Source organism: Ovis canadensis, chromosome 17 (assembly GCF_042477335.2).
Source record: "Ovis canadensis isolate MfBH-ARS-UI-01 breed Bighorn chromosome 17, ARS-UI_OviCan_v2, whole genome shotgun sequence".
Classification (NCBI taxonomy): Eukaryota; Metazoa; Chordata; class Mammalia; order Artiodactyla; family Bovidae; genus Ovis; species Ovis canadensis.
Genome location: NC_091261.1, coordinates 49647004 through 49791182, shown reverse-complemented (window position 1 = coordinate 49791182; position 144179 = coordinate 49647004).

Here is a 144179-nt window from a genome sequence, read left to right as displayed (position 1 = left end):
ATTCTACCAAAAATTTAGAGAAGAGCTAACACCTATCCTACTCAAACTCTTCCAGAAAATTGCAGAGGAAGGTAAACTTGCAAACTCATTCTATGAGGCTACCATCATCCTAATACCAAAACCTGACAAAGATGCCACAAAGAAAGAAAACTACAGGCCAATATCACTGATGAACACAGATGCAAAAATCCTTAACAAGATTCTAGCAATCAGAATCCAACAACACATTAAAAAGATCATACATCTTGACCAAGTAGGCTTTACCCCAGGGATGCAAGGATTCTCCAATATTCACAAATCAATCAATGTAATATACCACATTAACAAATTGAAAAATAAAAGCCATATGATTTTCTCAATAGATGCAGAGAAAGCCTTTGACAAAATTCAACATCCATTTATGATAAAAACCCTCCAGAAAGCAGGAATAGAAGGAACATACCTCAACATAATAAAAGCTATATATGACAAACCCACAGCAAACATTATCCTCAATGGTGAAAAATTGAAAGCATTTCCCCTAAAGTCAGGAACAAGACAAGGGTGCCCACTTTCACCACTACTATTCAACATAGTTTTAGAATATAGTTTTGGTCACAGCAATCAGAGCAGAAAAAGAAATAAAAGGAATCCAAATTGGAAAAGAAGTAAAACTCTCACTGTTTGCAGATGACATGATCCTCTACATAGAAAACACTAAAGACTCCACCAGAAAACTACTAGAGCTGATCAATGAATATAGTAAAGTTGCAGGATATAAAATCAACACACAGAAATCCCTTGCATTCCTATACACTAATAATGAGAAAATAGAAAGAGAAATTAAGGAAACAATTACATTCACCATTGCAACGAAAAGAATAAAATACTTAGGAATATATCTACCTAAAGAAACAGCAGACTTATATATAGAAAACTATAAAACACTGGTGAAAGAAATCAAAGAGGACACTAATAGATGGAGAAATATGCCATGTTCATGGATCAGAAGAATCAACATAGCGAATATGAGTATACTACCCAAAGCAATCTATAGATTTAATGCAATCCCTATCAAGCTACCAATGGTATTTTTCACAGAGTTAGAACAAATAATTTCACAATTTGTGTGGAAATACAGAAAACCTCGAATAGCCAAAGCAATCTTGAGAAAGGAGAATGGAACTGGAGGAATCAACCTGCCTGACTTCAGGCTCTACTACAAAGCCACAGTCATCAAGACAGTATGGTACTGGCACAAAAACAGACATATAGATCAATGGAACAAAATAGAAAGCCCAGAGATAAATCCATGTGCCTATGGACATCTTGGCTTCCCTGGTGGCTCAGAGGTTAAAGCGTCTGCCTCCAATGCGGGAGACCTGGGTTCAATCCCTGGGTCAGGAAGATCCCCTGGAGAAGGAAATGGCAACCCACTCCAGTATTCTTGCCTGGAGAATCCCATGGATGGAGGAGCCTGGTAGGCTACAGTCCACAGGGTCACAAAGAGTTGGACACGCCTGAGCGACTTCACTATGGACACTTTATCTTTGACAAAGGAGGCAAAAATATGCAATGGAGAAAAGACAATCTCTTTAACAAGTGGTGCTGGGAAAACTGGTCAACCACTTGTAAAAGAATGAAACTAGAACACCTTCTAACACCATACACAAAAATAAACTCAAAATGGATTAAAGATCTAAATGCAAGAGCAGAGACTATACAACTCCTAGAGGAGAACCTAAGCAAAACACTCTCCGACATGAATCACAGCAGGATTCTCTATGACCCACCTCCCAGAATATTGGAAATAAAAACAAAAATAAACAAATGGGACCTAATTAAAATTAAAAGCTTCTGCACAACAAAGGAAACTATAAGCAAGGTGAAAAGACAGCCTTCTGAATGGGAGAATATAATAAAAAATGGAGCAACTGACAAACAACTAATCTCAAAAATACCAAGCAACTCCTGCAGCTCAATTCCAGACAAATAAACGATCCAATCAAAAAATGGGCCAAAGAACTAAACAGACATTTCTCCAAAGAAGATTGCTAACTAACACATGAAAAGATGCTCAACATCACTCATTATCAGAGAAATGCAAATCAAAACCACAATGAAGAACCATTTCACGCCAGTCAGAATGGCTGCTATCCAAAAGACTACAAGCAATAAATGCTGGAGAAGGTGTGGAGAAAAGGGAACCCTCTTACACTGTTGGTGGGAATGCAAACTAGTTCAGCCACTATGGAGAACAGTGTGGAGATTCCTTAAAAAACTGGAAATAGAACTGCCTTATGACCCAGCAATCCCACTGCTGGGTATACACACCGAGGAAACCAGAATTGAAACAGACGCGTGTACCCCAATGTTCATCGCAGCACTGTTTATAATAGCCAGGACATGGAAGCCACCTAGATGTCCATCAGCAGACGAATGAATAAGAAAGCTGTGGTACATATACACAATGGAGTATTACTCAGCCATTAAAAAAATACATTTGAATTAGTTTTAATGAAGTGGATGAAACTGGAGCCTATTATACAGAGTGAAGTAAGCCAGAAAGAAAAACATCAATACAGTATACTAATGCATATATACGGAATTTAGGAAGATGGTAACTATAACTCTGTATGCAAGACAGCAAAAGAGACACAGATGTATACAACAGTCTTATGGACTCTGAGGGAGAGGGAGAGGGTGGGATGATTTGGGAGAATGGCGTTGAAACATGTATAATATCATTCATGAAATGAATCGCCAGTCCAGGTTCGATGCATATACAGGATGCTCGGGGCTGATGCACTGGGATTACCCAGAGGGATAGTATTGGGAGAGGGGTGGGAGGGGGGTCAGGATGGGGAACACATGTACACCCATGGCAGATTCATGTTGATGCATGGCACAACCCATACAATATTGTAAAGTAATTACCCTCCAATTAAAATAAATAAATTTATATTAAAAATAAAAAATGAATTCCTTTATCATTAAAGATTTACATCCGTTTCCACTTCAGATGTACTATTAAAAAACTGAGAGATGAGAGTGGATTGCCATGTTCATCTATGTCAATGTCAGGGAGATAGGTTTTAAGCTTTTAAGTCCGTGTGACATAATTTGCTTTCATCTGCTTCCATTTTTGATGCAGTGAGAAGGAGAAGGGTGAGGTTGTCATCCTCCTTCTAGTGGCCAATTGATTACAGAGAGCTGTGGTACTTAGACCCTGTGCTACCTTATCCACCATAAGATAAGTTAGCAATCTGCAGAAAGGTAAGTGAGGAGAATCAGGGCCAGTGAATAGAAACATATTATAGCAATTTGAAATTGTCAAAACACACTAGCATCCAAGTGGACTCATCTCCTTGAACAGGATATAGACCCCAAATATTAGTTCACCACTAGCACAGAAGGGTTGAGAAGCACTGGCAGATTTAGACATGTGACCTCAGCATGACAGTCTTCTGCACTTTGTATGTTCTCTGTGCCTGATGGTTAAGGTGATTAATTATGGAGATCAGAATGGAAGTCTTGTTAGTGAAAATGTCCATGGTCTGTCCACATACTGTAGGCCCTTGAAGGATTTTCTTTCTCTTCAATAAGTCCGTTGTCTAAAAATGGTTATATAACTTCAAGAAGAAAGCACCTGCTTGAATTCATGAAAACACTAATTTAATGTCAAGCAACTGAAAAATCTTACAGCTGGTTCATTGGGATTCTTCCTAGGGTGCACGGCCACCTGGTGCTGGTCCTTTCTCACCTCTAGGGTATGTGCCTCAGAAAGAACCAAACATGTCCACACTCTGATCTTGGACTTCTAGCCTTCCAAACAGAGAGAAAATAAAGTTTTGGGAGATAAACCACTCAGTCTGTGATATTTTGTTAAGGCAGCTCCATACTCTAATACACTCAGTATGCATTTGACACAGCCATACAGGTAGACTTCTATAGTAAACTCGAATTTTGTCATCAGGCATTCTGAGATTAATTCAAGCTCTATTTTGGGGTCTTGTTATAAGAATTAGGAGAGACTAACTAGCAGTGTGTGTGTGAATCACTCAGCTGTGTCCGACTCTTTGAGACCCTACCAGGCTCCTCTCTCCATAGAATTCTCCAGGCAAGATACTGGAGTGGGTTGCCATTTCTTTCTCCAGGGAATCTTCCTGACCCGGGGATCAAACCCAGGTCTCCTGCATTGTAGTCAGATGCTTTACTGTCTGAGCCATAGGGAAGCCTCAGACCCTCTCTTATCTTTATAGTTACATATATTTGTATATAGCTATATATCAATATGTAGCAATATAAATACCTATTTATAGTTGCAGTTATATATATATATATATATATGAAACTAAATATATACATACAAGCATATATATGTATGTGTATGTTGAGCCTATGTTAGTTTTTCCTAATTACGAAATGTGTCATCCTTCAGTCATTTATTCAATCCTGAATTAGGAGAGCAGCTGCTGCTGCTAAGTCTCTTCAGTCGTGTCCGACTCTCTGTAACCCCATAGACGACAGCCTACCAGGCTCCCCCATCCCTGGGATTCACCAGGAAAGAACACTGGAGTAGGTTGCCATTTCCTTCCCCAATGCATGAAAGTGAAAAGTGAAAGTGAAGTCGCTCAGTCGTGCCCGACTCTTCGCGACCCCATGGACTGCAGCTTACCAGGCTCCTTCATCCATGGGATTTTCCAGGCAAGAGTACTGGAATGAGGTGCCATCTCCTTCTCTGATATGGGGAACACGTGTACACCTGTGGTGGATTCATGTTGATGTATGGCAAAACCAATACAATATTGTAAAGTAAAAATAAATAAATAAAAATAATAAATACATGATAAATGGTTAAAAAAAGTTGAATTTATTACTTACGAAAGAGAGAACTGTGTTTGTTAGACACAGTCTCTCCAAACGTTGGAGACGACTGATCTCACGTAGGATTGTTGGTAAGCATTAAACTGAAGTACTGGTGATTGTTCAGTGGCAAGAATGAGTTAACTCATTTGGACAAACTTGGTCACTGCGATGAGTTTCAGAAATGTGTTCTTTTATGTGAGGCTGCTATTGATTGGCTGACTGTAAAAGTGGGAGGATGGTGCTGATTGGCTGTCTGTAAAGGTGGGAGAATGGTTGTAAAGGTGGGAGAATGGCACTGGTTGTCTGGCTTTCAGAAGCATGTTTGGGGAGGTAAGTTATCTTTGATTGAGCAAGAAAATTTAATTTAGTTCTGGTTGTTGCTTTTTACCAAGATTTTAAAACCATCAATCTCTTTCTCAAGTGTGGGAACTGTGACTTGCGAATAATGTCAATAAGTACTTGCTGGACTAATTGACAAATGAAAGATACCTAATAGGCCTTTAAACACACAAGTCTGGCTTTCAGGGCTGAGTCTGGGGCTTCAGAACTCACCAAGATACATTAGGATTTAAAGCATGATTCTGAATAAGCTTACCTCACAGCCGCAGGTAGGAGAAAGAGGTAAGTCGAATTAGGGTTTTGAAAAGCTTTCTTCTCTTTAATGTAGTTTACAACCCCAGTAGTTTGAAAACTCAAAAATATTAACAAAGGTATAAAATGAATTGGCATATGGCTTATTTATTTATGGCAACCCCTTGTGTTTGTATTGAGTTCCCTATAGTCTGAGCACAGAGAAATGAGAAAAATGATGGTGGGGTTCAGTGACCCCTATTTACCCACCATGAGATAAAACTGAATAAGAAAGGTCAATGTTTGTTCCTGCCTTCCTCTTCCCAAGTCAGAGCATGAATAAAAAATCACTGGAAGACAATGATCTTTCTAGAAAGCAGAGGTTACAGAAAAATAGTGTTAGCACATGATCTCTCTCATCCACCGGCTGATGTGTGGCAGCTTTTAACTCTTCCTGCTCCAAAGTATCCCTCAGGAAAATCTGGAGCAATCTGAGCCTGGGTGATGGTGTCCATTTCCTGGTCTAGAAGGGACCAAAGACAGGTTCTCACAGTGCTTGCGTTTCACACTGGTCTTTGGGGAGAATCTAGTAGGAGTAGCTTGAGTCCACACCAGCAGGATAAGGTCATATGGAGTTTTCTGGGAGTTGAAGATGAGCCTTGGGACTAGAGGAGGCAGTTCATGCTGTCACCACAGCAGACTGACAAAACAAAACAACAAAATCAGCCTCAGTGGGAGACCAGGAATGAGCCTAAGGGAAGGAAGTGTTTTCCGCCCGCATTGCATTACCCGTCCCAGGAAGCTGTGCAATCAGATGTTTCATTTGAGAGCCAGCCGGAGGCAGCCAGGAGGAGTGTAAGGATACAGGCAGGTAAGGATGACCACAAACTAAACGAATAACATCCCTGTTCCCCATCACCTCATGCAAAAGGTCACGGAAAAAGACCTTTTTACTCTGATGCTGGTACAGCAGGAGAAATGTGTGAAAGTGAACACTCTCTAGGCGTTCAGATTTTGGTGGGAGTTGGGAGGAGAAAGCCCAAGAATTATAGTCGTGAAAATCAGTTATTTATTCATTTTTCTGGTACCTGACTTGGATTAAAAAAGTCTTCCTAAACTGAATTTACTCAAATGGGATGCACTAAATGACTAAGTCTTGGGGTTTAGTGCACATATAAGAGAAAATGACCTTGACAGAGACGAGAAATTGACCAGGGTGAAGAGCCTTGTGGAGCAGCCTTAGGCCCGTTCGCTCTGGTGGATGTTAGAGCAGTGCCTGACATGAAGCAAGAGCTCAGTGGATTTTTGCACTTTTGTAAATAACCCTTCAAGTCATCCGGAGGCATCGAGGTGACTTGAGAATTAGAAACAATGTTTAGTTTGTTCTTTTAATTTTTAAAGTAGGCCTTTTTTTTTCGAGGCAATAAAAAGCACTGATTTTATTAAATCTCAATCCTTGAATATCTCTCTTTTTAATACCCTGTGTGACAAAATGGGATGCCCAGAAAGCATAAAGTAGGCTTTTGAAACTCATGCTAGCAAAAATATGTTTGAAAAAGTAAACTTTGGTTTGCAAGATATAAATTCTGTTAAGAGAACAAAGACTCTTAAGAACTCAAGAGAGGCCTTGAAGGAAGGATGTGGACTTTATGCTATTGCATCAGATACAACAGAAACCAGGGGAAGAGGAACATTCCCTTGCCAAGAGCAGCAGGAAGAGGGCTTTGAACTTGACACTGGAGGAACCCAATAGTTTTTGGAATAAAGTGCCTGGATTTAGGGGAGTGAAACCTGCTTGGAGAAACTGCTGAATTCTTTAGGTGACCAGCACCACGGAGGCAGGCAAATATCTCTTTTCCTTCTGATAAGTGCTGGGTGCTGCTGCTACTGAGAGATCCTTCTAGTGGATCTGCTCCTGGCTACCTATTGTCCTGCCTCAGTGGAAGCTTGTATGCTGTCCACAGGGTGTCTAGCAGAAGTGACACACTCCCTGCTCACCAAGTGTGATGAGTTCCATCCAAACTCCCTGTGCTGACATTTCTTTTCCCAATGCCCAGGCAACACTGAAGAATAGCCAGGGAAGATGACATCCAGACTGACAGAGGTCTTGTGGAAGGAAGGCTCTCAGTACTGGAGGTTTGGTGACACAGGAAACCCATTTCTATTACGTGTTCAATTAATTCCAACTGTGGCTCTTTGTGCTGTTCTTATCTGCCACTTTGTCTCATCTCCAGATATAAACTATTACATTTATAATGGATAAACAATGTGGTCTTACAGTATAGCACAGGGAATTATATCCAATTTTCTGGGATAAGCCATAATGGAAAAAAATATAAAGAAGAAATTATATATGTATGTAACTGAGTCACTTTACTATATAGCAGAAATTGGCACAACATTGCAAATCAACTATATTTCAATAAAAATATACTTACCAATTTTCCAGATAATCACAATGTCATCACTTCTATGAAAACTCATTCTTCATTTCTTTTTCACACCATGCTCTCTTGACCCTTGTACTAGTTAAAGCACAGAAAGGAACTTGTTGACTCCACCACCCAACACAGAGCATGCACGGGAATGGAGTGGGATCTTTGGAATGACTGCGATCCAGGGTTCAAGTGCTGCCATGGCCTTCACTCTGCATCTTTTATTAATGCTTCCCTTTAAAAGTAATATTAATTTGCCCAAGCTAGTTTTCCCCATGAAGACATAATCCAGGCTGGCAGAGGAAACCATGGCTTATATTTTTACAGCTTCATCACTGGAGAAAAATGGAATGTCTCTCCTTGATTCCAGTTCAATATAATGCTACAGGGTGGATTATGCATTTGCCTAGCCATGTGATTATGGAGTTGGGGTGGTGATTGGCCATCCCATGGACAAGAAGGGACATGGTACCCAAACAATCATGATGATTTTCCTGAAAAGAAAAATGAGAGTACCATGCAAATAAAGTCAAGATACATTAAATGCAGGGAGAAAATGAAATAATACTGTAGTGACTAGAAAATTATATAACATTTAATATAACTGTGTTATATGAATAATACTTCCATTTCTGATGGTTTGTATTGCTGTATTATAAATACAAGGAGGGTATATTGGATTAGGGGTTCAACGAGATAATAGAACTTTTGTGATTTAGTGACTTATCTATATATTTCAAGACTCAGGCTGAAATAAGATATATTTTCTACTTTTTTGCTTGTTTTTTATTTTTTATTCGAAATATAGTTGATTTACAATGCTGTGTTAGTTTCAGATGCATAGCCCAGTGATTCAGTTATATTTATCTATCTATTCTTTTTCAGGTTCTTTTCCATTATAGATTACTACAAAATATTAAATATAGTTTCCTGTGCTACATAGTAGATGTATTTTCCATTTTATAAGTTAATATAGATATTGCATATCCAAACATCCAAATTATTTATGCATCACATAAGCAACAAAAAGCCCCATTGGTTTCATCAGAAATTAATTGTATAAGATCATAACTCAGTTATTTGAAGAATATTTCATAAAATAGCTTATGCAATTAAAACAATCATCCCCTCCCCCCAATATATTAAGTATCTTTACCATCTGAGCTACCAGGGAAACCCAAGAATGCTGGAGTGAGTGGCCTATTCCTTCTCCAGGGGATCTTCCTGACCCAGGAATTGAACTGGTGTCTCCTGCATTGCAGACAGATTCTTTACCAGCTGAGCTACCAGGGAAGCCCAAAATAGCTTATGCAATTAAAACCATCACCCCCAATATATTAAGTATCCAATTTTTAATGTTTATTAAAAAATTCAGTTTTAACTTAATCTACTCAACTGGTCAACAAAGTAGACAGTTCTGACATTCTAAGAGATGTGTTAAAATGTTTTCTATGGATTTAATCAAATCCTCTCAGGAAACATAAAAATTGTAACATATCTGTGGAGTCAAAATGCAAAAGCATCACCATGAAGGCAGAATACCATTGCTTGTTTCCAGGGGGCCGTAGGGAGGAGGGAGTAGGGGAAACTGCTTCATGGCTAAGGATTTTGCTGTTGGAGAGATGGAAAAATGTGAAGTTAGGTAAAGGTGATGGTCACACAGCATTGAGAATGTACTAAATGCTGCTGAAATATGTACTTTAAAATGGTTCAATTTACTTTTGTGAATTTCATCTCGATGAATTTTTTTTTTTAATATTAACAAAATAATAGATCCATAATGAAATCAATACTGTTGGTGCCTTTTGAGTATTGCTGATACTGTTTTATTATTTAATTCAAATATGAAACTTCTCTTGACACACAGCAGAATTTTAGGTGGACTTCATCTGTCACCAATCAATGTGTACACATAGAATTCAGCGACTTGAAGTGAGTTTACAAAAACTATCTCACACTTCTGCAAACAACAACAACGAAATAGGTTTAGGTTCAAGTAGTAGAATAAGTTCTAGAATGGCACTTTTTCATAGTCTTTCCGATTATGCCAAATATTTCTATAAAACAAGGAGGTAGATGTTTAAGCAATGTATAAAACCAGACCTGTGATCATGTATCCACTCTTCACAATTTTCAATTGTATGTCTCACTATCATGCCTTGAAGGAAGGACTAACACTGACAGCTGTGGCGGGATCTGAGATCTACTGTAAATTCTGAGGCAGAGCCCAGGATCATTATCACATGTAACGTTGTCATAATGTTGGTTGAATGCTTTACTTGTTAAAGATGGTTGCCCTGATGGTAACTCTTACAGTTAGGTTTAATTTTACAATGGCAGTTAAGTGACCAGATGACTCATTTTCAAAGAGCCAATTCATAGTGTGATGAAGGGAGATAAAGATCATAGTATTCTCAAAATTCATATCTTAGATCAGAAGACTAAAATATAGTTCCTCTGTATGTGTTTGTGTGTATGTTTTGATAAATAATAGCTAATAGGGTGGTCTAGGACAATTTCCTTTGCCATTTACAGAAATGAAACTGAACTTAGTAATTCTCATTTGTTTGTTTTTATTAGCTAGATAACAGTTTATGGTACCTCATCATTAGATAAGATGTGGTCAAGAAAAACAGTGTCTTGTTATAGATATCAAGAAAAAAGAATCAGGGAGTCTTCCCACAAGTGGTTTTTTAATACTCTTTAACTCATACATGTCATCCTGATGACAGCTGTGGATGCAGAATTGAGAAAACAATACCAAAGCTTAATGAGATTTATAAATTATTATAATAAAACTTCCCCTTCAAGCAGCCAAGCTTATTTTTAAAGTTTCATAAAATTATATTGTAGAAGGGACTTAATCTAGAATAAATAACATTTTTCTCTCCCACAAAGAGGTAGAAAATTTAGCAGATCTTTCTACATAAGAATTGTTAAAAAGCTCTTATATTTGAATGTGGTAGGCTGAGTTATGGCCCTCTAAAGGCTTTCCACATTCTAATCCTTGAAAACTGTGACTACATTGCCTCACAAGGTAAAAAAGGAATTTGCAGTTATGATTAAGGTAAGGATCTGAAGAGAGGGAGATTATCCCAAAGATGGGGAGACTACCCTGGATTATATGGGTGGGCCTGACATCCCCAGTCACAAGAGTCCTTATAAGAGGGAGGCAGGACGGTATCCTGGTAGATGTGACAAAGGGCGTAGGAGATGGGAATGATGCCAGGAAGGGATCATCAGCCAAGAGCAGAGGTGGTTTCTAGAAGCTGGACAAGACAAGAAAAATACATGCACCCCAATGTTCACAGCAGGATTGTTTACAGAAGCCAAGACATGGCAACAATCTAAATTTCCATTGACAGAGGAATGGATAAAGAAAACGTGGTACATGTACACAATGGAATATTATGCCACCACTGAAAAGAATGATACAACACCATTTGCAGCAACATGGATGGACTTAAAGATTATCATACTACGTGAAGTAAGTCAGACAGAGAAAGACAAATAGTATATGATATCACTTATATGTGAGATCTAAAAAAAAATGATACAAACATTTACAAAACAGAAATAGACCTATAGACATAGAAAACAAACTTATGGTTACCAAAGGGGAGAGGGGAAAGTTGTCAGGAGGATTAAATTAGGGGTTTGTGATTAAGATATATAATATATACACATGACTATATATAAAATAGATAAACAGGGACCTACTGTACAGCACAGGGAATTATACTCAATACTTTGCAATAACCTGTAAGGGAAAAGAATCTGAAAAAGAATACAAACACACACACACACACACACACACACACACACACTACTTTGGTATACACCTGAAGCTAATAAGATGTTGTAAATCAATTATACGCCAATAAAAAAAGAGAGGGACAGACATAAAGGAAGGAAGGAAAGAAGGAAAAAAGAAAGAAAAGACAAGGATATGGATTACCCCTGGAGGTTTCAGATGAATTAATCCTATGGACACCTTGATTTTAGCTGCATAACCCTAATTTTTGATTTCTGACTTCCAGAAGTATAAGAGAATAATTTTGTTAAGTCACTGTTTGTGATAATTTGTTAGAGTAGCAATAGGAAACATTACATTGAATTAATGTTGTGGCATTTACACAGGAAGTTTTTGAACCATTTCATGTGTAAGCATGAAAAACTAAAGGATAGCACCAATTAATTTTACCCTGACTGTTTATTTGATTTATCAGTCACCTTAAGAATAGGGCTTCCCTTCTGAGAGCTAAATTGATGTTAAGGTAATTATTTACTTAATTAACGAATGCATATATTTAACAAATAGATATTGAGTGCTTCGTAAACAAAACAGACATGACTCATGCTTTTTTCACATGGGATAGTGGGGATCACAGGAGACTGAAATGAATGACTTTACATTATTTGTTATATTTCTATGTAGTGTATGATTCCATCAGTGTTCAAAAACAGAGAAACTGATTAACCTGTGATATTAGGGAATGCTTCCTTGAAGAAATGTTGCTTCAATTGAGACATACAAGTAGGAGAGTTTTTTCGTTATGAAAATTTTTTTTAACTTTAAGAGATATTAGAAGGGATTCATGCCTTTTAAGAAATACCTGGTTTCAGTGTGATTTGGAAAGAAAAAGAAGAAATATAGAAATACCAGTGATTAGCTATTTAATCAGCCTAGGAACTTGATGATAGTGTATTCTGATAAGATGGTATGAGTGGGGATGAAAAAATTCAAGAGATATTTAGGATACAGAATGGGCAGAAAGGTAAGGGGAGGGTAAGATATGAGAAGACACTCCATACCTACATCCCTGATTAAGCAATAAAGAAGCATGTTAGTGCCTCACTGTTCTGCAACATTTCATACCTTACATGTAAATACAAATGTGGAATTTTAAATAGAATATAGAAGGAAACAACCATTTGAAAATTTGAGTCTGTTATTACCAGAGTGTTAGGAGGAGTTATGGGGACTAGGACTGGAGATGGAGGTTTTTTGTGTCATGACAGGAGCTTGGATCTGATGCCATAGCACAGCGTGCCATGGAATGGTTCATGAGCATGAAGAGGAAATTGTGCATCAGAAGAACTCTGCAATGAAAACAGACAGGGGCTTTCCTATAGAGAGGAAAGAAGGCCATATGACAGGCATTGTGTATGAATGAGCATGGTGTGTTGCGGGTTTGAGAATACTCTATGTGTGTACCTTCAAGAAATTCTTTGAAGCCCATGGGGAGTTCAGAAGTGGTGGCTGAGGTCTTATCAAAGGTTTGGGATGTGAGAGAAGGCCCAGGAAATTTGAAGTGCTCAAGGAGTGCCTGACAGAAGAGGTGATAGGGGAATTAAACAAGGTGAAGGAAGACCTTACAACTACTTCTGAATGTCTGACTATCATCAGTTGTGGTTGGCACCAGCAGCCAAAGTCAATAATACAGGAAGGGTGGTCAGAGTAGAAGAGAGGTTATGAGTGACAATGATAAGGTAGCTCTTTATCTCATAATATTAAATCTCACAATATTTCACTTTCATCTCATAATATTTCACTTTCATCTCATAATATTTCATTAAAATGGTTTCATGAAGGAAATAAAATGTCATCAGTAATGTCTTTCTATTTGTGGTGTATGTCAGAGTAAGGATGTGGCACTGTATCTTTGGAAATAAAGTATGATTTCAATGTTGATTCCTGGTGCCCTAATGTATTTTATCATGAATTCATCGATATATTTTCAATAGCATTCCTATAGTTTCTCAGTCGCTTCCAGGAACTTGGCTCCTATTTGACACCTTTCTTTAGAGTTTTGGGCTTCCCTGGTGGGTCAGATGGTAAAGAATTTGCCTGTAATGAGGGAGACCCAGGTTTCATCTCTGGGTCAGGAAGATCACCTGGAGAAGGGGATGGCAACCCATTTCAGTATTTTTGCTGTGGACAGAAGAGTCTGGTGACAGTCCATGGGGTCACAAAGAGTTGGACATGACTGAGTGACTAAAACTCCAACACCTTAGGAGTTATACAGTTATATCTGGAATTAGCTATGTGTTGGAACTGGCTTGTACCATTTCACAAAGAAACGACTTTTCAAATTTTCAGGAATTTGGTGAGCCATTGTTTACAACTCAGCTATTATTAGATTGCAAATTATTTAAAATTATAAATGAGTTATATTAAAGACAAAAGTGATAAATATTAAAAACTCAGCACTGTCTAATTATTTTATTGTTGTTGTCCAGTTGCTGAGTTGTATCCAATTTTTTTTGTGATCCCATGGGCTGAAGGCTGTCAGGCTCTGTCCATAGGGTTTCCCAGGCAAGAATACTGGAGTGGGCTCCCATTTCCTTCTACAGGGGATCTCCTCAACCCAGGGATTGAACCCACGTCTCCTGTATTGGCAGACAGATTCTTTAGGCCTGAGCCATCAGGGAAGCCTAGCTGTTATGTTGCAAAAAGCAAAAAAAAAAAAAAAAAAAAAAAAAGGTGGGGGGGAATATTCTGCTGGTATTTGAAAATTATTATCCAATTCATTAAAGAATTTGCTCACATTATCATTAAATGAATGAAACTCCAACACAGATCTTTGCTTTACATTCATCCTAATTAATGGAAATGAAAACATCAAACAACATTCATCTTAGAACTGTTCTCACTCATCAATTGCAACCGAAGTTTGGCTACTGATAAAAAAATTTGGCAAAAATGAAAGAAAATATTCCTTGAGAATTAATAAAGTCAGATTTACTTTGTAAGTTGTGTGTATACATCTTTATATCAACAAATTTGTGATATAAACTTACCATGTAAATATGAAGACTTTGTTTTTTCTTCAGAGAGCTTGTTAAACATTTGCCAGCAAACTACTGCTTGGAACTATATCCACAAAAGATACTGAAAGTGCTATTATGCAGTTTGAAGTGGGAGCATAGGTCTTACTGAAACAATTCCTAGAGTATAAATTCTCTTTACTGTTATTCTAATTCTTATGATAATGGCTTGAGGTTCTCTAAGAAAGGCATGACTTGGATCCATCTGTCTGGATAGCATCTCTAGAAGGAAGAAGTGCTTTCTGTTGTGTAACCTTGACCTTGGATTCAGCCTGAATCTGCTGGGAAAAACAGAGTAAAAAGGGCCAGATAAGAAGTATTGTAACCACCGGGGCCCAGGTTTTCTGTAGCTGCCGCCCCTACAAATTTGGTAATGCAAATATGGCAGAGATGTAAGGAATCCAGCAAACCCAGTGAGCAGCTAGCATGGGACTGTCCTTATTATTGGTTTTCTTGGGTTTTCAATGGTATCTGGAGTCAGTTATGGTACTTGAATTATCCCAGAGGAATATCTGTTCCTTGTTTTTAAATTAACTGTTCTAGCTTCTCAAGCTGAACACTTATTTAATTTGTTTTCTACTTTGTTGTTATTTAGTTGCCCAGTAGTGTCCAACTCTCTGGGACCCCATGGACAGCAGCATACCAGGCTTCCCTGTACTTCACCATCTTCTGCAGCTTGCTCAAACTCATGTTGATCGAGCTGGTAATATCATCCAACCACCTCATTCTCTGTTGTCCCCTTGTCCTCCAGCCTTCAATCTTTCCCAGCTTCAGGGTTTTTCCTAATGAGTCAGCTCCTCACATCAGGTAGCCAAAGTATTGGAGCTTCAGCTTCATCATCAGTCCTTCCAATGAATATTCAGGACTGATTTCCTTTAGGACTGACTGATTTGATCTCCTTGGAGTCCAAGGGACTCTGAAGAGTCTTCTTCAATACCAGTTCAAAAGCAACAATTTCTTTGGTGCTCAGCCTTCTTTATAGTCCAACTCTCACATCCATATATGACTGCTGGAAAAACCGTAGCATTGACTATATGGACTTTGTTGGCAAAGTAATGTTTCTGCTTTCTAATATGCTGTCTAGGTTTGTCATAAATTTTCTTCCAAGGAGCAAGTGTTATTTAATTTGACTGCAGATATGATTGCAGTCACCATCTGCCCTGATTTTGGAACCCAGGAAAATAAAATCTGTCTCTGTTTCCACTGTTTCACCATCTATTTGCCATGAAGTGATGGAACTGGGTGTCATGATCTTAGCTTTTTTAATGTTGAGTGTTAAGCCAGCTTTTTCACTCTCTCTTTTCACTTTCATCAAGAGGCTGTTTAGTTCCTCTTCACTTTCTGCCATTAAAGGGGTGTCATCTGCATATCTGAGGTTATTGACATTTCTCTCAGCTATCTTGATTCCAGCTTATGCTTCATCCAGCCCAGGATTTCTTATGATGTACTGTGCATATAAGTTAAATAAACAGGGTAATACGATATAGCCTTGATTTACTCCTTTCTCAATTTGGAACCAGTCTGTTGTTCCAAGTCCAGTTCTAACTGTAGCGTCTTGACCCACACATAGGTTTCTCAGACAGCAGGTTTTCTATTTTGATTTAATAAAAAATATGTAAATCCATACATTTTCTTATGAGCAAATTTTTTAGCATGGTCCCACATGATTGACTTATTAGTCATGATTGTGTTTAATATAAAATGTACCATTTTATTTTTTACTTGTCTCAAAATATTTGTTATCTCACATAAGAGACAGTTGGATGGTGGAATGAACTATATGGTAAGTAGCCTGATTATCTATTAATACTTAGTATCAGCAAGGACACAAATTCTTTCTCTGTGTTCCCGCCATTTTATGTCAGCTTTATCTTGAGAATGGCTCTATTCTTTATCACAACTAGTTGTTTTCTTGTTCTAGCTGTGACAGATTTAGAGAATTTTCCCCATAACCATGACGTGGAAGTCCTTTCCTCTAGATTGGACCAGTCTGGGCACATGACCACTCCTGGGATAAAGCAGGCACCAAAAAAAGTCAGGTAATTAGAATCCACCCTAAACTTGAAAACAGTCAGTTTTCCCCAAAATTCAAATTTGTGGAGAGGTAGAGGAGATATACAATAAGATTGGGAGAAAGAAGAGGGGAAAAGATGCTGACCAGGAACCCACCTTGGTCTTTTACATCACTTTATGCCTTTCATATTCCTTTGTGTGGGCCTTATTATTGCTATATGAGTGCCTTTTATATTAAGGATAGATATAGATCTGTAATATATGCTTAATGATTTTTATTAATCTATTTAATTTTAATTATTTTTAATTTTTTAACCCAAAGTTTAAAATTTTATAGTTAGATATATCAATTAGAATTTCTTCTATCTAATTTGTAAAAGATTTTCATTGATAGTTATTTTCTTTATGGATAGTTTCCATAAAAGTTATTTTTGTATGTCACATGTAATGAAGAACACATATATTTTGCTTTTCAAATTGTTAATCAGTTATCTAGTTTTATCTATTAAGTAGTTCTTACTTTAGCACTGGATTTTTGAAATTAGAACAGGGAGGTATTTAAAATGTTTTTGTATTCAGTGAGACTATCACAAAATAATTCGTAATATGTCATGAAAGACACTTCAGAACGTTGCTGCTCAAAAGTATTTTTTCAGTTTTATATGTAAGAAATCTAAGATATATAGAGCACCAAATGTGTGCTCTGTAATTTCTGTATATTGTCTCATTTAAACTAATAGCAATTTGGGGTAGCTGCTGCTGCTGCTGCTAAGTCGCTTCAGTGGTATCCGACTCTGTGCGACCCCAGGGACGGCAGCCCACCAGGCTCCCCTGTCCCTGGGATTCTCCAGGCAAGAACACTGGAGTGGGTTGCCTTTTCCTTCTCCGATGCATGAAAGTGAAAAGTGAAAGTGAAGTTGCTCAGTCATGTCCAACTCCTAGCGAGCCCATGGACTGCAGCCTACCAGACTCCTCCATCCATGGGATTTGCCAGGCAAGAGTACTAGAGTGGGTTGCCATTGCCTTTTCCTTAGGGTAGCTAGTTATCTCACTTCATGAGGGAGGAAACCAAGAGGTTAAGTAACTTGTCCAGTGTCTTATAGCCAGGAAGTGACGTGGTACACATAGTTTAGTTCATTCTCTCAAGTCGTGTCCAACTCTTTGCTACCCCATGGACTGCAGCATGTACGTATAAGATGTCAGCAAAAGATGCCAAGACTATCTGCTAATAACATGCTTAATGGATGCTGAAAACTCTACATAAGAGTCATCTGAGACATTTGTGAAGAGTCCAAATATTAAAGCATCATCATAAAAATAGTCATGAAAACTTTTCTTCTACCCATTTCTACTTCTTTTTTTGGTAGTTGAAAAGTTTTCATTTGGTAAACAATTACTAATTTCATTGTCATGTCTTCCCACTGTACTCCCTGTAAGGTGAGATACTCATAATTTTGGTCTTCAAAATACACTTGAACAGATTGATACTTCAGTGATTCATTACTTCCCAAATCACTGTTCAATTCAGTGCTATACATGAATTTTTCCTCCTTGAGGTGGCTCAGAGAGTTTTTCTTAATGGAAGAAAATCATAAAAGAAATGTGACTGTTATACACATAGCTTTCACTTTGCTTCTGGGGTAGGAACATCTCATCCCATGGATAGGTAAATCTAAGCATCTGTAATATGATATTCTTATATTCTTATCCTCATCCATGAGAGGGCAGACAGAAGAAGCAAGAACTACAATCCCACAGCCTCCAGAATGAAAGCCACAATCACAGAAAGGTAACCAAAATTATCACATGGATCACAGCCTTGTATAACTGCTATGAACCATGCTGTGCAGCACCACCCAAGATGGACGAGTCATGGTGGAGGCCCACTGGAGAAGGGAATGGCAAACCACCAAGTATTTTTGCCTCAAGAACCCCATGAACTGTATGAAAAGGCAGAAAGATATGACACCAGAAGATGAGGCCCTCAGGTCAGAAGGTGTGTAATATGCTACTGGGGAAGTGTGGAGAAACAGAAATGATGCTCGGTTGCTGATTTTTCATGGAGGTGAGAGTAAAGTCTGATGCTGTGAAGAACACTATTGCATAGGAACATGGAATGTTAGGTCCATGAATAAAGGTAAATTGGACATCATCAAGCAGGACATGACAAGAGTGAGCACTGACATGGTAGCCATTTGTGAATGAAAATGGACAGGAATAGGCAAACTTTATTCAGATGATCGTTATATGTGCTACTGAGAGGGTAACAGGCAGGAAGGCTAGGGGTCTCCTAATGGAGGAAATATGCTGCAAGTATCAGACGTTTTTTAAATCTCTCTCTTAAGTGGTAGGAGGAAACAAACTACAAGTGTCAGATTTTAGGCAATGGCACCCCACTGCAGTACTCTTGCCTGGAAAATCCCATGGATGAAGGAGCCTGGTGGGCTGCAGTCCATGGAATCCCTAAGAGTCGGATACGACTGGGCGACTTCATTTTCACTTTTCACTTTCATGCATTGGAGAAGGAAATGGCAACCCACTCCAGTATTCTTGCCTGGAGAATCCCAGGAATGGAGGAGCCTGGTGGGCTGCCATCTATGGGGTCGCACAGAGTCGGACACGACTGAAGCGACTTAGCAGCAGCAGCAGCAGCAGCAGCCAAAATTAAAAGGAGGTTTCTCTTAAAATTCTGTGTTGCCATCATGACAACTGGTTCCCCCTGAACTTAACTTTTCTCAAAACTTGAGCTAACCAATGTGGTTTTTCTTATGGAAATGTTTTTCTTAAGCTATGTTGATGAACTATGTATTTATCCTAGACTCTGTCTTTAGATTGGTTTTGCTTAAGACTCAGAACTGACTTGACAAACCAGTATGTTTTACTCACACAATTGTTCTCCTAATCTATGTTAATGAAACCATATATTTGCTTGGAAACCTGCCTTTCTTCAAAATTCATGTCAATCGTTTTATGGCCCAGGACCATTCACCTTGTGCCAATGTTATCTCAAAATGCAGGTTGTGGGTGAGCGGCCTGGTGCCACTCTGAGTTTTGAGACATTTCCTTTCTTAATGGGCTTCCCTGGTGGCTCAGACAGTAAAGAGTCTGCCAACAATATGGGAGACTTGGGTTTGATCCCTGGGTCAGGAAGATCCTCTGGAAAAGGAAATGGCAACCCACTTCAGAATTCTTGCCTGGAAAATCCCATGGATGGAGGAACCTGGTAGGCTAGTCTATGGGGTCGCAAAGAGTCAGACATGACTGAGTGACTTCAGTAACCTAACCTTTCTCTAATTACCAGCCTGCTAGTAGCTTATAATATCTGGCTAAAAACTAGCAGGGGGGCACTTTTTCTGCCCACTTCTTATGTCTCTGTCAGAAGCTTTCTCTCTTTTATACTTTAATAAAACTTTATTACACAAAAGCTCTGAGTGATCTAGCCTCATCACTGGCCCCGGATTGAATTCTTCTTCAGAGGCCAAAAATCCAGGCATCTTTCATGACTCAGCAACAACCTGTCACTACTATGGGCAAAAATCCCTTAGAAGAAATGGAGTGGACTTCATAGTCAACAAGAGACTCTGAAATGCAGTGCTTGGGTGTAATCTCTAAAATAACAAAATTATTTGTGTTCATTTCCAAGGCAAACCATTCAACATCACAGTAATCCAAGTCTATGCCCCAGTCACTAATGCAGAAGAGGATGTTTAAATGATTCTATGAAGACCTATAAGACTTCCTAGAAATAACACCAAAAAAAAAATATCCTTTTCATCATAGCAGATTGTAATGCAAAAACAGGAAGTCAAGAGAAACCTGCAGTAACAGGCAAGTTTGGCCTTGGAGTACAAAATGAAGCAGGGCAAAGGTTAACAGAGTTTTGCCAAGAGAATACACAGGTCACAGCAAACACCCTGTTCCAACAACATAAGAGAAGACTGTACACATGGACATCACCAGATGGTAAATACTGAAATTGGTTATTTCAATTCAGTTGCCTTGGTTATATTCTTGGCAGTTGAAAATGAAGAAACTCTATACAGTCAGTGAAAACAAGAACTGGAGCTGTCTATGGCTCAGATTGTGAGCTCCTTATCCCAAAACTCAGATTTAAATTAAAGAAAGTAGGGAAAACCACTAGAGCATTTAATATGTCAGCAAATTTGGAAAGTTCAGCAGTGGCCACAGGACTGGAAAAGTCAGGTTTCATTCCAATCTCAAAGAAGAGCAATGCCCAAGAATGTTCAAACTACCATACAATTGCACTCATTTTATATGCTAGCAGGGAAATGCTCAAAATTCTTTAAGCTAGGCTTCAACAGTATGTGAACTGAGAACCTCCAGATATACAAGCTGGATTTGGAAAAGGAAGAAGACCCAGAGAGCAAATTGCCAACATATATTGAATCATAGAAAAAGAAAGAGAATGCCAGAGAAAAACATTTACTTCAGCTTCATTGACTACTTTAAACCCTTAGACTGTGTAGATCACAACAAACTGTGGAAAATTCAAGGGATGGAAATATCAGACCACCTTACCTGCCTCCTAAGAAACCTGTATGCAGGTCAAGAAGCAACATTAGAATCAGGCATGGAGAAATGGACTGGTTTAAAATTGGGAAGGTGGTACATCAAAGTTGTATATTTTCATCCTGCTTATTTATGCAGAGTAGAGCATGCAAAATGCCAGGCTGGATGAATAACAAGCTGGAATCAAGATTGCTGGCAGAAATATCAACAACCTCAGTTGATGCAGTTGATACCCTTCTAATGGCAGAAAGTGAAGAGGAACTAAAGAGTGTCTCAGTGAGGTTGGAAGAGGAGAGTTAAAAAGCTTATTTAAAACTCAACATTCAAAAAACTAAGGCCATGGCATCCAGTCCTGTCACTTCATGGCATATAGATGGCGAAAAGTGGAAAAAGTGACAGATTTTATTTTCTTGGGCTTCAAAAATCACTAAGGATGGTGACTGCAGCCATTAAATTAAAAGACCCTTTCTTCTTGAAGGAAAAGCTATGATAAACCTGCTGCTGCTAAGTCGCTTTAGTCGTGCCCGACTCTGTGCAACCCCATAGACAGCAGCCCACCAGGCTCCCCCGTCCCTGGGACTCTCTAGGCAAGAACACTGGAGTGGGTTGCCATTTCCTTCTCCAATGCATGAAACTGAAAAGTGAAAGGGAAGTCTCTCAGTCGTGTCTGACTCTTAGCGACCCTATGGACTGCAGCCTACCAGGCTCCTCCATCCATGTGATTTTCCAGGCAAGAGTACTGGAGTGGGGTGCCATTACCTTCTCCAACGGCTAGTGGCTAGTGTAAGTCACCCAGCGACTCTTTGTGACCCATGTACTATAGCCCTACAGGTTCCTCTCTTCATGGAATTCTCTAGGCAGGAATACTGAAGTGGGTTGCCATTTCCACCTAGATAGCGTATTAAAAGGTACATCACTCTGCTGACAAAGATCCATATAGTCAAATGGTTTTTTCCAGTGTTCAGGTACAAATGTGACAATTGAACCATAAAGAAGGTTGAGCACCAAAGAACTGATGCTTTTGAACTGTGGTGCTGCAGAATACTCATGAAAGTCCCTTGGACTGCAATAGGATCAAAGCAGTCAATCCTAAAGAAAATCAACCCTGAATATTCATTTGAAGGACTGATGCTGAAGCTCTAATACTTTTTCCACCTGAGGTGAAGGGTTGACTCATCGAGAAAGACCCTGATGTTGGGCAACTTTGAGGAGGAAAAGGGGTGCGAGAGGATGAGATGGTTGGATGGCATCAATGACTCAATGGATATGAGTTTGAGCAAACCCTGGGAGATAGTGAAGGACAGGGAAGCCTGGTATGCCGCATTTCATGGGGTCACAAAGAGTCAAACATCACTTAGCAACTGAACAATAACAATATGATATTTTCATAAAACAATAGATATGCTTTTGATATTTCTGTCTGTCTTTCAATTCAAACATCTGGTATATTCAAATGAGATAAGAGATGGTTAAATCCTTTTTATAAGTCACTTGCCTATTGATTCCAAGACACAGGTCACTTATATATGGTGCTGCTCCTAGAATATTAAAAGGCAAGAATTCCATGAAATCAATTTTTAGGAGTTAATATAAAGAAAATACTCTTTATTGAAGAATTACATTGCTTTTGCCTATCAAATAATAAATAAAAAACAGAATTGATTGCATTCCTATTTTTGCTTTGTCTGCAGGGAAAGTTCAGAGCTAAATGTCACGGTAGCTTATACTTAATGAATTCAATTTTATGGTTACCATGTTTATTTCTACCTATATTTTAAGGCTTGGAGTTTTATGTGTATATTTTTAAACAGTCTTATAATAATTATAGCCTTTCATATAAGCCAATTCAAATTCTATTTGAGAATCAGGAACAAAGATGTAAGTTGAACATGGTCAGATACATTGTTCCTTCAAACATTGGGATTTATTAGACAACTGAAAGGCCAGGCTTTTCAGATTCTGCCTTCTAATTGGCTTGCTCTGAAACAGAATGAAAAACTCTCCAGATGAATGCCATAGAAATTCAATTAGCTAACATCAGTTTCAACAAGATATTGGAGCAGCTGAGATTATTCAAATGTCTGAGTGGAGAATAACTTCAACGGCCTTCTTAGACTAAAGAATAGATCTGCAGCAGTTTTAAAACCATTCGTTTATCTCATATTACTCCCACCAAACAAAGAAACTTAAAACTAAAACTAAACCAAAATCAATTAAGCAAACTACACGTGCAACATCCAGAACACTGTCTTTCTCACTGTGACCTTGCTATGGTCTATTGCAGAGATAAACAGCCCTTCATGTAGACTTTCTTAGTTGCTGAGACCACTCCAGCCACTTCTTGCTGTCTGTGTGTCTAAAGCACTGGGAAGGGGGCAGGGTGCAAGCAAACAAAACCAAAAACAACCCCCTAAAATTAACACTATTAAGCTATTCTCCCACCAGTCACTCATGATCCTGACTTAGAACACAGGGTGCCATAACCTAAAATGATTAAAACCTTATCTTGATAGTGCGTAGCTCAGGGAACTCTACTCAGTGCTCTGTGGTGACCTAGATGGGAAGGTAATCTAAAAAAAAAAGGGGGGATATATGTAAACTTACAGCTGATTCACTTTGCTGTAGAGCAGAAACTAACCCAACATTGTAAAGTTAATTTAAAAAATTCTATATTGACTAAAAATACCAAAAAAACCCTTTATCTTGAAAATATATTCAGCACATAAAGGAAATTATTGATATAAATACATTTGGAGATATTTGACACACATAGGCATAATAACTTTTGATTGATTTGCAACAACAAATGTATCACAGCTATTCTATAATTCATCCCTCAATTCAGATGTGTCATTTTGGCTTAGAATTGTGTATCTTTACTTGGAACAAATAATAAAATAATATTTGTTCATAGATCTATAATAGAAACCATTGTGTCTCTTAGGCCTTTAAAAAAACATAGGAGTTTCAAAGTGTTTCTTTAAATAACTGTCTTTGAGGGCTTCTAATTGGAGAAGTTAATGGCTTGACATGCCTTTTCCAGAAACAAGAGGTGCCTTCTTGGTTTTCTGTTTGGTTAGTTTCTGCAGTCTGTCAGTTACCTTTATAGAGAAGGGAGCTATATTTGGAAAGGAGTCAGCAAACCTTGGATTGTAATTGTTTTCCCTGCCAAAAACACAGAGTTCTGTTGAAGCCTTGACAGCTGTGCCTTGTCATGGAGAAAAATCTTCAACAGGAAAACAAAGAAGCATTTATTCCTATCATATATTCCATTCTAGCAGTGTGCATAATCTGTCCATCATTTTGAAAACTGTGTACATAATTTTAAATAACTCTATAAGAAGCAACAGCATTAAAGCTTTTTTTTTCTTTTTATTTGGTTTTTAAAAAAATCATGAAAATGTTTTGCTTGGTGGAAAAAAAAGATAATTATAAATAGATTATTTCCTAGTTTATCAGGGGGCAAAGTTACAAAAAGAGTAGTTTTTCAGTTTTCATAAGAATTCACTCCTATAGCTGACATATAAAATTTAGGCATTTTTATCATTTCTATAGTCCGTTAAAATAAAAACTACTGTTATGCTATTATACCTTCAGACTAAAGTTCAGAATTATTTGTACAGTTGCTCATGACTCTTTGCTTCAAAAGCAGAAATTTATATTCTAAAATGGTTTCCTGAACAGAATGACCACAACTCAAACTCTCTTTGCCACTATACTGTTAGAATAAATGTGAACATTTTGGAAAATTAGAAATCAGTGGACTTGTGAAGTTAAAAGTTGATTTACACGGATTTTTGGAAATGTGTTCAGAAATCAGAATGTATGTTAATAATTTCTGGCAATAATTCTCTTTGGACCCATCTGCTGGAACACCTACAGCAGTTCCTCATGCGGACGCACCGTAAGTGCAGCCTGGACAGTCTCCTCTTGAGGCACTCAGCTGTGCTAGTCTTAGTACGTCTTGTTCTTTTTCTAAAACTGCTGCTGCTGCTAAGTAGCTTCAGTCATGTCCGACTCTGTGCGACCCCATAGACGGCAGCCCACCAGGCTCCTCCATCCTTGGGATTCTCCAGGCAAGAATACTGGAGTGGGTTGCCATTTCCTTCTTCAATGCATGAAAGTGAAAAGTGAATGTGAAGTCACTTAGTCGTGTCCGACTCCTAGCAACCTCACGGACTGCAGCCCACCAGGCTGGGACGGGCAAATCCCGTCCATGGGATTTGCCAGGCAAGAGTACCAGAGTGGGTTGCCATTGTAAACCTAATTTCAAATGATAAGAGATGCAAACTCAGTTCTTTCTTTCTTTCTCCGTACCCTAAACATGCAATTATTACTAGAGGTCTTGCTTAGAGTCCTACAAAGAAGGTCGTCCTGAGCTTCAGATGTCACTACTGACGTCCACGCTCCCACAGTTTGTTGATAGTGAGAGACCTGCCGTGTGGAGGGATGCATGGGCCACCAATCAGGGCTGCACATTCTGCATCCTCAGCCCAGCCTTCACTGGGTCCCTCAGTCGATCACGTTGTTTCCTTTCTCTATGAATTCTTGTGTACCCGAGGACAATGAGTGGGAATGAAACGATGTTTTTCTCTTCTGGGGAATCCGCCATCTTTCATCTTCTCGGTTGGGGAAAATGCACTTGCTCTCATCTCATGTCTTTCTCCTTACTACCTCAGAACTACCGAGTTGCATCCCCCCATTGGGGTTACCTTTTGCAAACAAACAAACCTAAGGAATCCCCCTGCCCTCATCAGCGTTATTCTACTTTTCAAGCAAATCTCCTGAGCTTTTGGTCTTAAGAGACCAATATAAGTATTGCTTAAAAACACCATCGCCACCACCAACAACTGTGGTAAATGTAAGGACTAGGTGGGTCAGAGTTGAGGATGTAATTGAATTAATTTCAGGGAAGAATTTTAACTTTTAATGAAGGATGTGTGGGGCTTCCTGGATGGTGCTAGCGGTAAAGAACCTGCCTGCCAATGCAGGAGTCTTAAGAGAGAGCTGGTTTGATTTCTGGGTCTGGAAGATCCCCTGGAGGAAGACATGGCAACCCACTCCAGTATTCTCGCTTGGAGAATCCCACTGGACAGAGGAGCCTGTTGGGCTATAGTCCATAGCATTGCAAAGAGTCTGACATGGCTGAAGTGTCTTAGCACACATACACACATGCCTAATTGAGAGAAGTTAGAGTTTGAGTAATACTTTTTCCAGAACAAGTACTGGATATTTTACCAATGAAAATGTTAACTTTTAACTATAAAATATATTTTAGAATTTTCATATAGTAGAGATTTTGAAGGTTTTAAATATTACTTTTTGCTCTCATCCCCTTTGCTCGCTAAGAATAACTCAAAAGTAATAGAGAACAACAACAAAATATGAAGAGTAATTTTATGGTTGCTGGATTGTACATAAATCTTTATAAAACAATTAAACTTCCTGAAAATGAGGCATGGTTTCAAATACATTAGGAATAATGTGAAAATAGAGCAAAATCTGAAGTGTCTGAAATGTCTACTGTTACTCTAGTTATTTTTGACATCCCATATGGTCACATCAAGTGTCTTCAATAAAGTATCTGAACCATCAAAGCCAATTTGGCTCATGCGGTAGAGAGAATAAAGTCAATTATATACTTAGCTGTAGAGATACTGGAAATGAGAAGAAAAGCATTACCCTAGCTGCAATTACAGGAATAGAATTGGGTTGCTTATATGATTTCTGAGGAGTAATTCTGAATTATTTAGGACAGTTTTCATGTAAAAACAAGTTATCTACACATGATTAAGATTAAGGTACAACATTAAATAAGGGTGATAAATGCATAGGAAAAATCTAGGGATAATTTTCTCCTCCTAACAATTTTAAGGTAATATTCTGTGTATGTGTATGAAAATAATTGCTACTTTAGCAACTCAAGGTACCTTCCTTTTTAAAAATAAGAATGAAATATTGTCATTTGTAGTAACAAGGATGGACCTAAAGATTATCATACAAAGTGAAGTAAGTCATATAGAGAAAGACAATTATTATATGATATCACTTACATGTGGAATCTAAAAAAATGTTACAAATGAACTAACTTACAAAAAAGAAACCAATTTATAGTTATAGAAAATAGCCATATGGTTACCAAAAAGTAAGGAGGGTAGCAATACATGAGTTTAGGAATAATAGAACACACTACTACATATAAAATAAAGAATAAGGGCCTACTGTATAGTACAGGGGTATATTCAATATCTTGTAAAAACATATAATGGAAAAGAATCTGAAACTCAGAGAGATCATATTGTTTTTAATCTTTCAACCAAAATACCCACTTCTGCTTGAAGAGTTGAAATCAGAGTCAAAAGATATTCTACTGGCGTGTTTTCAGTAGTGAACTCTGCAAAATTAGCACGTGCAATCAGAAAACCTCAGTGGCCTACCAAATAAGTCATTCACTCACCAGCTTGTGTACCTGGATTCTGCTATAGGTGTTTTGCTCGTTGGGTCAGTGGAGGTCACTCTGCTGCATGAGTTCTTCATTCTCATTGGGCCACCAGGTGGATGTTCTGTGATCTCCTTGTGAAGATGGCAGAGATGCAAAAAGGGCTGCTTCCCTGGAGAAGTCCCAGGGTCAAGATCACTGTCAAAGGCTGAGAATACACCATTTACCCTCCTCTAAGAAAGTATCCATCACAGGGGACTGGGCACAGAAGGGGTGAAGTCTTGTAGCCAATAAATCAATCTCCTGCACATATTTATTACTACAAAATTAGAAAAGCTAACTTAGAAGGACGTCATTTATAGAGGAAATCAATGGGCTAAATTTAGAATACCCTTGATGGATACTTCCACTTCTAGGGTAAATGACAGAAAATGACTGTATCACATCACACCTGGAACCCTGAATGGTTTTCAACCTCAGTTCAGTTGCTCAGTTGTGTCTGACTCTTTGCAACCCCATGGAGTGCAGCACACCAGGCCTCCCATCATCAACTCCCAGAGTTTACTCAAACTCATGTCCATTGAGTTGGTGATGCCATCCAACGATTTCATCCGCTGTTGTCCCCTTCTCATCCCGCCTTCCACCTTTCCCAGCCTCAGTGTCTTTTCAAATGATTCAGTTCTTCGTATCAGGTGGCCAAAGTACTGGACTTTCAGCTTCAGCATCAGTCCTTCCAATGAATATTCAGGACTGATCTCCTTTAGGAGGGACTGGTTAGATCTCCTAACTGCCCAAGGGGCTCTCAAGAGTCTTCTCCAGCACCACAGTTCAAAAGCAATTCTTCGGTGCTCAGCTTTCTTTATAGCCCAACTCTCACATCCATACATGACTACTGGAAAAATCATAGCTTTGACTAGACGGACCTTTGTTGGCAAAGTAACGTCTCTGCTTTTGAATATGCTGTCTAGGTTGGTCATAACTTTTTCCCAAGGAGCAAGCATCTTTTAATTTCATGGCTGTAGTCACCATCGGCAGTGATTTGGAACCCCTCAAAATAAAGTCTTTTACTGTTTCCAGTTTCCCCATCAATTTGCCATGAAGTGATGAGACCAGATGCCATGATCTTAGTTTTATGAATCTTGAGTTTTAAGCCAACTTTTTCACTCTCTTCTTTCACTTTCATCAAGAGGCTCTAGTTCCTCTTCACTTTCTGCCATAAGGTGTCATCTGCATATCTGAGGCTATTGATATTTCTTCTCAAAATCTTGATTCCAGCTTGTGCTTCATCCAGCTCAGCATTTCTCATGACATACTCTGCATATAAGTTAAATAAGCAGAGTGACAATATACAGCCTTGATGTATTCCTTTCCCAATTTGGAGTCAGTCTGTTGTTTCATGTCCAATTCTAACTGTTGCTTCCTGGCCTGCATACAGATTTCTCAAGAGGCAGGTCAAATGATGTGGTATTTCCATCTCTTTATGTAGGAGGTAATAATAAGGTGCTTTGCAACCAAAAATAATGTATTGAGCTCTAGAAAGCATTTCTTTATGTGCTTTGATGTGTTTTGAAGTTACTGAAAAACAAGCCTAGTAACTAGCCATTGGTTACTTTCTCTAATGAGCAATTATTTTCTTTATAGTTAGTATAAAGAAATCTGCTTAGTATACTCTAGCCTCAACATTATTAATACTTTCTATTCTGAAGTGACAACTTTTAGGTTATTCAAGGGAATTCTTTATAAATATACATACATATATATACACATACATACATTAGCAAGGTGGTGAGATTTTTTGCTTTATTCTCTCATTCCCCAGCAAACTGTATGCACACCTTCTCTCTAAATAGCCAGCATACTCTAGTAGAATAAAGCAGGACCTCATATCATTGGTTATTTTTTATTTTTTATTGGGCAGCCTGAAAATACTTATGCTCAGGGGCACAATCTAATTACATTCACATTTTTCACAATTTCCTTCAATGTTGAATCAAGATTAGGAGGCAGTGCCAACTGTTTCCTATGATTAATGGAGTATGGTAATTGGCATTAAGGAACTGACTTTTTAATTTGAGTAGCTACATACTTTATGACTGCATTCCTAGCTGCTATTCTATTAGTACTGTTCACAACATATTTTTTTTTGTTCTGTATTTTCGCACACAAAGAAATTGTTAACTAAAGTGAAAAAAAAAACTTTTACTGAATCGTGAGTTTTCAGCAACAGAAGAAAAAAGCCAGAAACTTTTCTCATAAATTCCTAATGTGTATGTGAAGTGATGGTTGAAGCTCCGCCCATCTGTGGCTTTTTCCAGTTCTAAAGTGGAATCTCTTTGACATGAAGAGGAAATAGTACTTGGTTTTTCAAATTGCATTCGCTTGTCATCCCTTGTCATTCAATATTCTCATTCCAGGAAGGAATTTTACTAATAACTCAATGATGTTTCACTAATAGGGATTGTTAGTGAAGTATTAAGAGTTTTTCTTAGTAACACACTTCACTAACTGTGTGTGCATGTGGGTACACTTAAGGTGGAAGGAAGGCAAATGAAGGTGATGCTAAGTAGTTTTAGTTTATTTATTAATTTAACTCCATTCAAATGATTGACCTACACAACAGCACTTTTAATTTTTATTTATTTACCTGAACTTTAAAAATTTAGATTAGAAATTCTGTTAAATGCTTTATAATTCTCAAAAATATCACATATGTAATTTCATGGAACCCCATAGTAGCCCCACCCTTTTCCCCCTCCTCCTCTATTGCCCCTCTCCTTTGCCTCTCTCCACTGGTAACCACTAGTTTGTTCTCTAAATCTGTGTCTGCATATGGCACTTTTAAAATGTCAGCAGTATTCTAAGTGTTTTAGAAACATTAATTCATTTAATCCTCATAATACCATGTTGAAGTTTCAGTTCAGTTCAGTTACTCAGTCGTGTCCGACTCTTTGTGACCCATGGACCGCAGCATGCCAGGCTTCCCAGTCCATCACTACTCCCAGAGTTTACTCAAATTTATGTCCATTGAGTCGGTGATGCCATACAACCATTTCATCCTCTGTCATCCCCTTCTCCTCCTGCCTTCAATCTTTCCAGCATCAGAATCTTTTCCAATGAGTCAGTTCTTTGCATCAGGTGACTAAAGTATTGGAGTTTCAGCTTCAGCATCAGTCCTTCCAATGAATATTCAGGACTGATTTCCTTTAGAATGAATGGGTTGGATTTCCTTGCAGTCCAAGGGACTCCCAAGAGTCTTCTCCAACACCACAGTGTTGGAGCATCAATTCTTTGGTGCTCAGCTTTCTTTATAGCCCAACTCTTACATCCATACATGACTACTGGAAAAACCATAGCTTTAACTAGATGGATCTTTGTTGGCAAAGTAATATTTCTGCTTTTTAATATGTTGTCTGGGTTAGTCATAACTTTTTTTCCAAGGAGCAAGCATCTTGTAATTTCATGGCTGCAGTCACCATCGGCAGTGATTTGGAGCCCCCCAAAATAAAATCTGTCACTGTTTCCACTGTTTCCCCATCTATTTGCATGAAGTGATGGGACTGAATGCAATGAAGTTTATACTTGTATTATTCCTGTTTTTGCTGGTGAGGAAATAGAACCAAGGACAATTTCCCTAAGTGCTTTTACACAGAGGAGCTGGGATCCAATCCAGGCAGTCTGGCTTCAGATCATCTACATAAACAGATTTCTTTGTTACAACAGCATTGTTTTCTAAGTCTTTCAATTTCCAGTGTCTTGATACACTGAATTGTTCTCATGAACACAAGATAAGAAGAAAAATTAAAAACAACCAGGTAGAATGAGTTGCTGATGCAGTAGGTGAGCAGAAAGCAGTGAAAGCAGACTGGAAAACAATAAGTCTAAATTGATATTGTTTGACTGCTCTGGAGTTGAATAGTGTGACACAACAATTTGGAAAATGGAATAAGATATTCTTTGGTGAAGTCAAGTGTCTGTTTAAACTTGTTAGTCGTGAAATGTTAAAAGAAAGTTAAATACATGAATACATGTTTTTCATAATTAAAAGGAAAGTAGGTAACCATGGTTCAAAAGGCTTAGAGTTTATAACAGCATATATCTATTTTTAAATGCAGAGGACACACAAAGTGACCCTTTAAGTATTTATAGTTTTAATATGTATCTGTAGCTCTATATTTTTATTTGCTTTCAGATAATTTCACTTAAGGAACTAAGTCTTAATTCTCCTTATTCAATATTACCTTTCTTATGTATGTTTCAACACAAACACTAATGAGATCTGACAGGATCCCCTTAAGTTGCCTGCTAGCTATCATCTATCATAACATGTTATAATGTTTCAAATGGACATAAGTAATTAGTTTAAAATGTGCATTTATACTTCATATATTGTTCATCTATGCATTTAACTTACATAGTTAAGCACTTAAAAATATGGGAAAATCTAAAGATATGAGAAAATGTTGTGTGTGTTTGTGTGTGTGTGTGTGTGTGTGTGTGTGTGATGATTTATGAACTCATTCTCACTGTTGCAGTATAATTTCCTACAAGTGTAGGAAAGTAAGTACAAATTCAGATCCTGTTTACCCTTCTATTGGAAGTTCTATATTTTTGGCTTTGTTTACATTATTTTGATCACTGCCTCCTGTACAATGTCACAAACCTCTGTCCATAGTTCTTGAGGCACTGTCTATCAGATCTAGTCTCTTGAATCTATTTGTCACTTCCATTGTATAATCATAAGGGATTTGATTTAGGTCATATCTGAATGGCCTAGTGGTTTTCCCTACTTTCTTCAATTTAAGTCTGAGTTTTGCAATAACAAGTTCATGATCTGAGCCACAGTCAGCTCCTGGTCTTATTTTGGTGACTGTATAGAGCTTCTTCATCTTTGAGTGCAAAGAATATAATCAGTCTGATTTCAGTATTGACCATTCGGTGATATCCATGTGTAGAGTCATCTCTTGTGTTGTTGGAAGAGGATGTTTGCTATGACTAATGCGTTCCCTTGCCAAAACTCTGTTAGCCTTTGCCCTGCTTGTATTTGTACTCCAAGACCAAACTGGCCTGTTACTCCAGGTATCTCTTGACTTTCTACTTTTGCATTCCAGTTCCCTATGATGAAAAGGACATCTTTTTTCTTTCTTTCTTTCTTTTTTTTTTTTTTTTTTTTTGGTGTTAGTTCTAGAAGGTCTTGTAGATCTTCATAGAACCCTCTAACTCCAACTTCTTTGGTATTAGTGGTTGGGGCATAGACTTGGATTACCATGATATTGAATGGCTTGCCTTGGAAGCCAACAGAGATCATTCTGTCATTTTTGAGATTGCCTCCAAGTACTGCATTTATGATTCTTATGTTGTCTATGAGGGCTACTCCACTCCATTTCTTCTAAGGGATTCTTGCCCACAGTAGTAGATGTAATGGTCATCTGAATTAAATTTGCCCATTCCAGTCTCTTTTAGTTCACCGATTCCTAAAATGTCAATGTTCACTCTTGCCATCTCCTGTTTGACCACTTCCAATTTGCCTGGATTCATGGACCTAACATTCCAGGTTCCTATGCAATATTGTTCCTTAAGCATCAGACTTTATTTTCACCACCAGACACATCCACAAATGGGCATTGTTTTTGCTTTGGTTCAGCATCATCATTCCTTCTGGAGCTACTTTTCCTTTCTTCTCCAGTAACATATTGGGCCCCTACCAACCTGGGGAGTTCATCTTGCAATGTCATGTCTTTTTGCCTTTTCATACTATTCAATGGGTTCTCAAGGTAAGAATGCTGAAGGTGTTTGCCATTCCCTTCCTCAGTGGACCACGTTTTCTCAGGACTCTCCACTATGACCCATCCATCTTGGGTGGACCTTCATGGCATGGCTCATAGTTTCATTGAATTAGACAAGGTGCTCTGTCAAGATGGTAGAGTAGAAAGACATGAACTCATCTTCTTCTGTGAGTGTCTGGAAGTCTTTGGCAGAGGTGTGAGTTGACAGAAGCTTGTTGTCAGATCAGGGACACTGACTACATAACTCCTGGGAGCTGTGGCCTGCTGGCATAAGTCCTTTTGAAGGAGATTGCCATAACTGCCATTAACCCTACCATAGTTGAAAAAAGAAGAGAAGCAAAAGGCAAAGGAGAAAAGGAAATATATACCCATCTGAATTCAGAGTTCCAAAGAATAGCAAGAGAGATAAGAAAGCCTTCCTAAGTGAACAATGCAAAGAAATAGAGGAAAACAATAGAATACAAAAAAACTAGAGATTTATTCGAGAAAACTAGAGATACTGAGGGAACACTGCATGCAAAGATGGGTAAAATAAAGGACAGAAATGGTATGGACCTAACAGAAGCAGAATATTTTAAGAAAATTTGGCAAGAATATACAGAAGAACTATATGAAAAGATCTTAGACCCAAATAACCATGATGGTGTGATCACTCACCTAGAGCCAGACATTCTGGAGTGCAAAGTCAAGTGGGCCTTAGGAAGCATCACTATGAACAAAGCTAGTGGAGGTGATGGAATTCCAGCTGAGCTATCTCAAATCTTAAAAGATGATGCTGTGATAGTGCTATACTCAATATGCCAGCAAATATGAAAAATTCAGCAGTGGCCACAGGACTGGAAAAGTCAGTTTTCATTCCCAAAGAAGGGCAATGCCAAAAAATGTTCAAACTGCCTCACAATTGCACTCATCTCACACACTATCAAGGTCATGTTCAAAATCCTCCAATCTATCCTTTAACAATGAGTGAACCAAGAATTTGTAGATGTACAAGTTGAATTTACAAAAGGAAGATGAACTATAGATCAAATTGCCAACATCTGTTGGCTCATAGAAAAAGCAAGAGAATTAAAAAAAAGGAAACATCTACTTCACTGGCTATCCTAAAACATTTGACTGTGTGAATCACAACAAACTGCAGAAGATTCTTAAAGAGATGAGAATACCAGGCCACTTACCTGCCTCCTGAGAAACCGTACGCAGTACAAGAAGCAACACCTAGAACCATACATGGAACAACAGATTGGTTCCAAAGTGGGAAAGGAGAATATCAAGGCTGTCACCCTGCTTATTTAACTTATATGCAGAGTATATCATGAGAAACACGGGGCTGTATGCAGCACAATATGAAATCAAGATTGCCGGGAGAAATATCAGCAACCTCAGATATGCAGATGACATGACCCTTATGGTAGAAAGTGAAGAGGAACTAAAGAGCCTCTTGATAAACGTGAAAGAGGAGAATGAAAAAGTTGGTTTAAAACTCAATATTCAAAGAACTAAGATCATGGCATCTGGTCCCATTACTTCATGGCAAATAAATGGGGAGACAACGGAAACAGTAACAGATTTTATTTTCTTGGGCTCCAAAATCACTGCAGATGGTGACTGCAGCCACAAAACTAAAAGATGCTTGCTCCTTGGAAGAAAATCTGTGACAAACCTAGACAACTTATTAAAATGCAGAGACAATACTTTGCTGACAAACGTCTATCTAGTCAAAGCTATGGTTTTCCCAATAGTCGTGAATTGATGTGAGAGTTGAACCATAAAGAAGGCAGAATGCTAAATAATTGATGCTTATGAGCTGTGGTAGTGGAGGAGACTCTTGAGAGTCCCTTGAACTGCAAGGAGGTCACATCAGTCAATCCTATAGGAAATCAATCCTGAATATTCATTGGAAAGACTGATTGTGAAGCTGAAGCTCCAGTGCTTTGGCTACCTAATGTGAAATGCCAACTCATTAGAAAAGACACTGATGCTGGGAAAGATTGAAGGTAGGAGAAGGTGATGACAGAAGACGAGATGGCTGGATGGCATTATTGACTCAATTAACATGAGTTTTGGCAAGCACTGGGAGACTGAAGGACAGGAAGGCTGGTGTGCTGCAGTCCATGAGGTTGCAGAGTCGGACACGCAAGAGTGACTGAACAACAAAATACATTATTTAGTTAAAACCAAGAGGAAAGAAAGAAGCATCTTTGATAATGTACCCATTTGTATTTTAGATCAGGAGTCCCAACTCAGTCAACAAAGCTTACACATGAAAATATATGGCCTATCTTAAACTAAAGTAGTATTTCATAAAAAAATAAAGAGGCTAACAATGACTGGAAATTTTGTTTCACTTCCATGATGGCAAGTGAATCTTCTTCATTGCCATGTCCCCAAAGCTAGAATGCCTGGAATACAGTACGGGTTCCAAAAGTGAATGAATGAATGAATGATGACTGCCAGGAAACAGGCTAAAAGGGCCTTGCAAATTAAAAGGTGTCTTTTATCATCACCCAAACTGTCTGTAAAGATTGCTTATTGTAAAAAAGATGTTAAGGATTCCTGGGCTTTATCATGTCACCCTGAAGAGTAGTTTTTCTTTCTTTATTTTTCTCAAGGAAATATATCTCTTCTTATTGAAGGCTGCAGCGAACCTTAGGGGCTAAGTAGATTTTCCAACCTCAATTCCCTTCAGAGAGTTAATTTTTCTAAATTAGTTATTTTAGTCAAATACAAAGAGAAAATTTATCAGAAGGATGGAATTTAAACTTAATAATCCAAGACTAATTTATCCTATTCCTCCCCTTTGATAATCATGTTTGTTTTCTATGTCTCTGGGTCTATCTGCCTTTTGTATAGATTTATTTGTATTGTTTTCAATTCCACGTGTACGTCATATCATATGATGTTTGTCTTTCACTTAATATGATAATCTCTTTACTTACTTCACTTAATACAACCTCTAGATTCATCCATGTTACTGTGAATGGCATTATTTCATTCTTTTTATGGCTTAGTAATTTCCATTAGGTGTATATACACCATCTTCTTTATCCATTGATCTCTTAATGAACATTTAGGTTGCTTCTAAGTCCTGGCTATTGTGGATAGTGCTGATATAAGCATAGAAGTGCATGTATCTTTTCAAATTACAATTTTGTCCAGACATATGTGCAGGAGTGGGATTGCAGGGTCTTTAGTGTTTTAGTGTATGTCAGTACTGTTCTCCATAGTGACTATCCCCATCAACCCATATTCTCTCTAAAATGATGATAAAACAATCTTCATCCACAGGTCCTTGCTGACAAATGCATACAGAATATTTAGTCTGTTGGAGAGACTTGATGCAATCTGATAATCTGTGTTATGGACTAATTGCCTTTTGGGTTTATCAGATTTGTTCATGTGGTCCAGGTGGAAAGAGTTTGTAGTAATACCTAGAAGGTAATTAAGGTGTCTTCAGCTGAATCAACAGGAGAGATAAAGGAAAGCAGATTAGCTGGTTCAGAAGATAAGTCTGAGAGGTGATGATGTCAGTCTTCAGGCATATGGTGAGTCATCAGACAGGGTAATTTTTCTCTTTCTAGAATAATAGAGCAGGAGGTAGAAATGGTCAGTCTTTCATCAAATATTTACTGAGTGCTTATTTTTTGCACAGTACTATGCAGAATCCTATGGACAACACAGAGAAAGATCTCTCTAAGTGTGCATTATCAAAGGCAATTTTAAAAGTTTGATCATCTGCCATGTATATAAGTTTATGAACCTGTATGGTGTCTCCATGGCTTATTTTTGGGGAGAGAGTATCGGCTACTTTAATTCACATTTGATAGGAACCAGAAAGGCTTCTGATCTTTGTTTAGACATATGGCAGATCAGAACGAAGGGCATTTTCAGTCTCTTCTGCAGCTTGATGAGGTTATGTCTGTAAGTTCTGATAAGGATGCATGAGCTCAAGGGAAATGCATAACCTGTAGAAAGCACAGTTAAAGGAAAGAGTTAAGTTTTGTTGTCTCCTGTGAGCTGAATTGTAGGGCTGACCTGAGTATCACAAAGCAGAAGCTGTAAGATGAGGGTGTTGAGGTTCCTTCATTAACATGGATGGTGCCTTTTTGTAAAATAGAAGTCAGGCATTTCTCACTGAGGAAGTCAGCTTTCATTTGTGTCAAAATGTTGATAAAAATCTACCATGTCTATGGTTTGAATGACACTTTCTAGAATTGTGCAGTGCAGGACCTGTACAACCACACTTGATAGACCTGCTTGATAATCACCACACTGTAACTGATAGTGGACTGCAAGCACATTTTACAAGTTTGTTTTCCATCATTTTTTAGTGTTTTTGGTCATTTAAGGCCAGACCTAATCTTAGTTAAAATGCCTTTCTCAAGAATGTAAGCTCCCCTACAGTAAGACAACTATCTACTTTTCCTATGATGTTTTCTTCAGATATGCAGATGACACCACCCTTACAGCAGAAAGTGAAGAGGAACTAAAGAGCCTCTTGATGAAAGTGAAAAAGGAGAGCGAAAAAGTTGGCTTAAAGCTCAACATTCAGAAAATGAAGATCATGGCATCCGGTTCCATCACTTCATGGGAAATAGATGGGGAAACAGTGGAAACAGTGTCAGACTTTATTTTTTGGGGCTCCAAAATCACTGCAGATGGTGACTGCAGCCATGAAATTAAAAGAAGCTTACTCCTTGGAAAAAAGTTATGACCAACCTAGATAGCATATTATAAAACAGACATTACTTTGCCAACAAAGGTCCATCTAGTCAAGGTTATGGTTTTTCCAGTAGTCATGTATGGATGTGAGAGTTGAACTATAAAGAGAGCTGAGCACCGAAGGACTGATGCTTTTCAACTGCGGTGTTGGAGAAGACTCTTGAGAGTCCCTTGGACTGCAAGGTGATCCAACCAGTCCATCCTAAAGAAAATCAGTCCTGGGTGTTCATTGGAAGGACTGATGTTGAAGCTGAAACTCCAATATTTTGGCCACCTGATGCGAACAGCTGACTCATTTGAAAAGACCCTGATGTTGGGAAAGATTGAAGGCAGGAGGAGAAGGGGACGACAGAGGATGAGATGGTTAGATGGCATCACCGACTCAATGGACATAAATTTGTGTAAATTCTGGGAGTAGGTGATGGACAGGGCGGCATGGCATGCTGCGGTTCATAGGGTCGCAAAGAGTCGGACACGACTGAGCGACTGAACTGAACTGAACTGATGATGTTTTCCAGTGCTTAGAATAGGGAGTGCTCTAAAGAAGAAGCCAAAATATTTGGTCTATTTGTTGGATGGCTTACTGAAAAAAAGAACAGAAGGAAGGAAGAAAAGAAAAAGAGAGGGAAAGGAAGGAAGAAAAATTTTTTATTTAGTAAGAGTTTGTGGTTCTGAAATTATTATATGTAAAACTACCTTCATTAGAATTATATGAAAAATGCTATTGTAATTATTGCATTAATACCTACCATAGTTTGTAATTAAGACCATCAATTTATTTGTAGAGTGATCTTTTTATGTGTAAGTTAATCATGTGTTTAAACTACTTTAGAAAAATAGTTTATAAGCCATAGCCTATCTACATATATTGAGAAGTCAGTCATGTAAAATTTAAATTGTGACCATTTCTTGAAGTATTGATGAAAGAATTAAAGTTCTTTTTGTCAACCATTTAGCATTTACTACACTTTGGTAAGTGTGATACTGTTCTGGACTCTATGTAATCATGGAGAGTATGTGTGATTGCCAAGCTCATTTTTTTTTTTTCCTTTAAAAATTTGTATTGAAGTATAGTTGATTTACAATGTTGTGCTGCTTTCAGATGACTGAAACTCATCTCTACTATTTTTCAGATTCTTTTCCCATATAGGATTTTACAAAATATTGAGTACTTTCCTGTGCTATACAGTAAGGTTCTTTTTATTAATTAGCTGTGTTATATACAGTCATGTGTATATGTTAATCCTAATCTTTCTTAATTTATCACTTTCCACCCTAATGTTCATTACAGCACTATTTACAATAGCCAAGACATGGAAGTAACCTAAATGTCCACTGACAGAGGAATGGATAAAGAAAAAATATATATACCATATTTTCTTTATATTCTATTCTATGTATTAGATGTATTCTGTGTATTCTATGTGTGTGCCCAGTCATGTCTGATTCTTTGCAACCCCGTGGACTGTAGTTTGCCAGGTTCCTCTGTCCATGGCATTTTCCAGACAAGAATACTAGAGTGGGATGCTATTTCCTACCCCTGGTGATCTTCCTTATCCAGGGATCAAATCCACATCTCTTGAGTCTCCTGCATTGGCAGGTGGATTCTTTACCACTGCGCCACTTGGGAAGCCCCGGTAGAATATTACTCAGCCATAACATAGAATGAAATAATGCCATTTGCACCAACATGGATGGACCTAGAGATTATCAAACTAGGTGAAAGGTCAGACAGAGAACATCAAATACTACATGATATCATGTATATGTGAATCTAAGAAAATAATACAAATAAATTTATTTACAGAACAGAAATAGACTCACAGATTTTATTTTATTTATTTATTTTTTTTAGTTTTTTATTTTTTAAATTTTAAAATCTTTAATTCTTACATGCATTCCCAAACATGAACCCCCCTCCCACCTCCCTCCCCATAACATCTTTCTGGGTCATCCCCATGCACCAGCCCCAAGCTTGCTGCATCCTGCGTCAGACATAGACTGGCGATTCAATTCACATGATAGTATACATGTTAGAATGTCATTCTCCCAAATCATCCCACCCTCTCCCTCTCCCTCTGAGTCCAAAAGTCCAAAATCATCAATTCTTTCTATAGGTTCTGAAGGGATGGAGAAATCTGTGAAGAAGTTAAATATGCTTGCTTCATTGCTGCTAAAGCTTGATTGGAGCCTTCAGCTTTCACAGCTTCCTTCCCAGGGGCATCAGGATTAGGGGAAAGTCTGCATGTGGGTTGTGGGCACCACTCGCACAGCTATTTTCTGAAGCCACCAGCAAGCATCTCAATAAGCCCGAGTCTCCTTGTGTTGGGATGCAGGTTTCTCCACTGTTTATTGTCATCTGCTGATAAAACTGTCCCTTGTTTTTCCAGCACAGTTTCAGACTTGTTTTCAAATGTTTGCCATTTCCCTGAAATTTTGGGATAGGTTGAAGTAAATGTATGGGTCAGTCTTTCTTTACAGTATTCTATAGATCAGATCATCAAGATTTCTGTATTTTTCCCCCCTTTTATCCCACATTTCTTCTAATATAGTTCAGTTCAGTTCAGTGCCTCAGTCGTGTCTGACTCTTTGTGACCCCATGTGCTGCAGCACGCCAGGCCTCCCTGTCCATCACCAACTCCCTGAGTTCACTCAGACTCATGCCCATTGAGTCGGTGATGCCATTCAACCATCTCATCCTCTCTCGTTCCCTTCTCTTCCCACCTTCAATCTTTTCCAGCATCAGAATCTTTTCAAATGAGTCAGTTCTTCACATCAGGTGGCCAAAGTATTGGAGTTTCAGCTTCAACATAAGTCCTTCCAGTGAATATTCAGGACTGATTTCCTTTAGGATGGACTGGCTGAATCTCCTTGCAGTCCAAGGGACTCTCAAGAGTCTTCTCCACCACCACAGTTCAAAAGCATCAGTTCTTTGGAGCTCAGATTTCTTTATAGTCCAACTCTCATATCCACATCTCATATATAATGTAGTAACTATTCAGAAAAAAAACATTTTTTTTCTGCAGTGCTATATTTTTGAAATGTATTTTGAAATGTATTTTGTTCTTTCCCTTCTTCAAAACTGTTTTTGACTGAACTTCATGCCACCTGGAGTTAAGAGAAGAGATGGTCAAAGAGAAGTACTTGAAAGGCGTGTTTGATATGGATGAGAGAGTGTGTTTATCCAAGTGCTTAAGTAATAAAGTAGCATCCTGATGTGCAAAGTTAAAAGTTGGCACAGCTATTTAGAGATTCATACAGAGGCTTTCATTTAATCCCTAGCCAGCCTTGGTAAGATTTACACAAACACTTTTTTAAGGATGATGTGAATCTTCCCAGTGGTGTCATCTTAGATGAGTAAATTGGAGTCTGGAAGAGTCCTTGTTGGCCTGAGAACCCTAGGTCACAGGGGAGAGAGTTTTCCTCTCTTTATGAGTTTGTTCCACAGAAGCAACCTACCCAAAGTGCTGGTCACTTTAAATAAAAAGCTTATGAATGCTGATATCTTCTCCAAAAGGTTATTCAGTAACATGGAAACTTTTGTTTCTTTATTTTTAAATGTGTCACATTTAGCATGGTTGACAGCCAGATTTTTTATATAATTTCATTTATTCATTTATGGCTGCGCTGGGTCTTCCTTGTTGCGTGGGCTTTTCTCTAGTTGCAGTGTGCGGGGGCTACTTTCTTTCTTTCCTTTTTTAATACACTTTATTTATTTATTTTTAATTTTTATTTTAATTTTATTTTGCTTTACAATACCGTATTGCTTTTGCCATACATTGACATAAATCCGCCACGGGTGTACATGAGTTCCCAATCCTGAACCGCCCTCCGCCCTCCTACCCCATATCATCTGGGCTCCTCACTGCAGTGGCTTCTCTTGTTGTGGAGCAGGGGCTCTAGGTCATGCGAGCTCAGTAGTTGTGGCTTATGGGCTCCAGAGCATAGGCGCAATAGTTATGGTGCACTGGTTAGTTGCTCCAGTCCACGTGGGATCTTCCTGGACCAGAGATTGTATCTGTGTCTCCTGCATTGGCAGGTGAATTCTTTACCACTGAGCCACGAGGGAAGCCCGGAAACTTTTTAAGGAGTAGAAAATCTGGCTTATTAACCGAATATACATTGCTGTCCAACAAGACTATGCAGATTATCCAGCCTTTTATTTTTATTATATCTAATTGTCACAGGTACCCACCACCACCATACGTTCAGTGATTCTAGAAGGACTTTCGGGACTCAGCATAAAATCTGGGTATGATTTACTTTGACAAAATGCTACAAAGCAAAAGCAACAAACAGGAAATACACTATATGTTCTGAAGCAAACTCTTAGTTTTCCCATGTAATGTGCAGAGTTGAATGGAAAGAAATGTAGCAAGATTAGATGTTGTTGCTGTTGTTCAGTCACCCAGTTGTGTCTGACTCTTTGTAACCCCATGGACTGCAGAACGCCAGGCCTCCCTGTCTCTCACTGTCTCCTGGAATCTGCTAAAGTTCATGTTCATTGCTTCTGTGATGCTATGTAGCCATCTGATGCCCCCTTCTTCTGCCCTCTTTCCCAGTATCAGGGACGTTTCCAATGAATCATCTGTTTGCATCAGCTGACCAAAATACTTGGGCTTCAGCTTCATCATCAGTCCTTCCAGTGAGTATTCAGGGTTGATCTCCCTTAAGATTGACTGGCTTGATCTCCTTGCTGCCCAAGGGACTTTTAGGAGTCTTCTCCAGCACCACAGTTCAAAGGCATTAATTCTTTGGTGTTCTGCCTTCTTTACAGCAAATTCCCAAGAAAGGCAGTACCAAAGAACATGCTATCAGACAATTGCACTCATCTCTCATGCTAGTGAGGTCATGCTTAAAATCTTGCATGCTAGGCTTCAGCATTATGTGGACCAAGAACTTCCAGTTGTCCAAGCTGGGTTTAGAAAAGGAAGAGGAACTAGAGATCAAATTGCCAACACTGACTGGATTATAGAGAAAGCAAGGGAATTTCAGGAAAACATCTATCTCTGTTTCACTGACTATGCTAAAAGCTTTTACCATGTGGATCATGACAACCTGTGGAAAACTCTTAGAGAGATGGGAATACCAGAACATCTTATGTGTCTCCTGAGAAACCTGTATGCAGGTCAAGAAGGAACAGTTAGAACCCTGTTTGACAACTGGTTGGTTCATGATCAAGAAAGGAGTACAACAGGGCTGTCTACTGTCACCCTGTTTGTTTAACTGATATACTGAGCATATCATGAGAAATGCTGGGCTGTATGAGTTACAAGCTAGGATCAGAATAGGCAGGAGAAACATTAACAGCCTCAGATATGTGTATGATACCATTCTAATGGCAGAAAGGGAAAAGGAGCTAAAGAGCCTCTTGATGAGGGTGAAAGAGCTGGCTTAAGACTAAATATTAAAAAAATAAAAAAAACGACAAAAAACTAAGATCATGGCATCTGCCCCCATTAACGCATGGCAAATAGAAGGGGAAAAGGTGAAAGTAGTGACAGATTTCCTCTTCTTGGGCTCCAAAACCACTGCCGATTGTGACTGCAGCCATGAATCAGAAGACATTTGCTTTTTGGCAGGAAAGCAATGACAAACCTAGACAGTGTGCTAAAAAGCAGAGACATTACTCTGCCAACTAAGGTCCACATAGTCAAGGCTATGGTCTTCCCAGTGATCATGTACGGTTGTGAGAGCTGGACCGTAAAGATTAGATGTAATCTACAGTAAATATACATGTATATTTATTTCTGACATCACTCTCAATTAAAACTTTAAAAGACTTCCTCACAGGAATTCAAAGGGATTCATTTTTTCCTACCTTTCCCTATTTGTTGCCTCAGAGTTACTAAAATAGGACAGACTATTAATAACCCACACAGTTGGGAAGAGGGGACCCTAGAGATAGTAAATAGTCAACCCCAGGCCTGAGATGAGATAGTTCTCTACACTTAGAAACATGTATTTACAAGGTCAAAGTCAAGAGGAAACCAAGCCAAAGCTCCCAAGTGTTCTTTCCCAGTGGATTCACACAGAAAGAGCTGAATTCTTCCAGCAGTGAGTGGTGACAACATGCACAAAATGTTATCTTCCAGGGAAGCTGCTTAGAGACTCAGGACCTATGATTTTTATTGATGCTGCTCACATAAGGCACCTCTGCCTGGCACATACTCAAATGCCAGACACCCAGGAGAAAAGCGATTATCCAGCATGAACTATTGTGTTTGTACAAACAGTTTAGGCTCAGCATACCACTCTTATCTGTTAGAGAATATGGGAACACTCTTGAAACCCAAGTTTCCTGTTGCCAGCCAAAAGTGAAAGCATTTCCTCTAAGATCAGGAACAAGACAATGGTGCCCACTCTTGCCACTTTTATTCAAAATAGTCTTGGAAGTCCCAGCCATCAGAAAAGAATAGAAACAAAAGGAATACAAATTGGAAAAGAAGTAAAACTCACTGCAGATGACATGATACTATAGAAAAACCTAAATATGTCACCACAAAATTACTAAAGCTAATGAATGAATTTAGTAAAGTCACAGGATACAAAGTTAATACACAGAAATCACTTGCATTCCTAAACACTAACAATGAAGGATAGAAAGAGAAATTAAGGAGAAAATCCTATTTATCACTGTATCCAAAAAAAAAAAAACCAAAACAAAACCCAGATATAAACCTATCTAAGGCCATAGTTTTTCCAGTGGTCATGTATGGATGTGAGAGTTGAACTGAAGAAAGCTGAGCACCAAAGAATTGATGCTTTTGAACTGCAGTGTTGAAGAAGACTCTTGAGAGTCCCTTGGACTGCAAGGAGATCCAATCAGTCCATTCTAAAAGAGATCAGTCCTGGGTGTTCTTTGGAAGGACTTATGCTAAAGCTGAAACTCCAGTACTTTGGCCACCTCATGCGAAGAGTTGACTCATTGGAAAAGACTCTGATGCTGGGAGGGATTGAGAGCAGGAGGAGAAGGGGACGACACAGTATGAGATGGCTGGATGGCATCACCGACTCGATGGACATGAGTTTGGGTGAGCTCTGGGAGTTGGTGATGGACAGGGAGGCCTGGCATGCTGCAATTCATGGGGTCGCAAAGAGTTGGACATGACTGAGAGACTGAACTGAACTGAACTGAACTGGAGGCAGCAAAAGATTTATATGTAAAAAACTATAAAATATTGATGAAAGAAATCAAAGATGACTCAAACAGATGGAGAAGTATACCATGTTCTTGGGTTGGAAGAATCAATATTGTTAAAAGACTCTACTATCCAAAGCAATCTACCAAGTCAATGACCTTACAAACACATGTTTCTAAGCCTAGATAGCTATCTTAGTTCAGGCCTGGGACCGAGTCTTCCACATATGAGGTCTCTTCTTCCCTACTATGTGAGTGATTAACATTTTGTCCCATTTTGGTAACTTTCTAGCAGCAAATAGAGAAAAGGAGAAGACATGAATCCATTTGAATTCCCATGAGTAAATCTTTTAAGGATGTATTGAGAGTGATGTTGGAAATGCTGCTGTTGCTGCTTAGTTGCTTCAGTCCTGTTCTACTCTGTGGAACCCCATGGACTGTAGCTCGTCAGGCTCCTCTGTCCATGGGATTCTCCAGGCAAGAATACTAGAGTAGGTAGCCACTTCCTGCTCCAGGGCATCTTCCTGACCCAGGGATTGATCCCGGTCTCCTGCATTGCGGGCAGATTCTTTACCAAGGAGCCACCAGGGAAGCCTGATGTAGGAAATATGTATACATATATATTTTCTATAGGTTATACCTAGTCTTGCTATGCTTTGCTCTCTCAAGTCCTGCATATTTCATAAGAAAATTAAGAGGTTATTTCAGAGTATACTATATATTTCTATTTTAATAAATTATGCTATTTATTAGTTATTTTTATTGTTGAATTTTTTTGATAATTCATTTTTATTTTGAGATAATTGCAGATTCAGATGTGGTTGTAAGAGGTTATTACAGAACAAAAGTACAATATCACAACTAGGAAAATGACTGGGTATAACCAAGAGAACTGATTCAGATTTCATCTGTCTTACATGTATTTGTGTATGTGTCTTTGATTCTTTGCAGTTTTATCACATGTGTAAATTCTTATAACTACCACCACCATCATCAAGATAAGACAATTGTTTCATCCCTATAATGATTTCTTATGCTGTCCTTTTATTTTTTTAAATTTAATTTTTATTTTTACTTTCTTTTACTTTACAATACTGTATTGGTTTTGCCATACATTGACATGAATCCACCACGGGTGTACATGAGTTCCAAAACATGAACCCCCCTCCCACCTCCCATCCCATATCATCTCTCTGGATCATCCCCATGCACCAGCCCCAAGCATCCTGTATCCTGCATCGAACATAGACTGGCGATTCGTTTCTTACATGATAGTGTACATGTTTCAACGCCATTCTCCCAAATCATCCCACCCTCTCACTCTCCCTCAGAGTCCAAAAATCCGCTCTACACATCTGTATCTCTTTTGCTGTCTCACATACAGGGTCATCATTACCATCTTTCTAAATTCCATATATATATGTTAGTATATTGTATTGGTGTTTTTCTTTCTGGCTTACTTCACTCTGTATAATCGGCTCCAGTTTCATCCATCTCATCAGAACTGATTCAAATGGATTCTTTTTAATGGCTGAGTAATACTCCATTGTGTGTATGTACCACAGCTTTCTTATCCATTCATCTGCTGATGGACATCTAGGTTGTTTCCATGTCCTGGCTATTATAAACAGTGCTGCGATGAACATTGGGGTATATGTGTCTCTTTCTATTCTTGTTTCCTTGGTATGTATGCCCAGCAGTGGGATTGCTGGGTCATAAGGCAGTTCTATTTGCAATTTTTTAAGGAATCTCCACACTGTTCTCCATAGTGGCTGTACTAGTTTGCATTCCCACCAACAGTGTAAGAGGGTTCCCTTTTCTCTCCAGCCTCTCCAGCATTTATTGCTTGCAGACTTTTGGATCACAGCCATTCTGACTGGTGTGAAGTGGTACCTCATTGTGGTCTTGATTTGCATTTCTCTAATAATGAGTGATGTTGAGCATCTTTTCATGTGTTTGTTAGCCATCTGTATGTCTTCTTTGGAGAAATGTCTATTTCATTCTTTGGCCCATTTTTTGATTGGGTTGTTTATTTTTCTAGAATTGAGCTGCATAAGTTGCTTGTATATTTTTGAGATTAGTTGTCAGTTGCTTCATTTGCTATTATTTTCTCCCATTCAGAAGGCTGTCTTTTCACCTTGCTTATATTTTCCTTTGTTGTGCAGAAGTTTTTAATTTTAATTAGATCCCATTTGTTTATTTTCGCTTTTATTTCCATTACTCTGGGAGGTGGATCATAGAGGATCCTGCTGTGATTTATGTCAGAGAGTGTTTTGCCTATGTTCTCCTCTAGGAGTTTTATAGTTTCTGGTCTTACGTTTAGATCTTTAATCCATTTTGAGTTTATTTTTGTGTGTGGTGTTAGAAAGTGATCTAGTTTCATTCTTGTGACCCTCTCCCCCTTTCTCCTTTGCCTCGCCCGCCCTGGCTCCCGTCCCTCTCGCGCCTCTCTGACTCCCTGCGACGGCCGGGTATGGGCCCGACGCTCCAGCGCCCTCCATTTTCAGGGCTCGTTGATTCGGCAGGTGAGTTGTTACACACTCCTTAGTGGATTCCGACTTCCATGGGCGCCGTCCTGCTGTCTATATCAACCAACACTTTTCTGGGGTCTGATGAGCATCGGCACTGGGGGCCTTAACCGGGCGTTCGGTTCATCCTGCAGCACCAGTTCTGCTTACCAAAAGTGGCCCACTAGGCACTCACATTCCACGCCTGGTTTCATGCCAGCGAGCTGGGCTTCTTACCCATTTAAAGTTTGATAATAGGTTGAGATCGTTTCGGCCCCAAGACCTCTAATCATTCGCTTTACCAGATAAAACTGCGTGGGTTTGTTGCGAGAGCTCCAGCTATCCTGAGGGAAACTTCGGAGGGAACCAGCTACTAGATGGTTTAATTAGTCTTTCGCCCCTATACCCAGGTCGACCGGATGACCGATTTGCACGTCAGGACCGCTACGGACCTCCACCAGAGTTTCCTCTGACTTCGCCCTGCCCAGGCATAGTTCACCATCTTTCAGATCTATGCTGTCCTTTTAAAACTACACCTACACTCCTCCTCACCCATTTAGGATCCACTGTCTCACTCCCCAAACCCTGGTGACCGCTAATCCTTTCTGCATCTCTATAATTGTATTATTTCAAGAAAGTTGCATAAATAGAATCATGCAGTATTTAGCTTTTGTGACTGGATTTTTTTTCACTCAGATAATGCCCTTGAGATCTTTCCAAAGTGCGTGTGCCAGTTGTCCATCCTTTTGATACTGCGTAGTCTTGCATGCTATGGATGTGCTTTAGTTTATTGAACTATTTACCTATGCACAGACATTTGGGTAGTTTCAGATTTGGAGCCACTACCAATAAAACTGTTATGAACATTCACAAGTTTTTGTATGCGATTTTTTTCTTCAATAAATGCCCAAGAGTACAGTTGCTGTGGTTTTTTTTTTTTTTTGTAATTATAGGCTTATTTTTTATAAGAAACTACCAAACTGTTATCTGAAAAGGCTGTACCATTTGACCTTCTCACCAGAAATATTGAGAAATATCATTTTTTCACATTCTAACAAGCATTTATTATTGTTACTTAAAAAAAATTTCAGCCATTCTGGTATGCGATATTACCATTTTGGTTTTAATTTCCCTAAAATCTAATAAGGTTGAATATCTTTTCATGTGTTTATTTGCTGTCTGTAAATCATCTTATGTGAAATGGGTATCATCTATTTTCTAAATAGGTTCTTTTTATTGTTGAGTTTTGAGAGTTCTTTGCATATTCTAGATACTAGTTCTTTTTCAGATATTGGCAAATCCATTTCCCAGTCTGTAGCCTGTCTTTCGGAGAAGGCAATGGCACCCCACTCCAGTACTCCTGCCTGGGAAATCCCATGGACGTAGAAGCCTGGTAGGCTGCAATCCATGGGGTCGCAAAGAGTCGGACACGGCTGAGCGACTTCACTTTCACTTTTCACTTTCATGCATTGGAGAAGGAAATGGGAGCCCACTCTAGTGTTCTTGCCTGGAGAATCCCAGGGATGGGGGAGCCTGATGGGCTGCTGTCCCTGGGGTCGCACAGAGTTGGACACGACTGAAGTGACTTAGCAGCAGCAGCAGCCTGTCTTTTGTCTTTTCATTCTCTAACCACAATGCTTCACAGAACAAAAGTTCTTAATTTTGACATCCAATTTGTCAATGTTTCCTTTCAGGTCAAGTACAAGAATGCTTAGCACTACATCCTAAAGATTTCTTCCTAGTTTTTTCCCTAAAAGTTTTATATATTATGTATTTAAACCAACTGCTTATAGTGACAATTCTTAGCAAAAACACCACCTTAGCATGCCTTTGTGAATGGTGACACCCTAGAGGTTTTGTCACTGTATAATTGTCAAGTCGATGTGAAGATATTTCATGTATTCTGTTCTAGGGTACAGGGTGTTTTAATGCTAAGTGAGAATTAGTAAAATGGGACATAAATAAAATTCAATTTTTATTAAACTATCATAACTTGCGTTTGATTTTTCACATTTCCCCCCTCAACCTGTTTTCTTCATTGATATGAATAATTGAGACAATTTCAAACAAAACACAGGATACATCAGAGTGAAAAATGGGGATGTTCCTTATTTTTCTCTGGAAATTTGAACTAAAAATGTGATATTTTGGTAGTATAAAGATTATTTCATCTTGTAGAATTATATCTTAAAATCATTTTGAGAGTGCTTCTTCAGAGATAACTCAGGGAAAAAAAAGTCTTGTTTTCATTTAAAATAAAAGTGCAGAATAAGCCTGATCATCATTATAGCTCTTCTCCAGGCTTGTTCAACTTTAACAAGATCAAGTAGGTCTAGAAACTCCATCCCACATGAATGTCTGATTCTGGATATTTTTCTTTTGCTTGAAACAGAAAACTACACCATAAAATTAGCCTGAAACAGCTTTCTTTCCATACTTGCCATATATTGGAATATGATTTTCTTCCTGACAGCTAACCAAAGATTTTTCATCTTACTTCAGAATAAAAAAAACTCTCCCTTCTTATTTTTTAATTTTTAACTTTTTTTGCTTGTGGTTTATTTTTATTTATTTTTAATTTATTTTATTGAAGTATAGTTGATTTACAATGTTGTATTAGTTTCTGCTGTACAGCAAAGTGATTCAGTTATATGTACATGTATATATATATATACATATATGTGTGTATATATATATATGTATATATACGCATTTTTTTCATATTCTTTTCCATTATGTCTTTTCACAGGATTTTGAATATTGTTCCCTGTGCTATTCAGTAGGATCTTGTTGTTTATTCATTCTAGATATAATAATTTACATCTGCTAATCTTCCCCTCCACATTCTCCCTTTTTAAATTGTAGAAGATGAATTGCAGGGAAGCTTTCCATGCCTGTGGACCTGTCGGAATAGCTCCAAATACATCAAACTGTTCAAAATGACCTGATTGCCTCTAGATGGCAGGCTACCATTATTTATAACAATCCTTGTTCTTTTAGTCACCAGGTAGCACAAGTGTGTCCACAGTTTCAAGAACCATTCGATTTTCCAATCCTTTTAAAAATTGTTTTCTTTGTATTCTGAAGTTGCTTTGGGCTTCAGCTACTTGTTTTCACTCACATTTATGTTAACATGCCTCAACATTCAGACATTCTATGCCCATTGTTTGCAAACATGCTGCTGTTCCCACTGTAATGAATTTGATATGCAAGTACACACACTCTAAAACCATTCCCCGGCATTTATGTGCTGAATTTGTCTAATAGCATCACTCATGAAAACAAAATGTAAGTATAGAAATACAAAACAAGTTTATTTCATGACATTTCTCAACCAGTGTTATATAAGCAAAATATTAACTTCTTTTCTGTGCAAACTGCATTTTTACATATTTCAAAATTGCATTTTAATGCCACTTATAAATTGCTTTTATATGCCAATTTTTCTTTAAACTACCATTTATATGTAAGGGGTATGAAATTTAAATGTCAAAAACAATGACACGAGGGCATTAAGTATATGTCCAATAATCTCATGCATGAATTCTCTACCAAAAAGGAAAGTGAAAGCTTTTAATGGGATCACAAGACACTTTGTATTTGCTTTCCAGCCCTTTAAAAAATCAGTTTTATTTTACAATAACATTTGAAGAAAGAGCTAAATTTTGTATTGTATTGAAATTTTATTGAATTATATTTTAAGAGTTATAGGATTTTTAAGGCAGAACTTAAAACTTAAATAGATTTTATGACTCAGTATGCCATTTTGAAATACGATTTTAGCGGATGTAAAATTTCAGGTTGGTTTATTTTTAGTGATTTAAAAAAGTCAGAATACATTAGCAAGAGTAACATTTACATGTGTCATAAGAAAAACTTTGAAAATATTACTCTCTCTAGTCTTAAGGTATCTGTGAACTCAGATATAATGGAATCATGTCTAGTAAACACATTTCAGTGAAATCGCCACCTCCTGAGATTGTATCAGTCACAGGAATGGGATGGAGAAACAAGCTTTTCTAGGTGCTTGATGTTTTTAGTCTCTGGGTCACAAAGAGATTAAACTTGAGAAAGATAATAAAATGCAGTAGAAGTTTTCACCTTCAAAAGCTCTTTATCATTGTTTCCAACCCTGACTCCCAATAAGTATTTGTATTTCTCCTCAAAACTCCTGGCTATTGATTAGACTGGATGTTTCCCAGAGGAAATAATGTAGTTATGTATATATCAAGTCAGCATTCTCTTATTATTTATTTCTTAAAATTTATTTGCATGAGAAAATATCAGCTAATGAACTTCTAGGGACTTCACTGGCAGTCCAGGGGTTAAGACTCATGGTTCTAAAGCAGGGGCATGGGTTCAATCCCTGGTCGAGGAACTAAATAAAGATCCTGCATGCCTCATGGCATGGCCAAACAAACAAACAAACCTTGTACCTAGTATATATAAAGAACACTAAGGGAACGCTAAAGACCCAGGAATAAAAATGCAAACAGTTCAGTCAGAAAATAGGCAACAGACATTTCACTGTAGCTCTCCAGATGGGATAGTCACTAAACACTAACAAAAATTAAAACCACAATAAGATATCATTTTTCAGTTCAGTTGCTCAGTCTTGTCCGACTCTCTGTGACCCCATGGACTGCAGCACGCCAGGTCTCCCTGTCTATCACCAGCTCCTGGAGTTTACTCAAACTCATGTTCATTGAATCACTGATGCCATCCAACCACTCATCCTCTGTTGTCCCCTTCTCCTCCTGCCTTCAATCTTTCCCAGCATCAGGGTCTTTTCAAATGAGTCAGTTCTTTGCCTCAGGTGGCCAAAGTATTGGAGTTTCAGCTTCAGCTTCAATCCTTCCAATGAATATTCAGGATTGATTTCTTTTAGGATGGACTGGTTGAATCTCCTTGCTGTCCAAAGGACTCTCAAGAGTCTTCCAACACCACAGTTCAAAAGCATCAATTCTTCAGTGCTCAGCTTTCTTTATAGTCCAACTCTCACATCCATACATGATTACTGGAACAACCATAGCTTTGACTAGACTGACCTTTGTTGGCAAAGTAATATCTCTGTTTTTTAATATGCTGTCTGGGTTGGTCATAACTTTCCTTCCAAGGAGCAAGCATCTTTTAATTTCATGGCTGCAGTCACCATCTGCAGTAATTTTGGAGACCAAAAAACCAAAGTCTATCATGGTTTCCCCATCTATTTGCCATGGAGTGATGGGACCAGATGCCATGATCTTCGTTTTCTGAATGTTGAGTTTTAAGCCAATTTTTTCACTCTCCTCTTTCACTTTCATGAAGAGGCTCTTTAGTTCTTCACTTTCTGCCAAAAGGGTGGTGTCATCTGCATATCTGAGGTTATTGATATTTCTCCTGGCAATCTTGATTCCAGCTTGTGCTTCATCCAGCCCAGCATTTCCCATGATGTATGCTGCATATAAGCTAAATAAGCAGGGTGACAATATACAGCCTTGATGTACTCCTTTCCCAATTTGGAACCAGTCTGTTGTTCCATGTCCAATTCTAACTGTTGCTTGTTGACCTGCATACAGATTTCTCAGGAGGGAGATCAGGTGCTCTGGTATTCCCATCTCCTGAAGTTTGTGGTGATCCACACATTCAAAGGCTTTGGCATAGTCAGTAAAGCAGACGTAGATGTTTTTCTGGAACTCTTGCTATTTGATGATCCAACAGATGTTGGCAATTTGATCTCTGGTTCCTCTGTCTTTTCTAAACCCAGCTTGAACATCTGGAAGTTCATGGTTCACATACTGTTGAAGACTGGCTTGGAGAATTATGAGCATTACTTTGCTAGCATGTGAAATGAGTGCCATCGTGCAGTAGGTTTGTATCCCTGTCTGTATGGCTAAAATACAAAATAGTGATGATGCCAAATGCTGCTGAGGAGGTGAGTGAAGTCGCTCAGTTTTGTCCAACTCTTTGCCACCAGATAGACTGTAGCCTACAAGGCTCCTCCATCCAGGGGGTTTTCCAGGCAAGAATAATGGAGTGGGTTGCCATTTCCTTCTCCAGGAGATCTTCCTGACCCAGAGATTGAATCTGGATCTCCTGCCATTGTAGGCAGATGCTTTACCACCTGAGCCATCAGGGAAGTCACTGAGGAGGCAGATAAACTGAATCACTAGTTTGCAGGTGAAAATGTATTATGGTACAGGTATTGTGCAAAATATTTTGGCAGTTTCTTAGGCAAGTTAATGTGCATTTGCCTGTGACATAAAAATTGCACCCTTGGACATTCTGTCTAGAGAAATGAAAATATACGTTGAAACAAAAACCTGAACATGAATGTTTTAAGTAGTTTTATTTGTAATGTCTATGGGTGAATGGATAAACAAAGTATGGTATATCCATACCGTAGAATATTACTCAGCAGTGGAAAAGAACAAAACTATTGATACACAGATCACCCTGGATGAACCACGAGAGAATTCTGCTGAGTAAGCACATAGAAATTTAGATACTGTGTAACTCCATTTACAGAGTCTTTTAAAATAAGAAAATTACAGAGATGGAAAACAGAGTGTTGCTCGAGGAGTTAGAATAAGGGAGCAGCTGGAGTATAAAAGAAGCTCAGTGGGAGCAATGTGGCAATGGGTCTGTTCTGCATCTTGATTATGGAAGTTGTTCCATGAACCTATACATTTGACAGTATTGCATGAAAACACATATGCACACACACACGCACACACACACATACATGTGTGCATGTAAAACCGGTGATATTTGAATAAATTCTATTTACTATATCAAGGTCAGTTCCATGGTTTTGAAATTTAGTGGAGTTATGTAAGATGCTAAAATTGAAGGAGGCTGGATAAAAAAGGATTCTTTGGATGTTTCTGAACATCTTTTTGCAACTTCTTATGAATATATAATGATTAAAAAAATTGATATTCCTTTGTCTCCCTGGAGATAATGCCACGCTAACCTCCCAGAAATTAAACTAATTTCCATTTTAAGGCTATTGCTATGATAATTATATCAAAAGAAACACACTTATTAGATATTAAAGTGTTACATGCAAAAATTTTGTGTTTAAATAATTTTCCTCAGGGACCTGTATTCGTCTTAAGCCTTTTAATGTGTCAAATAGTCTACGACAATTTTTACTGCATTATTTCTTTGGAGTCTGTTTCCATGTCATATATGAAGTGTGGCCTTTAATTTTTCTTCTCCATTTTTACCTAGATTATGTTGTTTAGAGTGTTTCCCTTGTGGCTCAGTGGTAAAGAATCCACCTGCCAAGGCAGGAGACATAGGTTCAATCCTTGGCTTGGGAAGATCCCCTGGAGAAGGAAATGGCAACCCACACCAGTATTCTTGCCTAGGAAATCCCATGGACAAGAGGAGCCTGGTGGGTTACAAGTCCATTGGGTCAGACATGACTCAGCAATTAAACAACAAAGAACAAAATGTGTTATTTAGATCTTGTTCCTTAAAATACCATGTGAGTGCCTGCTAGGTCACTTCAGCTGTGTCCAACTCTTTTCGACCCCATGGACTGCAGCCGGCCAGGCTCCTCTGTCCATGGGATTCTCCAGGCAGGAATATTGGAGTGGGTTGCCACACTCTCCTCCCCGGGAATCTTCCTGACCCAGGGGTTGAACCTGCATCTCTTATGTCTCCTGCGTTAGTTCTTTACAATTAGCACCACCGCTGCATACCAAAATATCACACAATAGTATAAATCACAAATGAAGAAAAGAACACTTTGCATACCGATTTTATGATTCTCACAGAATCCTTAGTGCCTCCTTTGTAGAAAGGTTAACTTTACTTCAAAATAAATTTATCACATAATACCATTGGTAATGCTAGAAATTTCCTAAAAAAGTTTCTGACAAAATATAAATGGTTTACTTAAAAAATGTTTAATTCTCTGAATGACTGAATCACAATATCAAGGCAACAGTAAAACTGTAGGTTTGCAAAATGATCATCTATTTTAGAAAGCATTAAACTTCAACATTTTGGTCCTTATCTAGAATGATCTCCTTTGAGACTGGTCTTCTTGAATTAAGGATGCATTTCTAGGCCATATTCAGCAGTTTGGAAGCAATTAAAAATCTGTGACCTATTTACACTCCACTCCAGTTTTCTCAGCTTTTATTTTATTCTTTCTATCTTTCGTATATTTCTGTGCTGAGAGGCTTTGGACTGAATGCTTCAAACTTTTGACAAATGACTGCTTGGTTAAGAGATCAAATCTCTCTGAGAGTATGAGATACCACATATGTGACCCAGAGGTAAGCAGTCAGAACTAGACCTGATTGATGTTTGTTAAGGATCCTCCCGTGGTGTGTGTGGAATGGGGAGCTGGGAGGATTGGGCTGGGGTGTTTGGGAGGGAGAATAAAACATGTCTAAAACATGTACCAAAATGGACAGGCTGTTTTATTAGTGTTGCACATCATACCATATATTAACCCAGACACTGACATTTCTCCATGTATGAAGCAGGGCAAAAGCTAATAGAGTTTTGCCAAGAAAATGCACTGGTCATAGCAAACACCCTCTTCCAACCACACAAGAGAAGACTCTACACATGGACATCACCAGATGGTCAACACCAAAATCAGATTGATTATATTCTTTGCAGCCAAAGATGAGTGGTTCTATACAGTCAGCAAAAACAAGACAGGGAGCTGACTGTGGCTCAGGTCATGAACTCCTTATTGCCAAATTCAGACTTAAATTGAAGAAAGTAGGGAAAACCACTGGACCATTTAGGTATGACCTAAATCAAATCCCTTATGATTATACAGTGGAAGTGAGAAATAGATTTAAGGGACTAGATCTGATAGAGTGCCTCATGAACTATGGACAGAGGTTCATGACACTGTATAGGAGACAGGGATCAAGACCATCCCCATGGAAAAGAAATGCAAAAAAGCAAAATGGCTGTCTGGGGAAGCCTTACAAATAGCTGTGAAAAGAAGAGAAGTGAAAAGCAAAGGAGAAAAGGGAAGATATTCCCATCTGAATGCAGAGTTCCAAAAAATAGAAAGGAGAGATAAAAAAGCCTTCCTCAGCGATCAATGCAAAGAAATAGAAGAAAAGAACAGAATGGGAAAGACTAGAGATCTCTTCAAGGAATCAGAGATAGCAAGGGAACATTTTATGCAAAGATGGGCACAATAAAGGACAGAAATTGTATGGACCTAACAGAAGCAGAAGATATTAAGAAGAGGTGGCAAGAATACACAGAAGAACTGTACAAAAAAGATCTTCATGACCCAGATAATCATGATGGTGTGATCACTCATCTACAGTCAGACATCCTGGAATATGAAGTCAAGCGGGCTTTAGAAAGAATCACTATGAACAAACTGAGTGGGGGTGATGGAATTCCAGTTGAGCTATTTCAAATCCTGAAAGATGATGCTGTGAAAGTGCTGCACTCAATATGCCACAAATTTGGAAAACTCAGCAGTGGCCACAGGACTGGAAAAGGTCAGTTTTCATTCCAATCTCAAAGAAAGGCAATGCCAAAGAATGCTCAAACTACTGCACACATCGCATACACTAGTAAAGTAATGCTCAAAATTCCCCAAGCTAGGTTTCAGCAATACGTGAACCATGACCTTCCAGATGTTCAAACTGGTTTTGGAAAAGGCAGAGAAACCAGAGGTCAAATTGCCAACATCTGCTGGATCATCAAAAAAGCAAGAGTCCCTGAAAAACATCTATTTTTGCTTTATTGAGTATGCCAAAGCCTTTCACTGTGTGGATCACAATGAACTGTGGAAAATTCTTCAAGAAATGGGAATACCAGACCATCTGACCTGTCTCTTGAGAAACCTATATGTCGGTCAGGAAGCAACAGTTAGAACGGACATGGAACAACAGACTGGTTCCAAATATGAAAAGGAGTAGGTCAAGGCTGTATATTGTCACCCTGCTTATTTAACTTATATGCAGAGTATATCATGAGAAATGCTGGGCTGGAAGAAGCACAAGCTGAAATCAAGATTGCCAGGAGAAACATCAATAACCTCAGATATGCAGATAACACCACCCTTATGGCAGTAAGTGAAGAGAAACTAAAGAGCCTCTTGGTGAAAGTGAAAGAGGAGAGCAAAAATTTGGCTTAAAGCTCAACATTCAGAAAACGAAGATCATGGCATCTGGTCCTATCACTTCATGGCAGATAGATGGGGAAACAGTGGAAACAGTGTCAGACTTTATTTTGGGGGGCTCCAAAATCACTGCAGATGGTGATTGCAGCCATGAAATTAAAAGACTCTTACCCCTTGGAAGGAAAGTTTTGACCAACCTAGATAGCATATTAAAAAACAGAGACATTACTTTGCCAACAAAGGTTCATCTAGTCAAGGCTATGGTTTTTCCAGTAGTCATGTATGGGTGTGAGGGTTGGATGGTGAAGAAAGCTGAGCGCTGAAGAATTGGTGCTTTTGAACTGTGGTGTTGGAGAAGACTCTTGAGAGTCCCTTGGACTGCAAGGAGATCCAACCAGTCCATCCTAAAGGGTATATCAGTCCTGGGTGTTCATTGGAAGGACTGATGCTAAAGCTGAAACTCCAGTACTTTGGCCACCTCATGCAAAGGGTTGACTCATTGGAAAAGACCCTAATGCTGGGAAGGACTGCGAGCAGGAGGAGAAGAGGATGACAGAGGATGAGATGGCTGGATGACATCACCGACTCGATGGACATGGGTTTGGGTAAATTCTGGGAGTTGGTGATGGACAGGGAGGCCTGGTGTGCTGTGATACATGGGGTTGTGAAGAGTCGGATACAACTGAGTGACTGAACTGAAATGAATTTAGAAACAAATCTATATTTTAAAACCTTTAAACACCTTGACAAGACTATTGGGTTTAGAATCAGAAGATCTGGATTAGGATACTAACTTTCTAATATTATAGTCTTAGGATCGTGAACAAATTAACCTTTGTTCTTCAGTATTCTGTGTAAATTGAGGCTGTCGTACTGTCCTAAGATGGCTTTCATGAAGATTAATAAGTTAATGTACATGTTAAATTAACTTTCAAAGTACTAAGGTTTATTTAAATGTTATTGCTCATTAGTAATTTCAATAATGAGGTTAATGTATGCAAATTTATTTGTGTGTATGTGTGAATTTGCTTCATAAAGTCCCCCTACCCCAGCTCCCAGTTTTACAAACCAATATGTATCCATAATCTATAAAAGAGAAGGTATTTATAAATCTGTTTTAAGTAATATATATCTATATATATATACATACATATTAAATGAATATAGCTCAAGAAAAAATAATGCTCCAATCTAAAGAAAATTTTAACTCTAATTTAATTGGTATTAATATAAGAATAAGCAAGGGAACTTTCAGAGCAGGAACTAAATTACAACATCTCCTGGTGAAATTAAATGCTTTTAGAAATGATGGTAAATGTTTTTTAATAGTTTCATTTTACTGATACTCTCGCAGCTCTGAGCATCAATCACAGCATCCTTTTGCTCATAAACCTTAAGTAACTTCTACTGCTTAGGGAATAAAGTACAATTCTTCAGTCTGGCTCTAACCTTTTCAGATTTATTTTTCCATATGATCATTCTGTCTCTTTTGGATATTTCCTATATGTTGCCCTAATACCCCTTTCCCTCCTCTCTTGTCTCTTCGCCTGTGTCCAGGCTGGATTCTTATGTGGAAAGTCCTTCAGTTTATTTCTATAGAATTGATTCCACTTACCTGTCAAGTTCTGTTTTGAACTCCACCATCTTCTTCTCCAAGAAGCCTATGCAGATATTTTCAGTTAGAGGTAACCTCTCTCTTGCCTAAATATCCATTTCATGTTTGTCTTCTTCAAACCTTTGCCACTTCTGAGCCTAGATTGTAAATTTTTCGACAGCAGATTCTATATCTGATTTGCCTTTGTATTGTCAAGATTTGTTGTTTAGTCGTTAAGTCGTGTCTGGCTCTTTGAGACCCCATGGTATGTAGCCCACAGGGCTCCTCTGTCCATGGGATTTCCCAGGCAAGAATACTGAAGTGTGTTGCCATTTCCTCCTTCAGAGGATCTTCTCAGTCTAGAGATGGAACTCATGCCTCTTGCATTGGCAGGCAGATTCTTTATCACTAAGTCACTAGGGAAGTTCATTGTTAAGTTTATTAACATTGTTGTAAAGATACACCAATTTTTTTTCATTGAAAGATTTAATGCATATGCATTTTAATGAGTCTGCTGATAAATATCTTACATTTATAAGTAATTGTTATTTACAATATGAAATATATGGGTGTCCATGATTTTGACATCATTATTGTGACTAATTGATTTTGGCAAAAGTGCAAGGTAGGTCTATTGGGAAATACAGTTTTACTTACAAATGATGCTGGAACAACTGGATACCATATGCAAAGAAAAAGAAAAGAAACAACAACAAAAAAGGAAATTTACATTCTTAACTCACCTATAACAAACATTAATACATAACAGATCACATAAATGTAAGCACTAAAAGTATAAAACACATGAGAAAATCTTTGTAAGCTTCAGTTATACAAAGAGATTTGAGATATGATAACATCAAAAGCATACTCTATAAGAAAAAATGATAAAGGGAATTTACCTAAACAGTAAAGTATTTCTCTTAAAAAGGACAATAGCAAGAAATTAGAAAAACCAGAGAATTCAAGACAGTATACCTTGAATATATTGATATGTCTTGAGTTTACCTGATGAAGGATTTGTATCCACCATATGTGAAAGACTCTTAAAATTCAATAAGAAGAAAAGTAATCAAAGTAAAATATGGACATATTTTGAATAGGCATTTCAACATATGGGTAGCAACTTAAGCACATGAAAATATGCTCAACATTGTTAGTCATTAGAGAAAAAAAAAAAAGCCAAAATAACGTACCCACTGTACTCTCTAAAATGGCTAAAATTAAAAAAAGTGAATACTAGGTGTTGTCAAGAATATGGAAGAATTAAAACCCTCATATATTGTTTGTGGAAATGTAATATAACAGGATTACTTTGTAAAGTAGTTTATCATGTCTTAAAATGTTAGCTGCATGCTTGCTATGTTACCTGCCATTTCTACTTCTAGGTGTTTACTTAATAAAAATGAAAACATATCCACACAAAGACCTCTGTATAAATGCTAATAGTAGCATTGCTAATAATAACTCCAAACTGAAAACAAATCAAATGTCCATATCTAATTGATTAATAAACAAAATTAGGTATATCTTTGCAATGGAATATTATTTTCAATTAAAAGGATCAAAATATTGTTGCATATGACAACATTTATGAACTTTAAAAACATCCTAAGTGAAAGAATACATGTGCAATGGTTCAGTATAGTATATGAAGTTTCTAAATAAGATAAAATTATACAGACAGAAAGCAGATCAATGGTGTCCTGGTTCTGGTAATGGAGATTCCTTCCAGATGGATATACTAGAACTTTGGAGAATAACAGAAACATTTCAAAGCCAAATGGGAGAGTTGTTTGTAAAACTAAATCTATTTACTAAAACTCATTGACTAGCATACATAATGGGAGAAATTAATGGTTTGCCAATTTATGGTCAATAAAGCTGGAGGGGTGTGCGATTTTATTCAGGTTTTGATATCAGGGAAAGTATCTTGGGGAAGATGGCTAGGAATTAAGAAAGGCAAAGTATTCTAGGAAGGAAAGGGAATGGGTGTTTCTGATGATGAATGAAAGGTCACGGTGCCCTCAGTTTGATAATAGAAATGATGAGTGATGAGGGAAGACGCTAGGGAGTTAAATAGAAACAGTTACATAGAGCATTCAGAAGGCACTAAATAATTGCTAGTTGACTGAATGAGTAAATGAATGATGTGAGGATTGGAAACTTCAGTGATAAAAGCCCACAATCTCTCAAAATCATTATGATTTGAACTATTATGTTGCTATGTGTTCATCCTTCTGTTGGTTCGAAATCTGCTTTCCTGTGGATGACATTCATCCATCCTGCTTCTGTAAGTCTGGGGCTGCGGTGCAGATGTCCAGCCGCTCAGATGTTTGTATAAAGCTAACATGCCATTTTACATCTTCTCCAGGGCATAGTCTGTAATTCGCCTGCTGTTTTTCACCTGGCTCGTTTTACAGATCCTTTACAACTGAATTGATGTGCCTTCTCTCCCTGTTCACACAGGCTCCTGAGAACGGAGAGAAATTTCCACCTAGACTTGAAGGCAGCTGTGATAGAGCAACACAGTCTCCTCCCTCTAGTGACTCCCCAACATTAACCGGGCCCAGAACCCCAGCACCCTTTTAATGACTCCAGTGTGGTGTTTGCATGCATGCTCAGTTGCTCAGACATGTTGACACTTTGTGACCCCATGGACAGTAGCCTGCCAGGCTCCTCTGCCCATGGAATTTTCCAGGCAAGAATGCTGGAGTGGGTTGCCATACCCTTCTCCAAGGAATCTTCCTGACTCAAGGACTGAGCCCACATCTCCTGCATCTACTGCGCTGGCAGGCAGATTCTTTCTGTAACACTGAGCCACATGGGAAGCCTACAGTGTCGTGTTTAGTATCAAGTAAAGACTTTTCTCTTTCTAACATATGCTACTGCAGCTCAATTGCCCTTTCTCTCTCAAGTTATTAAATTAAATGTCAAAACCTTATGTTTCTCTTTTATTTTTTACTTTTTAAAATAATTTTCAAAAGTTGAAGAATAGTTGATATACAATATTATATGTTACAACTATGCAATATAGTTATTCACAATTTTTAAAGGTTATACTCCATTTATAATTAAATTCTAAAATATTGGCTATGTTCCCTGTGTTTTACAGTATACCCTTATAGTTTAGTTTATACCTAATTTTTAGTACACTTACCCCTATATTGTCTCTTCTTTCTTCCCTCTTCCCGATGGTAACTATAAATTTGTTTCTTATATCTGTGAGTGTGCTTCTTTTCTGTTATATTCTTTAGTTTATTGTTGATGGGAATGTAAATTGGTGCAGTCACTGTGGAAAACAATATGGAGGTTTAGAAAAGCTGAAAATAGAACCATCATATAATCCAGCAATTCTGCTCCTGGATATATATTTGAAAAAACAAAAATTGAAATACTAGTTCAAAAACATACAAGGATCTCAATGTTTATGGAAGCATTGTTTACGATTACCAAGATACAGAAATAATCCAAGGGTCCATCAATAGATGAATGGATAATGAAGACTCTTCGGGGTTGCAAAGAGTTAGACACAACTGAGCACCTACACACACACACGCACACACACACACACACACACACACACACACACCCCAAATGCTTAAATGAATTATAACATTTACTTTTCACAATAGCTAAATGACATATGTCCTATATTATCCTTGTTTTACATACTAGGAAGTGGAATCACTACAGTATTAAGCAACTTGCCTAAAACCACACAACTAATAAGAGTTGAAGCCTTCTCCTAGCATCCTTACCTGTCAAGTTATTCTATCCTTCTTGAAAATGGGGACCATTACATCTCCTGCTTAATGCAATGCCTCAGGCCTGCCTGTGGGTTACTTTAGGAAGACAAAATCATTAGTAAGTGAGTCAGGAATTTTCAAAGATGGCTACGTATAGATGAATGAGGACCCTAATTAAAGCCTATCCTCACCACTGTACCTTGCTTTTCTGTAAGTTTTGGCCTGTATGGTGACATATTCCTCTTTTTGCATCTTGGGCTAGAGAACCTGTAGTCTAAGCTCAGTTTGTATACCCAACATGTGAGCTGAGGCCCTCTCTCCATCCAAGAGCTGAGTGAAGTTAATTTCCCAGCCTCCCAAATTTCATGGCCACATCAGGATTTCTGTGAGCTTCCGGTGAACTTACAGTCGCAGGATAACCTTCTACTCATGAGAAATTTAACTTCCTTTTGATTCCTTCCCCCCTCCCCCCCCCCCGATAACATTTGTTCAAGGCATTTTGAGTTAAGAGGTTTACTGAATGTGTGTGTGTGTTTATTGGAGCAAGTTTACTTTTTTACCTTCTATCTTTTGTTGTTCAGTCACTCAGTCTGACTGTGACCCCATGGACTGTAACACTCCAGGCTTCCCTGTCCTTCACCATCTCCTGCAGCTTGCCCAAACTCATATCCATTGAATCAGTGGTGCCATCAAACCATCTCATCCTCTGTCATCCCTTTCTTCTGCCTTCAATCTTTGCCAGCATCAGGGTCTTTTCCAGTGAGTCTGCTCTTAACATCAGGTGGCCAAAGTATTGGAGTTTCAACTTCAGCATCAGTCCTTCCAATGAATATTCAGGACTGATTTCCTTTAGGATGGACTGGTTGGATCTCCTTGCAGTCCAAGGGACTCTCAAGAGTCTTCTCCAACACCACAGTTTGAAAACATAATTTCTTCAGTGCTCAGCCTTCTTTATGGTCCAACTCTCACATCTGTACATAACTACCAGAAAATTTTTATTGGATTATAATTGCTTTACAATGTTGTGTTAGTTTCTACTGTACAATGAAATGAATCAGTCATATGTATATAGATATATTCCTTCCCTCTTGGACCTCCCTCCCACCACCTCCATGCCACCCACTATGTCATCACAGAGTGCAGAGCTGAGCTCCTTGATTTATACAGCAGCTTCCCACTAGCTATCTCTCTTACACATGGTAGTGAATATATGTCAATCTCAATCTCTCAAATTTGTTCCTCCCTACCCTTCCCCTACTGTTCACATGTCCATTTTTGAGACATTGTTTTCATGTTATAGAGAAAATGGCATGAAGTGGAATGGTGCTTCTGACTAGTTATGAATTTCTGTGCAATGGGTGAAGTTTCATAGACTCTTACTTGCTCATGTTTTTTTCAAAGATCTGCTTGTATTTTGAAATGTGGAGTTCTTTTTTTTTTTTTCTTCTTCTTCTTAATGAGGGCCTCCAGAATTGTGTAAGCTCATCCCTACAAGACTTAGATCAGCTTCAGGCCATCATCATTAATTTTTTCTTTCAGCTGTCCATCTAGCATGGTGGTTTCCCAGCCTTTACTTACAATATTCTCAGTCACTCTCCATCTCTAATTTATTTCCTTTCCTCCTACTTTCTTCTTTTTCTCTGTATACTCTCGTTGTTTCGTATGGATGAAATTAGTTCTCTTCTGCAGTGTTTTTGTATCCCAAGTGGACATGGCCCCAAGTGGGCTATTTTTCTCAAGGATAGATCCCTCATGGAAAGAAATCCTCATGTCAACTCTTAAGATTAAAAAAAAAAAATTCTCCACCTCATTACATAAGATTTCATTTCAATTCTCCTTTAGCATTGATTATAGACTCTCCAACTTATTTCCATGAAAAAAACTGTCTTCAATACAAGCAGGTATGTTTCTGAAGAAAAGGATGCGTACATCTATGGCTGTATTATAATTTTAAGCCATCTTTCTGCCTTATTAAGTGAAATCTATAACTTTACATCAACTCTCTTTTTTATAATTCCAAATTCATTTTGGTGCTGGTTACTTGGGGGTTAAAAGTACTGTTTTCATTTCTTCCCAAATTCAGTTCAGATATGAATCACATATGTCAGATTAAGTATCCTTGTAATACAATTAGTGTAATCCAGAATATGTAGCAATATGTGCTGAATCACTTTGAAAATTTATTTTTATTCACTATTGTTTCAATTTTCTTATTCTGCTCTTTGAGTTCTTTTTGAGGAGATGTTCTGCATGAACACAAGGTGTGGAATTGCTATATTCCTACCATTTTGTGGAGTCACCACTAGGGAGTTAGTTGAAGCCTCCCAAAGGGTTTTTTTTTTTTTTTTTTTACAGAACAAAGTGACTCTTCTCTTTTAAAACACATTAAGGGTTGAAAAAGTCATTAGGATGTGAATGTGGATATTTAAGGAATTAATGTACTACAATTTGAGCTGTTATATTAATGAGAGTAAGATTATCATAGAAATAAATCATATAGTCATAAACTTGTAACACACAGTGGGATCCATTAGCATGTCAGTGGAAATGATGCAGTGTTATCAAAGAAAGTGGGTTTTGTCTTAATGGAGAGCAAATGAGAACAGAACATATAGTGAGTTCTAGAAAACTCTAAGAGGACATAAAAACTGCATCTACCCCAGTATCTCAGAAGTCATTAAAATAGATTCTGTTGTCAAAGATGATTACATTGAGATGATGATATTATTTATTATATCTGGTAAGAAGGAAATTAATTGTGCTAACACTGTTACTTTCTACCTATTGTTAATAAGTACAGAATTTCTGCTGATATACAGACGTGTCTTCTATGCCTGCATCTATCTTTTGCCTGCAGCCTAAGGATCTGACATAAATTTCTTGCTCTGAAAGCCATTCAAGTCCCCTGATCAGAAAAGTGGCTTTTGAAATAGATGTTGGGGATAAAATCAAGATTTTAAAAATTCATCTTTTATTTCTTGCAATTACAATTGAAGTGGAATCATAACTTGCAACTTGGAAAGTGAGTAGAAATTTTTACAATAAGCACACAGTGATTAGTTATCCTCAAAGTGGGAACCCTAGTTGACTAGGGCTAGTGTGAAAGTTCTCTCCTTGGTGAGAGAATCTGGAGTCACAGGTTAATACACTTTTGATCTAAACATCTCTGAGAAGTCTCCCCCACCTAAGTAGTACTTGGAAGTTCATGATTTTACCTTATTATCATTTATAATTGACCCAGATCCTTAACAAAAGGAAACCCTCAATTTGGAAATGATGAATTCCTATTGAATTCCTGATGAATTCCTATTTCAAATCCTAAAAGATGATGCTGTGAAAGTGCTGCACTCAATATGTCAGCAAATTTGGAAAACTCAGCAGTGGCCACAGGACTGGAAAAAGTCAGTTTTCATCTCAGTCCCCAAGAAAGGCAATGCCAAAGAATGCTCAAACTACCACACAATCGCACTCATCTCACATGCTAGCAAAGTAATGCTCAAAAATCTCCAAGCCAGGCTTCAACAATACGTGAACCCTGAACTTACAGATGTTCAAGGTAGATTGAGAAAAGGCAGAGGAACCAGAGGAACCAAATTGCCAACATCTGCTGGATCAGCAAAAAAGTAAGAGAGTTCGAGAACATCTACCTCTGCTTTATTGACTATGCCAAAGCCTTTGACTGTGTGGATCACCACAAACTGTGGAAAATTCTTCAAGAGATGGGAATACCAGACCACCTAATCTGCCTCCTGAGAAATCTGTATGCAGGTCAAGAAGCAACAGTTAGAACTGGACATGGAACAGTAGACTGTTTCCAAATAGGAAAAGGAGTACATCAAGGCTGTATATTGTCACCTTGCTTATTTAACTTATATGCAGAGCACATCATGGGAAATACTGGGCTGGATGAGGGGCGAGCTGGAATTAAGATTGCTGAGAGAAATATCAATAACTTCAGATATGCAGATGACACCACCCTTATGGCAGAAAGTGAAGAGGAACTAAAGAGTCTCTTTATGAAAGTGAAAGAGGAGAGTGAAAAAGCTAGCTTAAAATTCAACATTCAGAAAACTAAGATCATGGCAACTGGTCCCACCACTTCATGGCAAATAGATGGGGAAACAGTGGAAACAGTGGAAACAGTGACTGACTTTATTTTTTTGGTCTCCAAAACCACTGCAGATGGTGACTGCAGCCATGAAATTAAAAGACAATTGCTCCGTGGAAGAAAAGCTATGACCAACCTAGACAGCAAATTAAAAAGCAGAGACGTTACTTTGCCAACAAAGGTCTGTCTAGCCGAAGCTATGTTTTTTCCAGTAGTCATGTATGGATGTGAGAGTTGGATTGTAAAGAAAGCTGAGTGCTGAAGAATTGATGCTTTTGAACGGTGGTGTTGGAGAAGACTCTTGAGAGCCCCTTGGGCAGTAAGAAGATCTAACCAGTCCCTCCTAAGGGAGATTAGTCTTGAATATTCATTGGAAGGACTGATGCTGAAGCTGAAAGTCCAGTACTTTGGCCACCTGATGTGAAGAACTGACTCATTTGAAAAGACCCTGGTGCTGGGAAAGATTGAAGGCAGGAGGAGAAGGGGAGAACAGAGGACGAGATAGTTGGATGTCATCACCGACTGAATGGACATGAGTTTGAGTAAACTCTGGTAGTTGGTGATGGACAGGGAGGCCTGGTGTGCTGCATTCCATGGGGTCACAAAGAGTCAGATATGATTGAGTGACTGAACAGATCTGATCTTCATATGATTTCGTATTTTCCGTTTATATTCTCGAAAACAAAACATGGTACACAAAGAAAATATATTTTCAGTGTTTAAGGAATCATGGATGTGAATTGTCAAAAATTAATAAAATAATATAAAATAATATATAATCTGTTTCCCTGGTAGCTCAGCTGGTAAAGAATTTGCCTGCAATGCAGGAGACCCCAGTTCAATTCCTGGGTCGGGAAGATATGCTGGAGAAGGGATAGGCTACCCACTGCAGTATTCTTGGGCTTTCCTGGTGGCTCAGCTGGCAAAGAATCTGCCTGCAATGTGGGAGACCTGGGCTGATCCATGGGTTAGGAAGATCCCCTGGAGAAATAAAAGGCTACCCGCTCCAGTATTCTGGCCTGGAGAATTCCAGGGACTCTATAGTCCATAGGGTCACAAAGAATCAGACATGACTAAGAGACTTTCACTTTCAGTATTTACTCTAAAATTTGGGAGATCAGTTCAGTTCAGTTGCTCAGTCATGTCTGGCTCTTTGCGACCCCATGGACTGCAGCATGCCAGGCCTCACCAACTCCTGGAGTTTCTCAAACACATGTCTGTTGAATCAGTGATGCCATCTAACCATCTCATCTTCTGTCATCCTCTTCTCCTGCCTTCAATATTCCCCAGCATCAGGGTCTTGTCAAATGAGTCAGTTCTTTGCATCAGGTGGCCAAAGTATTGGACTTTCAGCTTCAGCATCAGTCCTTCCAATGAATATTCAGGACTAAATTCCTTTAGGATGGACTCGTTGGATCTCCTTGCTGTCCAGGGGACTCTCAAGAGTCTTCTCCAACAACACAGTTAAAAGCATCAGTTCGGCGCTCAGCTTTCTTTATGTCCAACTCTCACATCCATACAGGACTACTGGAAAAACCATAGTCTTGACTAGATGGACCTTTGTTGACAAAGTAACGTTTCTTCTTTTTAAAATGCTGTCTAGGTTGGTAATAACTTTCCTTCCAAGGAGCAAGCATCTTTTAATTTCATGGCTGCAGTCACCATCTGAAGTAATTTTGGAGCCCCAAAAATAAAATTTGGGAACTCATAAACTAAACTTAATGGTTAAGGGGAATTTTTTCATATAAATTTTAATGTTTCAAAATAAAATAGTGACTCTATTTTTGCTTTTATAAGCAGAATCCTTAATAAAATGACGAACTGGTATTCATTAAATTCATACAATTTTGAATAAACCAAGGAACGACTTCTCTGATTCCACAATTATTGATTAATTGATTGATCTAGATTATATCATAATTGTTATTAAGACAATAGACATTGTCTTAAATAGACATTTAAAATATGGTGTAAATAGACATTTAAAATATGGTGTGATAAGTGCCAAGTGAAGGGAATATAGAAGGTGATGGGGTTCTGATACCTTGGGCAGATAGTTTAATCTGGAAATTCTGAGATTGCTACTGGCTTTTCCTCCATTTATCTCCATACAAACCAGAGTGCCGTGAACACCAAAGGTGTTTAATAGCTGTTTTATAATGAAAAAGTGAAGATACCATACTTGTCCTCTAGTAGCTAACAACTTAGCTAGGGAGACAAATATTAAAAGATGTCTTGATTATATGCCTGTAATGCTGCTGCTACTGATAATGACCATGGGTATTTTCTTTGCGGTAGAGACTATGGTAGGTATTTTACATCTATTATTTCTAACCTTTTAAATAATCATGAAAGATAATAAATAGAAACCAGTAATATGCACTATGTGTTAGTCTTTCTTCTCTGGTTGAGAGAGTGTGAGTTACAGAGAACGGAGTAAGGGATGTCTCATTTTCAGGTGAAGGCGACATTCTCAGCAAATCAGCCAAGGGAATGGTTTGTTCAGCATCGAAGTAGTTACTTTATTTCAATGATCAAATAATTTGTTAAAGATATTGGAATTCAGTGTTACCCTGGACCTACTGCCTGTCTGACCTTCATGTGACATGACTCATTATTTTCCATGAAAGGTGAATTTTCTGATGCTAGATCAAACCCTCCTCTTTCTCCAGTATAGGCCATTTTCTACTGTGGTCTTGGTTTCATTATGGCTGGAGGGGAGAAGGTCACGATTCCTTCTCTGTCTCCCCAGAGGAAGTAGGAATGTGGCATCACTGAGATTCACAGGGGGATGAGAAATTACACTGTACTGAATCTTAAAAATCTCACAAAAATTTCTTTTACACCGCTGAAAGCTCAGGCTCCTGTAAATTGGTGAAAAACTGCTGAAATCACTCTCTCTCTTCTCTGTCCCCCACGACTGCTTTTACATTAGAATAATGCAAAGACAGAAAACAAGCCTGTGATCTCAGCTACTCTCAAAAAGCCACGTTTTCTTTCTGTTTTTAAAACATGGCAAAAGTGATTTAAACAAATTATTAGTCACGTTAGTGTGAGAAGCGACAAATTATAGATGAAAGTGAGAAACCCCTCCAGGAGAGGTTTATAATAAAATTGTCAACACTCTCTTTAAGGAGCCCAGCTGGAGGCAGCCAGTCTTCAAGATCACTTGTCCCAGACTGTCTTTTTCTCTCCTTTATGGAAACATTAACATCAGCCACAGTGGTAAGTGGTAGCCAATTAAGCTCCTGCTTTCTAATGGCATTATGCAGTGCAACAGGCTCATATCCCTGGCCTGCGTGTGTGGACTCACAGGCCATGGTTGCTTCTCTTTGTCACCAGGGAATGTGTTAAATGCAGCAGTCAGAGCAGATCGGGGAGCGCTCCTCCTCTCCTTCCTTACCCTCATGAGTTGGCAACCTGTGGGAACAGTGATCCCTTCCTAGGGTCTACCCCCAGCAACAGTGCCTGCTTCTAGCCCTATCTCTGACTTCAGGTGTGGACACAGGTGTCTGTGGAAATCTAGTGGATGCGTCAAAGGGGATGTGGAGCCGTCTTAGATTTACATGTTTCTTGCTTGTGAAAATGCTAGATCTTTTTCATTTTCATTTTATTTTTTATTGAAGTATAGTTGATTTACAATATTGTGTTAGTTTTAGGCTTATAGCAAAGTAACTCATTTATATGTGTGTGTGTGTGTGTGTATGTGTATTCTTTCTCAGATTCTTTTCTCTAATAGGTTATAAAATATTGAATATAGTTCCCTGTGCTGTACAGTACACCCTTGTTGTTTACCTGTTTTATACATAGTAATGTGGACAGGTTAACCCCAAACTTCTAATTTATCCTTCACCTGTGCTTTCTCCTTTGGTAACGATAAGTTTGCTTTCTATGTCTATGAGTCTATTTCTGCTTTGTATATAAGTTCATTTGTATCTTTTTTTAGATTACACATATAGGTGATGCCAGTATGGTATTTGGCTTTTTCTGTCTTACTTCGTTTGACAATCTTTAGGTTCATCCACGTTGCTGCAAATGGCATTATTTCTTTCTTTTTTATGGCTGAGCAACATTCTATTGTGCATTACTATACACACACACGCATATAAACCACATCTTCTTTATCCATTCTTCTGTTAATGGACATCAAGGTTGCTTCCGTGTCTTGGCCACTGTAAACAGTGCTGCAATAAACATTGGGGTGAATGTATCTTTTTAATAAGTAAACACAAATCTAAGCAGCTGTATTATCTCCTACCAGCAGAAGCCATTTTGATTAGTAAGACTGAGAATTTTATATATCACGTAGAACCAGATTCTTCTGTCTATGAAAATCTCCAGGCAAGAATACTGCAGTGGGTGGCCATGTCTTTCTCCAGGGAATCTTCCCAATGCAGGGGTTGAGTCTGGGTCTCCTGCACTGCAGGTAGATTCTTTACTGTCTGAGCCACTAGGGAGCTAATTATTTATAATTAGCCTTCACATATAGTCCACAGTGCTCTTACCCCTGCTTTTTTCAGACTTTTTGTTGTTGTTGTTGTTGTGAGTTACTTCAAGCCATATCTTCACCAGGGGAAGGTTGGTTAACTGCAATAATCTTTTAAGTTGTAGCATTCCCAAGACACCTGTCCTGCCATTGCCACTTCTAGTACATTCTGTACATTTGTGACAGATTAACCATTATGTTGTATTTTCTTTTAGGGACTTTAAATTTTTCTATATTTCTACCATGCTAAGTTCTAATGTAATTCAGGGAGTAGATGACAGAGTGGATACTCAGTTGGTCAGTTGTGTCTGACTTTTTGCCACTCTGTGGACTGTAGCCTGCCAGGCTCCTCTATCCATGGAGTTTTCCAGAGAAGAATACTGGAAAATGTACCAGGAGGCAGAAGTCCTATATTTGGCTTCAACAACCTACTTACTCAGCTTTTTAAATTTTCATCTTTATTTATCTATCATTCTATTTCCTTCACTTACTATATTTTGACCATTGCCAGACCCAATTCTACCTTTCCTGTTAAATAATTTTTTGTCTTTTCTGACAAACTCTTCTTATTGTTCACAGTCCATTACTTCATATTCTGAAATGATTTCAATAACAAGCTCTCTTCAGTCACCTGAAAAATGTCTGCACTTTTTACATTATACTCTGTAATATATATTTGTGTTCACTCAAGAAAATAACATTTGCAATTATTTACCATTCAGTCAAGGTCTAGGATACACATCATTTTTATTTTCTGGACTTTTGAGGATGCACAGGTATTTCCTATTATTTTTTTTCATGCAGGGCATCATCTTCAACTGATAAGCTGCTCCTCGTTGTTTATTTCTCTTTTTCTTCTGCCTTCCTCTGTTTGAATCAAGTTGACTTCATCTCCATTTCTACTTTGAGGCCTTCCTCATGTCCTCTGGGCTTTACAGGTCTTTCTCCATGAGATCAAACCAGTCACTCCTACAGGAAATCAACCCTGAACACTCATTGGAAGGACTGATGCCAAAGCTGAAGCTCTAATCCCTTGGCTACCTGATGCAAAAACCTGACTCACTGGAAAAGACCTTGATGCTGGGAAAGGTTGAAGGCAGGAGGAGAAGGGGAAGACAGAGGATGAGAGGGTTGGATAGAATCTCTGATTCAATGGACATGAACTTGGGCAAACACTAGGAAATAATGAGGGATAGAGAGATCTGATGTGTTGCAGTCTATGGTGTCTCAAAGAGTCAGACACAACTTAGCCAATGAGCAACAACAGCACTTCCCTTTTGCAGCTCTTAAAACACTAAACACTGAACCGTGAGTTTATTGGGCATGAGCTTTGGCAAAACAGAATGCCTATTTATTTACTGTCTTCATATTTTCTCTGGTTTAATCGTATTTTCCCAGTTAGATCCCAAATTTCTTAAAGGAAGGGGCTGTTTCTTAAACTGAACGAGTATCACCACCAACACATCATACTTGTCTGAATAGGAAGTACGTGTTCAGTAAATCCTTCTGGAATGAATTAGTGGTTGGTTGCAGAGGATTTCTCAACTACTGGCATGAGAGTTAAAAAGGTGTAAATCACTGATACTTTGGTTTGATAGTTGGACTTTTTTTAATTTAAGTCAGCTTCTCTTGTTATTATGAGCAGAAAACTCTTCAAAGGGACCTTTTTGTCAGAAGATAAAATGTGCTTTCATTTGTATTTTTCTAGTTAGTTTAGTTTAATTTTTTTATGTGTTAAAAGTTCTTACTGATGACAGTCACATAATAAATCAATAGATTGAGGAGCAAAGTTCAGTGTAAAGGATGCTCTTCTAATTAATTTCACTCTGACTCCTAATGATGATTACCTTTTCTGAATCCTTGTTATGCTTGAGGTCTGAGCACAGCATTTAATAGTTGGCTACATGATGTCCCCCCGCCTAATAATTTTTATAAAGAATTCATCTGCCTTATAAGTGAAGAACTTGTTTTTGCAAATACTTGTGTACCCTGCTGTGCCGGGGACCCTAAATACTCACCAAATTGATGTTCCAACCTGAGTTTTAGACAGAGCTCAGAAATGAACACTATGCCTACAGAGGAAAGTGCCAGGAGGCTAATCTCTTATTTCATAATCAATTTGCATTTCATAATAGTGCTATGACCTTCTCTGTGTATATAAACGTTTACCTTTTCAAACACTTCCAGATTATAATTTTATTTCATCCTCTTTGCTATTGTATTCTACTGGCTCTTAACCTTTTATGATAACAGTGCCTCAGGTTGATTTTATAAACTGCACATGACACTTGTAATTCAGTTTCTGTTATCTTTTGTGTCAGAGCAGTTTTAAATAATCTTTATATAGAAGCATTTTGCTTTTGAAAAATCAAGCACCATTTTCCTCAATTTTATAGTTTAGAAGTCTTTCTGTAGGCTTTTAAATATTTTTAGCACTGTATAAATTTCCTCAGCCTATCCAATGATGGATTATAACCCACAAGGTTTATACATCACCATCATTGGAAATCACTCAACCTGTTGTACCAATAATACAAAGTTGCCACCAGAAGATACATTTGTCTATCACTGTATCTGCCCACCTGTATACCTATCTCTCATGTCCTATGACTCTCAAGGCCAAGAGACAGAGTAGATATTATTTCTGCTTGTCAGTATCACATGCACCCCATTTTCCGCCTTCAAAAATTCTTAGTTCCTTTTACAACACTCACTATCCACAACTTCTGCCAACCTCCTGATCCATCTCATTCATGAAAATTTATGTTCCAGTTCTTTGTTTTCTTCCTCTCTTCTATTAATACAGTCATTACTCATGATGAATTCCGCATTCACCAGGAGGACCCATCCAATATCCTGGCCTTCCAGACCCTAAACCTTCTCATTTCCTAAGATGTGTTCTCCACGTGCCTTGGCCATGCACTGCCAGGACCATTATGCCCTACACCTTGTCATGTGTGAACTTACGGTAGCTCTGTTTTCCTAATTCCAAAAATCTTTTAATCCAATTAAAACTTCATATGCACATATAAGTGATACCATATGATATTTGTGGGCTTCCCTTATACCTCAGTCAGTAAAGAATCTGCCTGCAGTGCAGGAGACCCAGGTTCGATCCCTGGGTTGGGAAGATGCCCTGGAGAAGGAAATGGCAACCCACTCCAGTAACCTTGCCTGGAAAATCTCATGGACAGAGGAGCCTGGTGGACTGTAATCCATGGGGTCGCAAAGAGTCGGGCACGACTGAGTGACTAACACTACCTAATATGTTATTTATCTTTGTCTGACCTATTTCACTCAGAATGATGATCTCTAGGTCCATCCATGTTGCTGCAAATGGTATTATTTCATTCTCTTTTTTAAACATCTGAAAATATTTTATTGCATATGGCATCTGGTCCCATCACTTCATAGCAAATAGATGGGGAAACAATGGAAACAGTGACAGACTTTATTTTCTTGGGCTCCAAAATCACTGCAGATGGTGAGTGCAGCAATGACATTTTAAAAAAAAAGCTTGCTCCTTGGAAGAAAAGTTATGACAAACCTAGGCAGCGTATTAAAAAGCAGAAACATTCCTTTGCTGACAAAGTTCCATTTAATCAAAGCTATGGTTTTTCCAGTATGGATGAGAGTTGTATGAATGTGAGAGTTGGACCGTAAAAAAGGCTGAGCACCAAATAACTGATGTTTTTGAACTGTGGTGTTAGAGAAGACTCTTGAGAGGCCCTTGGACTGCAAGGAGATCAAACCAGACAATCCTAAAGAAAATCAATCCTGAATATTCATTGGAAAGACTGATGCTGAAGCTGAAGCTCCAATATGTTGGCCACCTGAGGTGAAGATCTGACTCATTGGAAATGATGATAAGGCTGGGGAAGATTGAAGGCAGGAGGAGAAGGGTACAAACAGAGGATGAGATGGTTGGATGGCATCACCGACTCGAGAGACATGAGTTTGAGCAAGCTCTGGGAGATGGTGAAGGACAGGGAAGCCTGGCGTCCTGCAGTCTATGGGGTTGCAAAGAGTTGGACACAGCTGAGCAACTGAACAACAACAACAGTATATGTACCACACCCTCACTTATGCGTGAATTCTAAGAAAATGGTACAAATGAACTTACCTGCAAAACATAAATAGATTTATAGATGTAGGAAACAAACTTATGGTTACCAGGGGGTAAGGGGGGGAAAATTTGGGAGAGTGGGATTGGCATATATACATTCAGTTCAGTTCAGAACCTCAGTCATGTCCGACTCTTTGCGACCCCATGAACTGTAGCACGCCAGGCTTCCCTGTCCATCACCAACTCCTGGAGTTCACTCAGACTCGCGTCCGTAGAGTCAGTGATGCCATCCAGCCATCTCATCCTCTGTCGTCCCCTTCTTCTATGTAATATAGATAACTAATAGAGACCTATTGTATAGCATAGGGAACTCTGCTCAATACTATTTAGTGACCTACACAGGAAAAGAACCTAAGAGAAAGTTTTGAATATATGAATATGTATAATGACTTATTTTGTTGTACTGTAGAAACTATTACAACATTGTGAATCAACTATACTCCAATAAAATTACTTAAAAATTAAAAAATTTCATATCCATTTTTTATTTGCCATCATCCATCCATTATCTTTGCTTCCTTCATACTCATCAGGGGATTCATGGTTTAGTTTTCTGTAACAATCTCAAGTTCTCACCTCTTTCTTCTTCTATTTTCTCAGCTGTCAAAATTACAAACTTGACTGATACCCAATTATTTACCTTCCCTGTGGCTTCTCTGTAAAAGCTGAATAATTTACAAAAGAAAAATCATACAACATTGTATGGTCTTTATACTAAACAATGTTTTATATTTCTTTATTTGTAATTGTGTGCTGTCATTTTTATATGGGTAAAATTTATAATAAACCTGTGCTTGAGATATTTTTGCATAGATTTTTTTTTCCTAGAGAGTTTAACAAATGTCAAAGATTTGCTAGCATACCACCATTAATATGCATGGTATATGGAGCATATATAAAAAAGACCTCTTGATATTCTGTTTTTTCAGCCCACTCAATCATTACTCCTCCAACCATACCCATCCTGGCAAACAATATAATCTTTCTAGCTCTTGGAAGAATCCTAAAATCTAGTAGTCATGCTTGGCTACCCATTTTTCTTTTCTGCTAACAATCAAGTATGTCACCTCTGCTTAAAATATAAATTAATCTGCATTTCCACAGCCATCATTATAATCCAGGGCAGTTCTATTCACTGCTTAGACTATTGGAAAACTTTCCAAGCTAGACCCCATTCTTCTAGTCTTTTCCACCCAATACAGTGATTTTTATTTATTTTTTCTCTCTTTATTTTTTAAAAATTATTATTATTTTTAAAGCTATGCATTAGGTCATGTCATTCCTTTGCTTTAAAGCACTTTGGTGGCTTCTTACGCTTATCATAAGAACTGAAGCCTCAGTCAGATGCATTTGTGATGCAAGACTTTTTATCTTGTAATAAAATACAATTATAATGACACACACACAAAACTACTTCTTTTGAAGTCAACTTAAACACAGAGGATACACAGGAAAACATTATTATCAATATGATCTTGGCGACGACTCCTTCTCACAAAGTATGGGATCCTGCCAAGCCTGAATTAAATATTGGAATTCACAATGTACTGCTTTTCTGCTGCTCAGACGGATAATTTTCAGTTGCATTAACATATAAACAGCAGACTCTTCTCCAGTTTCCTCTTGGCTTAGACTGTTTCTGGCTGCCTTGTACAAGGGTGAGTTTTTCACCAGAAGTGGTGTTGTGAAGTGAAAGTCGCTCAGTCATGCCTGACTCTTTGTGACCCCATGGACTACACAGTCTATGGAATTCTCTAGGCCAGAATATGGGAGTGGGTAGCCTTTCCCTTCTCCAGGGGATCTTCCCAACCCAGGTCTCCTGCATTGCAGGCAAATTATTTACCAGCTGGACCACAAGGGAAGCCCAGAAGTGGTGTTAGAGCACTTTGAAAAGTGAAAGTGAAAGTTGCTCAGTCATGTCTGACTCTGCAACCCCACTGACTGTAGCCCACCAGGCTCCTCTGTCCATGGGATTCTCTAGGCAATAATACTGGAGTAAGTTGCCATTTTCTTCTCTATGGGGTCTTCTCAACCCAGGGATTGAACCCACATCTCCTGCATTGGCAGGAGGATTCTTTACCACTAAGCCAACGGGAAAGCCCCGCACCCTCCCTACTATCAACCTATCATGTGTTTTGTATCCTTTTTCAGTTCAGTTCGGTTCAGTTGCTCAGTCGTGCTTGACTCTTTGTGACCCCATGAATAGCAGCACGCCAGGCCTCCCTGTCCATCACCAACTCCCGGAGTTCACTCAGACTCGCATCCATCGAGTCAGTGATGCCATCCAGCCATCTCATCCTCTGTCGTCCCCTTCTCCTCCTGCCCCCAATCCCTCCCAGCATCAGAGTCTTTTCCAATGAGTCAACTCTTCGCATGAGGTGGCCAAAGTACTGGAGTTTCAGCTTTAGCATCATTTCTTCCAAAGAAATCCCAAGGCTGATCTCCTTCAGAATGGACTGGTTGGATCTCCTTGCAGTCCAAGGGACTCTCAAGAGTCTTCTCCAACACCACAGTTCAAAAGCATCAATTCTTCGGCGCTCAGCCTTCTCCTTTTTACCACGTTTTAAATTATTTTACTTGTTTACCTGTGGGGTGTCTATTTCCCACAGCATAATACAAGCTTTTGAGGGCAATGACTTTGTCAGGACTACTCCCCAGAGTGTGCCCAGTGTTTATAACGATGCTTGCACTTGATAGATAGTCAAGTGTTGGATGAATGAATGAGTGAGGGGAGAATAGCATATGACACTAAAATTAGAGTCCTTAGGAAAGAATCCCCTAGGAGGAAGTGAAGTTTGTGAAGGACTCTTCCAAGATAGTGGACATACCCATGCTTGGCTTGGATGCTGATTCATAAGAGACCTGGTTCCAAGGGAGATACCTGCTGCTTACTGATCACTGAGGTTCCTTCTCAAGCACAACCAGCTGCCACAATCCCCCTTTCTTCCTTGCTCTTGTCCCAGAGCTTCTGTCTGCTTGTTTCTTCTCTGGTGGTATCACTAATTTCTCTGTATTGCTTTCTGTTTTTTTTTCTGAGGCTACTCTCAGTGTGGAAGACAATTCGTTGCCCTTCTTAAGTACATACTTTGTGGGTGTGTGCGCTAAGTCACCTGAGTCATGTCAAACTCTTTTCAAACCTATGGAACATAGCCTTCCAGGCTCCTTTGTCCATGGGATTCTCCAAGCAAGAATACTGGAGTGGGTTGCCATGACCTTCTCCAGGGGACCTTCCCAACTCAGGAATTGAACCCACGTCTATCATGTCTCCTGCATTGTCCGGCGGGTTCTTTAACACTAATGCAACCTGGGAAGCCGCAATGCAAACTTAGTTCTATCCATTTTAGGGATTCCCCTATTAATTGCTCAAGGAAAGGGATCACACAAATAAACAAATACAAGAAACTATGGAAATTAAATGATCTCACAAAGTTGCCTGGTGAAACTCATAAATCCAGTTCCCTTGCAAGTATGATTTTATCATGGGAATTTTATTATGTTAGTGGAATGACTATGAATCAGTGAGAACTAGCCACTTTAGGTAATTTGAACAGAAAGGGATTTCATAGAGTGAAAAGGTCCTATAAAACCACTGGAAGGACCAGAATAGTGAATGCTGAAGTTGATATGAGCTATCAAATACTGTGCAAAAATCAGGAAGCTGACACTGTCTTATTTTCAGGAATCATTGGGAAGCTCTCATCTACTCATAGTTTCCTATTCAGTCCAGGTGGATACTGTCAGGTGAGACTTGAATTGGTGACACCTGGAGGCCATACAGACCCTCACATCTGCTAAAGTCCATGAATCCTTGGCCACTGTTCTTGGGAGAACAATGGCTTATTCTCTTCTATTCTATCCCTATATCTCACATGAAGTTGCTTCACTGACAGAATGTTAATCAAATTTAGGCTCTGGAAACAAGGAAGTCTGGGAAAGGTATTTCCTGGGCTTCTAGCACCCAACATTCAAGGAAGAACCTTGGTAGAGATAGTGGTAGAGACAAATCCTGGTTACTGAAAAAAAAAACAAGCAATAGCCAAGACAAACTAAATAAATACCCTCCTCCCTCACCTTCAGGCTTCCCTAGTGGCTCAGATGGTAAAGAATCTGCTTGCAATTCAGAGACCCAGGTTTGATCCCTGGGAGAAGATCCTCTGGAGTAAGAAATGGCAACCCATTCCAGCATTCTTGCCTTGAGAATTCCATGGACAGAGGAGTCTGGTGGGCTACAGTCCACGGGTCACAAAGAGTCAGACACAGCTGAGTGACTAACACTTTCAGCTTTTCACTTCCCCTCATCTTCAGATGAACAGTAACAAGAACAAAGCAAAGCAGATTCCTTTTACAAATGCCATTTTCCCCCCTCTAGGCAATTGCTGATTAAAAGACTTTTGAATCGCTGAATGTCTTATTTGGACACAACCTTTCATATCCATTGTCTCTGCTTTTTTGACAGCAAAAATAATAAGACGATTTTATGAGGATGAGTGAAAGGATTAAAGGGCCAAATGAAATTTCCATGGATTCTGAACATCTGCCCTTTGAAGATTTGAGAAGAAAGCAAAAATATTATTTCCAACATTATGCTGCATGAAAACCTAGCTGAGGAGAAAAGATTAAAGCCCGTGGAAAAATGGAGAGCAAATATATGCTGTCTGATTATAATATGCTTGACTTTGTAGCTTGTTTTACAAGGAAAAAATATTGATGCTTTTGGATTAATGGAAGAAGGATTATTGTCTGAATTTTAAAGGTCCATAGGACTTGGAGTGGTAGGAGGAAGAAAACATATTCCAAGGGTGTTTATGGAGGAGAGAATCATCTAAGCAAAAACTGGAACAAGCACAGGACGAACAGTGGGAGGTTAGCAACAATTCCTTAAAAATAATTTATCTAAATTTGGCTCTGCAGTTCATTCACTCTCCATGCCAATTACCAATGGCTCTTTTTTTTTTTTCCCACCCTGACACATGAAGACCATCATATTTTAGGATATGCTATCAAGGATTTTTAATCATGCAAATTTCAAGTTAACTACGAGTTTGCCCATCTGTCTCTGCTGGAGAAGCATATCAAAAAGTAAGAGAAAAATAATGATGACCATTAGCAATGAAAGTCAAACATTTGACTAACATTGAAACGATAGCAAACATTTCAGGAAATAAGTTATTGATAAATAGTTAAGAGGACTGTAATTTGCTCTATTATAGTTTGTTTTTTAAAGAAAATATTTCAGAAACCTTCCTACCTTGTGAATAATGAATAGCTGTCAATATGCCTTCACATTTTGGAAACACATCTGTGAGTTAGAATGCTGAAATTGGGGATGGATCTTCTCCCCAGACGTTAGGGAGATAAGAGGCAAAGTGAAAATCGGTCTTTGTTACCTTTTTGTAAATAATTCAGATGCATTCTGTCATATCTATGCTTCTTTACAAGTCGTCAACTCTGGCACCCTGTCCGTCTTTTTGCATTAATCTCTCACCTGTCCCCAGAAGTTGCATATTCTCCAGTAATACTGTGGTGATTTCCGCCAGCTACTGGAATAGTGCACCCAATGCTGGAATACTGCATGTATTACACTGTTTTGCATTACACTGTCTCACCTAGTGCTTTTCCTCTATCTACCAAACCTATTTTTAATGATTTTTCAGTGCTGTTTTAATATTTATTTCTATTTATTAATTTATTTTGGCTGTTTCGGGTCTTAGTTGCAGCACTTGAGATCTTCAATCTTCTTTGCATGACTAAAGTCACGCAAGATCTCTAGTTTTGGCATGTGGGATCTAGTTCCTTGATCAGAGATCAAACCCCAGTCCTCTTCATTGGGAGCATGGAGTCTCAGCTACTGGACCACCAGGGAAGTCTCAAAGCTGTTTTAACTTGGTTTTCTCTCATCTTTAGAAATTTGGTTCAATCATCAACAGCTGTGCAGAAGACTTTCCTTAACCTTTTTCTGTGAGTTTAATGTCCCTGCTTTCAGAGAAACCTGATTATACTTTTATCACTGCACATTCTGGAGTTTATTGACATTATCTGTTTGCATTTCTGTCTTCATTGCTAAAATAGAAACTGCAAGAGTAGGAACCATGCCATTTGAATATTGATCATTGTATTCTTTGTATTTAACAGAATATCTGACATATAAATGTAGCTTGAAGCTAGAATTTAACTAAATTGTTGTAAAGTTTGGGGAATTCTTGGGAAAGCCAGATAGCTAGTTTAGGGAGGTTGGAAATGCCAGGCCCTGGAGTTTGAGCAACTTGCAGTGGAAAGCTTCCTTGATTTTGTGACTTTGTACTTAAAAGATGCTTTATTCATACTTAGTTTATTCAACTATTTTAGGGGGCAGATTATTGACACTTTATGTGAGTGAGTGAAGTCGCTCAGTTGTGTCCGGCTCTTTGCTATCCCATGGACTGTAGCCTACCACGCTCCTCTGTCCGTGGGATTTTCCAGGCAAGAGTACTGGAGTTGGTTGCCAATTTCCTTCTCCAGAGGATCTTCCCAACCCAGGAACTGAACCTGGGTCTCCTGCATTGTAGGTAGACGCTTTACCATTATTGACACTTCATAGACATAAATAAATGATGCTCAGTGATGATAGGTAACATTCTCAGCATCACAGAGCTGGACAAAAGAGGCTAGAGCTTTAACCAAAAATCCAACTGCCTTTACAGTCCTTCTCTATCATGCTGAACAAGGTAAGGGAAGCAATCGATGAAAATGGTTATTTGACGTAATCACTCTTTCACTGGTTCCTCTCGCGAATGTTTGTCATTTTTGAAAGTTCATACACCATATAAGTGAACTCAGATTTTTTTCAATTCCATGCTGCTTCGTGGGCCTTCTAGAATCACATATCCACAGAGGGAGCCCATAGACAACACAGCCTGCTCCATTAGGTGGGCTGCCATTCAAAGCACGACTGGCAAATACTTCTGCCAAAGGAAATTTCAGTACAAAAGTGCTGCTGCTGAAGGCTATTGAGCTACTCATTTGTAAGAGCTCTCTGAAGGCATTTTTCTTTTCATTCCTTATCACCAGGAGTGGCTGATCCTTTAGTTCCTGTATTATTATTCTAGTCATGCTTCTCAGAATGGAAAGCTCCCTCAGTGGTTGCCTGGGATGTGCCCAGTTAGGCTCTTGTTTCATTGTGTCCTGGTGATGTCAGATGATAGAGGTGGAAAGAGGTAAAACTGACCTGCCAACTTGGAAGTGGAATCAAACAGTGATGCTTTCAGACAGGCCGCCCCATATACCTCCAAGAAACATCGCAGAAGCCACAATTCTTTGAGAAAAAATAATTGAGAAAAATTTGGGCTTGCCAGGTGGCATTACTGGTAAGAACTTGCCTGCCAGTGCAGGAGACATAAGGGATGGGAGTTAGATCCTTGAGTTGGGAAGATCCCCTGAAGGAGGGCATGGCAACCCACTCCAGTATTCTTGTCTGGAGAATCCTGTGGACAGAGAAGCCTGGCAGGCTACAGTCCATAGGGGTGCAAAGAGTCAGGACTTAGCACACACACCCAAGTTTAGGTAGGTAGGTCCTGCTTTTATGTATTTCTGGATTTCGCCATCCATAGCATTTATTATCCTTTTAACTTTTTATTTATCCCTTTATTATTTCCTAGATTGTCAACTTTGCTGCTGCTGCTAAGTCGCTTTAGTCATGTCCGACTCTGTGCGACCCCATAGACGGCAGCTCACCAGGCTCCCCCGTCCCTGGAATTCTCCAGGCAAGAGCACTGGAGTGGGTTGCCATTTCCTTCTCCAATGCATGAAAGTGAAAAGTGAAAGTGAAGTCGCTCAGTCATGTCCGACCCTCAGCGACCCCATGGACTGCAGCCTTCCGTCCATGGGTTTTTCCAGGCAAGAGTACTGGAGTGAGGTGCCATCGCCTTCTCCATTGTCAACTCTATAAGTATGAAAATTGTATCCATCTTTCAGCACTTTATTGCCAGTATCTCATATAGTTCACAGCACAGAGTAAACAGTTATAAAGGGTCATTACTGAATGGATAAGTAAATTATGAAAATTGTATTTTTTTGTTTATTGTGAAAAAATTTCCATTGTGTTACAAAACCAAACCTAATTGGCTAGTCCTTTAGAGCAACAGTCTTCAATCTTTTTCATACCAGGGACAAGTTTTGGGGAAGACAGTTTTTTCATAGACCAGGTGAGGAGGGGTGGTTTCAAGATGATTCAAGCACATTACACATGTTATGCACTTTGTTTCTATTATTATTGCATTAAGTCCACCTCAGACCATCAGGCAATTAGATCCCAGAGGTTGGGGACCCCTGTTTTAGAAAAGTGCTTCTCAAACTTTCATATATATCTGAATTATCTGAGAATCTTGTTACAATGCAAAATCAGCTTTCACAGATTTGATTAAAAGCCTGGAACTCTGCATTCCTAACAAGTATCTGGCTGATGCCATGTGCTGACCCTCAGGGACACATTTAGAGTAGCAGCTGTTTGAACACCTTAACCACCAACCGCTATATTCAAGTTAACACTGCTCCTCCAGTATTATTTATTTGCTAGCTGGCCTAACTGGTTTCCATCAGAAATTCATTAGCCATCTGTGGACAGATAAATCTCAGTGGCGACTCAGCCCGAAGCACTCTGCACGAGGACTCCCCCTGAGAAGCAACTCAATTGCAAGTGATTGCCTTAGCGTATCTGTCCTTGTGACTTTTGATTTAGGGCTTGAATCTGAAATCCCCATTTATTTCCTTGGTGTCACTCTCTTAATACAAATAGTGCATCTCTCCTGTTGGCAGACACTCCAGTCTGACTGTTTACCTTATCATCAGCAGCTTTGAAGGACCTTCCAAAATAAAATTTGTGTGTATTACATAGCCCCCAGCCCTACTAAATGTCATAAAAATCTGTCCAGATATTTTAGAGCAATGTAAAGACCAACAAACAGGATCAACACAGGCAAACTTCACTTTCTTTACAGATATTCTCCTTCTGTACAGAGTATAAATAATGGGCTTCAGTGATTACTGTGGGGAATGAGTGTTTCAGTCATGTATGTAAAGCCTCGAGATCAGCTTTGTAATCAGACTCCAACCAAGGGAGCTATTAGAATATTTAATCAGGGTTATTGTTTGGTTTAATTATTGCTGTCCTTAGGTGTGTCCAAAGCTACACAATATAGACAGCTTATGGATTCCATTCAGGCAAAAGAGCACTTTTATATAAACTACTTGAAAACTGAGAAGTTCTATTCCTAGCCTTAAAGGGTTTTCCTGTTGGCTCAGTTGGTGAAGAATCCGCCTACAGTGAAAGAGACCGCTTGCAAAACAGTAGACCCGGTTTGATCCCTGGGTTGGGAAGATTCCCTGGGTTGGGAAGATTCCCTGGAGAAGGAAATCGCAACCCATTCCAGTATTCTTGACTGGGAAATCCCATGAACAGAGGAGCCTGGTGGCCCACAGTTCATGGGGTTGTAAGAGTTGGACACGATTTAGTGACTAAACCACTATCAATATTAACCCAGGTTATTTACTATCTGTGGTTTACTTTTTACTTTTAATTGACATATAACTGATTTACAATGTTGTGCTTGTTTCAAGGGTACAGCAAAGTGATTCAGTTATACATATATGAACTTCCCAGGTGCCGCAGTGGTAAAAAATCCACAGGCCAATGCAGGAGACGTGAGACATGGGTTCGATCTCTAGGTGGAAAGATCCCCTGGAGAAGGAAATAGCAACCTGCTCCAGTATTCTTGCCTGGGAAATCCTATGGACAGAGGAGCCTGGAGAGCTATAGTCCATGGGATCACAAAGAGTCAGACATGATTGAACACGCATGACACATGCATATGTGTTAGTCGCTCAGTCATGTCCAACTCTTTGCGACCCCATGGAGTGTACCCTGCCAGGTTTCTCTATCCATGGAATCCTCCAGGCAAGAATACTGGAGTGGGCTGCCATCTCCTTCTCCAGACATATGCATATATATCTATTTTTCCAGATGTTTTTTCCCTTACAGATTATTACAAATACTGAGTGTAGTTCCTTGTGCTATATAGTAGGTTCCAGAAGGGGATGACAGAGGATGAGATGGCTGGATGGCTCGATGGACGAGAATCTGAGTGAGCTCCGGGAGTTGGTGATGGACAGGGAGGCCTGGCGTGCTGTGATTCACGGGGTCGCAAAGAGTCGGACACGACTGAGTGACTGAACTGAACTGAACTGTTGTTTATCTATTTTATATATAGCGGGACGGGGGAGCCTGGTAGGCTGCCGTCTATGGAGTCGTACAGAGTCGGACATGACTGAAGTGACTTAGCATGTCTGTGTTAACACCAGATTGCTAAATTATCTCACTTACTTCCCCCTTTTGTAACTATAAGTTTGTTTCCTATGTCTGTGAGGCTATTTCTACTTTGCATTCTTTATAAATTAATTTGTATCATTTTTTTTTAGATTCCACATATAAGGGATATCATATGGCATGTCTTTTCTCAGTCTGACTTACTTCACTTAGTATGACAGTTTCTAGGTCCACCCATGTTGTTGGAGACAGCATTATTTCATTCTTTTTTATGGCTGAATAATGTTTTTTAAAGGAAGTAAGACGTAAGTTTATTAAAGAGGCTATATATGAAAATTTAGGTAATATACTATTATACAAAAAAATTACCCATAGCCTTACCATTCAGAGATAACCTATGTTACTGTTTTGCCCATCCAGATAAGTAATGTTGGTATTCTCATGACTATATTATATTCAGATTTATATCTCTTTTATTTATATTAGTGTAGTTAAAATTACTTATCAATATATTAAAAATATATATATACTGGGCTTCCCTGTTAGCTCAGCTGGTAAAGAATCCTCCTGCAATACAAGAGACCCCAGTTTGTTTCCTGGGTCAGGAAGATCCCCTGGAGAAGGGATAGGCTACCCACTCCAGTATTCTTGGGGTTCCCTGGTAGCTCAGTCAGTGAAGAATCTGCCTGCAATGTGGGAGACTTGGGTTTCAATCCCTGGGTTGGGAAGATCCCCTGGAGGAGGGCAAGGCAACCCACTGCAGTATTCTTGCCTGGAGAAACCTCATGGACAGAGGAGTCTGGCAGGCAGCAGTCCATGGGGTTGCAAAGAGTCGGACATGACTTAGCAACTATGCACAGCACATATATGTTGTATATTTGTGCGTGTATATACGTATTGGAGAAGGAAATGGCAACCTACTCCGGTATTCTTGCCTGGAAAATCCCATGGACTGAGAAGCCTGGTAGGCTACAGTCCATGTGGTACAAAGAGTTGGACACAATAGCGACTTCACTTTCATTTTCACTTTCATGTATATACGGTGCTGCTATAAACACTGAGGTGCTTTTATCTTTTGGAATTGCAGTTTTCTCTAGGATATATGCTGAGGAGGGGGATTGCTGAATGATATAGTAGCATTTTTAATTTTTCAAGAACCTCCATTCTGTTTTCCACAGTGGCTGCACGCACTTACATTCTCACCAACAGGGTGGGAGGGTTCTGTTCTCTCCATACTCTCTCCAGCATTCTGATTTATTTTTCGTAGAAGAGAAAACTCTCCCTTTATTAAATTCCAATCTGGATTTTTTTTTCTTCTTCAACCTTAAAGAGTATTTTAAGAAATGACTTGCTCTATTTTCTGAGCTCTGTTAATTCCCTTTGCATACCTACTTAATGTTTAGGTACCTGTTTATTTTGTTATCTTTTCTATTTTTAATGTATGCTTTAATCTCATGAATTTTACCCCTTTCTTAGCATTTTGTCTCATATTTAACATTAGGTTACACTTTTCTTTTCCATCTCAGCTGTATTTTACTGTGGTTCTTCTATTATCTGTTAGCACATCTGTCAGGACAGATCTTTTCTTTTGTTCTCGGGATATTATTTCATGGGTTTGAGTGGGAATCCTTGCTTCTTTTTATGTTTAATGATAGATTTTGCTGTATCTCAGAAGTGGGTTCCCAGGCAGGGTTGGGTATTTGTATGAGGACTTTCTCCTCTGTTGTTACCAGGGAAGCCCCAAGAATACTAGAGTAGGTAACCATTCCCTTCTTTAGGGGATCTTCCTGACCCAGGGATAGAACCTGGGTCTCCTGCATTGCAGGTAGATTCTTTACCTCCTGAGCCACCAGGGAAGCCCCTGTTGTTACCATCAAGTATTAAAAACACAGCCTGTCTTCACAGATGTGTCATGAGACCTGAGGTCCACTTTCTTGGCCCCCTTTTGTGTCCAGCAATGAACTTACCAATGTTCCCGACCTGTTCAATTTGGATTCTGTTCCCTGTGGGTGTTTTCCCCACAGGTGGGTTTCAGTCCTTCTGGTTGGAGATGATGCCAGGCTTCTTTGATGTGCTGAAGGCCTTAAGCAGCCCCAGTAGCTTTGGGTCTTCCTAGAGACCCTGATGGGGTCCATGAAGCCTTTTCTGATTGTGCTCAGGTATGCTTATTAATTATTCTACTCAGAATAGAGTCTATGCTCTTGGTGGGTATTTTTTTTTAAGTACATGAAATGAGGTTTGTGAGCCCTGAAGATCTTTGGGATTCTCTGCATCTTTCCTCCACGATTTCTGCAAAGTTGCTAAATCCATGAGCTCATCAGCTGGGTGTTCTGGTTGCAGGCTGTACTGTCTTCCCTGCTTTGGATGCTCTGTCAGTTTTTACTGAAGTCTAGTTGATTTACAATGTTTTATTAATTTCTGCTGTATAGCAAAGTGATTTAGTTATAGCTATACTGATGTATATATATATGTGTGTGTTTGTGCTCTTTTTTATATTCCTTTCCATTATAGTTTATCCCAGGATATTGAATATAATTCCTTGTGCTATATAGTAGGACTTTGGTATTTATGCATTTTAGCTATAATTCTTTGCATCTGCCAGTCCCAAACTCCCAGTCTATCCCTCCCTTTTCCTCCCTTGGCAAACACACGTCTGTTCTCCATGTCTGTGAGTCTCTTTCTGTTTTGCAGATAAGCTCCTTAGTGTCATATTTTAGATTCCACGATTCCACATATAAATGATATCATATGGTATTTGGATGCTTTGCCAGTTTTTAAGAGAGGATTTAGGGAATGGTCAATTGAGTCCAATCACGTGGGAAGCTTTTTTAAAATGCTGATGCCTATCCCCCGATTCCAAGATTCGAGTGCTCTGAGGTGGACCCCCAGGAAACAGCATTTTAGAAAGTTCCTGAGCATGTTGTAGACTGGGCCAGGGCAGGTGACTACTGCACTGTGTGTATTCCACCTCAGTTTTCAATTTAATTGGTGGATGGTTTGCCTAGCCAGCGCACAAGGCAGAATGGAAGAGCTTTTGAAGTGTTTCTTTTGATGCAGATGCATAATTTCTTTTTCTCATGAAAATGTAAAAATTGCATCCTTTCCCCCCAAACATCAATCTGCAGCATCCCTCTATTTTTTTTCCCCCTCTTGCCATGAAAAAGCATTTTGAAAAGTTAAGGACTTTTATCTTTATGAAAGGTATATACGTAGATAGATATTTTTCTTCTATAGAAGAATATTTCTATTCTAGCCAAAAGTTGGCCCAAACAACTATTTTTATTGTTAAATGTTTCCTCATACTTTTAACTGTATTCAAAGGATTGCTAGGTTTTTAGTTTCTAGGGGCCAAGAAGAAGTTTGCTTAATTTAATACTGTCCTCATAAAAGAACAAAGAATAGAATTTTATCATAGGAAATTAATACCGATTTTTATATATGTCGGGAGCCAGCATGAGGAATCCCACCCATGACAAGGTCATGCGGAAGGAAGCCTAACAAAACGCAAGGACATGTTCAGCTTCAGGGATTCCCCCTGGAAATTCCTGAGCATCCACCCCCCAAGACCAGAATCTGCCTGCTTTACTATGTTATGCTTTCCACCTACTCTTCTGTCATTAACAGGGGACTGTCCCCCCACCACCTTTTTCTGGAAAAAAATTAGAGCTTTTAGATAATAAATCTCCTGGGCATAATACGAGTGTTTCAATACAAAAACCCCTCTGATGGCTTTCTAGCCTGCCTGCAGGACTCCTACGGCTGTGCATGTGATTGTTTGAGGCCTCCCTACTTTGGGAGGCACAGGAAGCTTAAAACATCCTAGGAATGTCGAGGCTTCTGAGGAGTCAAAATCATTAGAATAGGACTGATTAAAGGTTTCATTTGTTGAGCAAATACTTGCTGCCAAATTTTCATATCTTTTATTTTTAGGTATAGTTGGTAGATAGAAAAACAGGTAGTAGACCTGGTATTAGCAACACTAGATCTTTGAGTTAAGTTCTTTCTTTGTTATAACCCATTGTACCTTTGTTCTATAGGAATGTAACTTTTTTGTACTTTGAGGGTGATGCAGAGTAAAGAAAAAACACTTCTAGGGAAAAGGAGTTTTCTAGACAAGAGGTCATTAACTTTACACTTGAAAATATATGGCATAAAGTACTGTAGAAATTTCTTGAAGAAATGGAGCTTTCTATGAAACGAATGACTAAAATGTCCAAATTCATTCAACAGGATTTGTGATATATGCAAATAGTTATTTAGTATAGATATGATCCTTAATCACTGATGTTAATAATTTTGTTAGATTCAAACCCTATGCAATTTTAGAGACGATAGAGAACATGTGATTAAATTGCTTAGGTTTAGAAAACACCTTCAAGAAAAAAATAGTGTCATAGAAGTTAATTAGAACAAATTAAGAGAGTAGTGTTTAAAATATTGTGTGTAGAGTGTGTTTTTCAGAAGAATGACTTAATGTCCAGTTTTCACTGAACTGGTCATGTGAATGTGAATCTGATTTTCATTTTCTTGTGAATGTTTATTTCTTTGTCTTAACTTATCATGTATATTTGTATGTGTACTTACACATATATACTTTATATGATATATAATATAGTGATAAAATATGTATTTCTGTAAAAGATGAGTTGTTTGTCCAAGAACTCATCTATTTATACATTCAGGGTTCTTTTCAAACCACTGCAGGGGCTTCTTAGGTGGCGCTAGTGGTGAAGAACCCACTTGCTAATGCAAGAGGCATAAGAGACTCAGGTTCGATCCCTGGGTCAGGAAGATCTCCTGGAGGAGGGCATGGCAACCCATCCCAATATTCTTGCCTGGAGAATCCCATGGACAGAGGAGCCTGGTGGGCTACATCTATAGGGTCACAAAGAGTCGGACACGACTTGAGGCAACAGTGTAGCAATGCTGTGAATACAATTATGTATTCTTACATTTAATTGAGTGTCTGCTCATCTCCTTAGTGAGGTGAAAGGAGGTTAAGTCAACTGATCAGTCCAGGAAGGGAAAATAAATTTCTAATTTCAAGAAAAACATCATTTTCTTTGAAATATGACACAGCATCCTTGTTTAGCTGAGGGCTTTATTAATCTATTTTTATGCATCAAATAATAAGGATACATTTGAGCTTGCTAAAAACTGTTTTTACAATATGAAATAGATGAGGTTGGAGTGGTGGGAGGTACTGTGTGTATTACCCAGGAATGAAGATGCATTGTTTACATTAATTTGGTATTCATTTTGCAAATCATGAGCTTAACAACAGTTATCAGTATCTGTGTGTTCTTAATGCACATTGAAAAACCTAAGTAGCAGAACGTATTTTATACTCTTTTCAAATTCCCCAAAGGAGAAACTCCGTATAATTTAGATTATGTGCAGTGCTTTGTCTCTCAGTCGTGTCCATGACTGTCTCTCAGTCTTTGCCACCCCATGGACTGGAGCCTGCCAGGCTCTTCTGTCCATGGGGATTCTCCAGGCAAGAATACTGGAGTGGGTTGCTATGCCCACCTCCAGGGGATCTTCCCAACTTAGGGATCAAACACAGGTCTCCCACACTGCAGGCAGATTCTTTACTGACTGAGCCACCAGGGAAACCCAGTTTAGATTATGGTCCATTACAAGCAGAAAAGATGTCACAGGTATGGAGTGAAATAGTGGCCCTTTGTTATGTTAAAAAAATATAAAGCTGTCTCTCTCTCCCTTTTCTATCAGAGAAGGCAGAGCCATGAGCCTTGTATTGGACAGTGCCATGCTTAAGTAAATGTCAGGAATGATCTTGATTCAAAATTTAGCAGAAGACACTGTATTAGAATTGATCACCCCAGAGGCTATAAATACAAAATGTCTGACAAAGGCCCTGACAAACAAGAAATTTATCAGAAAACAAGCCAATTGTAGATCACAGAACAAATCAGCAGCAGTGCTTTGTAGAGCTGACTTTTTATCTGCTGAGGAGAGATAAGATTGATCGGTGGAACCTTCAGCAATCTCCCTTAGGCAACAAAAAGAACACGAAAAGTTGTGGTTGGAGGGGAGATGGCAAAACTTAGAGTTGGGGAGTTTCCCAAAGATACGGGGGAAACATCAGTGAGAAAGCTCCAGGGATGGGGGCTAGCAGATGGCAAGCCACATGACTTGTCATCACACCGACTGTCGACTGTCCTAAGCTCTGAGCCCTGCGTCTTACAATTAGAAACGGAAAGCGACCTTTTTCTCTCCTGGAAAAAGTTCTTGTTTTTCCAACATAGAATATGAAAATAGGTCCTAGTTACTTCATTAACACCCCAAATATTTTACTTCTAGTTCTTCTATATATGAATCCTAAATGTAGTAACATCAGTAAACTAACCACACACTGTGAAACAGTAAAGAACTTTTAGAATCAATTCAAATAAAGCAGAATGATACATTGGGGTTTTTTGATTGATTTGTAAGAATGAAGGCAGGAGACACTGCAAAAATATTTTAAATATATATATATTTAGAATTTTAGTTATTCCAGAGAATATATTTTATTTTTATTATTCAAAATAGAACCAAACAGAATTTGTATGTGGCTAGAGGTCTTTGCTTGATTGGATTGTCCCCTCTGGAGCAAAAATAATCCATGCATTCTAAAATTGCAATTCCATGAAGCAAGCAAGATGATCATCAAGGTACATGAATTAAATCAATGTTTTAATTTTAAAATGCATTATAAATGTCTAGGAAATATATGTTTAGGGAAATTATTTCTAAGACATATTTGCAGGGCAGTCTTGGGGATATATATCAGTGTTGTCACATAAATTGTTACATGGAAAATTGATGGTTGAAAGTAGCCCAGCTATTTCTTTCCATTAAATATAGTAGAAAAACATCAAATTTCTAAGGGTCTTTACTTAAGTTGCTTACTGAAAACATGGAGAATTAGTGTAGCACTGTGGATAAGGGCATGAGTTCTGGAATCTGATGACCCTAGAGTCAGATTACAGCCCGATCATTTAACAATAGAAGGACCTTGCGCTTGTTTCTTAGCTCTGTTGCCCCTGTGTTCTCATCTGAAAAATGAGACCAGTAAAGAATCTCAGCCTTATGAAAATTAAATGTTAATGCATGTGCCAGGCATGTAGTAACTCGATGATATGTCTTTTTTTACTGTTTTAGTTTTATTTCTTTGAATCTTAAGATTTCACATTACTATCTGGAAATGAAACCTGAGTATTAAAAATATATATATATATGTATGTGTGTGTGTGTGTGTGTGTGTGTGTGTGTGTGTGTGTAGAAAGAACACAGATTTGATCTAGTAAATTTTTTCAGCAGCTAAAAAAATTAATATTTTCCAGGCTGTATCTAATAATATTCCAATGAGGAGCTTGTCATTCCAGGGGCCCTGACTCTCCAAATTCTTCCCCGGTGGCACACCATACCCACACACACCACACCTGCTCTTTGCAAGTCTGTCTTCCAGGACAAATGGCTCACCTTTGGTAAACACATATATGCAGTCAGGACACTCAAAGTGGCCGCTCTCTGTCTCTGTCCATCCCCTACCTGACCAGTGCCTGCTTCACCTACACCCTATGCATATGACTGACCTTCCTACATACTTGCCCCAGGCCCCAGGAGGTGAGTCATCTTATCAAAGGGGTGGTGAGGGCCATGCCTCTCTGCTGGTTTCCCTGGGACCCAATGAGCCAACTTGATGTCAATTGCCTACAACTGGTAACATCCCCTTCCCCCTACTCCCCAAGCAAAGACTGCTGCCCTGTCCTGCCTGCCATGGGCCACATGGTGGGGTGTCAATCGAGGACCCTTCTCAGACATGTAAGCATTTCTATCGAATAATCCACTGATGTCTAAGTTGCTGACTCTGGGCTCTTCCATCTTAAATTTGGGCCAGTGTAGGGCTTATAGGTGTGCAACCCAACAACACATTCTTTGTTTCTCCCACCTTTGTTTTGCTTACCTTGTGTCCTTTGCTGAGAATATTCATCTCCAGGTTTTTAGAGTTTAAATCTTTACTAATTTTTAAAATCTTATACAAATTCAACTTTTCAATCACCTGTGATGCTTCTCCCACCTCCGCAGCTGTCATGGTAGAGGAAAAAAACCCTCCCTCCTCTGATCTAGCAAATTCCTCTTATTTATGTGTCCTGTCTTCTTTCCTCCATTTGCCTGAAAAGCAATACATGTCTCAATATCTGTCTACTGTCTTCCAGCAGAGCACCTTGGTCCCAGGAGGTGCTCTGGCAACATTTACTGAGTGAATGATTATTGCATTTGTGACATATTTAAAATCATATCTTTCTGATAACAGTGATTATAACTACTCGTGAGATGTTAAAGAAGTGCTTAGGAGGAAATAAAAATTTTATTTCAATAATTTTTATTATAAATTTTATAAAGATTCTAAATGGCCTCAGGTGACCTAATCCTAATTTGGAAGTAAAAATTGAGGTTTTATTTTTATAGATAAGCCTCAAGCTTGAATATTTATATGTGTTAATTATAGAGAGCCAATCCTGGCCTTTCAAATTCTGAACTTCTTTTCCTTTTTTGCCCAAAATATTAGCTTCCTGGATTATTTAGATGATTGCCCTAATTCTTCATTTGCCATTGTTTATTTCAATTACTGATCTTTGTTTTCTGATCAGCTTCCTTTGACAGACAACAAATTCTCTCACTTGCAAAACCCTTTTTAGTGTCAGTAATTAGATTTTGATGTGGCCCCAAAATAACCCTGTTCCTCTTTCATGACCTCATTGGAGATCTCTGCTAACTTACCGGCTTTCCTGGTAATCAGTCTGGTCTCCACGTTTACAGTGACCATCACAATAGCCTGGTCACTTGTGATAAAGGAAATGATGAAGACCTTGGTGAAAGTATCTCATAGGCATTCAGCGGTTTTTTTTTTTTCCTCTAAGAAAGCAGTTTCATACTGATACAATATAGACAAATTAATAGACCGCACTTTTTCTCATCAGTTCAGTTCAGTTGCTCAGTCGCGTCTGTTTGTGACCCCATGGACTGTAGCACGCAAGGCTTCCCTGTCCATCACCAACTCCCAAAGCTTGCTCAAACTCATGTCCATCAAGTCAGTGATGCCATCCAACCATCATGTCCTCTGTCATCCCCTTCTTCTCCTGCCTTCAATCTTTCCCAGCATCAGGGTCCTTTCCAATGAGTCAATTCCTTGCATAAGGTGGCCAAAGTATTGGAGTTTCAGCTTTAGCATCAGTCCTTCCAATGAATATTCAGTACTGATTTCCTTTAGGATTGACTGGTTTGATCTCCTTGTAGTCCAAGGGACTCTCAAGAGTCTTCAACACCATGGTTCAAAAGGATCAATGCTTCAGCTTTCTTTATAAACACACATTGAAATGTGAGAATAGGACAAGTCCCTGAGAACTTCGGCTGAGAAGTGAGCTAAATCATGTCCATCATGAATATACCCATTTATGCAGTAAGCACCTGCTCTGTGCCACATGTCTTTTTAGATGCAAGTATTTTTATAATAGTTTTTTAGTCAGTGAGATTCACTAATTTTTAGTGATTTTTTAAAATGGTAACTTATTTGTTCACTTTTTCATTCAGGTTTATTGATATGTAGTTTCCCAGGTGGCACTAGTGGTAAAGAACACACCCGCCAGTGCAGGAGACTTAAGAGACATGGGTTTAACCCCTGGCTTGGGAACATCCCCTGGAGGAGGAAATAGCAACCCACTCCAGTATTCTTGCCTTGAGAATCTTATGGACAGAGGATCCTGGTGGACTACAGTCAGGTTGCAAACAGTGAGAAGACTGAAGCGACTTAGCATGCATGTATAACATACGGCATTGTGTAAAATTAAGATGTGTTCACATCAAAATAATTAACCTCAGTTATATCAGGTTACCCCATTTTGATGGATGAGGAAAAATAATTCCTAGTAATTACTAGGTAGTTACTGAGCATCTAGTTTGTACAAAAAAAAAGAAAATGATAACATGCTGATGCTCTTGGTGAAAATGAGATAAAGAAGAATTATAATTGGAGAAGAATTATATTTGGCTTTGACTGTAGACAACTAATTTGGGGTGAATTCAGAACAATAAAGGGAAACTGAGAGAATAGGCAGGAGTTAGAGGGATGGACAAGAACAGGGCAGGTTGTTAGGGGAGGAGGCTCTTATATAATTAAAGACAGAAGAAAGAAAGGGAGATCAGGAATGTAGCAGAGATGAAGGCATGGTTCTAGAAAAGAAGAAATGAATCCAATTAAAGTAGCTTCTCAAAGCGGAAGGAGAGAATAGGCAACTTAGTTGAGGGGGACTTTTTTTCTTACAGGGCAGATTATTTGTTTTTCATGAAAAACATGTGAGTAAAATTTTGAGGGAAAAAAGAAAGAGATTGAAGCTGTCAGCTTAGTGTTTGGAAGTCAGAATTCAAACTCATTGTGTAGGAAAGGAAGCTCCAAGCAGCACGCACACCTTTGTCCTAAGTGAATGCAAACGGATTGGGTGGTGGTGGTTTAAAGATCCTGGGATGCTATTAAGCCATTTATTTCATTCACTTGGGACTTATGCTGGTTACAGCATTGTCTGGAAATCGGATTGAGGATACTTTCAGGACATCAAAGGGCAAGTAAGGGGTAATTAGGTTGTGTGGAAGATATATCTTTTAAAAGTGGCCTGAACATTTTATCTGATTCCATCTTAATAGTGTCAGTTGCATATATTCTTAAAGGAACCTATTTATTTTAGTACTATCAACGAGTAAGCGTACATAAGACTCAATTCCATTAAAATATTTTCTGAAAGCTAAATCAACATTGTTTACAGTGGATTAGCTCTGTGATGTATTCAAACACAAGCTTCTGCCAAGTGTTTTTGCTGCCATATGTACACCTATTAATTAACTCCTTGTAAATGTCTTTAGTATTCTCTTGAGTTTGCTGAAGTTTGCTGTGGAAGCATCACTTTTGCCCAAATTCTATTTCTCTCAATTTTAAATATGGAAGTTTAAGTTGACCCAGTAAAGAGCACTCCTCTTTTTCATCCAGATTTATAACCTTTTGAGAGAAAGATATGGAGATTAGGCAAATAGGGATCAATTGACCAACTTACATACTGATGAAGCTCATACTGAAGGGCATGGCTAGTTGCCAGACCAAATAGGACTTGCTAACACTTCCTTCCTGAATTAGAACATCTTCCCTACTTAGGCACAGGCAATGATGCATGATAGTGCCACTTCTCCTTGAATGAACATGAAGAAGAACAAAGTACATACCTCATGCAGTTAGGCAGACCTCAAGAGAGAGAGAGAGGAAGGGTAAGTACTCTCGCCCTGTGTTATATAACATATCTAGGGCATTTGAGATAGACATTCTTGAAATGGGGTTCTCCTTTGACCATCATGCCACCTTGCTTTCTGGGTCTTTTCCTACCTCTTGGGACCTCCAAATTAATTCCCTTAGGTTCCTCTTTCTTTTTGTACTTTGCTATTATGATTTATTTATTTTGGCTGCCCTGGGTCTTTGTTGAGGTGCGCAGGCTTCTCTAGTTGCAGCACAAGGGTTCTCTTGTTGCAGAGCTCAGGTCTAGGGTGTCTGGTCTCAGCAGTTGTGGCATATGGACTTAGTTGCCCTGCAGCATGGGGGATCTTAGTTCCCTGAACATGCATTAAACCTGCATCCCCTGAATTGGGAGGCAGATTTTTAACCACTGGACTACCAGGGAAGTCCATTATTACACTTTAGAAGTTCCCTTGAACTTCTGTCTCTGGTTCTCATCTCTTGGAATCTCCAGAGAAGTATATTCAGTTGTCTGTAAGATACCCTGCTCTGTTAAATTATAAAGTTAGCTCAGAGTCATTTTATTCAAACTTACTTAAGGCATCCCTCTCGATTCTACTCCCATCTGGCATTTGCTGCCTCACTTAAAAGCATCAGCCTTGGTCCATCTGTTTCCCAGGCTGGGGATACAAGGATCTGGGGATACTTAGTTCCTCTGTTTTCCAGGCTGGGGATCCAAGCCATGCACAGTTGGTCTCCTCCCAATGACTTTCCATTTTTCAAGTCTTAGCCTCCACTCCTCAGCTTATTCATCTGTCTTTGGGTGGACTTTCCTTTCCTCCAAACTGTTCAACCATGCCAAGTCTACACAACTGGCAAGTTTCCTTCCTGGCTTCAGATTACACTGCAAAGCTATAGTCATCAAAACAGTATGATACTGGCATAAAAACAGAAACATAGACCAATGGAACAAGACAGAAAGCCTGGAGATAAACCTACACATCTATGGGCACCTTATCTTTGACAAAAAAGGCAAGAATATATAATGGAGAAAAGACAGCCCCTCCTCAATAAGTGGTGCTGGGAAAACTGGGCAGCTAACATGTAGAACAGTGAAACTAGAACACCTCCTAACACTATACACAAAAACAAACTCAAAATAGATTAAAAACTTAAAAATTTATGACCAGAAACTATAAAGCTCTTAGAGGAAAACATAGATAGTACACTTTCTGACATAAATCACAGCAAGATCCTCTATGGCCTGCCTCCTCGAGTTATGGAAATAAAAACAAAAGTAAACAAATAGGACCTAATTAAATTTAAAGTTTATGCACAGCAAAGGAAAATATAAACAAGGTAAAAAAGACTACCCTCAGAATGGGAAAAAAATAATATCAAGTGAAACAACTAAGGATTAGTCTCCAAAATACACAAGCAGCTCGTGCAGCTCAATACAAAGAACAAAAACAAATAAACAAACAAAAAAAAACCAACCCAATCAAAGAGTGGACAGAAGTCCTAAAGAAATATTTCTCCAAAGACATACAGATGACTAATGCATATATTAAAAGATATTCAACATTGCTCAGTATTAGAGAAATACAAATAAAAACTACAATGGGGTATCACCTCATACCAGTCATACATCAAAAAATCTACAAACGATAAACCCTGGGGAGGGTGTGGAGAAAAGGCAATCTTTTTGTATTGTTTTTAGAAATGTAAATTGATACAGCCACTATGGAGAACAGTGTTGAGATTCCTTGAAAAACTAACAATAAAACTGCCATATGACTCTGCAATCCCACTACTGGGCATATATCCTGAGGAAACCATAAGTGAAGAAGACAATGTTCATAGCAGCACTATTTACAATAGCTAGAACATGGAAGCAACCTAGATGTCCATCAACAGATGAATGGATAAAGAAGTTGTGGTACATATATACAATGGAATATTTTTTGTTGTTGTTGTTTAGTCATTCAGTAGTGTCTGACTCTGTGACCCCAGGGAATGCTGCATGCCAGGCTTTCTTGTCTTTTATTATGTTCCAGAGTTTGCTCAAATTCAAGTCCATTGAGTCTATGATACCATCCAACCATCTCATGTCCTGTTGCCCTCTTCTCTACCTGCCTTCAATCTTTCCCAGCAACAGGGTCTTGCCAGTGTGTCAGTTCTTTGTATCAGTGATCAAATTATTGGAGCTTCAGCTTTAGCTGAATGAATATTCAGGGTTGATTTCCTTTACAACTGACTGATTTGTTCTCCTTGCTGTCTCAAGAATCTTCTCCAGCATCACCGTTTGAAAGCATCAGTTCTTCAGAGCTCAGCCTTCTTTATGGTCCAACTCTCACATCCATTCGTGACTGCTGAAAAAAACCATAGTTTGACGATACGGTTCTTTGCTGGCAAAGTTATGTCTCTGTTTTTTAATATGCTGTCTAGGTTTGTCATTGATTTCCTTCAAGAAGCAAGCATACTCAATATAAAAAGGAATACATTTGAGTCAGTTCTAATGAGATGGATGAATCTAGATCCTATTATGGAGAAGGCAATGGCAGCTCACTCCAGTACTCTTGCCTGGAAAATCCCATGGATGGAGGAGCTTAGTAGGCTGCAGTCCATGGGGTCACTAGGAGTTGGACATGACTGAGCGACTCCTAGCGACCTCACTTTCACTTTTCACTTTCATGCATTGAAGAGGGAAATGGCAACCCACTCCAGTGTTCTTGCCTGGAGAATCCCAGGGACAGGGGAGCCATGTGGGCTGCCGTCTCTGGGGTTGCACAGAGTCAGACATGACTGAAGCAGCTTAGCAGCAGCAGCAGCAGCAGCAGCAGCAGCAGCAGCAGCAGCAGCAGAAGAAGAAGAAGAAGAAGAAGAAGAAGAAGAAGATCTTATTATGCAGAGTGAAGTAAGTCAGAAAGATAAAAACAAATATTATAATTTTTTTTCATTGCAATGGTGAATGGAATTGTTTCCTTAATTTCCCTTTTTGTTTTCTCATTGTTAGTGTATAGGAATGCAAGATTTCTGTGTGTTGATTTTATTTTATTTTATTTTAATTTTAATTTTTACTTTATTTTACTTAACAATACTGTATTGGTTTTGCCATACATTGACATGAATCCACCACGGGTGTACATGTGTTCCCAAACATGAACTCCCCTCCCACCTCCCTCCCCATAACATCTCTCTGGGTATATCCTGCAACTTTACTATATTTGTTGATTAGCTCTAGTAATTTTCTGGTGGAGTCTTTAGGGCTTTCTATGTAGAGGATCATGTCATCTGCAAACAGTGTGAGTTTTACTTCTTTTCCAATCTGGACTCCTTTTATTTCTTTTTCTGCTGTGATTGCTATGGCCAAAACTTCCAAAACTATGTTAAATAGTAGTGGTGAGAGTGGGCACCCTTGTCTTGTTCCTGACTTTAAGGGAAATGCTTTCAATTTTTCACCACTGAGGATAATGTTTGCTGTGGGTTTGTCATATACAGCTTTTATTATGTTGAGGTATGTTCCTTCTATTCCTGCTTTCTGGAGGTTTTTTTTTTTTTTTTTTAATCATAAATGGATGTTGAATTTTGTCAAAGGCTTTCTCTGCATCTATTGAGATAATCATATGGTTTTTATTTTTCAATTTATTAATGTGGCATATTACATTGATTGATTTGCAGATATTGAAGAATCCTTGCATCCCTGGGGTAAAGCCCACTTGGTCATGATGTATGATTTTTTTTAATATGTTGTTGGATTCTGATTGCTAGAATTTTGTTGAGGATTTTTGCATCTATGTTCATCAGTGATATTAGCCTGTAGTTTTCTTTTCTTGTGGCATCTTTGTCAGGTTTTGGTATTAGGGTGATGGTGGCCTCATAGAATGAGTTTGGAAGTTTACCTTCCTCTGCAATTTTCTGGAAGAGTTTGAGTAGGATAGGTGTTAGCTCTTCTCTAAATTTTTGGTAGAATTCAGCTGTGAAGCCGTCTGGACCTGGGCTTTTGTTTGCTGGAAGATTTCTAATTACAGTTTCAATTTCTGTGCTTGTGATGGATCTGTTAAGATTTTCCACTTCTTCCTGGTTCAGTTTTGGAAAGTTGTACTTTTCTAAGAACTTGTCCATTTCCTCCAAATTGTCCATTTTATTGGCATATAATTGCTGATAGTATTCTCTTATGATCCTTTGTATTTCTGTGTTATCTGTTGTGATCTCTCCATTTTGATTTCTAATTTTGCTGATTTGATTTTTCTCTCTTTGCTTCTTGATGAGTCTGGCTAATGGTTTGTCAATTTTATTTATCCTCTCAAAGAACCAGCTTTTGGCTTTGTTGATTTTTGCTATGGTCTCTTTTGTTTCTTTTGCATTTATTTCTGCCCTAATTTTTAAGATTTCTTTCCTTCTACTAGTCCTGGGGTTTTTAATTTCTTCCATTTCTGGTCACTTTAGGTGTAGAGTTAGGTTATTTATTTGACTTTTTTCTTGTTTCTTGAGGTATGCCTGTATTGCTATGAACCTTCCCCATAGCACTGCTTTTACAGTGTCCCATAGGTTTTGGATTGTTGTGTTTTCATTTTCATTTGTTTATATGCATATTTTGATTTCTTCTGTGATTTATTGGTTATTCAGCAGCATGTTGTTTAGCCTCCATATGTTGGAATTTTAAATAGTTTTTCTCCTTTGACATCTAATCTTACTGCATTGTGGTCAGAAAAGATGCTTGGAACGATTTCCTAACCAAAGCAATCTATAGATTCAATGCAATCCTTATCAAGCTACCAATGGTATTTTTCAAAGAACTAGAACAAATAATTTCACAATTTGTGTGGAAAAAAAAAAAAACTCAAATAGCCAAAGCAATCTTGAGAAAGAAGAATGGAACTGGAGGAATAAAGCTGCCTGACTTCAGGCTCTACTACAAAGCCACAGTCATCAAGATAGTATGGTACTGGCACAAAGACAAAAATATAGATCAGTAGAACAAAATAGAAAGCCCAGACATAAATCCACACACCTATGGATACCTTATCTTCGACAAAGGAGGCAAGATTATACAATGGAGAAAAGATAATCTCTTTAACAAGTGGTGCTGGGAAAATTGGTCAACCACTTGTAAAAGAATGAAACTAGAACACTTTCTAACACCATACACAAAAACAAACTCAAAATGGATTAAAGATCTAAATGTAAGACCAGAAACTATAAAACTCCTAGAGGAAAACATAGGCAAAACACTCTCTGATGAAAATCACAGCAGGATCCTCTAAGACCCACCTCCCAGAGTATTGGAAATAAAAGCAAAAATAAACAAATGGGACCTAATTAAACTTAAAAGCTTTTGCACAACAAAGGAAACTAAGCAAGGTGAAAAGACAGCCTTCAGAATGGGAGAAAATAATAGCAAATGAAGCAACAGACAAATAATTAATCTCAAAAATATACAAGCAACTCCTGCAGCTCAATTTTAGAAAAATAAATGACCCAATCAAAAAATTGGCCAAAGAACGAAACAGACATTTCTCCAAAGTAGACATACAGATGGCTGACAAACACATGAAAAGATGCTCAACATCACTCATTATCAGAGAAATGCAAATCAAAGCCACAATGAGGTACCATTTCACTCCAGTCAGAAGGGCTGTGCTCCAAAAGTTTATAAGCAATAAATGCTGGAGAGGGTGTGGAGAAAAGGGAAGCTTCTTACACTGTTGGTGGGAATGCAAACTAGTACAGCCACTATGGAGAACAGTGTGGAGAGTCCTTAAAAAACTAGAAATATAGCTGCCAGATGACCCAGCAATCCCATTGCTGGGCATACACACAGAGGAAACCAGAATGGAAAGAGATACATGTACCCCAATGTTCATCACAGCACTGTTTATAATAGCCAGGACATGGAAGCAACCTAGATGTCCATCAGCAGATGAATGGATTAGAAAGCTGTGGTACATATACACAATGGAATATTACTCAGGCATTAAGAAGAATACATTTGAATCAGTTCTAATGAGCTGGATGAAACTGGAGCCTATTAAACAGAGTGAAGTAAGCCAGAAAGAAAAACACCAATACAGTATACTAACATATATATATGGAATTTAGAAAAATGGTACCAATAACCCTGTATGTGAGACAGCAAAAGAGACATAGAACAATCTTTTGGACTCTGTGAGAGAGGGTGAGGGTGGGATGGTTTGGGGGAATAGCATTGAAACATGTATATTATCATATGTGAAACAAATCACCAGTCCAGGTTTGATGCATCATGATACAGGATGCTTGGGGCTGGTGCACTGGGATGACCCAGAGGGATGGGATGAAGAGGGAGGTGGGAGGGGGTTCAGGATGGGGAACACATGTATACCAGTGGCAGATTCATGTCAATGTATGGCAAAACCAATACAATATTGTAAAGTAATTAGCCTCCAATTAAAATAAATAAATAAATAAAACACAAATATTATATATTAATGCATATACATGGAATCTAGCCTGGAGTAGGAAATGGCAACCCACTGCAGTAATTTTGCCAGGAAAATTCCATGTACAGAGGAACCCGGCAGACTATTGTCCATGGGGTTGCAAAGAGTCAGACATGACTGAACACAGACGCACACACACAGACACACACACACACACGGAATCTAGAAAGGTTGTACTGATGAACTTATTTGCAGGGCAGCAGTGGAAATGCAGGCATAGAGAACAGTCTTATGAACACAAAGAGGGAAAGAGAGGGTGGTATGAATTGAGACAAGAGCGTTGAAACATATACATTACCATATGTGAAATACATACCCAATGGGAATTTGTTATATGATGCGGGGAGCTCAAATCCAGTGCTCTGTGACAACCTAGAGGGGTGGGATGGTGTGAGAGGTGGGAGAAAGGTTCAAGAGGGAGGAGACACATATATGCCTATGACTGACTCATGTTGATATATGGCAGAAACTAACACAATAGTGTAAAACTATTATCCTCAAATTAAAAATAAATTAAAGAAAGAAAGGATACAGGGATCATAATGTTGATATCAGTGTTGTATAATGTAAATAAAGCAACTTGGAGAATAGAAAGAATTAAAATAAAAATGGAACCTAATCCTTTCACAGGCTGGCCTGAGTTTTCTCTTTGAGCTAAAATATGTACTTCCTTAGAACTGTACAAAAAAAGGTCTTAATGACTCAGATAACCATTATGGTGTGGTCACTCACCTAGAGCCAGACATCTTGGAATGTGAAGTCAAGTGGGTTTTAGTAAGCATCACTATGAGCAAAGCTAGTGGAGGTGATGGAATTCTAGTTGACTCGTTGGAAAAGATCCTCATGCTGGGAAAGACTGAGGGCAGGAGGATAATGGGGCAGCAGAGGATGAAATGTTTGGATAGCATCACTGACTCAGTGGACATGAGTTTGCACAAACTCCAGGAGATAGTGAAGGACAGGGAAGTCTGGTGTGGTGCAGTCCATGAGGTTCCGAAAAGCTGGACACAACTAAAAAACAACAACAAAAGTTCTTACATGGCAGGTGCCATGGACTGCGTTATATCTCTCCGTATGTTAGAACTCTGACCCCACAGTGTGACTGTATTAGAAGGTGGGGTAATTAAGGGTAATCTTTAAGGGGTAATTAAGGTTAAGTGAGGTCATAAGTGTGGGGCCCTGATTCAACAGGGTAAGTGGCTTTTCTCCGTCCTGTGAGGACACAGCAAGAAGGCACTGTTTATATGCCAAGACATCTCTCACAAGGAACCAAGCTGGCTGGTACCTTGATTTGTGAATTTTAGCCTCCATAACTGTGAGAAAATAAATTTGTGTTATGTAAACCGCTCAGCCTATGGTATATTATTATGGCAGCTGGGGCAGATTGATACACTAGGTCTCAAGTAAACTTCAATTCAGTTCAGTGGCTCAGTCATGTCCGACTCTTCAGTTAAGCTCAAATTTTCATTTTTGACCACTCATGACCAATACTCATGTTCTTGCCACTGTCCAGAATTCTCTCCACTTCCCTCATTAGGATTCTCCTCATCTTCTAAGAGCTTTCCTATCTATTCTGACACTCACAGAAGCAGTATTAGTAACACTTTACTTTTTCAAAGCTAGATACTTGTATTATAGTAATTGTAACATCTTATTTTCACATTTTCCTGCCAGGGTTTCCCTAGTGGTTCAGACAGTAAAGAATCTGCCTGAAATGCAGGAGACCCTGGTTTGATCTCTGGATCAGAAAGATTCCCTGGTGAAGGGAATGGGTACCACTCCACTGCCTGGAGAATCCCATGGACAGGGGAATGTGGCGGGCTATATATAGTCCATGGGGTCACAAAGAGTCAGACACGACTGATCGACTTAACATTGAACATCGTATCTTCACATTTTTCTGCCTTAAGAGTAATCTTTTATTTTAATCTGAGACAACCTCTATTTTATTCTTCTGCTTCCAGGGCTAAGTCCTCTGTTTTGATAATAAGAAATACTGTTGAATGAGCTAATGGATTGTTGAGTGAATAAGAAAAATACATACTGATGCATTTCCCTAAACTACTGGTACTAAACATGAACTAATTTAGTTCCCTGGAGATTATTTTCTTTTTATGCTACCTACTTACTAATTTATTCAACAATTATTTATTAAATAACAACTACCTTGTACCATTAGCTTTATTCTCTTCAGGGTGGTGAGGAAGCTGGTGAATCGAAAAAAGGCAAAATATTTTCTCCATAAATAGTTAGGCTTTTGGCTTTTTAAATAATGTGTCTAGATTATCAAGGGAACTATCCATTCTTAGTATAACACCTTCCAATAAGGACTTAATGTGTCATTTCTATGGGTCTCAGAGAATAACAGTGACTTTATATAAAACAGTTGAAAATTTTCCTCTTTAATAGCCAAGATCTTGAGTTATCTTATGGAAAATACTGATACTCATAATCTTAGATGCCATAATAGAAGAAATTTAGAGTTTGAAAGTATTATTTTCAGTGGCAACAATAATTATCAAAATTATTCTGGCTAAAGGTAAAATATAATCTTAATATTCACAGCCTCCTAATAACTCAGCCATCGTAATTTCATGTTTTTAAAGGGTTAAAAGGAGATAATCATAAAATATCTTAGTACTGTTTCCAAAATTTTAACCCAATGTAAACTGTGCTCTCATTTTCTAATCTAATGTTATGAATAATAACTTTAGTTATATCTTCCTGTCTTTGTTCTAATGAAATTTGTGACTCAACAGCAATACCTTCAAAATTAAGTTCTTTTATTATCAATATTTAGATGAATTTATCAAATCTTACAATATAAAAAATTAGAATTTGAGGAAGCCATAGCGATAATTTAATCTAAACACTATTGTGGCAAAATTGTTTCTGGTAAGTGTTTATATACCAGGGGACACATAGATAGCTCATGGCATAAAACAGGCTTTACTTCAAACTTTCAATAATATTGTATAAGAAGGCTCTACTAATACTCAATTGTAACAATTTTTCAAGTTGAGTGAGAGCCAAGTGCAATAATAGAAAGAATGCAGGATTTGAGTTTAGCAGCCCAGGATTTAGGGGAGTCTATGTGAATTTTTGCTGTCTGAGGCTGAGTAAGTGACTTATTTTATCCTCTGCATCACCACAGTAAAGTAATAACAACAATTTTCATTTGACTGTAATAAAGTTTGACATCAAATAGGGCTTTCATTTGTTCACCATTGTGTTGCCAGAGCCTGGCATGAAGCCTAGCATATAGCATACATTTAAAAACTATCTTCTGAGTGAATAATAAAGAATGAAGAAATGTGTGAATTACGGGAAGTGTTTGGAAACAGAGGGGTCTGTGATCCTTTGTTTACAGTCATGTAAACTAGAAAGCTGTTGGTCTGAATCATTATGTAATAAATCTCTTATATTGATCACTTGTGTTATTTTGGTATTTAATCCAGTGATCCCCAAATTTTTTGGCATCAGGGACGGGTATCATGAATGACAAAGGTTTCAGGATGATTCAAGCACATTGCATTTATTATGCACTTTATTTCTATTATTATTACATCAGCTCCACCTCATATCATCAGCCATTAGATTCCAGAGGAAGGGGGCCCTTGATTTAATCTGTTGTAACTAATTTCTGAAAGTTACGGATTTTGCTAAGTATCTTCAGTCTTGCTCACTATCCTTCATTAGACTCATCTTCTGAAATAGCATGTTTTCCCACCTCTGGATTCAGTCTTGGGCTGTACCCCTAGGCCTTCCTATTTCTTTCCAAAGATGGTTATAGACAGTCCAGCCCACTTTGGCACCCGTCTCCAATCATCATTCCATTCACTGTCCCTCCATCGCTGAGATCCCAGAATCACAAAGAGCTGGACACAACAGCGACTAAACAACAACATTGCTCAGATCAGGTTTAGTCTGGATGGAGCCCCCTGTGGTGAGAAAGGATGGAATGGTTGACCTTTCTATTTTTCCTTCCAGTACTTCAGGGGTTCCCTCCCCACATCTGCTAATTTCAGCCTCACCCCCCATCCTAGGGTCAGGAGCTAGAGCAGGAAGGCGTGTTGAGAAGGTAGAAAGGGGTTTGTTCACCTTGCAAAGTTATCATCTAGCATTGGTGTTTCCTGAGTATAGCAAATGCTAAGTTTACTTTTCTCTTGTGAGAAAATTTAATGGATTTTCATTCTGCTAGAGTTCTCCAGAGTCAATTTCCTGTCACTCATAGCTCCCTATCTTCCTCCCTCTCCTGCTCCTGGGTATCTTTGACCATCTGGATGGTCCTCTTGGGAGAAGGTGAAAGTGAAAGTCATTCAGTCGTGTCTGACTCTTTGCGACCCCATGGACTGGAATTTTCCAGGCCAGAAAACTGAAGTGGGTAGCCTTCCTCTTCTCCAGGGGATTTTCCCAATCCAGGGATTGAACCCAGGTCTCCCACATTGCAGATGGATTCTTAACCAACTGAGCCACAAGGGAAGCCAAAGAATGCTGGAGTGTGTGGCCTGGCCCTTCACTAGTGGATCTACCCAACCCAGGAATCAGCCTGGGGTCTCCTGCATTACAGGTAGATTCTTTACCAACTGAACTATCAGGGAAGCCCTTCTTGGGAGAAGTTGCTAATGAGAAAACCAAAATCAGCTCCCTTCCATGGGGTCCCCATCTGAACCACTAGCGGATTTTATTAGTTTGCTAGAGCTTCCATAGCAGTGCATCATGGGCTGGGTGGTTCAACAATAGGAATTTGTTTTGTCACAATTTTGAAGGCTAGAAGCCCCATATCAAGGTGTGGCAAGTTTGGTTTCTTCTGAGGCTTGTCTCCTTGGCTTGTAGATGACCATCTTCTTCAGTCTCGTGTAAGCCTCTCTCTGTATTTCTGTGTCCAATTCTCCTCTTCTTATATGGACTTAGTCTTATTTGATTTATTTTATTTTTAAAATTTTATCGGAGTATAATTGATTTACAATTTTGTGTTAGTTTCAGGTGTATAGCACAATGATTTGGTTATTTGTTGTTGAATTTTTAGGTTCACTTTTACATATATTCATATCTGCTGAATATATCCAAAAAAAAAAAATAAGAAAAGGAAGAAAATAATATCAAATGGCACATCTTATATTTTTTCAAAACTGCCTGGAAACTGAAGTGAACTGAAGTCAGTTAAATTCAGCTATGTAGTTCTAGTTATACAATAGTATTGCTTATCCATATAGGTGTATTTGCATTTATGTGATCAATATAAGTTCCCTACTTATCAAGTGAAATATAAATTGAGTGTAGGTCTTGTCTTGAGATGTTTGTGTTAATACATTATGGGATTAGGAGTTTGGGGTTGACATATACACACTATATATATAATAAAATAGATAACCAACAAGGACCTATAGCACAGGGAACTATGCTCACACTCTATACTAACCTACATGGAAAAATAATCTGAAAAGGAATAGATACATGTATATGTGTAACTGAATCACTTTGCTGTATACCTGAAATTAACAAAACACTGTAAATCAGCTATGCTGCTGCTGCTAAGTCGCTTTAGTTGCGTCTGACTCTGTGCGACCCCATGGACTGCAGCCTACCAGGCTCCTCCGTCCATGGGATTTTCCAGGCAAGAGTAGTGGAGTGGGGTGCCATTGCCTTCTCTGGTAAATCAGCTATACTCAAATGCAAAACAAAACTTAAAAAAAATGCATATATATATATATGTACATATATACATATATATATGTTAAACTTTAGAGTTTGCACTTGGAAAGTTTTCTAGAACATCTGTGAGTGATGATGAAGTACTACAGCAATTAGTTTGTAATTCTTGTGATCTAAGACACAGATCAATATCAAGAGCTTGGTGTCATGTCTCCATAGACTGACTCTCCTTAAACATTTGTACTTAACTTTGTCATCTAGATATACACTACTCATGTAGAGTTCTGGGGATTTTCAGGTCTGGATGAACCACTGGATTGATTTCAAATTGCCTGGAGGAACATGTAATCGTTTTTATGTTTTATTTCCTATCAAAAAATTCAATAGGCAGTAAGAAAAGACTTTTATGTTTACTTGTCAAGCTGAGAAAAATTAGCACTTTAGAGTTACAAGTCAACTGAAATCTTAGTCAGAATTTCTTGCAAGCACCTCCAATGAAAAACAAGTGACATTACATATAAATAACCAAGGCAACTCAAACAGTAAGTTACCATGAAAAAAAAAAATCTCAAAATGAAGCTACAAAAAAAAATTACACAGTTGTTTTAATATGCTGTTAGGTATTTGGAAACTTACATATGGATTAAAATTAGGGAAGTAACAGCAAAATTAAAATTTAAAGTGTGTCTTTTTGTTGAAACATTGATGTAATTCTGTTCTTTGCTTCCAAATATATATGGGCATCATTTCTACTATGTAAAGAAGTTACTGTACATAATGCAATGACTAATACTTCTCAATTAGACTACAAATTACTTCAGTTAATTTGCTAAGGGGGATTAGGGAAATGCATTTTGAATTTCTTATTTAAATGCATTTTTATCAATGATATAATCAGACTATTTAGTTGTCCGTGCTTTTGATTTGAGTTTTTCTTTTCTGAGATTTGATTAAGGAGATTTAAATGTTATCTTTCAAAATATTTGTGCTATTAAATTAGGGAAGTTTCAAAGGGGTTCTGTTTTCCTTACAGTAAATCTCAAGCAAAGACCCTTCACAGATTATAGGTAGATAGTCACTTGTCTAGTAAAAGTGTTAGGTTTTGGTGTGTCAATTTTTTAGTATTAAATTTGTGTATCTTTTGAGGAAGGAGGGTCAATGACATATCTTATTTTTATGCTGTGAATTATAATTGTATTAGCGTTACTTTGTGACTTACTGCTGTGTTTTCATTGTGCTCAGTTTTATTTATTTATTTATTTTTCTTCTTTTTTAATTTTTAGTTTTTTTGTTTTTTAAATTTTAAAATCTTTAATTCTTACATGCATTCCCAAACATGAACCCCCCTCCCACCTCCCTCCCCAGAACATCTTTCTGGGTCATCCCCATGCACCAGCCCCAAGCATGCTGCATCCTGCGTCAGACATAGACTGGCGATTCAATTCACATGATAGTATACATGTTAGAATGTCATTCTCCCAAATCATCCCACCCTCTCCCTCTCCCTCTGAGTCCAAAAGTCCATTATACACATCTGTGTCTCTTTCCCTGTCTTGCATATAGGGTCATCATTGCCATCTTCCTAAATTCCATATATATGTGTTAGTATACTGTATTGGTGTTTTTCTTTCTGGCTTACTTCACTCTGTATAATCGGCTCCAGTTTCATCCATCTCATCAGAACTGATTCAAATGAATTCTTTTTAACGGCTGAGTAATACTCCATTGTGTATATGTACCACAGCTTTCTTATCCATTCATCTGCTGATGGACATCTAGGTTGTTTCCATGTCCTGGCTATTATAAACAGTGCTGCGATGAACATTGGGGTACATGTGTCTCTTTCAATTCTGGTTTCCTCGGTGTGTATGCCCAGAAGTGGGATTGCTGGGTCATAAGGTAGTTCTATTTGCAATTTTTTAAGGAATCTCCACACTGTTCTCCATAGTGGCTGTACTAGTTTGCATTCCCACCAACAGTGTAGGAGGGTTCCCTTTTCTCCACACCCTCTCCAGCATTTATTGCTTGCAGATTTTTGGATCGCAGCCATTCTGACTGGTGTGAAGTGGTACCTCATTGTGGTTTTGATTTGCATTTCTCTAATAATGAGTGATGTTGAGCATCTTTTCATGTGTTTGTTAGCCATCCGTATGTCTTCTTTGGAGAAATGTCTATTTAGTTCTTTGGCCCATTTTTTGATTGGGTCGTTTATTTTTCTGGAGTTGAGCTGCAGAAGTTGCTTGTATATTTTTGAGATTAGTTGTTTGTCAGTTGCTTCATTTGCTATTATTTTCTCCCATTCAGATGGCTGTCTTTTCACCTTGCTTATATTTTCCTTTGTTGTGCAGAAGCTTTTAATTTTAATTAGATCCCATTTGTTTATTTTTGCTTTTATTTCCAGAATTCTGGGAGGTGGATCATAGAGGATCCTGCTGTGATTTATGTCTGAGAGTGTTTTGCCTATGTTCTCCTCTAGGAGTTTTATAGTTTCTGATCTTACATTTAGATCTTTAATCCATTTTGAGTTTATTTTTGTGTGCGGTGTTAGAAAGTGATCTAGTTTCATTCTTTTACAAGTGGTTGACCAGTTTTCCCAGCACCACTTGTTAAAGAGATTGTCTTTACTCCATTGTATAGTCTTGCCTCCTTTGTCAAAGATAAGGTGTCCATATGTGTGTGGATTTATCTCTGGGCTTTCTATTTTGTTCCATTGATCTATATGTCTGTCTTTGTGCCAGTACCATACTGTCTTGATGACTGTGGCTTTGTAGTAGAGCCTGAAGTCAGGCAAGTTGATTCCTCCAGTTCCATTCTTCTTTCTCAAGATTGCTTTGGCTATTCGAGGTTTTTTGTATTTCCATACAAAGCTTGAAATTATTTGTTCTAGTTCTGTGAAAAATGTGGCTGGTAGCTTGATAGGGATTGCATTGAATTTGTAAATTGCTTTGGGTAGTATACTCATTTTCACTATATTGATTCTTCCAATCCATGAACATGGTATATTTCTCCATCTATTAGTGTCCTCTTTGATTTCTTTCATCAGTGTTTTATAGTTTTCTATATATAGGTCTTTAGTTTCTTTAGGTAGATATATTCCTAAGTATTTTATTCTTTTCGTTGCAATGGTGAATGGAATTGTTTCCTTAATTTCTTTTTCTACTTTCTCATTATTCGTGTATAGGAATGCAAGGGATTTCTGTGTGTTGATTTTATATCCTGCAACTTTACTATATTCATTGATGAGCTCTAGTAATTTTCTGGTGGAGTCTTTAGGGTTTTCCATGTAGAGGATCATGTCATCTGCAAACAGTGAGAGTTTTACTTCTTCTTTTCCAATTTGGATTCCTTTTATTTCTTTTTCTGCTCTGATTGCTGTGGCCAAAACTTCCAGAACTATGTTGAATAGTAGCGGTGAAAGTGGACACCCTTGTCTTGTTCCTGACTTTAGGGGAAATGCTTTCAATTTTTCACCATTGAGGATAATGTTTGCTGTGGGTTTGTCATATATAGCTTTTATTATGTTGAGATATGTTCCTTCTATTCCTGCTTTCTGGAGAGTTTTTATCATAAATGGATGTTGAATTTTGTCAAAGGCCTTCTCTGCATCTATTGAGATAATCATATGGTTTTTATTTTTCAATTTGTTAATGTGGTGAATTACATTGATTGATTAGCGGATATTGAAGAATCCTTGCATCCCTGGGATAAAGCCCACTTGGTCATGATGTATGATCTTTTTAATGTGTTGTTGGATTCTGATTGCTAGAATTTTGTTGAGGATTTTTGCATCTATGTTCATCAGAGATATTGGCCTGTAGTTTTCTTTTTTTGTGACATCTTTGTCAGGTTTTGGTATTAGGGTGATGGTGGCCTCATAGAATGAGTTTGGAAGTTTACCTTCCTCTGCAATTTTCTGGAAGAGTTTGAGTAGGATAGGTGTTAGCTCTTCTCGAAATTTTTGGTAGAATTCAGCTGTGAAGCCATCTGGACCTGGGCTTTTGTTTGCTGGAAGATTTCTGATTACAGTATCAATTTCCATGCTTGTAATGGGTCTGTTAAGATTTTCTATTTCTTCCTGGTTCAGTTTTGGAAAATTGTACTTTTCTAAGAATTTGTCCATTTCTTCCACGTTGTCCATTTTATTGGCATACAACTGCTGATAGTAGTCTCTTATGATCCTTTGTATTTCTGTGTTGTCTGTTGTGATCTCTCCATTTTCATTTCTAATTTTATTGATTTGATTTTTCTCTCTTTGCTTCTTGATGAGTCTGGCTAATGGTTTGTCAATTTTATTTATCCTTTCAAAGAACCAGCTTTTGGCTTTGTTGATTTTTGCTATGGTCTCTATTGTTTCTTTTGCATTTATTTCTGCCCTAATTTTTAAGATTTCTTTCCTTCTACTAACTCTGGGGTTCTCCAACTCTTCCTTTTCTAGTTGCTTTAGTTGTAGAGTTAGGTTATTTATTTGACTTTTTTCTTGTTTCTTGAGGTATGCCTGTATTGCTATGAACTTTCCTCTTAGCACTGCTTTTATAGTGTCCCACAGGTTTTGGGTTGTTGTGTTTTCATTTTCATTAGTTTCTATGCATATTTTGATTTCTTTTTTGATTTCTTCTGTGATTTGTTGGTTATTCAGAAGTGTGTTGTTCAACCTCCATATGTTAGAATTTTTAATAGTTTTTCTCCTGTAATTGAGATCTAATCTTAATGCATTATGGTCAGAAAAGATGCTTGGAATGATTTCGATTTTTTTGAATTTATCAAGTTTAGATTTATGGCCCAGGATGTGATCTATCCTGGAGAAGGTTCCATGAGCACTTGAAAAAAAGGTGAAATTCGTTGTTTTGGGGTGAAATGTCCTATAGATATCAATTAGGTCTAACTGATCTAATGTATCATTTAAAGTTTGCGTTTCTTTGTTAATTTTCTGTTTAGTTGATCTGTCCATAGGTGTGAGTGGGGTATTAAAGTCTCCCACTATTATTGTGTTATTGTTGATTTCCCCTTTCATACTTGTTAGCATTTGTCTTACATATTGCGGTGCTCCTATATTGGGTGCATATATATTTATAATTGTTGTATCTTCTTCTTGGATTGTTCCTTTGATCATTATATAGTGGCCTTCTTTGTCTCTTTTCACAGCCTTTGTTTTAAAGTCTATTTTATCGGATATGAGTATTGCCACTCCTGCTTTCTTTTGGTCTCTATTTGCGTGGTATATCTTTTTCCAGCCCTTCACTTTCAGTCTGTATGTGTCCCTTGTTTTGAGGTGGGTCTCTTGTAAGCAGCATATAGAGGGGTCTTGTTTTTGTATCCATTCGGCCAGTCTTTGTCTTTTGGTTGGGGCGTTCAACCCATTTACGTTTAAGGTAATTATTGATAAGTATGATCCCGTTGCCATTTACTTTATTGTTTTGGGTTCGGGTTTATACACCCTTTTCGTGTTTCCTGTCTAGAGGATATCCTTTAGAATTTGTTGGAGAGCTGGTTTGGTGGTGCTGAATTCTCTCAGCTTTTGCTTGTCTGTAAAGCTTTTGATTTCTCCTTCGTATTTGAATGAGATCCTTGCTGGGTACAGTAATCTGGGCTGTAGGTTATTGTCTTTCATCATTTTAAGTATGTCTTGCCATTCCCTCCTGGCCTGAAGAGTTTCTATTGACAGATCAGCTGTTATCCTTATGGGAATCCCCTTGTGTGTTATTTGTTGTTTTTCCCTTGCTGCTTTTAATATTTGTTCTTTGTGTTTGATCTTTGTTAATTTGATTAATATATGTCTTGGGGTGTTTCGCCTTGGGTTTATCCTATTTGGGACTCTCTGTGTTTCTTGGACTTGAGTGATTATTTCCTTCCCCATTTTAGGGAAGTTTTCAACTATTATCTCCTCAAGGATTTTCTCATGATCTTTCTTTCTGTCTTCTTCTTCTGGGACTCCTATAATTCGAATGTTGGAGCGTTTCATATTGTCCTGGAGGTCTCTGAGATTGTCCTCGTTTCTTTTAATTCGTTTTTCTTGTTTCCTCTCTGATTCATTTATTTCTACCATTCTATCTTCTATTTCACTAATCCTATCTTCTGCCTCCGTTATTCTACTATTTGTTGCCTCCAGAGTGTTTCTGATCTCATTTATTGTGTTATTCATTATATTTTGACTCTTTTTTATTTCTTCTAGGTCCTTGTTAAACCTTTCTTGCATCTTCTCAATCCTTGTCTCTAGGCTACTTATCTGTGTTTCCATTTTGATTTCAAGATTTTGGATCATTTTCACTATCAATATTCGGAATTCCTTCTCCGGTAGATTCCCTACTTCTTCCTCTTTTGTTTGGTTTGGTGGGCAACTCTCCTGTTCCTTTACCTGCTGAGTATTCCTCTGTCTCTTCATCTTGGTTATATTGCTGCGTTTGGGGTGGCCTTTTTATATTCTGATAATTTGTGGAGTTCTCTTTATTATGGAGCTTCCTCACTTTGGGTGGGGTTCTATCAGTGGCTTGTCAAGGTTTCCTGGTTAGGGAGGCTTGTGTTGGAGTTTTGGTGGGTGGAGCTGGGTTTCTTCTCTCTGGAGTGCAATGGAGTGACCCGTAATGGGTTATGAGACATCAAAGGTTTTCGGATAATTTTGAGCTGCCTGTATATTGAGGCTCAGGGGAGTGTTCCTGTGTTGCTGGAGAATTTGCGTGGTATGTCTTGTTTTGGAACTTGTTGGCCCTTGGGTGGAGCTTGGTTTCAGTGTAGGTATGAAGGCATTTGATGAGCTCCTATTGCTTAATGTTCCCTGAATTCAAGAGTTCTCTAATGTTTTCAGGCTTTGGGTTTAAGCTTCCTGCTTCTGGTTTTCAGTTTTATTTTCACAGTAGCCTCTAGACTTCTCCATCTATACAGCACCGATGATAAAACATCTAGGTTAAAGATGAAAAGTTTCTCCACCTTGAGGGACACTCAGAGAGGTTCACTGAGTTACAAGGAGAAGAGAAGATGGAGGGGGTAGTTAGAGGTAACTGGAATGAGATGCGGTGAGATCAAGAGAGGAGAGAGCAAGCTAGCCAGTAGTCACTTCCTTATGTGCGCTCTATAGTCTGGACCGCTCAGAGGTATTTACAGAGTTATACGGGGAAGAGGAGAGGGAGGAAGTAGACAGAGGTGACCAGGAGGATAAGAGAGAGGAATGAGTAGGAGAGAGACAAATCCTGCCAGTAACCAGTTCCTTAGGTGTTCTCTACCGTCTGGAACACACAGAGATTCACAGAGTTGGATAGAGAAGAGATGGGGGAGAAAAGAGACAGAGGCCACCTGGTGGAGAAAGAGGAGAGGCCAGAGGAGGAGAGAGTGGACAAGTCAGTAATCTCGCTCTCAGGTAAACTTGGGTAGTGAAGTTTGGGTTTTTAAATGTACAAAATTGACAACAAAGATTAAAAATCTGGAGTAGAGGTTGGATTTTCAAAGATACAATATTAAAGAAAAGCAGAAGGAAAAAGGAAGAAAGAAAAAAAAAGAATTATTAAAAAACAAACAAAAAAAAACAAAACAAAACACCAACAACCATCCAAAGAGTATATATGGTGTTTGCCTTAAAAAAAAAAAAAAAGTCTTTTTTTTAAAAAAATAGTAATACTAGGTTATAGAAATAAAAATTAGAGGAGAAATAGAAGACTTAACAATTAAAAAAAAGCTCGGAAAAAAAGAAAAAAAAAGCAAAAGGCAAAAAAAAAAAGAATGATTTTAAAAATATTAAAAAATTAAAAATATATCTGGCTCTTCTCTGATGTTATGGGCCGTGTGGGCTCACTTCCAAGGTGGTTCCCTCTGTTTAACTTCTTCTGTTTGCTGGTTTTTAGGCTCACTAGTTCAGTCGCGCTGTGGGGAGGGGGGATGCTGCAAACAAATAGCACTGTCGTGTGTACACAGTATCTCTGCCCCGCTTGACCTGTCCTTTCTCGCGGTGTACAAACCGCTCCGGCTCTACGATGCTCAGCCGGGAACCGTCTGGGGCCGGCCCTAGGCTGCGTGCACTTCCCCGGTCCAAGCCGCTCAGGTTCGGCCCTCAGGCAGCCCTCAGAGGCACAAATGCGGCTGGGACTGCGCTTTGTGCCCTTCCCAGGTCCGAGTAGCTCAGGAGTTTGGCGAGCGGGATCGCCGGGGCTTGTCACCTTTTCCGCCGCTACCGCTCAGCTCTCTGGGTGGACCGCTGGCGCACCCCGTGAGGCAGACTGTGACTGTCCAGCACCCCCAGAAGTCTTAGCAAAGGAGCCTGCTTGCAGTTAGGTAAGTAAAGTCTCTCCGGGTCTGCAATTGCCCCTTTCCAGTCCTTACAGCTCTGGCTGCCTGTCCCCGGCGGGGAATGGTCTGCAGCCGACTTTTTCCGCTCCGTCCTTTGTTCTGTGCTCAGTCCTGGCGGTGTCTTATGTTCGAGCTTTTCGCGTGGTAGCTATCCCACAGTCTGGTTTGCTAGCCCAAGTTAGATCGTTCTGGTTGCCCGTGGGGCGTTCCTGCCCGATTCTTACAAAGCTCTGCAGCCCGCGCCTCCCGCGCGTCCCTGCCCTGCCCCCACTTCCCAATGGCGGATGCAGGCGTCTGTGCTGCTTTTCCGCTGGGGGAGTTACTGGTGGGCTTGTAATCTCTTGGTTTTAATTATTTATCTATTTTTCCTTCCTGTTATGTTGCCCTCTGTGTTACCAAGGCTCGCCACAGACTCGGCAGGGAGAGTGTTTCCTGGTGTTTGGAAACCTCTCTTCTTAAAATTCCCTTTCGGGACGGAGCTCCCTCCCCACCTCCTTTGTCTCCTTTTTCGTCTTTTATATTTTTTCCTACCTGTTTTTGAAGACAATGGTCTGCTTTTCTGGTTGCCTGATGTCCTCTGCCAGCCTACAGAAGTTGTTTTGTGGAGTTTGCTCGGCGTTGAAATGTTCTTTTGAGGAATTTGTGAGGGAGAACGTGATCTTCCCGTCCTATTCCTCCGCCATCTTTTTCAGTAAGAGCTGTGCTCAGTTTTAAAATGGTCATGCAGTTGAAACAATTTGTACAGATAATAGTTTAAATATATTGAAGCTTGTGAATTATTTACTTGAAAAATAGAGTGGACTAAGGGTTTTTTATCCTAGTATCAAGAGGATGTATGAGTTATAAGTAATATTTTTCAGAATGGTATATTTCAAATAGAGTATGTTTGTATATTGGAGGGGAACAAAAAGTTTAAGAAAAGTTGAACCATTGAAAATTCTTCTTTTATTTTTATAAAACATATATATTTTAACAATGTCTGTTATTTAGGTACTTCTTCATGTTTCACTTATTATTAGAAATTTATTTGTATCAGTTTAAAAAGGTAGGAAAAATCAAACTTTGAATATTGGCCCAAGGTTTTGAATATTTTGGTGTAAAAAGGAATAAAAGGGAATACTTTGAAATAGCCAGGGGAATAGAGAGTGCCTTCTTGAAGATATGGGCTTTTAAAGCTCTATATTCAGAAAGTGTTGATCTGTCCTACTCATTTAAAATCCACAACGTGCTTTCTGCGATGACTTTTGAAATATTTTCTTCTTTATTGCAAACTTCCAAACTTTGCTGCTCCTATTTCACAATCTCCTTCCCCACTCTATGTTGGTGGCTTTGTAGCAGAAAGAAGCCCATATGTTGTGAGGCTATTAATGTCTTCCTGTCAATATTCCACCAGGGCATCACACTTTGTTCTTTCCACTAGCGTAATTTTCAAGCCTGTCCGCTGTGCTGTTAACTAAACTAACTCTATGCCTTAAATATTTTCATGATTTAAATATATCATTCAGCGAATAGAAAGCTCTGTTATATTTATTTATTTAATCTTTTTATTTAAAAAAATTAAAAAGTTATTTGCTTGAATTTTATTGGAGTAGAGTTGATATTAAAAGATGCTTACTCCTTGGAAGGAAAGTTATGACCAACCTAGACAGCATATTAAAAAGCAGAGACGTAACTTTGCCAACAAAGGTCAGTCTAGTCAAGGCTATGGTTTTCCCAGTAGTCATGTATGGATGTGAGAGTTGGACTGTGAAGGAAGCTGAGCATCGAAGAATTGATGCTTTTGAAGTGTGGTGTTGGAGAAGACTCTTGAGAGTCCCTTGGACTGCACGGACATCCAACCAGTCCATCCTAAAGGAGATCAGCCCTGGGTGTTCATTGGAAGGACTGATGCTGAAGCTGAAACTCCAATACTTTGGCCACCTCATGCGAAGAGTTGACTCATTGGAAAAGACCCTGATGCTGGGAGGGATTGGGGGCAGGAGAAGAAGGGGACGACAGAGGATGAGATGGCTGGATGGCATCACTGACTCGATGGACATGAGTTTGGGTAAACTCCAGGAGTTGGTGATGGACAGGGAGGCCTGGCGTGCTGCGATTCATGAGATTGCAAAGAGTCAGACACGACTGAGCGACAAAACTGAACTGAGAGTTGATTTATAATGTTAGTTTTAGATGTGGAGAAAGGTGATTCAGGTTTACATATGCATATATTATTCTTTTTCAGATTCTTTCCCCATGTATTAATACATTATTATACAATATCCAGTAGAATTTCCTATACTATACAGTAGGTTGTTGACTATCCAACCTTATGTTTTATAGATAGTAGTGAGTGTATGCATATTAATTCCAAACCCCTAATTAATCCCTACCCCTACCACCATCCCGCTTTTGTAACCATAAGTTTATTTTCTATGCTGTGAGTCTATTTCTGCTTTGTAAATTGGCTCATTTGTATCATTTTTAGAAAGGTCTCATTTTAAACTTTGACTTTGCATGCTATTTGATATTATATAAATGTCTATCAAAACATGTAATCTTGGATATTAACTTTGCTTTTGTGTTCTCACTTTTCAACTTCTCTTGAATTATTCTCCTTACTTTACATGTTAAAGTATATGTTCCTAGAAGTTTTATATCAAAGATGTATATATATTACATTTATATTTATACTCATCGTGTATGTAATATTCTGTTGCTGTTCAGTTGCTCAGTCATGTCATACTCTTTGTGACCCCATGGGCTGCACAACACCAGGCTTCCCTGTCCTTCACCATTTCCTGGAGCTTTCTCAAACTCATGTCCATTCACTCAGTGATGCCATCCAACCATCTCATCCTCTGTCATTCCCTTCTACTCCTGCCTTCAATCTTTCCCAGCATCAGAGTCTTTTCTAATGAGTCAGCTCTTCTCATCAGGTGGCCAAATTACTTGAGCTTCAGCTTTAGCATCAGTCCTTCAAATGAATATTCAGGATTCATCTCCTTTAGGATAGGATTGGCTGATTTGATCTTCTTGCAGTCTAAGGGACTCTCAAGAGTGTTTTCCAACAAGACAGTTCAAAAGCATTAATTCTTCAACATTCAGCCCTTTTCATGGTCTAACTCTCACATTCATTCATAACTACTGGAAAACTATAGCTTTGACTAGATGGATCTTTGTCGGGAAAGTAATGTCTCTGCTTTTTAATATGCTGTCTAAGTTGGTCATAGTTTTTCTTCCAAGAAGCAAGCATCTTTTAATTTCATGGCTGCAGTCACCATCTTCAGTGATTTGGGAGCCCCTCAAAATAACGTCTGTTACTGTTTCCATTGTTTCCCCATCTATTTGCCATGAAGTGATGGGACCAGATGCCATGATCTTCATTTTTTGAATGTTGTGTTTTAAGCCCACTTTTCATTTTCATCAAGAGGCCCTTTAGCTTCTTGTCATTTTCTCCCATTAGTGTGATGTTATCTGAATATCTGAGGTTATTGATATTTCTCCGAGCAATCTTGATTCCAGCTTGTACTTTATCCAGCCTGGCATTTCACATGATGTACTCTGTATACAAGTTAAATAAGCAGGGTGACAATATACAGCTTTTATGTATGCCTTCCCCAATTTTGAACCAGTCTGCTGTTCCATGTCTAGTTCTATTGCTTCTTGACCTGCATACTGATTTCTCAGGAAGCAGGCAAGGTGGTCAGGTATTCCAATCTTTTTGAGAATTTTCCATAGTTGGTTGTGATCCACACAGTCAAAGGCTTTAGTGTGTTCAATGAAGCAGAAATAAATGTTTGTATATAATATTGAAAGTAATTAACCTCCAATTAAAATAAATAAATTTATATTAAAAAAAGAATTCTCTTGCTTTTTTTATGATCCAACTGATGTTGTCAATTTGATCTCTGGTTCCTCTGCCTTTTCTAAGTCCACCTTAAACATCTTGATGTTTTCATACCTATTGAAGCCTGACATGGAGAATTTTGTGCATTACTTTGCTAGATGTGAAATAAGTGTAATTGTGAGTAGCCTGAACATTCTTTGGCATTGCCTTTCTTTGGGATTGGAATGAAAACTGACCTTTTCCAGTCCTGTGGCCACTGCTGAGTTTTCCAAATTTGTTGGCAAATTGAGTGCAGCACTTTCACAGCAGCATCTTTTAGAATTTTAAGTAGCACAGCTGGAATTCCATCACCTCCACTAGCTTTGTTCCTAGTGATGCTTCCTAAGGCCTACTTGACTTCACACTCCAAGATGTCTGACTCTAGGTGAGTGATCACACCATCGTGGTTATCTGGGTCATGATGATCTTTTTAATATAATTCTTCTCTGTATTCTTGCCAGATCTTCTTAATTTAAATAGACACACACACACACACACACACACACAAATATATATAGCATATGCCAGGCTTCCCAGGTGGTACTAGTGGTAAAGAACCTGTCTGCCAGTGCAGGAGACATAAGAGATGAGGGTTCGATCCCTAGGTTGGGAAGATTTCCTGGAGGAAGTCATGGCAACCCACCCCATTATTCTTGCTTGGAGAATCCCATGAACAGTGGAGCCTGGCAGGCTACAGTCCATGAGGCCACAAAGAGTCAGACACAACTGAAGTGACTTGGCACATAGTATGTGCCTGTATATAAGATATATATTTCAGTGTGAAATGAATTTTTTTTTCCTTTCGGGAAGAAAATGTAGTTTCCTATGTGGGTGCATTAAAGCAACTTTCAGCAGATTTTCAGAGTTGCTGGGTTGATGGAAAAATCACAAAATATATTAGTAGGAGAAGAGGAAAGGTGTTTTTTACTCCCTGCTTGAAGAGTGACAGAATAAAAGAGTCCTCGAGCAATGTGTCAAATAACTCTTTTTCCACCTTGTGAAAGAAAAGAGTCAGAAGCTAAAAAGAGGAGCCAGGCTTTGTGAGTCTCACTTGCAAACTGTGCCAGCCTACCTAAGCTTTTTGTTCATTCTTAACACACTGAACATCTTGAAATATCTAAGAATATTGAAATGGGAACAGCAGTGCGATCTAAGATAAAATATCACTCTAATTATCAGTTTTGAAGTGGAACTTTAGTATTTTTTTTTGGATGCCTATTAAGTGGTTCAAACTTTGAAATACTTCCAGCATTTTTAAAAACTCAAAGAAGGTATGCATGTGAAAATTGGATCAATTAGTTGGACTCCATGAATCCTGTCTTACAGACTCACAAGTTGTGGCAATGCTATTATGTTTGTTTCAAATATTCATCACTTCAGCCATCTGAAGATATTCAAGCTGGCCATAGGTTTTTTTTTTTTTTTCTTTTTCTGAAACTCAGCAAGAAAATGCATTATTACAAATGAATAGATTTTTACAAGAGTTAAAGTGTTAGTTGCTCAGTCGTGTCCAACTCTTTGCAACCCCATGGCCTAGCTCCCCAGACTCCTCTGTCCATGGAATTCTCCAGGCAAGAATACTGGAGAGGGTTGCTATGCCCTCCTCCAGGGCATCTTCATGACCCAGGGATCAAACCTGAGTCTCCCATACTGTAGGCAGATTCTTTACCATCTGCGCCTCCAGGGAAGTGCTCTACAAGAATGTTATTCCCTAAATATCCTCTTTCCCTATATCTCCTAAAAATTAAAAGCACATTTAATTGCATGAAACTTACCACTCAGGTAATCTAACTCAACACATCTTCAGTGTCCTATACAAGGTACATGATCAATAAATATTTGTGCTTATGATGACAAATTCTGTACCTGGTAATGAGTTCTAACACAAAATGAGAATTTTAAATGAATTCAAATGAACGGAGAATTGATAATGAACTGTAAGGGCTGCACATTCACATTTATAAAAAATAGATCCACTTTCTTTCCTCCCGAGTTAGTCTAATGTTTATTTCACACCCCCATTTCACTGCAGTGGAAAAAAACTTAATCTTGGCCAATTCTAGAATCTTCCACTCAGGATAGATATCTAAATTTTGCAAATAAAATGATTGTGGCTGAACAAAATTCCACCGAATTGTGAAGGTGCCTGCCTGAGCATATCTAGCGAGATATCAGTTGTCCCATTTGAATCTTGATCTTTGATTTTGAAGTTCATGCCAAGGTGTCCCTTGAGCTTGTCTGCCCAGTCCCTTTAGGTCTTGGTGACTTCTTTACTTCTTCATCCTGGGGACACAGAATCATTCCACTATCTTCATGTTTTGTGAATAATATAGGACCAGTCTATCTAAAAGTGTTCTCTAATCTCTCCTGCTTATGAGGACTCTTCCCATGGAAGATGCTCTGGCCTTCCATGCCCCTGGGTCTCATTCCTTAACAGCCAGTGATTCTGCCTTCCTGGGGAGGCAAGTTTCATAAACTTTTCATCTGGGGCCCACATTCACCTGTGTTGTTATGAACCCCTCTTGTGTATCTCTTTTCTTGTCCTTCCCCATTCCCACTTCCAGCTCACTTGTAGAATCTTTATGGCCTCCATATCTTTTGTCTTTGCCTGCATATTCCTCTAAGGAGTTTGTTATTTCAAACACCAAAATTGGAAAAAAAAATATTAGCACTCCACCTTTCCCTGACTTCTACTCCTCGTATCCTTCATTTGAGCAAAAAAGCAGGAAACAGCTTAATAGCCTTAATGGGAGAGTGGAGGGTGGTGAATTGGGCAGAAGAAGAAATGGTCTTCTATCGTAGCTCAGACAGTAAAGAATCTACCCAATGCAGGAGACTTGGGTTTGATCCCTGGGTTGGGAAGATCCCCTGCAGGAGGGCATGGCAACCCACTTCAATATTCTTGGCTGAAGTATCTCCATAGACAGAGGAGCCTGACGGGTTGCAGTCCATGGGGTCACAAAGAGTCGAACACGACTGAGTGACTAAGCATAGCATATGAAATGTTTAGAAATATTATATTGCTACATGAGTAATGAAACTAAACACTTTGGTAGACTGGCATCATAGGATAAGACATCTAAACTACCTGATGGTGAAAGATGGAATACTGAATACATTTATTATCAATAGACTTTATGGATCACTGGTAGAATTAAAAAATACTATTATGGGATTAGAATCCCTTTTAAGGCAAATATGAATTTATTTTTAATACAATAAATTACATGTTGTTCATATTGGAAGTCTCATCTGGTCCCATCACAAATTTAAATGAATGAGTAGAGCTATTATAAAAAGAGAAACTAAAATGTTACTGGAAAAAAAAAATGATCTTACTGAGTTCTTATACCAGCCAATATTTTTTGACCTTAGTACAATAAAGAAGGTTATTTGTAACTCATTGTACAAGGGGAGCAGAGTTCACCCCGCGGGTGATGATCCCCTGAGAACACTGGAAGGAGCTCTCTGGACTCCTTCTTTAATAGGAATTTCTCTAGCTGCAAAAAGCTTACAGGAAGGCTGAGGCAGTGAAGAGTGCTACATGGCTTAGAGAGCTTAGCTGTGAATTCATTCTGCTATTCGGCTTATGGCACTTTGAAAAAGTTTGAAAATTATACGTAAAACCAGCTCTGTGTGTTTCAATACATTTTTTATACAAAGCAGATCATTACTTGGAATTAATGATAAAATTTGGGCTTCCCTGTTGGCTCAGACAGTAAAGAATCTGCCTGCAATGCAGCAGATCCAGGTTCCATCCCTCAGTCAGGAAGATCTGAGGATGGCATGGTAACCCTCTCCAATATTCTTGCCTGGAGAATCCCATGGACAGAGGAGCCTGGTGGGCTACAGTCCATGGGGTTGCACGAAGCTGGAAATGTCTGAAGCGACTGAACACATACACATGTATGCTTCCCTTCTGGTCGCAGCCTCGAAGCTAAGTCGCTTCAGTCGTGTCCAACTCTGTGTGACCCCATAGACAGCAGCCCACGAGGCTCCCCCGTCCCTGGGATTCTCCAGGCAAGAACACTGGAGTGGGTTGCCATTTCCTTCTCCAATGCATGAAAGTGAAAAGTGAAAGTGAAGTCGCTCAGTCGTGTCCGACGCTTAGCGACCCCATGGACTACAGCCCACCAGGCTCCTGCGTCCATGGGATTTTCCAGGCAAGAGTACTGGAGTGGGGTGCCATTGCCTTCTCCACTGGTCGCAGCAGTGCTGGCTTTTCTCAGTGGCCGGCAGGGGGCAGCAGACAACAATGATAGTATGACCATGAACAAGTAAATGGAGTTTGTGCGATAGAACTAATTCTTAAAGTGAATGAGAGCATTCGCAAAACTGATATAAAGACAGCTTTGGAAGCCTGAGGAAAGAATGACAGGTGGAGTGGAGCATAAAGGGCCTTGAATGCCTTGCTAACAACTTTTAGCTTCATTTGAAGAATCAGTAGAGGTTTATAAGCAAATGACATGATTGTGAACTGTGAAAATGATTTAGAAGAATCATTTTAAAAACAGCATGAAGGCTTCCCCACTCTGAAGGAATCAAAAAGCAAGTATTTTATCTTAATTCTTTCTAGGTTTAGGGCTAGGTGCTTTACCGGCTTATCTACTTTAATAGTTATTGCTGGACGAGCAGGAAAATTAAATCACTCCAGATCAGTCAAAGAGGAAGTGACAACTTTTTGCTAGAGAACCATGGTGTCTTTTGTTAAATGCTGGGAACAAATTACAAGGATACCTCAGTAATCCAAATCAGAATGCATGAAGTCCTGAACTAAGTACAGACTGTTAAAAAATAGAATTAACTGGACTTATTACAAAACTGAATGTAGTGAAGAAATATCTAGAATTACTCCAAAAGCTGTGAGTGTGTGTTATGTGCAGGTATCCCTGTTAGTGGCTGAGATAATAATTGTGAATTATGAATACAAATTTGAGTGTGTACATGCCTGTGGGAGAGAGTGTGTGAGAGTGTATGTGTGTGTGTGATTATGATTACAATGGGATATGTAAGTGGAAGTATCTAGTAGAACCTTGATAAAGTGAACCTGGAGGATATTCTTGGATGGAGAGAAAGATTTGTGGTTCATACATATGTAAGTGGTACTTGGAAATATACACTGTGCATGCATGTAGTTATCCAAGGACGGAGTGCAGAGAGATGTAACATGGGGCACCAGAACTTTTAAGGCAGAGGTTCTTTCTCCTGGGCAAAAACCACGCTTTGGCTGCTCAGAAGAATACAGCCTTCCAAACTCTCCTTCCAGAGATTCTGATCAGCACCCAGCAAGGAGGCTAACTAAAACGGTAGGAAAGAGCAGGGCAGTGTCAGTTCTATATGCCAAGGGAATGCTGTCAGCAATGTTGGAAATTTTAGACCATTGAACTTTGAGGACGGAGGGTAACTACTTCCTACTGGGTGTTGCAGCCTGTTGGTCAGCTTTCTACACTGTAACACAGACCTCTTTCCTTCCAGCACTACCTATTTCCTCCCATTCTTTTAATTCAACAGCTACTGGAGGGCTTTCTTTCCCTTTTTATTTTTCCCTTAAAAAAATTATAGTTGATTTACAGTATCATGTTAGTTTGAGCTGTACAGCGCAGTGATTCTACATATATATATATACACACACATATATATAGTCTTTTCAGATTCTTTTCCCTTGTAGATTGTTACAATATATTGAATATAGTTCCCTGTGCCATACAGTAGGTCCTTGTTGTTTCTCTGTTTTATGTATGCTGCTGCTGCTAACACTTCAGTCGTGTCTGACTCTGGGCCACCCCATAGAGGGCAGCCTACCAGGCTCCCCCATCCCTGGGATTCTCCAGGCAAGAACACTGGAGTGGCTTGCCGTTTCCTTCTCCAATGCATGAAAGTGAAAAGTGAAAATGAAGTCGCTCAGTCGTGTCCGACTCCTAGCGACCCCATGGACTGCAGCCTACCAGGCTCCCCCGTCCATGGGATTTTCCAGGCAAGAGTACTGGAGTGGGGTGCCATTGCCTTCTCCGCTGTTTTATGTATAGTAGTGTGTAAATGTTTCTCCAACCTTCTAATTTATCCCTCCCTTATCCCCTTTCCTAGGAGGGCTTTGGTTGAGGCTTGCTGCCAGTATTTGTTTCTGGACACAGACTTTAAACTTTGAACTTTTCAAGTGAGAAAACAATGGAATTTTAGCAAAATCCGATTGAGTGTTGTACAAAATAAAAACATACATGAGAGTGGACTTCCATTTACATCACCTCCATCATTTCCTCTCTGCAGCATGGGTGCCCTTGGTCCAGAGGCAGGCAGCAGCAGGAAGATCGGAAACGGCGTGCGTTTCAGACATCTTTGTATCCTCATATCAAATGCGCTACCCAGAGGTTATTTCTTCCTCAAAGTATTTGTTTTGGCTTCAGTTACGAGAGCGCTGAGTGTTGCTGCATGATATCACCCTCCAATCTACCACCCTCTCCTACTTCACAACACACCTGCAGCCTGTGGAAGTGACCCACAGGGATCAGAAGCCCTGGCATGGTCAGCAAGCAATCAGTAAATACTATTCGTAAATCTTTTAAGTCAAGCCTGAAGCAAACTCACACGGAACACCAGAAAATGAATTTAATTTTAAATCGAAGTAGGGATCAGGAAATATAGCTTGGGATTTGGGAATGATCAAGTGTAGGATTCAGTTAAGGGGTTTCATCTCTCCAGAAAATATAAGGCAAACAGTCCGATGGCTGACCTATAGATCTTTGCTGTAGTTGGCATAATAAAATGACAGATCTGGTCATGTGTTGCTTTAATGGACCTTGTAACGACTTGACTGAATCGTTTAATTTAAAACACAGCAAGTCAATTTGGGGTTCAATGACAGATTTTTTTTTGGATGGATTTAAAATTATTTTTGCATGAAATTGCTTTGTGATTCTAATAAGGATTGTTTTTTACTGAAATGATAGAATTGACAAGAACTCTGGGATTTAGAATTCTTTTCAGATGCTTCTACAGCTTTTCCTAATGGAATATAAATGTTGATAAAAACAGCATATCCAAAAACATCAAGGTGTAATTTAAAAATTTATTTTTTTCATTTATTTTATACTACGTGTAATCAACTGGATGCACGAAATTGACTGTGGCCAAGCAATTTATTGTAGGCAATCTGTTAAAAATATCTTTAAGGATCAGATTTAAAAATGAAGGGAAATCTAATCTATGCATATGTGAGCAGAGAGAATTCTTATTTTACAAAATGTCTACTGTGAATAAGTGGTTATTGCTGAAATAACCTGTATATATAATTGAAGGTAACTTTATGAATATTTTAAAAAGATATAGTTTTATGAATATTTACTATTCTGCTAATCTGATTTTGAATTGTAAACCTAAAACTTACTGTTTGGGGCTTTTTATGTTTTATTGTACTTTTTTAGGGCTTCGCAGGTGACACAGTGGTACAGAATCTGTCTGCCCATGCAGGAGATGCAGGAAACGTGGGTTAAATCCCTGAGTTGGGAAGATCCCCTGGAAGAGGAAATGGCAACCCACTCCAATATTCTTGCCTGGAAAATTCTGTGGACAGAGGAGCTGGTGGGCTATAGCCCTTGGGGTCACAAAGAGTCAGAAATGATGGAACGCACATGCAGGCATACTTTGCTAAAAAAGAAAACTTGTATATTTTAAGAATGTTTTTATGAGTACATATAATGTGCTGAAAATAAAAATTAAAAGAATAAAGATCTTTATGTTCCAGTTAAGAAGTGTTCCATATCTGCATTAGGCTTCTAGTGTGTTAAGGAGAGAAAAAAAAAATCAGCACTGTATAAATCTCTAAGGAGCAGCAGAGGAATAAATAGAATAGTTCTTGCTTACAAAAGAGTGCTGTGGCAGCTGCTTTGGACTCATAAATGAGATGTTTGAAAAGGGCACGAATAGGGCAGGAGAAAAAATACTTTGCTTAGCAACACACCTGTTTTTCTTCTTGTTATAGATTCTTGTGAGATAGATTTTTTTCAATTAGGACTCGTCTTGGTCTTGCCTCTTTCTCTCCTTCTCTTTGAGCTTTCTAGCACAAAGGTAAACATCAACATCAAAGGAATGTTGGATTTTGGAGATGTTAGTATAAAGCCAGTGAGGAGGGCACCTCTGCCAGATGTGTAATTCTTACCCAGAGGGGTGAATGTAACAAAAGGCTCACTGTAATCAGACTGACATAGTCTATTTACCTGCTTTTAAAATTATATACACTAAATATTGCAAAATAGTTATGAAGCATGCTTTTAAGAACAAGAAGTTTTGTTTTAATTTCTGGATAAAATTTGTTGCTTTTTCCCAAATAGATACATCATTAGAGTTATGAATTACGTGAAAAAAAGAAATTAATGTATGAGCTTTCAAAGTAGTTTTTTTCTAAAATAAAAAATTTAATTTCAAGATTTCTTCCAAATCTGAGGCTCTTAGATGTGCAGGTTCTTTCCTTCTGGGACTACTCCAGTTTGCTTATTTCTTTTGAGGTTTATCTGTTTTTTTTTTTTTTTTTTTCCACATCTAAGGCAGGAGATGAAGAGACATGGATTTGAACCCCAGGCTGGGAAGATCCACTGGAGAAAGAAATGTCTACCCAATCCAGTATTTTTGCCTGGAGAATTGCATGGACAGAGGAGCCTGGTGATCCCCATCCAAGGGGTCACAAAGAGTCAGACATGAACACACACACACAAGGAAGTAGGTAACTACAGCCTCTCTGAATCTGAGAAACATTGGCTGGCTAGATGGAATCATTGCCTAGGAAAGAGGCAGGTTTGTGGTCGGGTGGGAAGATCTGACGCAGCAGTCAGAAAGAGATAATCCCTGTGTCTTAATACATCAAGGCAGCAGGCATCCCTGAAGTGTCAGGAAAGTAAGCTTCAGTTTTCAAACTTCAGCTGGCAATGACAGCTTTTATTTCTCTGAAGGAGAAGAGTTTCTGACAATGCTATTCCCAATTAACTTACTTATCTTCATATGCTTGAGAATAAAACAATGTACATCCAAAACACCAAAGGAACTGAAGAACATTTTGTTGCACATTTTTAGTAGGAATTGCTAGAAATCCACACCTGGAGGGACAAGCTGATGTATGGGATTCCCTAGTGGTCCAGTGGTTAAGACTTCTTCCAGTGTAAGGGGTGTGGGCTCAATCCCTGATCAGGGAGCTGAAATCCCAAATGCCTCATGGCCAAAAATCCAAAACATAAAACTGAAGCAATATTGTAACAAATTCAGGCTAATGTGTATCCTTGGCTTTCAGTGAGTTTTTTTTTTTCCCCCAGGCATTATGTGATTGATTTATATGTCAAAATTAAATTTCCGAGAACACACAGAGATTAAAAACAAACAAACAAACAACTTTCCAATCTTTGGGGAGCCATATGTCCTCATAGTGTTTTTGTGCCTTAGATAGAATATCTACTGAACAGTTTCTCCACAGCCCTAAGGAATGTGTCCAGCGCTTCTCATGATGTACTCTGCATGTAAGTTAAACAAGCAGGGTGACAATATACAGCCTTGACACACTCCTTTTCCTATTTGGAACCAGTCTGTTGTTACATGTCCGTTCTAACTGTTGCTTCCTGGCCTGCATACAGATTTCTCAAGAGGCAGATCAGGTGGTCTGGTATTCCCATCTATTTCAGAATTTTCCACAGTTTATTGTGATCCACACAGTCAAAGGCTATGGCATAGTCAATAAAGCAGAAATGGATGTTTTTCTGGAACTCTCTTGCTTTTTCCATGATCCAGCGGGTGTTGGCAATTTGATCTCTGGTTCCACTGCCGTTTTTAAAACCAGCTTGAACATCAGGAAGTTCATGGTTCACGTATTGCTGAAGCCTGGCTTGGAGAATTTTGAGCATTACTTTACTAGCATGTGAGATGAGTGCAATTGTGCGGTAGTTTGAGCATTCTTTGGCATTGCCTTTCTTTGGGATTGGAATGAAAACTGACCTTTTCCAGTCCTGTGCCCACTGCTGAGTTTTCCAAATTTGTTGGCATATTGAGTGCAGCACTTTCACAGCAGCATCTTTTAGGATTTGAAATAGCTCAACTGGAATTCCATCACCTCCACTAGCTTTGTTCGTAGTGACGCTTTCTAAGGCCCACTCGACTTCACATTCCAGGATGTCTGGCTCTAGATGAGTGATTACACCATTGTGATTATCCGGGTGGTGAAGATCTTTTTTGTACAGTTCTGTGCATTCTTGCCACCTCTTCTTAATATCTTCTGCTTCTGTTAGGTCCATACCATTTCTGTCCTTTATCGAGCTCATCTTTGCATGAAATGTTCCCTTGGTATCTCTAATTTTCTTGAAGATATCTCTAGTCTTTCCCATTCTGTTCTTTTCCTCTATTTCTTTGCATTGATTGCTGAAGAAGGCTTTCCTATCTCTTCTTGCTATTCTCTGGAACTCTGCATTCAGATGCTTATATCTTTCCTTTTCTCCTTTGCTTTTTGCCTCTCTTCTTTTCACAGCTATTTGTAAGGCCTCCCCAGACAGCCATTTTGCTTTTTTGCATTTCTTTTCCATGGAGATGGTCTTGATCCCTGTCTCCTGTACAAGGTCACGAACCTCATTCCATAGTTCATCAGGCACTCTATCTATCAGATCTAAGCCCTTGAATCTATTTCTCCCTTCCACTGTATAATCATAAGGGATTTGATTTAGGTCGTACCTGAATGGTCTAGTGGTTTTCCCTACTTTCTTCAATTTCAGTCTGAATTTGGTAATAAGGAGTTCATGATATGAGCCATAGTCAGCTCCTGGTCTTGTTTTTGTTGACTGTATAGAGCTTCTCCATCTTTGGCTGCAAAGAATATAATCAATCTGATTTCGGTGTTGACCATCTGGTGATGTCCATGTGTAGAGTCTTCTCTTGTGTTGTTGGAAGAGGGTGTTTGCTATGACCAGTGCATTTTCTTGGCAAAACTCTATTAGTCTTTGCCCTGCTTCATTCTGCATTCCAAGGCCAAATTTGCCTGTTACTCCAGGTGTTTCTTGACTTCCTACTTTTGCATTCTAGTCCCCTATAATGAAAAGGACATCTTTTTTGGGTGTTAGTTCTAAAAGGTCTTGTAGGTCTTCATAGAACCATTCAAGTTCAGCTTCTTCAGCGTTATTAGTTGGGGCATAGACTTGGATTACTGTGATATTGAATGGTTTGCCTTGGAAATGAACAGAGATCATTCTGTCACTTTTGAGACTGCATCCAAGAACTGCATTTCGGACTCTTCTGTTGATCATAGTGGCTACTTCATTTCTTCTGAGGTATTCCTGCCCACAGTAGTAGATATAATGGTCATCTGAGTTAAATTCACCCATTCCAGTCCATTTTAGTTCGCTGAGTCCTAGAATGTCGACGTTCACTCTTGCCATCTCCTGTTTGACCGCTTCCAATTTGCCTTGATTCATGGACCTGACATTCCAGGTTCCTATGCAATATTGTTCTTTATAGCATCGGACCTTGCTTCTATCACCAGTCACATCCACAGCTGGGTATTGTTTTTGCTTTGGCTCCATCCTTTCATTCTTTCTGGAGTTATTTCTCCACTGATCTCCAGTAGCATATTGGGCACACTGACCTGGGGAGTTCCTCTTTCGGTATCCTATCATTTTGCCTTTTCATACTGTTCATGGGGTTCCCAAGGCAAGAATACTGAAGTGGTTTGCCATTCCCTTCTCCAGTGGACCACATTCTGTCAGACCTCTCCACCATGACCTGCCCGTCTTGGGTTGCCCCAAGGGCATGGCTGAGTTTCATTGAGTTAGACAAGGCTGTGGTCCTAGTGTGATTAGATTGACTAGATTTCTGTGAGTATGGTTTCAGTGTGTCTGCCCTCTGATGTCCTCTTGCAACACCTACCATCCTACTTGGGTTTCTCTTACCTTGGGCATGGGGTATCTCTTCATGGCTGCTCCAGCAAAGCACAGCCACAAAGAGTCGGACATGACTGAGCGACTGAACTGAACTGAACTGAAGGAATGTGTCAGGCACCTCTGGGTCAGGTGTGCATACAGGTCTTGCTGCTTGCCCTGAGGAGGCTTTTGGTTTAGTGGGAGAAACAGAAATAAATGAGCAATTATGATACACAATGATATATGGTGTATCATTGTGTACATAAGGATGATGGTAGTCTATAAAAGGCAGCATGCAAGCCAGATTTGGTCTTCAGTAAAGATTCCTGGAGAATATGATTACTTGACTGAAAGGTGAATCCATGTGTGCAGGCAAAGCCAGGGAAGATATTCCAATTATAATGAACAGTGCATAAAGGGTCTGGGTGTAAGAACAGTCAGCAGAGCCGTAACTAGTTCAGAATGGCAAAAACAAAGCGCAAGGGATGGGGGGGTGAGAGATGATAATACTGCAGAGGCATCAGGAACCAAACCCAGAAAGTCCTGAAGGCTAAGGGTCTCCAGAGAGCAGTCCGACTGTACTTTTTGTTTGTTTGCTTATGATATATTTTAAAATGTTTTTGTTGTTGTTCAACCACTAATTCATATCTGACTCTTTGTGACCCCATGTACTGCAGCACACCAGGCTTCCCAGTCCTTCACTATCTCCCAGAGTTTGATCAGACTCATGTCCTTTGTGTTGGTGATGCCATCCAACCATCCTATCTTCTGTCACCCCCTTCTCCTCCTGCCCTCAATCTTTCCCAACATCAGGGTCTTTTCCAATGAGTTGGCTCTTCACATCAGGTGGCCAAAGTATTGGAGCTTCAGCATCGGTCCTTCTAATGAGTATTCAGGGTTGATTTCCTTTAGGATTTACTGGTTTGATCTTCTTGCTGTCAAAGGGATTCTCAGAAGTCTTCTCTAACACCACAATTCAAAAGCATCAATTCTTCAAAGTTTAGCCTTCTTTGCGGTCCACTTCTCAGATCTGTACATGACTGGAAATTTTTTTTATTGGAGGATAATTGCTTTACAAAGTTGTATTCATTTCTGCTGTACAGCGTGAATCAGCCTTAAGCATATTACATATCCCTTCCCTTCCATCCCTTCCATTCTACCCCTCTAGGTGATCACAGAGTCCTGAGCTGAGCTCCCCTTGTTAGACAGCAGCTTCCCACTGGCTATCTAATTTACACGTGGTGGGGTATCTCTGTTAATGCTATTCTCTCAGTTTGTCCTCCCCTTTCCTCCTCCCCTACCCCACCGTGTCCACAAGTCTTTTCTCCACATCTTTGCCTCGATTCCTATCCTGCAAATAGGTTCATCAGGACCATTTTTCTGAATTCCATATATACTCATTAATATGTGATATTTGTTTTTCTAATTTATCTCACTCTGTTTAACAGGAAGTGAGTAAGTGACTTTGAAGTGGAAAGGTCGTAGATACGAAAACCAAAGACATTTCAAATGCAAATGTCCAAACTGAAGTCGCAGCCTCTTTCCCAGTGTACTATCACAAAGTCTTCCATGTAATCAGCTCATGGCAGTTTTGTCCTTTCATTTGCCCACATCTTATCTTTGCTTCTTTCTCTCATGTTCTACATCCAGTATTAGGAAATCTCACTGGCTCAGCCTACAACCATTTCTCTTTTTATAAATTTCACTTTTATTGAAGTATAGTTGATACGCAATGTTGTGCCAATCTCTCCAGTACAGCAAAGTGACTGAATTTTACACATATATAATTTTTTTCAATATTCTTTTCCATTATGGATATAGCTCACTGTGCTGCACAGGAGGACCTTGCTATTTATCCATTCTAAATGTAATATTTGCATCTAATAGCTCAAACTCTCAGTTCATCCCTCTTTTCCCTCATCTCCCCTTGGCAACCACAAGTCTGATCATATACCTGGACAAAAGTATAATTCAGAAAGATACATGCACCCCTATGTTTGTAGCAGCCATATTCATAAGAACCAAGACAGGGAAGCAACCTACATATCCATCAACGGATGAAAAGATAAAGAAGACATGGTACATATACACAATGGGATACCATTTGCCCATAAAAAAGGATAAAACAATGCCATTTGTAGTAACATAGATGCAACCAGAGATTACATCTAAGTGAAGTAAATTAGAAAAGGTATGATATCACTTTTATGTGCAATCTAAGATACGACACAAATAAACCCTTCTATGAAAGAGAAAGGCTCACGGACATAGAGACCAAACACTACTCTTAATCTCCATAAGGTATAGCCCCAAAGCTTTCCTCTACCACCACATTTTTAGACATTGTAAAGAACTCCAAGTTCATTTTTTCATCATTGACTTCTCCTACCACTCTGACCTTGTGTTGCCCAATTCATTTCAATATTTAATTACTTCTTATCAGTTCCTGAAGAGGTGTGTTAAAAACTACCATTATAATTATTGATTTACCTGGCTTTTTCCTTAGTTCTTTCTAGCTTTATAAGTTTTGAGGACACGCTATTAAATATGTGGGTGTATATATATATATATATATATGTATAATATTTTAGTCATTCATTACCTTTATAAAATATCCCTATCTCTAGTATGACTTTTTCATTTAAATGTACCTCATCTGTTATTGGGACTTCCCAGTTTGTGCTACTGTTAAAGAATCTGCTTGCCAATGCAGGAGACATAAGAGACACAGATTCAATCACTGGTTTGGGAAGATTCCCTGGAGGAGGGCATGGCAACCCACTCCAATATTCTTGCCAGGAGAATCCCATGGACAGAGGAGCCTGGCAGCTTACAGTCAAGAGGGTCACACAGAGTCGAACAAGACTGAAGTGAATTGGTATGGATACATCTGTTATTATACCAGCTTTCCTTTGTTATTTTTTCATAGTGTACCAATTTTCCAGTTAGGAAGACAAAACAACAACAACAAAAACACCTCTTAGATAGTTCAAGAAAGATATTTAATAAGGGGAATTGGTTTCATAGGTTTTCTGTGTGTTGTACTCTTTTGTATCCAACCATTTGCGACCCCAAGGAGTGTAGCTCACCAGGCTCCTCTGTCCATGGAATTTTCTAGGCCAGAATGCTGGAGTGGGTTGTCATTTCCTTCTTCAGCGTAGGTTGAGAGAGTTCATATGCTAAAAGAAATACTGTTGTAATCCAGAAATGACAACTGTAGAAAGCAACTACTCTTCTTAGCCTGGGAAACAAAAGAAAAAAGCTGAAATGAAAGGAAGAGCCCTGTAGAGATGCTGCTAAAACCCAGGGTTGCGAGGCGGGGTGGGGGTGGGTGGGTGAAGGGGAATGTGGTGCCACTCAGTGCAAGGAGGAGCACACAGAGGTACTGTGTCTCAGACCCATGATACATCTCTCTCAGCTCCTTGTCCACTATGGGCTCCAATGTGGCTGGTTCTGGGAGAGTTCGTGGAAGCTGGTGGCTTTGACCTGTCACTCTGGGGACCATTGTTGGTGGTCACTATTAATACAAACAGGAATATGGGAAGTCATCCCCTTTTGCCTTTCTTTGGCCTCACACATTCTCTCTAGTGACGCTTCCTGGCGCAACTAATAGAAATCCATCTAACGGTCTGGAAATGTAGTTTGCAGGATCCCAGGCCTGGGATTGTAGAGTATAAGCAGAGAGGGATTTTTTAGAACTGAGAGGTGACAGGTATGTCACCAGAAAATAGGATATATCCTTTTCTGCCTTTACTTTAACCTCTCTGTATTCTTACATTTTAAAAGTATCTTTTTTAAGCAGCATATAGCTGCATTAAAAAAAAAAAAAACCAAACACTCGAGTCTGACAGTCCTTATTTTTGGCTGTTCTGGGTCTTTGTTGCTGTGTGGTGGGCTTTCTCTAATTGTGGTGAACAGGGCTACTTTCTTGTTGCAGTTCACAGGCTTCTCATTGTGGTGGCTTCTCTTTTTGAAGAACACAGGCTCTAAGGTGAATGAGCTTCTGTAGTTGGGGTGGTGCACAGGCTCAGCTGCCATGTGGCATGCAGAATATTCCTGGAGAAGGGATTGAACCCATGTCCTCTGTGTTGGCGGGTGGATTTTTAACCACCAGAACACCAGGGAAGCCCCGATTTTTGTTTTTAAAATAGAGAACTTGATTTATATTTAGTCTAGGTTATACGTGATTATTATTACATTAATTACTAACACATTTGGGTCTAGACCTACCTACCACATTGCTATTTGCTTTTTGTTTATCCTGCTTTGTCTCTTTAGCTCTTCATTACTGATATTCTGAACTAACTATACTTTTAAAATTATTTGGCTTCCCAGGTGGTGCAGTGGTCAAGAATCCATTTGCCAATGCAGAAGACGCAGGTGACATGGTTTGATCCCTGGGTTGGGAAGATCTCCCAGAGAGGGAAATGGCAATCCACTCCAGTATTCTTGCCTGGGAACTTCCATGGTGGGCTGGTGGGCTACAGTCTATGGGGTCTCAAAGAGTTGGATGGATGCTAGAGCATGTTTCTCCTTCAATCAGTTGGAAGTCACACATCCTTTCATTCTTTTAGTGACTCTTTTCCTTTTCCCACTTCTAGAAGGGGCATTTAGCCGCTCTCATGCACCACTTCCCTGACAGCTCAGTTGGTATCAATGGGCTTCTCTGATAGCTCAGTTGGTAAAGACTCTGCCTGCAATGCAGGAGACCCTAGTTTGATTCCTGAGTTGGGGAGATCCATTGGAGAAGGGATAGGCTACCCACCCCAGTATTCTTGGGCTTCCCTTGTGGCTCAGCTGGTAAAGAATCCACCTGCAATGCAGGAGACCTGGGTTCGATCCCTGAGTTGGGAAGATCCCCTGGAGAAGGGAAAGGCTACCCACTTCAGTATTCTGGCCTAGAGAATTCCATGAACTGTATAGTCCATGGGGTTGCAAAGAGTCAGGCACGACTGAGTGACTTTCACTTCACTTCACTTCACATGCACCACTGGCTCTCAACTCCAGTTTTTGTCCCTTTAGTCATCTGCGTCTATTGAAAGCTCCACTTAGTATTTCAGCCTTGCAGAAATCTCTTGCTAAATACATATAAACCCCCAAGGGAAAGTGGCTCTTGATTTTCTTTTTTTTAAATCCTGCTTTTCTAGTTCTAGTCCTGAATTACCTAATCTATCACAACAGAAAGTAGAACCTTTTACAGTCAGTTCCCCCTAGAGAATAATACAAGCCAGATTGCATCATTGCTCACAGCTCACAATCTTTGGATGTGTCCTTATGTATTCAGAGGAGAAGTCTGAGGTTCATGGCCCCTCCCCTCCCCCATTTCCCCTGTAACATTATCACCTCCTACTCAGCTGCGCCAGCTTCTATGCTGCTTCTCGAACCTGGCACACTTGTCCTCAACTCTGACCATTTACATTTTCTATTATTTTTGTATGGAATAGGATACTTTTCTGTTTGATAGCTGCTTGTCTTGCTCCTCCTTCTCCTCACATAACTTGCTGAAATCTTACTTTCCCAGTAAATCTTATCTAGTGATCACAGGGAAGAATTAAACTCTGCAGGCATTATTTTCTTTTGATTCATTTTCCTCCTTAGAAATGGCTACCTTATCATATATTTTATAATTTGCTATTATTACTACTTTCTACCTGTTTCCTTTCATTAGAGTGTACATTCCAATACGACAGTGAGTTTTTAAATGATTATTGTTCACCATGTAGCTCCAGTATCTGGAATAGTGCCTGGCACACAGTGGATGCTTAATTGAATGTGTTTTGAATGGTGGGGCGAGTAATGCGGTTATCAGTAAGAGTTTGGGGTTTAGATTTGAAAGCTATTAAGCAACATTGATTAATTACATGTTGATGACAAGTTTGAGGAGCCCAGGAGGATGAGAAGTTTTCTGATCCAGGGAACCACCTCTTTTCCTTTGAACAAACAGGCTCTTTGTTTACCAGGTGGCATTTAATGTCTTTTTCTTCTCTGGCTCCATTTGACTTCGTGGATATCTCATCTCACTGTTTACCCCAAAGGCAATAACTATATTAACGATGCTCTCCAGGATGTTGCCAATGATGTCAAAGGCCAATGTACATCCTGTGGGCTATGTTCCCTGTATCTATTGAATTCAGGTAGAATTTCCTTAGTGTCAATTAAATGACAGAAATGATAAGTGCTACTGATGTTAACAGGAGGAAAAGCTTCCTATAATTTGAGAGCTTGAGAAAGGCTGTAGAAAAGAAGTAGTCTTTCATAGGCTCACTAACATTTGAATAGGATGTGGCTATTTAAAAGATGTCTTTCAGGGCAGACAGGCCATGGAATGAGCATATTGTGGAGGTAGACATGTGGTACATAGAATAGATTTTGGAAGAACGTGGAGGAGTTGGGGTGGGGCAGAGGATGAACAGAGATGTGGAAATGCAAATCTTTCAGTTGTTTACAAGAAAGGAGAATGTATCCATTTAACGTGAACATAATTTACAACCACGCAGAATGTTTATTTAAAATCAGTGGAAAATGAAGCTGGACAAAAGATAATAGATACATGGTTAATTCAGTTCCCTTCAATATCCAGGCAGTTTTGAAAAAATATAGAATGTGCCATTTGATTTCATTTTTTTTTTAAATTTTTATTTTTACTTTATTTTGCTTTACAATGCTGTATTGGTTTTGCCATACATTGACATGAATCTGCCACAGGTGCGCGTGAGTTCCCAATCCTGAGCCCCCTCCCACCTCCCACCCCATATCATCTCTCTGGATCTTTCCCATACACCAGCCCCAAGCATCCTGTATCCTGTATCGAACATAGACTGGTGATTTGTTTCTTACCTGATAGTATACATGTTCTTATGTTTTATTTTGAATAGATTCAGCTGATACCATATTCTTCACATTAGATTAATATGTCATTTAGAAAAGAGATTCAGTTTTAGTTCTTTGGCTTTGGTGTTCTCTATAGAGTCTTTTTTGTAAGAAAGGAAACAAATAGGGATGAACCTTCTGGAGAAATGTGGGTCTGCGGATCCTGGATCACAAACCATTTGGTGTATTAAAATAAAAAAGGAGAGAGTGAAAAATAAAAAGCAGACTATGCAGAGATGAGAGTCAACTGAACAGTAAAAATGTCTCATGAACTGTTAACTGTCTCTGGAGTATTAACGGAGATCAGTTTGGCTTTCTGAACAATCAAATCAATCAGATCAGCCAGACTCACTAACCTGGCTCTGGCCAGAGTCTCTGTTTGGGTTTTGGGTTTGGGGCTTTTTCAGGTAACTTAATGTAGCAGGAGGCACCCAATGACTGACTTTGCCTCTTTCATGTCAACAACCTTGGGCAAGTCCACTGACCTCTTCATGTTTCGCTTTCTTCCTGTAAAATATCTAAGTATTGAAGCACATGTTTTCTATGACCCCTTTTACTCTCACACCATCTCCTTCCTCAGGAGACTGTCCCCGGAACCTGTCCCTGATCCGGGCCTGGGCTGCCTGCTCCAGAGGATGCCTGGGACAGACTCAAGACTGTTTTACTACCAGCCCAGGGTTTACAGGAGGATTTCCTTCCTGAAACAAGTCAACTTGATGCGCCTGTATGCACTTCTAGGAAGAAAACTAAGCTAAGATACTGATCCTATAAAGTGCCATTAGAGGTCCTCTTCAACTGGGTGTTACATTTGAGGGAAAAATGTGTTATTTAAGCAAGTTTCTGCTGCCACATATTCTTCTATTGCCCAAGGAAAGATGAAGAGTTGGGCTAGTCCCTGTCTTAGTGGGGAGGGGGAAGGTCTGTCTGCTTTGTGGAAACATGTGTCTGGATTTAGTTTCCGCAATTATCCTGGTGTCTGTAAATGCAGACTTTCCCTTCAAGCTGTTTCCGATTTCAATGTGGACTGTTATTTATATGAAGTGACAAAGACAAAACTCAGCAGGACTGAAGCCTTTCATGAATTTATCATTTTATTGAGTGCCTTAGACTAGAGTTGTTAGTTATATAACGATGTCCACTAATGCATTTTTAGGTAATTGGTTTGCATGAGGGTCTATATTATTTATCGATATAGAGTAAATAATTCACATTTATGGGTTTTGTTTGTTTGCATGAAGGAGCTTGGTGAAGTGGAAAAAGCATAGACTTTTGCAACTGACTTGGCTTCAAATTTTACCTCCTCCACTTTCTAAGTGTTCTGGCTTAGAAATTGTTGCAAAGCTACCCTAAGACTTGATTTTCCATTAAATGGGTGTAATCAAACCCAACACAAAGTTGCTCTGCAGACAAATGATGAAGGTCAAGTTCGCAGCATAGTTTCTGACACAGAGTAGATTCTAAAAAATAATTGTTAAATGAATGAAGTTAGTTCCCTTCCTCTTTTGTTTATTCCTCAACATTTATAGTTGCTGAAACTTGTGAAAAATAATATACTACAGCAGTAGCAGGTATGGATGATCAAAACAAAATCTTTTCCTTCAAGGGACTCCCACATGACCAAAGTGAGGTAAACAAAGGTGTTGTCCTTGAAAAGATAACAAGTGTGCTTTCTAAGTGTCTTTTTTTTTTTTTTTTAAATCAGTGTTTATATACACTCTCCCTTATGTGGATGCAGGATGAAGCATGTGCCAAGGCAAATTTAGTAATCTGAGATTAAGAATAAATAGGAGGAAAACCTTTGAACTTAATTGTCTTAATCTAATATTAAAGATCTAATAGATATGAGAAAACTGAGTCATAAATTTAACTACCAAGAAGTAATCCCCACAAGAGACTGAGCTAGACATGCTTTTGAGTGTTTGAGCGTCTCCTGTGGAGGCAAGGGTCAGCAGTAGCCTGCAGCAAGACAGGGGCTCTGGCTGCAGCAGATCTGGGAGGTGTGGCATGTGGCACAAGCCCTCTTGGAGGAGGTCACCATTAACTCCACTGAGCAGACTACCCGCAAACTGGAGAACAATTATACCAAAGAAGTTCTTGCACTGTTGCAAAAGCTCTAGGGCTCACAACAGATTTCCCAACCTGGGGATCTAGCAAAGGGACTGAGAACCCCAAGGGAATTTGACTTTGAAGGCCAGTGGGATTTGATTACAAAACTTCCACAGGACTGGGAAAACAAAGACTCTTGAAGGCACAAACAAAACCTTGTGTGCACCAGGACCCAGGAGAAAAGAGCAGTGACCCCTCAAGAGACTGAGCAAGACTTACCTGTGGGTGTCCAGGAGTCTCCACCAGAGGCATGGGCTGACAGTGGCCTACCACAGGGTCAGGGCGCTGACTGCAACAGTCCTGGAAGCAGCAGCCTGCTGGCATAAGTCCTTTTGAAGGAGGTTGCCATTACCACCATTACCCTTATATTTGGCCTCAGGCCAAACTACAGGGAGGGAACACAACCCACCCATAAATAAAAATTGGATTAAAGATTTACTGAGCATGGACAGCAAGACCCAGTTTTCCTAATAGACAGTCCCTCCCAGCTAAACCATCCCTGAGAAGAAGAAATGCAAAAAGGCAAAATGGTTACCTGAGGAGGCCTTACAAATAGCTGAGAAAAGAAGAGAAGCAAAAGAGCAAAGGAGAAAAGGAAAGAGATATCCATCTGGGTGCAGACTTCCAAAGAACAGCAAGAAGAGATTTGAAAGCCTTCCTCGGTGATCAGTGAAAAGAAATAGAGGAAAACAATAGAATGGGAAAGACTAGAGATCTCTTCAAGAAAATTAGAGATACCAAGGGAACTTTTCATGCAAAGATGGGCACAATAAAAGACAGAAATGGTATGGACCTAAAAGAAGCAGAAGTTATTAAGAAGAGATGGCAACACTACACAGAAGAACTACACAAACAATGATCTTAATGACCCAGACAACTATGATGGTGAGATCACTCACCTAGGGCCAGACATCCTGGAATGTGAAGTCAAGTGGGCCTTAGGAAGAATGACCATGAACAAAGCTAGTGGAGATGATGTAATTCCAGTTGAGCTATTTCAAATCCTTAAAGATGATGCTCTGAAAGTGCTGCACTCAATATGTCAGCAAATTTGGAAAACTCAGCAGTGGCCACAGGACTGGAAAATGTCAGTTTTCATTCTAATCCCAAAGAAAGGCAATGCCAAAGAATGTTCAAACTACCACACAATTGCACTCATCTCACAAGCTAGCAAAGTAATGCTCAAAAATCTCCAAGCTAGGCTGAAACAGTACGTGAACAGAGAACTTCCAGATGTTCAAGGTGGATTTAGAAAAGACAGAGGAACCAGAGATCAAATTGACAACATCCGCTGGATCATAGAAAAAGCAAAAGAATTCCAGAAAAACATTTACTTCTGCTTCATTGACTACACTAAAGCCTTTGAGTGTGTGGATCACAACAAACTGTGGAAAATTCTTAAAGACATGAGAATACCAGACCACCTTACCTGTCTCCTGAGAAACCTGCAGGTCAAGAAGCAACAGTAAAAACTGGACATGGAGCA